Source organism: Barbus barbus, assembly GCF_936440315.1.
Source record: "Barbus barbus genome assembly, chromosome: 43".
Taxonomy (NCBI): domain Eukaryota; kingdom Metazoa; phylum Chordata; class Actinopteri; order Cypriniformes; family Cyprinidae; genus Barbus; species Barbus barbus.
In genome coordinates, this window is record NC_136721.1 from 21,592,414 (window position 1) to 21,736,592 (window position 144,179).

Here is a 144,179-nt window from a genome sequence, read left to right on the forward strand (position 1 = left end):
TCACATTTACGTCACTTGCAACTGCAAACGCATTGTACTGGCAGCAAAACACTGGTAACAAGTGAAGGGATACAGGTAAAATCCATGGAATAAGAGAAAAAATTTGTGGATGTAATTTTTTAGTATATTGTCGTCAAAGAAAATCAAAGAAGCTAAACGCAGATATTTAAGCATATTTAAATTTGCATAAAAGCATATTTAAATTTGGTTTAAACAATAGGTCTTTATAATATTCACATACGCAGCTCATAGGTTAATAGCATGTAATACTATTTTAATAACATTTTACATAAATTACCAATTTGATCTCACAATTCTCGACTTTTTTCTCACAAATGCAAGTTTATATCTCCTAGTTCGAACATTATAACTCAATAGTGAGTTTGTCCATTTTGAGTAAAAAAAGCCAGATGTGTGGGATATAAACCCATGATTCTAAGCCGAGGAGAAAAGAGAGAATGACGAGTTGATTTTTCTTATCAGAACAGTGAGAGATAATCTCGGGAATTGCGAGAATAAAGCCAGTATTTTGAAATATAAACTCAAATGTACCGTTTTTATTCGATGGCTTCCATAGACTACTACTGTAAAACTGTCATTTTCTGCCACCAGATAGGCTCCGCCCACAAAAAACATCATCACTGTTTGCAAACACTGAAATTGGTCTAATATGTTAAAGAAGAACACTTTTGAGTTTCGCACATTTTTAAAGGTGGGGTAAGCGATTTCTGGTAGCCAGTGTTGTTATTTGAATTCACCAAAACAAACATGCCCCTACCCCAAAAGGGACTGTGAAACAAAGCAAAACCAATGTTTACACCGGATGTGAGCGGCGCGCCAAAATACTATAGAAGTCATTATGCAGTCTATTTATGACATCCTGACACAAATTTAAAATAATTTTCAACGGTTGCTCCAGTGTAGGCAGACTTTAGCTGTAAAGTGTAAAGACTTTGTGCTGGAAAGCTGATCTGATATTTACACGAGTCCTAATTCTTGCCTTATCATTCCACAGATGTTTTCCTATTTTGTTTTTTATCCACCATCTCTATCTTTCTGTCGCTCGGCTCGGCTGTTCACTGAACGCTCTCTCCTCCACATCATGAGTAGACACGCCCCTTACTGCTGATTGGCTACAAGTTTGTTTTGGTACTCTGCCCGGACTCAGTTTTCTAAAGTGTTTTTGGAAAATTACATACATTTAAGTGCCATATGACATAAAGAAACATAGAATAACCTTTTTCTGTACCTATGATGCCACAGGAGAATATCAAGATCCATGTGCCATCATAAAAAAAGCATAAAAGAACATTTTAGGTTCCATATGAAGAACACTTTTCAGTTCTTGTGATGTCATAAAAATGTTCTTCTATGGTTTCTAAGTTATAATGCCATAAACCAAGAGAGGCAGAACATTTTTGGTTCTATATATTTTTTTTAAATTTAGTCATTTAGCAGACGCTTTTATCCAAAGTGACTTAAAAATGGAAGCAATCAAAATCAACAAAAGAGCAATAATATGCAAGTGCTATAACAAGTCTCAACTAGCTTAATGCAGTATACATAGCAAGGTTGTTTTTTTAAGAAAAAGAATAGAGCAAGCTAGTGTTAGATGGCTTTTTTGCTTTTGTTAATTATAAAATAAATAAAAAGAAAACATCAAATAAGATCAAATACAAAAAGATTGGAAAAGATACAGTGTTAGTTTTTGTTTTTTTAAGAATAGAATTAGAAAAGAGAGTGCTAAAGTTAGAGGGTCAAATAAAGATGGAAGAGATGTGTTAAATATGATGTGTTCTTTATGATGCCATTAAAGAACCATAGATGGATATTATGCGTTCCATACAGTGTAATGCTATGAATTATGCCATTGAATAACCAAAGAAGAACCTATTTTAATTCTTTTTATAGAGCAAAATATGATTTTTGTTAAAAAAGCGTTCTCTATTTCACCCGCGGTGCTACAAAGAAGCGTTATTTCTTCCACCGCGTAATCCCGCTGGTTTTGTTGCTGTTTCAGGCGGCTCATCGAGGCCACTATCAGCGAATGAGTTCTGGGAGATGGTGTCTGAGATTAGGCCTCTGCTCCAATGCATCTGTCTCCAGCCGTCTGCAGAAGAGAGATGCTCGCGTCAACAGTGGCCTTCACAAAGACAAATCCAGCCCCGTGAAGCTCCGTCTGTTTACCAGTGACAACGATAAGAGAAAACTAGACGAAACAAGGACGAGCAGTGGAAGCGATTACGCCCCCTCTCGCTCTCATTCCCACCGAACCTACTATTTATCACCGTTCTCCACAGACACAAGGGTCAAAGAAGAGGAGGAGGAGAAGTCACGGTGTGCTTGAATGGGGAAAAAAGAGAGGCGCATGAAAAAGTGTGTGCATGGCCCTATTAAAACTCCACTCTGAGATCCATTTCCGGCGTGTTCCCGCGGGGTAATCACAATCACCACCCCTCATTCGGCCTTATCTAAGAGACTTTCAGACACCTCACTACCTCCTTATCTCTCCTCACACACTCCCTCCACACCTCCACTCCTCCGTCAGGCATTGCGTCACTCCCACCATCCACCGACTCTTTATTAGAAGTGAGGGATATGTCGGAGAGCTGGGCGGTTTCATCCATCTTGCCCACGCCCATCCTTACGGACATCTGTGATCTGTTTTAGACCTGAGTTACGGCCCGCCGCTCTATCTAAAGAAGAGCAGGCCCGGTAAAACTCACTCTGCGGCCTGTCGCACACACTAGACTGCACAGATGGGTCATTACGCTGTGAGAGAAATGGTATTTATAGCCGAAAATAATGAGGATTGTTCACTAACATGCTATTTGAAGAGCAGACGAGCCTCCGTAATATAGCTCACTAGAGGAAACGTCATCAGAATGCACACGAACATGTACCTGAGACAGAACTCTGCTGATGATTATATCAAGTATATAGAGTATGAAAAGAATGACGTGTAAAATAGAACCAGAGTGTGTTTTAGTATATCTAAGGAGACTTTTTTTTAACCCTTTGGACCACATTATGAAATAAGTTCAGCTGATGTCATTTAAAGTTCAACTAAATCAATTTGTATATGACCTTTGACCTTGAAAACATCATTTATGCATGACTAAAAATGGTAACATTTAAATTTAACACGTATTTCTGTAAAAATGTAACTGTTTTTTTCAGTATGTAGTTACATACTTATTGTTAATTGGCAATCTGTTTGATTCATTTATTAGATTCATCTGTTTTTTTAAGGAAATTAATCATTTTATTCAGTAAGTATGCATTAAATTTATCAAAGTGACAATAAAAGATTTTACCATGTTAGAAAAGATTTCTGATCTTGGGATTTTTTTTATTTATTAAAATATCCTGAAAAAAGTGTATCCATTTTTCCACAAAAATATTAAGCAGCACAACTGTTTTCGACATTAATAATAATAAAATCAGCTTATTAGAAGGATTTCTGTAGGATCATTTGGCACTGAAGATTGGAGTAATGATGCACAGTGTATAAATAAATAAATAATATATTTAAAACAAATACAAATTAAAATAAATTATATTTAAAAATATATGAAAATAGAGAGCAGTTATTTTAAATAGTAATAATGTTTCACAATATTACTGTTTTTACTGTATTTTTGATCCAATAAATGCAGCCTTGGCTAGCATAAGAGATTTTGATGACACATTAATAAAATAACAACACCAACATTTTTTAACATTAATGTAAATCTTTTAAAAAAAGCATATTTTGACTGAAAATAAATTTTATATTTTTTCAGCATCTATATATAATGTATATATATGTAATGTATATGTCTCAACTATGCTACTAAGCACTAAATATTAACCATTTGGAGCCAAAATTATTCTGCAGTAAAACTAATAATAAAAGTAGATTTTAATTCATATCCAAGCTTTATATTCTTCATTGGGTCATTTTGACTGATTGAGAAGTTGATCAATCAGTCAAATTGATTCTCTGCATTTGAGATGAATCTGACCCAAATCCACTGATTTGCTTCCCAAATTAAATCAGATGAAGTGAAGTGAAGTGACATTCAGCCAAGTATGGTGACCCATACTCGGAATTCGTGCTCTGCATTTAACCCATCCGACGTGCACACACACACAGCAGTGAACACACACACACCGTGAACACACACCCGGAGCAGTGGGCAGTCATTTATGCTGTGGCGCCCGGGGAGCAGTTGGGGGTTCGGTGCCTTGCTCAAGGGCACCTCAGTCGTGGTATTGAGGGTGGAGAGAGCGCTGTACATTCACTCCCCCCACCTACAATCCCTGCCGGCCCGAGACTCGAACCCGCAACCTTTGGATCACGAGTCCAACTCTCTAACCATTAGGCCACGACTTCCCCTTATTATTAAAAGATGAGGTCTGTTTCAATTGATTAGATCTCCTCAACCCTGCTATTTCCCACGCAGAACATTTTTGTGTGGGCCCGCTGGAATTGATAACTTTCAAACGTCCTCTAAAGAAAACTTTCAAAGTGACGTGAGGATGATGAGTGTGACGAAGAGGATGACGCTCGTCTCTGTGGGGTTTGCCCTCCAGTGGCATGAGATGAAAGCACTTATCAGCGCCAACAACGTCACGTCACCCTGAGTTAGTACCAGTGTCTTTCACACCTTTATAGACTTTCACAGCAGGTGGACTGCAGAAGAACGTGTGCGTGTGTGTGTCTGTGTGTGTGAGTTTGTCATGCTGAAGCTAAACGACTCAGAAAGGCTTTGCATCATTCATGGCTTTCATACGTGTCCATATATGCTCAGAATCCCATTCTGTGGACATGAGCAGACGTCACTCTAATATCCTTGAACACACACACACACACACACACCTGAGGCTTATGTGTCGGCTGCCATCTCAGCAGGATTGTGAGAAGGACTTGCTCAAGAAGCTCCACTGCAGTGATTTCTGTGGAACAGATTGTTATTCATTTAGCGAAACCGCTATGGCTGTTCTCATTCAGCTACAGGAAGAAAAAACAAATCTCTTTAATTTGTGAAATGTTGACGTTTGCTTCCTAGATTTTTCTCCCTGTTAATCTCCTAGAGTTTCAGGAGATCTGTGTTGTCTCAAACTGTGCACAGATTTCCCAGGAAGTCTGAAAACAAAAGTCAAACATCTCAATACGAGATCAAGCATTTCTCATTTCTACAAATTTTCTACACTACCGTTCATTTGGGGTCCTTTTTTAAGAAATTATACTTTTATTCAGCAAGGATGCATTAAAGTGATGGTAAAGGATTTCATTAAAAATAAATGCAGTTTTTTTATTTATCTAATAATCTTGGGGGGGGGGGGTGTTTCCACAAAAATGTGAAGCATCACCTTTGTAATTTAATAACCGTGAGTACTATTATAGTTTTTATTTTTATCTTTTCTGTTTTCATTTTAATTTAAGATAAAGTTTGAGTAATTTTGTAGCGTTTGATTTTTTTCCACGAAACGTTTTGAAAATTGTTTCAAATATGTCTATATAGTTTTTATAGTTATTATTAGTAGATAGCAAAAATAAGTTTATTTTATTTTGGCAAAATGTTTACTTTATTTCATTGGTTTTAGTTTACTTCTAGTTAACTATAATAAACCTGATCAGCGCAGCTGTTTTCAGCATTGATAATAATAAGAAATATTTCCCAAGCAATCAATCCGCATATGAATAATTTCTGAAGGATCATGTGACACTGAAAACTGGAGTAATGATGTTGAAAATACAGCTTTGCATCACAAGAATAAATAACAGTTTAAAATGTATTCAAATAGAAAACAGTTCTTTTAAATTGTAATAATATTTCACAATATTAATGTTTTTACAGAATTTTTGATCAAATAAATGGAACATTTGTGAATATAATAGTCTCATAAGAGAAACTTCTTTCAAAAACATTGAAAATATTATCTTACCAACCTCAAACGTTTGAACTGTAGTGTACGTGCTATATTAGTGTTATTGTGTGAATATTGGTGTTACTGTATGTGAAAAAGTGTCTCATTTGTTTGTTTTTATTTCTTCAAAGGATTTTTAGGAGACACATATGAGATAAAGTGGCTGTTTAAGTTGGCCCTACGAGTATATGTGTTGGATTTGTGTGTGTTCATTGCAGTTTAGACAAACTTTATTCCCTCTGTGACTCAGATAGGAAGATGCAGTTTACCGCACCGATAAGAGCTCACAATGAATGCTGCTTCATTCAACCGGCAGGAACGAGTCGGTGTGTTACTGTTTGTTGTGTGTGTGTGTGTGTTTGTGGAAGTGGCGATACGAACAGCAAACAGGAATATAAACAGAGAAACGTGCACGACCAAGACTGATAACCACAGAAAGTGTGGAAAACAAGCTCTGCATCCCGGAAAAACCTGTGGCGGTGAATTTATCCAATTGATCGGAAAACAGACTCCAATAAAGGATATAAATAGACCCTTAAAATACTGTTACCTCACAAAATTAGGCTCTAAATGATAAAGAACTAACTTGAGTATCTGGTTGTCTCAGATACGAAATATATATGGGTGAATCTCACAAAAACACGTTCACAAAAAAAATATGTTTATGAGCAAGATGAGAAAATGAGACTTGTTAGTGTTTTAGCAGAGTTTTTAACTCTCTGTAATCATACCATTCTCTGTAAGTTTTATTTCAGTATTTTTTTTATATAGTATTATAGTATTTATTCATATTTTGAATTAGCTTTTCTGTTATATTTTTTAGATTACATTTAAATTGTATTTTAATTTAATTTTTTTTGTTTTGTGCTTTTGCTGTTATGTGCATTTTTATAATTTTTTGTTTTCAAGTACTTTGTTTACTTTAAAATTTTTTTTTTTTTTTAGTGATATAGCACTTCAACTTAAACATATTTATTTCATTTAGTTGCCAACATTTCCTTTCAACATTTCACAACAAAAGGACAGTAAATTGGTTTGTTTTTAAGTAGAATCTATTTTTTCTGTCTTCATTTTTTGGGGTTGAAATATAACTCAACATATTCTTGACAGGCCCTGTGAGATCCACTTCATCCTTCTGCATCTCATAAAGAAATTTTAACAAAAAAGTGATCCAAATGATGGATTAGACAGCACTAATGGTGAGTTTCATGCGAAGTGGCCTCTCATTACGCCGAAGCATGTGAGCGGCTCTACCTCAAGAACAAAGACGTTCTGATTGCCCTTTTTCAATCTGCCATCTCAGTGTTTTGAATCTATTAGGTAGACCCGCTACCCACAATACCTTACGAGGAACCGTGATTGTGGTGTGTACGTGACATCATTAACCCTGCATCACAGCGTCATAGTGTTAACATTAGCATCAATGTTTCCAGTCTAACAGGACATGGATCATTAGCCTAATCATACACAAATAAGTCCTCTTTTCATCTTTTTTCTTCTCTGTCTTCGTCCACGCAGCATCTCCCGGCCTCTGTTTTGTGGTATTAGCCGGTTGAGAGCACATGCTGAATTTCAGCCATTTTATAAAATTGCCCTTTTAGATTCAAGATTTCTTTGAAATGAAGTCTTTCATAAGGCAAACCCAAGGACAAAATAAGCTCAAACTATGTTTGGTACATACGTAAGTACTGCTGTATCAGACGGCTCTCTGATCTCAGGGCTTGAGGTATTATAAAGGACATGCGATGAATTCACAGAAGCTTGTGAGATGCGGTCAGGTTGTGACAAGGGTTTCATCTAATTGTTATTGTGCCCATGCATCTTTCCTGCTGACGTAGTTTAAAATGACATAATCAGATATTCTGTAGCCTGCTAATCAGATTTTACAATGTTCATTTGATTTCCATGTAAGATGTGCCTGTTGTTGCTTAAACAGAGCAGGGTGAAGCTGACGGAGGGAATCAGATACTCTATTGAACAGATCAGTGTCATTGCCATGTGTTCATCTACACAAATGAGCATTTTCTACTTACTTTATTACATAGCTCTCTGAAATGCTTGATTCTGATTGGTCAGTTGCAACATTCCAAGGTCAGTTATGGAATGCTTTAGTGCCTGCCCACTTTTTCTGTGGTAAAGTATTTTTTCCATTCATTTTTTCAAATATGGATTTTAAAAAAAAGTCTATGAACCAAGCCAACCTACGGTCTCCACAACACAATGGAAACAAGCCGCAACACAATGGAAACTAGCCACAACACAAGGGAAACAAGCCGCAACACAACAAGATTAGCACAACACAATGAAAACAAGCCGCAACACAATGGAAACTAGCCACAACACAAGGGAAACAAGCCACAACACAACAGAAACAAGTCAAAACACAACAGAAACAAGTTGCAACACAACAAGATTAGCACAACACAACGGAAACAAGTCGCAACATAATGGAAACTAGACACAACACAACAGAAACAAGTCACAACATAATGGAAACTAACCACAACACAACAGAAACAAGTCAAAACACAACAGAAACAAGTTGCAACACAACAAGATTAGCACAACACAACGGAAACAAGTCGCAACATAATGGAAACTAGACACAACACAACAGAAACAAGTCGCAACACAACAAGATTAGCACAACACAATGGAAACAAGTCGCAACACAATGGAAACTAGCCACAACACAACAGAAACAAGTCACAACATAATGGAAACTAACCACAACACAACAGAAACAAGTCGCAACATAATGGAAACTAGACACAACACAACAGAAACAAGTCGCAACATAATGGAAACTAACCACAACACAACAGAAACAAGTCGCAACATAATGGAAACTAGACACAACACAACAGAAACAAGTCGCAACACAACAAGTTTAGCACAACACAATGGAAACAAGTCGCAGCACAACAGAAACTAGCCACAAAACAACAAAATTAGCACAAAACTATGAAAACAAGCCGCAACACAACAGAAACAAGTCGCAACACAATGAGATTAGCACAACACAACGGAAACAAGTCACAACACAACAAAGTTAGCACAATACAATGGAAAAAGCTGCAACACAACAGAAACAATTCGCAAGACAATGGAAACAATTTGCAAGACAATGGAAACAAGTCGCAACACAACAGAACTAGCCACAAAACAAGGAAATTAGCATACAACAATGGAAACAAGTTGCAACACATGAGATTAGCACAACACAATGAAATTAGTTTTATGCGTTGTATTGTGGCAATTTCATTGTGTTGTCGTGATTTCGTTGTGTTGTGCACTACTGGGCCAGTATACCAACCAGCTACGAGGTGAATCACAACATTATAAACTTTGATATGGAGCAAAAAAGATTTTGGAAATAGTTCAAAGTTACAAGACTTAACGGCTTTAATGAAGAAATGAACTACAATCCCGTGAACCATTGCGCAAATTTTAAAACTATTCATCTAAAGTTGTTGATCGTATAGAAATAATATATTTTACTTTTATTCAAAAATATATATAACAACTATTTAAGGGTTTTAAAAGTGTGGAGAGATGTGGATTATGCCTTTTGTGGAGCTTCATGAAAGTGGGCAGAGCTCTGTGAATGTTTGGTGCCATTTGTTCACTGCAACTCTCTAATTGGTGGAATTTTCTTTACAGCATCATGGGTAATGAAGTTTTTCACCAGTGATCCCGCTGTTAAACATGATTATGTAAAAAATAAGATAAAATTATGCAAACTGATGGTTTCAGCAAATGCATTGATTAACAACTTCAGACCTCACAGCAGGTCTGTCTTTAAAGATTTATAAGTTATTGTTAAAAATCAATTTTCATATGCAGAAAATTAATAACATTTTTTATTTTCGGAACCCAACTGTTGCATTCTATTACATGGTTGTCTGAAATGCTTAATTCTCTCTGATCAGTTGCGACATTCCGAGATCAGTTATTCTCTGATACTGACTGTTGTCAATAGGAGGACTTTAGTATTAAAAATGTACATTATCAGATGCCACAATCCTGCACAGAACGACTCAACGGCTCTGTGCGAACCTACAGTATGGTGAACGTCAAAAATACCGTTCCAAGATGGCGGCCGCATCTACGTGCCTGGAGTGGTCGAATAGGGCGTCTATATATGTCTATGACTTTAAAACTTTTGCCATGGGTTGATTAAAGGTTTGAAAAGTGGTTTAAAGTGGGTTAAAGGTTTGAAATATTGCATACAATTACATTTGACTTTCACAGACTTTTACATTTGCTGTTCCCTCCTGGTAGAATGACCTTTCCAACTCAATCCAAGCAGCTGAGTCCTTAATCATTTTTAAGAAACGGCTGAAAACACATCTCTTTCATCTTCATTCGACCCTCTAACTCTAGCACTCTCTATTTGAATGCTACTTCTAATTTCCTCTGCTTGTTTTTTAATTAAAAGAACTTAACCCTCTAACATTTGCACTCTCTATTGTATTTCTATTCTAACTACTTGTTTTATTTAAAAAGAAAAAAAAGAGCCTTTAACACTAGCATTCTCTATTCTTTGTCTATTCTTTCTACTTATTTTATTTTTATTTATTATAAATAATGACCTTCTAACACTAGCGTTCCCTATTTTTTCTATTCTATCAACTTTTTATTTATTGCTTTGTTTTTCACTGTGAAACAAAACATGCGCCAGGAGAGCCAGCTGACAAAGTCAGTTGTTCTCCATTTGTTTTTCTTCCCACGTTTTTATCTAGCGTCTCGTGTGACTGTGAAATCATTCCTACAGTCAGCAAGTGTGTGGTCTTGCAGCCTGGTCAAATTGTCTAGAGTGCGCATTCAGAGGATTATAAGGCTAAAAATTGGTTGAAACTGTCCTCATGTCTGTGGTCTCTCATGGTTTGAAAATCGTCTAATGTGTGGCCAGACTAAGAAGGACACATCCTCAGATGTCCTTCTGTTTGAGAAGCATCCTTTTTTCTCATTAGCTGCTCATATTGCAGTGCATTGTGGGTATTTTCTCTCAACCTCTCTCAGGGTGTGTAGCACCAACATGTCCAGACAAATTCTTCACAGTAAAACCTTTAATATGCATTAACTAAATAGATAGGGTAAATATAATGTTGATTTTAAAATATAACACAAGTTATATAGGTTATATTTATGGTGCTTTTTTTGTTCTTTTTAAAGCTGGAAACCTTCCATCACTGTAGTTGCATGTAAAAAGTAGCTATTATTTAAGCATGTACCCTACCTTTTGTGTTTCACAGGAAAAAGTTAGATTTGGAAATAATTTGTTTGAGAGGCTAGGCCTATTATAATTTGCACACTGTTGGCAAATTAGCGATTATTAATCAATTAAATGCCTCTCATTACTGTAATTCTATTGGATGGCTTGACATCTGTTTAGTAAAGCTCTCAGATTCTGTTTTGTCATGTTACAGCTTGATTTGATCACTTGATGTGTTTTTGCAACACTTTGTGAGTTCGTTGTTGTGAAACCCTGCTATATTTTCGCCCTTGCTCAAGTATCTCATGATGCAACTCTCTCCCTCAATCTCAATTTCGCTCTCTCTCTCCCCCTCTTTTTCATCTTTCTCTCTTGCTCATTCTCCCTAACAGTCCCACGTGTGGCAGTGGTGGTGTAATTTCCACCGTTGGCTGATTTCTGCGTTGATGTGCGCAGTAGGGGACTAGCGCAGCTGTGCTTACCTCTTTGTGCGTCCTGCTGGGATTCTCAGTTCGTTATCAATTATTCTGCTAAACTCTCTCTGGAGCGTGTGGTTCCGACCAGGATAATGTGAGCGCCAACCTTTAATCAAGCATGAGGCGACCCGTCTCATCAAATCCCACAGAGACGCAATAAGAGTCGTAGTTTCACACACACACACACACACACACATTTCATTCATAAAATATTCTGTCCAAATGTTTCACACAACATACACTAAATAAACCTACAGCTGTTTTTGTTGTGAAATGAGATTCTTGGTTTGATTTTGACCTAGATAATGTTTACTTTACTTTCTTCATGCATTTGAATAAAGGCATGTGGGCCTTTATTCAAAAAGGCCTCCTGCAGCGAATCCATGCATTTTTGTAAGAAAAATATCCATATTTTAAATGTAATAAACACTTTTCTATCCCTTCCACTATCTGTCATACGCAGAAGCCGTTCCAGTGGATGACGCAGGACGTCGCCGTTGCGTGATTAATAACGAACACTGAGAGAGAATAAAACAAAATGCTGGTCATGAATTAGAAGCACAAACCGAGGATTTGAAAAGAAAAATGTCAGAGGATTTTGATATAAGCCAAGAGAAGACTAGTTTTCCTTTGCTCCTGTAAATAAACTCGCGAGACTAGCATATGTCCTACGTCATCCGTCAGAATGACTTCCGCGTACCACAGTCAGCAGAAGTGAGAGAAAAGTGTTCAGTACGTTTGAAATATGGATATTGTTCTTTACAAAAACACATGGATCCGCTACAGGAGGCCTTTATTCATGCCCTGGAGCTGTGTGAGGCACATTTTATTATGGATACGCACTTTATTTAATGTGTTTTGTACTGTTAAAGAGAAACACCACTGCAATGATAACGCTTGGAATAGCCAGGACAATTTTTAATAAAACTCGGACTGGATTCATATGAAAGAAGAAAGTCATATACAACTAGAATGCCTCAAGGGTGACTAAAACACAGGCTGATTTTCATTTTTGGGTGAACTAAGCCTTTAATCCTGTATATTCATAATCTAGCGTTCCACACGTACATTAGCAAACTCTCGGTTAACGTCCTTATTTGCATATTCACGGTGTCTGTGTCAGTGATTGGACGAACGCAACACGTGACCTGTTCACATGCAGCTCTAGCAGTGGCCAATAACGTATTATTGCCAAATGCACAATCAAGTTTTTCCTTTGGTGGACTGTAAAGGTAAGAATTGACAGTTTCTTCTTCACTCCATTTCACAACGAGGAAGTAAGCCGTTTTCTGTGAATGTGCGAGACTTCCGGTTTATTAGCCACATTGGTATGAGGTATTTAATAATGATTTTGAGTGAACTATTCCTTTAAGCACAATCACTTCTTTTAGTTCCTACGTCATGTTGAGGGACGGTCAAGATGTTGAGGGGACCTTGGTGATGCCTGGTGCATGCAAAAAAAAGACGTGTCTGAACATCGTCCTCCATCATAGGACAGATTTGACAGGATAAGGCAAAGCCCAACACCTCTGCAGTCATGATGTGAGCAGGTTGTCAGCGATGATGATGAGCATCTGCAGTACGAGAGTGTGGCGATAAAACATTAATCGATCTGTTGATTTAAAAGTAGTGATTAAGCAGTCTATTGGATTCAGGTCAACAGTTTAGGTCCAACTGACTAGCGCTCATTAAATTGATAGTCATGCATCTTGTCTTGTCATGTAGAATTGGGATGTTATTCAAAACATTGGAGTTTAGATTTTTTTTTTTTTTTTACTTGATGGCTCAATAATAGAGGTCATCTCAGAAAAGTTGCTGATACAAGTATCCTAGAGTGCTTTTTACATTTTATTTGCCATTCATAATTCAGGTTAATATTCGCAGGCAATCATTGCTTTTTAGCACATGATGACTGATATTGTGTAAAAAATACATACTGTGAGATAATTAGCTAGATGCTGATATAATTCACACTTTAATTGTTTTATGGTGAAACTAAACAATAAGAATTACAATTCCATTATATATAAAGCAATGTGTTCTGGCTTAAATAAATATTTCACCCAAAAAATCTCATATTTTAGCCGAAAGCAATGGTTTGAAGTTTAAAACGTCTTAATGATATATATGTTTCTTACAAACATTGAACTTAATTGATGGACTGGAGTGGTGTTGTGTGGATTAGTTGTAGATTATTGTGATGTTTTTATCAGCTGTTTGGACTCTCATTCTGACGGCACCCATTCACTCCACTTGTGAGCAAGAGATGCAATGCTAAATTTCTCCAGATCTGTTTTGAAGAAGAAATAAACTCATCTACATCTTGGATGACCTGAGGGTGAGTAAATTTATGGCAATTTTTCATTTTTAGGTGAACTATTCCTTTTAATGGCAGTTCACCAAGTAATTTGTGACAGAACTCCTTTTCTCCCCCCCTTCAAAATGAGTAGATTAGAACAAATGTCAGTGTTTTCTTGTGTAAAATTAGAAATTACCGTAACCAGAGTTCGCTTTGCTCATGTTTACTGATTTTATTACAAAAATTCTTTAATACAGATAAATAAATAAAGACAATTACATTTGTCGTACATACTGGATTGTAATACTTGTGCAGTACCGCTCTTTAGATTCCAGTTTTTATTTGGGCGCTTCAAAATGAAACATGCTGAACAAAACAGTGATGTGCACCAACACAAGTACATATTTTATTTAACATCAGCCACAGATCTTACAAGTTTATGATATTAAAAAGAACAGAAGTGTCAAATGAAAAGATGAGGCGAAAAATAAATATTTTTTTTAATAAGGAAAATATACAAAGGCTCAAACTCAACTTAGTTTGGCATCCCCCTGAACAAGAAGGGAACAGAGAGGGTCTTATGCTCTTAAACACATGTCTTCAACACTGTTGCCCTTCATCTGCTGAAGCTCTTGGTGGCCTAGTAGCCGATACTGGAAACTAACTCGATTTACAAACTTCCCGCTCGACACCATTCGGACCACAGTGTTATCACAGCCGACCTTCATTTGAGCTGATGGGAAGAAAGATATGGAGAGGTTTATGAGATTCTTTGTACACTAAATTGCTCAGCACGACTGCTGCTGGAACCAATGATGATGCACAACAGATAAAGTAGGAATGCTCACCTGGTCCATTAAAGGAGTAGCAGAGGTCTGCCATAGGGAACATCTTGGACGTGTCCATGCCGTTTCCACCCAGAAGCTCGACAAAGTCTCCAGAACCGGCACAGCCGAAAATGGACCGCTATATGGAAAAACCAGAAGTCTCAAATTCATTATAATTATCAGTGTCCTTATATCAGCTATATATTTTTAATGATATCAAATTAGCTTGTCTCAATTCAAAGATTCTTGAATAAGCAATCACTCTATTTAACTCGATTCTATTTATATTTCTTGTTCTGGACACCCAGCTTCAAGTTAACCACACCGGAGACTCGAACCCGCAACCTTTGGATCACGAGTCCAACGCTCTAACCATTAGGCCACGACTTCCCCATATTGTTTTAATACAATTGCATTAAAATAATGCAATTGTAAATGTATTAATTTTATTTTCAATAAAAAAAATTATTTTGGGAAGGCTTGTTTGTTTAAATACTGTTACTTGACCAGAAATCAGATTTGTGCCCCATTGAGATGATTTCATAAACATATAAACACTTTGAAATAGTGACATTTGTAAATAAAATGTATTAAGTAATATTTATTATTTTATTCTATTTATTTATTTGGAAGGCTGGTTTGTGTAAATGTTACAATTCTTGACCAGAAATGCTCACCTTGAGATCATTGTGTTGGCCGAGACTGAGCTCTCCAATCTGGATCTCCACTGGATAGATGATGGAAAAACTGCAGTTCCTGTGCTGCTGTGGAATGATCATGGTGAAACTGCCCTCTGGGGTCTGAGATACAACATTACAGGCTACAAAAAGAGAGAAAGAGAGACAGACAGATGGTTAAACATCAGTATCTTGCATGTTAAGCTTCAAGCGTGGCTTCTGCATGAGCCATATGTCATTCCACTAACAGAGTAAACGCTCTGAACCTTCAGGACATTAGTGACATTAGTTTTCAAGTTCATCAGTACTGCTGAAAGGCACATTTTTTTATGATAAATGCATAATTTCCAGTGTCATTTTGTGTTTCTGTGCACTTACGGAACGGATTGATGAGTTTGCGGAATGTTACTGTGAAGCTGCTCCCTGATTGTTGGAGTCTGAAGAAGAGCATGGCGACATTCTGAGACGACCGTACGATTGGTCGAGTCACTTCAGTCTCGCAGTAATCAGAGTAACGCTCGTACAGAGGAAGAGGATGGTCCTGTGTGCTAGGAAACTTCTCGCCCTTCATCACCCAGCCATCAAATACCTTAAAGACAAAAAGGTTGTATTTAACACCATTCTACTGTAAAAAGTTATAAATAAATATTATTGGAGTACGTTTTACAAGAAAATACTATTGAAGTCTTTCTACTTCAAAATTTCATGTTTAATTCAATGTTACTTGTCATTTCTTTGCTGTTTCTAAGTGAAAATTCTTTCAAAGTACATCCTATGCCATGTTTTTTTTTTTTTTTTCAGTGTACATTGTTAACTGTGTTAAACACTATTTAGTTCAGGTCAAGTTCAGTTTACATAATTCCCTTCAGTTCACCCTAACTGTTTCACATCAGTTGAGTTCATGCCAGTTTTGTTTCAGTGCATGATCTTAAATTTCCTCATTTCATGTCCATTCCATAGAACAGGAATTAATTCAGTACATTAACTTCAAAAATATCCCATGTGGCTTTTTCAGTCCTATTAAACTACATTAATTTGACACCAATCTTGCACAGTAATTGAAAGCTTAGCTGTATTCAGAATGCATGACGAAATTAATCTCGTATGACTTTTGCTTAATTGGAATTTTAATTCAATTTTTTTTTTGTTTTTTTTTTTGCGTTGAACATGTTAGATAATTGTAAACATGGTTGTTGTAAGACCTGGTTGAAAATGACATGCCACGTGATCTTTTGTCGCCCTGAATTAACCTGGCTTAGTGTACATTCACAGCTTGAACAGGTAGAGATTTACACAAACACGTCAGCTGTTTTTGGCCATACTTAGAACAAAATAAGTGACTGTAATACTATTAAATGACTTTTGTAAACCACAGGGATGTAAGAACATTTCACCTTTATGAAATCCCCTCCTCTGCAGTCGATGTTGACCGAATCATACTCAATGCTGATAATGTCTCTAGGCTCGCCGATGAAAAACACGGCGCAGTTTAACTGTGGACGTTCTGCTGTGAATGTAAATTGACCCTCTACAGCCACCATGTCCAGACATCCTGAGAGAAACGGAGGAAGATCAAGACAAGAAAAAAGGTGAAAAACCTGAAACTATACATAGGTGATGAATAGGCTAGCTACTCTTTAAATATTAAATAGTGCCATATTGTGCTAATATAGCGATTAAACAGTTAAAAACTACGTATTAAAACACATATGAAGTCAACATCACGATATAAATGTATCATCCATGACGCGCGTCTTTTGGCAAATGAAATCCCAGAGGTTTCTGTTGTCACTCACTGAGCGCGCGGCGGTACACAAACTCCTCTGGTAACTCTCGCTTTAGTTCAGAGCTGAGCAGAGATAATAATCCTTCCGGGCTGATCTCGTTATCCTGGTCAAACAACAACAACAGAACATGGGAATGACTAGAAGTAGAAAAAGGGTCAAAATAAACAATATAAATAAATGAGGATTGTATTTCAACCAGTGGTGCGCAAGGAAATAAGGATTTTAGGATTGCTTGGATTCAAAAGAGCTTAAATGCTCTTAAAGTTTCATAAAACTTTGCACATTATATAGAAATAAAACATTATACAAATTGCATACAAAACATAGGCTATGCCTATTTAATCATAGCCTAGTCTACTTATTAAATGCTATAAAGCAGCGGTTCCCAAACTGGGGTGCGTGAGAATGTTTGTAATGGCGATCTTTTTATGTATTTGCCTTAGATAAACTTCACATGTTGTATTTTTATTGAGAGAGAGAGAGAAAAAATCATATTACAAGTTGTAATTTGCAACCTATAAATTATTCACGATTTCTTTTCGCGGGAATCGTCTGCTTCACAATAGCCTCGCCCTTTCACATTAGGCGCTAAGTGATAGTAAATTCATTCTTCTTCTTTTTTTTTCACTTACTATATTCATCAAAATGGACACCTGGTTAAAAACTGGCACTTTAAAGAAATCAAGGGACAGTAGGGATGATCCATCTACATCGGCCTCTTCTAGAGAGATGTGCACCGGCCTTGAATAGGCCTATATGGAGAAACCCGATCGATTGGACTCGGAGGAGAAGAACGAGAAGAAGAGAAATCCAGCAGAGATGTGCTGATGAAGAGAATTAGGCCCTTAGACGCTGGACAAAACCCCTCTCTCCGACAATACTGTGGCTCGTCGCATTGATTCAATATCTGCCGACATCCTCAGAAAGCTAACAAGCAGAATAAAAAACAGCGAATTTTTCTCACTGCAAGTCGATGAGTCCACTGACGTAGCTTATCTATCTAATCTTCTGGTGTATGCCAGTTATTTATTTGAGAACACAGTGCATGAAGATTTTTTTGTTTTGCCGTCCCCTTACCACTCGTTCAACAGGGGAAGATATTTTTTATTTGATGGATAGCGTTTTCAGAGTAAATGAAATTGACTGGACGCGCTGCGTTGGAATTTGTACAGAAATCAATGACAGTGAGGCACAAAGGAGCAGTAGCTCTCATGTGAAAAGTTGCACCATCAGTTTCCTGCGTACACTGCAGCATCCACCGAGAAGCTCTAGCGACAAAAAAAAACATGCCAGATTAACTTTTGTCTGTACTTAACGACGTTGTGAAAATCGTCAACTTCATAAAAGCTCGTCCATTAAATTCACGTATTTTCCGCACAATATGCAACGAAATGGGCAGCGAGCATGAAACACTTCTGCTGCACACAGAAGTGCGCTGGTTATCGCGTGGAAAGGTCTTATCAAGAATTTTTGAGCTCAGATGTGAAGTGATAACCCATTTCATTTGTCTTCATTCTTGCAAGATAACATCTGGCTTCAGAAGCTGGCATATCTGACATATTTTCTACTCTTAATGAACTTAATTTAAGTCTGCAGGGCCTTAGTATACTACCATGTTTAACACCCAGGACAAAGTTGAAGCACTTATTAAAAAGCTAGTCTTCTGGGCTAACTGGATAAATACAAACTCCACCGAGTTTTCCTCTGCTGTCTGAATTTTTTGCAATCCCGGGAAGCTGCACTAAGTGATTACGTCAAAGGCCTCATAATTAAACATCTCAAGAAGCTCAGCCAAAATCTGCGGACTTACTTCCCCCATATGGACCAGTCTCAGACATTGATTGGGAATCCTTTTGATGTCACTCCTCCAATCCCACATCTCTCATTTCAAGAGCAAGAACAACTAGAGTTATCATCTGATGGGAGACACAGAATTAAGTCGCTCGTGGATTTCTGGGCTTCAACAATGGTGGAGTATCCAGGATTGTCAAAGCAGGCACTGAAAGTGTTGATGCTCTTTGCAACCACGTACTTATAGCAGGCTTTTCTGCACTGACATTGTTGAAAACCAAACATCGACAAAGACTAGATGCTGAGAATGATTTGAGAGTAAAACTGTCGTCCATTGCACCGAATTTGGATGATCTGTGTGCAAAAATGCAGGCCCATCCATCTCACTAAAAAAGGTAGGAAGCAATATTTTTTATTTATAACTGAAATTTGTATATTTTCTAATATACAGAAAATGTGTATTTAGTTATTCTAGTTAAAAAAAATTGGAGTTTAATCGGAGAAAGGTGGTGGGGGTGCTTGACAGGTGTCAAACACTAGAAAGGGGTGCACACAGCAAAAAGTTTGGGAACCACTGCTATAAAGCATGTGCACTAAAAAATTGTAGGCTACTTGCAGTCGATCTATTTTTGCTTGATCGGAATTACTAAATGTGTCATTACAATGTTTTAAGTTTCCTGACAAACACATTTTGCAGTGCATATGCTCACAAACGATATAATAAAAGTTGCATTATCGTCATTATATTGTTATAATAGGCTATACAAACATTATATTGCTCAATGACTGTTAAAGCCAAAACACTAATAAACACACACAGAGCTCGCAATAGTTACATTAAAAGTTAAATATAAAGCCATCAAAGTACTCTAATGATTGTGTGTGTGTGTGTGCGCGTGTGTGAGGTGAGCAGGTGTGAATATCTCACCTGTATGTCCAGAAAGCGCGCGTGTCCCCGGAGAGCCGTGACGCTCAACAGGAGGAAACACAGCTGTGCGCGCGAAGTGCCCGACATCTCCGTGCGTCTGTCCGCGAAGATTTGCGTAATAAGAGAAGAATTCCGCGAGCTCCCGACCAGACTGCTCCTTTTATACCCCCTCACATAAATAGAGGAGGGGGGGCTGCCTGTATGGATCAACTGATGTGAGTCCGAGAGAGAGAGAGAGAGAGGCATGACAGATAGTGTTTATTCTACTTTTTCTAGTAGTAATTGAATAGACTGATAAAAATAGACTTTTAAGCTAAATTTTTTATTGTTTTAATACAACGGTAAAATCCATGAGGCCATTTACACTATAAAGAGCAATAGTAGCAGGCTAAGATAAATGTTACCGAGATTCGCCATAGTGTAATTTCTTATGAATATGCAGTGAATGAATATTAGTCACTATTTTTAATGCATGCTAGTATTAAATTCATAATATTTTTAAAAGACAATAAAAGTAGAGTTGTTTTTATATTACACACACACATACACACATATATATATTTGTGTGTGTGTGTGTGTGTGTGTGTGTGTAGTGCTGAGTAGTATACACATAACCTGGATTGCATAAAACTAAATAAATCTAACTTGAGTTTTAAATGTGTTAAAATGCTGCTAAATCAGTTTTTTATGGATTACATGATTGCAAATTATTCACACAATAGCAGTAAATTATTCATAATTTATTGATCCTCTGAAGTAGTCAGAATACATTGGTAAACATGAGTAATCTTGAATACATTACTGACTACAATTTGCATCATGTAATTTGTAATCAGCAATAGACTACAAATTGTAAATATAGGATCTCTTTAGGGTTTGATTTTAAACCCCCATCGCACCTTAAAACACCATAAAAAACATGTAAACAAAAAAAAATGCAAATCGGTTTTATTTTATTTCTTATTTTGTTTAGTGAAGATGTGTACTCCTTTTCTCAGCGAGGAATTTCACTGCAGTGGGAGGAAGGTGACGTGGTCTGACTGAAGTAATGTCACATACAGTGAGTCAGTGAGGTATGATTGGGTGTTTCAAAGGAATAGTTCAGCTAAAAAAGAAAATTCTGTCTTTTACTCACCATTTACTCACCGTCATGTCATTTCAAATGTATGAATTGCTTCCTTCTGTGCAAACTGTCACTTTTTGTGCTATACAGAAAAAAGAGTCACCCCAGTATGGAACAACAGGAAGGTGAGTAAATAATGTCAGATTTTTTTACTTTTGAGTAAACTAACCTTTTATAACATTAATTCATTATAATATAATAAGGGAGCTGAATTTTTCACTTGCATATTAATATTGCTGTCTACTAATTGTCTCAGACTGGTGTTATTTTCTCACACCTACAGTGAACCAACTGTGTCAGGTGATCCAAGTAACAGCGTTTCACCCCACTAAAACAGATTTTTACTGCTCTTAAACCTATTTGCACTCAGCTTAAAGGTCTTTGAGAATTAAAGTCGCTGAAAGTCACCTCGGGTCAAAACAATCAGAATGAGCAACACGTTTGGATGTATGCATGAGGGTTTCTTGAAAACAGGGAACTAAATAATGTCTCAAAAGCCAAAAGGTGTCTGTATAGAGCATTTTAGGGTGTTGTAATTATAGTTAGCTCAATTTAGGAACAACAGAAGTCAAAGGAAGGACAAAGCCACATTATGAAAATCAAAAACATGCAGACAAATCATGCATTTGTATTTTTTTCTTTTCTGTGTTTCGTGACCATTTTTCACCCCCTCTCTGAGCGGACTGTTTAAGAAACGCCCCCTTTTTGCATGAAATGAGTAACAGCGCTGATCGCTAGGTTCATGTTCACTGCTCACACAGCAACATGCATTTATCTGTGTGACGTCGGGAAATTGTGGAAAAGTTTAGATGAGTCATTTTTGCCGTAGTTCAGTAAAGGACGGTTCTAAGTTTTGCAGTGTGCTTTTATAGTGCATCAAGCTCTATTATCTCATGTTCTGACCCTTAAAAATTACATTCATTCAGTTCTTTTAAGAATGCATGATACTATGTGTATGTGTGCTTAAGTTTTTGAAAGGTTGCTTTCTAACACATGCCAATGAAACCAACATCATGCTGTTTGTGTTTCTCCTTACCCAGTGTGTACTATCATGTTCAGGGAGCTGCAGACGTTCCTACCCATCAAACACCCCGTTCTGGCATTTGAAACCAAGCTCTTGTGCCGGTGTCCGCTTCTATCAGAGTCTTACCTGCCCCGGGTGAACTGAAAGGTCAGCTGTCTTTCTCACACTCGCTCTCTGGAATCAGGGGACATTTGCCTCTTGTGAACTACACAGGGCCAGTACAGTTTTCCGATTTCTGGCAGAATATGAATGGATATATTCACACATGCTTTTTATACAGCTTGCATATGTATGTGCAGTGTATTTTGTATGTGGTGGATGATCTATAAAAAAACATTCCACAAAACCTGAGAATTTTGCATGAAAAACTGTATCCCACAATGCACTTGACCTTCCATTTATTTTTTGTTTTGTGAAGAAATATCCCTGTTTTGATCAGACTCACTATTTGATCAGACTGACAGAAGTCGCATCACAGAAAATTCAATTAAAACTGCAAAATAAACATTTATTTCTTATGGACCCCAAGCAGGTTTCTTGATCACTCCTCTCATCTGCCATTGGTCAAACAAACAGTCCCACCTCCAACTCATGCCATTGGTTGAGCCAGTGTGGCTGTGTCAGGCTGGTTGAGGTGCTGTGCAAAGTAAAAAAAAAAACACTGATCCCACAATAAAAATGTCTGGGAAAATCTCTTAACCTGTTACCCATTTTGGTTAACCCATAATTTCATTTTTTTTTTTTAATTGATGAAAGTATTTTTTGTAATTTTATTACATTTTTAATTTAAATAAATTATTAATATTATTACAAAATATTATCAATCATATAAATATACATTTTATTTAATATTTATTACACACAAATATTGAAATCACTCAAATTCTGGTAACAAAAAAGTTGCAATCTCATAAAACATTTTATATAAAATTGGAATATATATACATATGTGTGTGTGTGTGTGTGTGTGTGTGTGTGAGTGTGTGTATGCGCATTTTTGTGACAAATGAGGACAGGATAAATTTGTATAATGACACAGGTATGACACAGGTAGTACAAGGTGAAGGTGACTTTTCAGGACATTGACCCATGTACCCACCCTCAAAACGCTTAGAAATCATACAGAGTGAGGTTTTTTGGGGGGAAAGTTGAAATGCACTTCATATATATATATATATATATATATATATATATATATATATATATATGTTTTATATATATATATTAATTTTTTATATATATATTTATTTAAATTTTCAAAAATCATGTTTTTATTGTTTTTTATTGTTAGTTAGCAGGGTTTTTTTTTTATTGATTGAGATTAATTAGAATACACAATGAAAAAACATGATTTCTGAGAATTGTTAAAAACAGAGTTATCTGTTTTTTCAAATGAACTCTTCATATATATATATATATATATATATATATATATATATATATATATATATGTGTATGTATGTATATAATTCTAACATTTAAATTACAGTTCCTGTTATGTACCTTTACTTCTAAGCATTTGACATGCAGTGCTCAAGAAGTTTTCAGGCCAAATCTATTCAAAAAAGGCCACCCATACAGTTAAACCACAGTTAAACATCCTCTCCCTTATTTGCACCTGTGCTTGTGACTGTTTCCTCACTTGAGCTCAAACCTGCAGATCTCTATGAAACCTAATATGCCTCACCATGTGTTTGCTCGTTATTTTACGACCTACTATACGCCGTGTGATGTGTATTTATTGGAATCCGACCCAAATTTCTGACTGATCCCGGCTAACTGTGCGCCCCATCCCCCGCTTCGTTTATTTCATTCCTGCATCCATGCAGTGGAGAGTACAGCAGGAGAGAAGAAAGAATGACGCACTTTGGCAGATAGGAGGCCACTGTTATAGCGTTAATCTTCCATTTCTCCGAGGATATCACTCACACATACACTTATGCACAGATTGAACACGCTTCAAGGAAAAAGACTTATGAACTTGTCTAAATAGGAATGTATTTCCTTTGGCCCTCAGTGCGCGCAGATCGAGATGTTGAAATCGCTACAGTATTAGCGACTGGAGAGTCTCTTGAGTGTGTTTCTGTGGCTTCTTTGTGCTTCAAGAATGACTTATTGGCATTTCATAGAGATTAAAGGAAAGTTTGGGATTCAGTACAAGTTATGCTCTATCAACAGCATGTCGATGACCACAGAAAATGGACATTTCGACTCAGCTTTCAAAAACAAACAAGAATTATGTTTATTGCTATGCACTTGCAATGGAAGTAGGGCAAGACAGTTCAAAGAATAGTTTCAGAGCAGAAATGTGTTTTAAAGCATGCAAGCTAAATCATTTAAGAGTGGGAATTCTGTTATAGGTGGATAAATGTACACTGTATATTATGAACAATTTACAATATATCCCCTTCTGATGTCCTTCCTCCTGTCACACTAAAGTTACTGGGTTTACAATTATGAAACAACATAATAAGTAAGTAAATAGCAACAGAATTTTTGTATTTGCATGGCAGTCTATAGACTTCCATTGCAAATGCATTACTGTAAACACAGATTTTGATCATTTTTACAAACTGAGAAATCAGTTCAAGTTATCTGGCTGTAATCTACAGCATGCCACAGATAGTTTGGTGGGGATTTGAGATAACAGAACACCTTTTGCAAAGTTAATGCTGGATTACACAGCGTCAGTATGCTTAGAAAAAAAAGAACGGACCTATCAAACAAGCAATAATTTAGCTGTGAGTGAGGCAAACACGTACATGCACACACACACACACATATACACACACGTGTGTGTACAACATGGAGCGTTTGGCTCCAGCGTCCTCTTTGTTAGGATAAATATGATGGATGTGTTTATGAGATGTTCTTGAATGGTATGATGATGGCAGAAAAATATAACCATGTGTTCATTATGACACAGCAGATGAGAACTTACACATGAAAGATTGGAGAGATCAGCTATAATACTGACAGACATTTATAAATACATAAAATGGAGAAGATAAATTGGGGGGAAAGGTTATTTGCTTTATAAAAGCAGTATTTACCCTTAAATGCACTATAGTTCAAAAGTTTGGGCTTGGTATGATTTTTAAATGTTTTTGCTTATGTTCTTTGAAGTTGCAAAAATACAGTAAAAAAATTATAATATTGTGAAATATTTTTACAATTTAAAATGACTGTTTTCTATGTGAATGTATTTTTAAAAAGTAATTCATTTCTTTGATGGTAAAGCTGAATTTTGTCTTCAGTGTCACATGACCCTGAGTCTTAAAGGGGTCATTGGATGCCCATTTTCCACAAGTTGATATGATTCTTTAGGGTCTTAATGAAAAGTCTATAACATACTTTGATTAAAAATTCTCAAAGGTAGTGTAAAACAACACCCTTTTTACCCTGTCAAAATCAGCTCTGTTTTCAGCAAGCCGTTTTTGTCCATGTTTGTTTAAATGCTAATGAGCTCTGCTCACCCCGCCCCTCTCCTCCGTGGGGTGACGACTGTTTACTTTAGCCACGGAACTTGCAAACTAGCACATTATTAGGAAAGGTGATTTGCAAAGATTCATAAAAGAACCTTATGCTCACTTTTTAGGTGAGGCTGGATCACTAATGATTTGTGTGAACAGATGTCTGGAGTAAATGACGACTGCTATGCTCATTATTACATCCAACAACAAAACACCTCAATCGCTTAGGAGCCATTCTTGTCTACATTTGCTCCAGTGTCGAAACAATGGTGGGTCTCAGGGCAAAATGCTAGTGTCAATCAACTATCGTAGGAGGGGCCTGGGTCTGTGTGACGTCATACAGACAGGCATCTGAGAATGGCTTGATATGAGAAAGGGGGACATGCATCTGCACTAATTAAAAATGATTCAATTCTTCCAGAAAATATTAATGACCCCAAGCTTTTGAGAAGTAGTATACTACTATATAGTTTACTCATTAAAATGACACAAAAGAAAATGATCAAATCTCCATAAACAAACTTGCTGTGACTTTAATAACACCGAACACCATTGCATGACCACTTGCAATGCACTTTAATAGTCCAAAGAAAATATGCAAATGATACAAAAATGCCTACAAAATTAGTGTTGAGCTCATTTTGCATGCAGCAATTCCAGATCTTATGAGACTGGTTATTATTTGATTCTGTTTTGTTATGATCAATATGAAGAGTACAAAAATGCTTACCATCTACACTTTTAAAACTATCGAAAAATATTTGATTCCATAGAGCATCCACTTTTGGTTCCCCAAAGAACCTTTCAGTGAACAATTCCATTTTTCTTGGTGTGAACAACATTTTAATAATCTAAAGAAACCTTTTTCCATTTTAAAGAATCGTTTTGGTATATAAAGATTCTATGGATGTTAAAGGTTCTCATTGGAACTATAGATGGCAATAAAGACTGTTTTAAGAGTGTACCCTGTTGAAAATAAGCAGCATGAACATGCACTGCAGATGTGATGATATTCAGCAAATAGTGACTTTCTGATTTCAATATTGTGTGTAAAGTGTAAAATGTGTCATTAATCCCCAAAACCGTTTTATCACTATACATGCGGGAACTGTAAAAATGCTCAGATGCTCCGTATGACTGGTTTTGTGTTCAATTCTCTTTGAAACGCTCATCCTGACACAAGTGGAGCATTTTATGAGGGACTGCTGGGTGAGGTCACACACCGACTCTTCATGCAATAATGACGAACATGAGTGATTTCTATATGAGAGGCCTACACGCACTCAGAAAGACATGTGTATGTGTTTCTGTGTGCATGTGTGAGAACAGAAAGAGAGAGTTTATAAAAGAGGCTCTTGCAAACACTTCAACCAGAAAGAGAGAGATGTGACCGAAAGAGAGGGAAAAAAGCTGTATAAACAGAGGCCAGTTTCTGCGTGCAGAAGTAAATAAAACAGTGCCCTTTGGTAAATGAGGGGTAGATGGCGTTTCATAACTGCCAGACATGGAATTACACATTTTAATGGTTCACTGTTTCAGGGACGATGATGGGACACACAGAACCACTCGCCTTTATTGAGAGGCTGTCCATTTGAGACGTTGTGTATTATAAACATGCACACATTCAGTGTTCTGAAAGCCTCCAACACTGAATTACACCAGAAATACTAATGTAACGCTAATATAATATTAGCATAATGATAACGTAATGTGACGCTGAAGCACTGAAGCTGCTTTCTATAAAACAGATGCAGATTCAGATTTAAATCTCTGTGTATAACCCGTGTATGTGTGTGTGAATTTGTGTGTGTGTGTGTGTGTGAGAGAGAGAGAGAGAGAGAGAGAGAGACGTGTAATGTGTCCAAAGGTTTCAGAGGAGAAATATAGCCTGAGGTACACACACACACACACACATACACATAAACACACAGGACACTCTAAACCTGATAACACTGAGAAGACCTGATGAATAAAGAGAAGATTTTTATTTATTTTTTAATTATTTTTATTTAATTTTATAATGTACATTTTTTTGGTTCGGGGGCAGTACAATTTTTTAATGTTTTTGAAAAAAAGTCTCATGCTCATCAAGGCTGCATTTATTTTAAAAGTTACATAGAAAAAATGGTGAAATATTATTACAATTTAAAAGAACTGTTTTCTATTTGAATGTCATTTAGTCCTGTGATGCAAAGCTGAATTTTCAGCATTACTCCAGTCTTCAGTGTCACATGATCCTTCAGAAATCATTCTAATATGCTGAGCTCAAGAAACATTTATTCTCATCATTTTCAACATTCCAATACTTCCAATTATTTCCAAATTAACAGCATTTATTTGAAATAGGAATCTTGATCAGGGACCATTCAAAAGTCTTACTGATCCCAAACTTATATACTTTTTTATTTTTTATTTTTTTGTATATAATTTTATTTTATTTTTTTCAATAAAACAGAACAGTTCCCCTAAGCATTTCACCATCAATCCCCAGTACCTTATTTGTCCTGATTCCCAACTTCTGTACCCTTGCTGCACCTATACCCTAAACATAATTCACCAGACCAATGATGTCTTGAAGCTCTATATTTCATTCCTCCTATAAAAGAAGAGAAGAGATAAATAAATAAATAAAGATGAGCGTTGCAGAGACGTAATAACTGTAATGTGTTTAATGGAGCGGCTCATGAGGAAGTGATCCACATAGCCCTCAGAGATATCAGCCCTTATGAACGTGTGAGGAGTCAGCAGTGCATGCACTGTTTTATTTGTCTGTAAACCACTAAGATGAACCGCACACGCTGCATCGCCCTAATTATTGATGACGTCGATCAGGCACTGCTCAAAGGAGCCGTTTTCTGGTTTCAGATGTCAAACATATTTGGAGCCAGATTGAATCACACAACCGTCGATAAAACACATCTAGCCGTTCAACTATTGAGCTCCTGTGCGCTGCTGTTACATGCAAGGAACAAATTCACTGACACTCTTCAGTGATCATTCCACTGACGCCTGGCGAGTTGCAAGCATGCATCCTGCTGTCAAGATCGATTGATGCGAAATCAATGCACGCATGAACAAATCACTGCAGTTTACACGCTTTTCTGTCAGTTGGTGTCCATCTCATCTCATCTACTCTCAGAGATTTGATCAATGTTCTGAATCTGTGAGCATGTGCCACACATGTTCACCAATCAGAGCTCAAACCGGAGAAAATCAAGCTTGCGTGAAACATCGACATGGCCCAAAGCAGATGCTCATCTGAGAGTCATTCAGAGCAAATGAAGACTTCAAAGATAAACACAGCTTCACCTGAAGGCACTGTACAGATGTTGCAAATAGCCTCCTACTATTTCAGTTCTCAAATTATCTTCAGGTGATTCTGGGTTAGATTTATTGACTCGACATGAATGAGATACAATTAATGTCATCACCAAGTTCTCAGAACAACATAAATAAATCTGGCTAGCTATTGTTTACTACACCTAGAAAAAAGTATCAGTAAAAGTGGTTCTTTGGCTCGTAATCATAGGGGAACCACTTTGGTGCTGTATAGCACCCAAGTGCTTCAGTGGTGCTTCACTGGTTCTTTGGAATGACTGAGGGGCTATATAGCACCGCTACCATATACAGAACCTGTTAAGCTCCTGTATGGTTATTCAGCGGTTCTTCAGTGGTTCTTTGGGGTGATTAAGGTGCTATATAACACCACAGCCATACAAAGAACCTGTTAAGCCCCTTTAAAGGTTCTTTACGAGCCAAAGAACCACTGTAGGTGTCATTTAGCACCAAGATATACAATGCAATATGACACCTCTTATGGTTCTACATAGCACCATTTGACATAATTTGTAATATTGACTTGTCATCAATGAGGTAACATGAGGTAACGAGTTCTTAAAACAATGTAAATAAATCTGGCTAGTGATTATTAAATACACCTAGAAAAATGAGCAAAAATCAGTGTTTTGGGAAGCTACTTTGTAACTGTCGTAAGTAGTGAATCTACTGTCAAACAAGTAAAAGAAAACAGGTATTAACAAAACAAATAGATAACTACATTGAAGCTGCATTATCTTTTTAAATATGCAATTATAAAATGATATTATTTTATTTTTGACAATCAAACCTTGATGAATTTACGATTGTGATGAACAGTAAATTAACTAAACATAAGGAAAAATATACGGTATATTGAGGAGCCCATAAAGTTCCTGGAGGAGCAATCATAATAACAATGAAATCGGTTTCCACAGAAATATGAAGCAGCACAACTGTTTTCAACATTGATTCTAATAATAACGATGTTCTTGAGCAGCAAATCAGCATATTAGTGACACTGAAGACTGGAGTAATGATGCTGAAAATTCAGCTTTGCATCACAGGAATAAATTACATTTAAAAATATATTCAAATAGAAAACAGTTCTTTTAATTTGTAATATTATTTCACAATATTGCTGTTTTTACTGTATTTTTAATAACATAAATGCAGCCATGGTTTCAAAAACACCCCAAAATGAGCCAGTGAGTGGCAGTGCATCTGTTCACTGATCCCCTGCAGGATTTTCACGGCCTCCAGGAGTCCACAGACCCCGGGGTGAAAGAGAGGAAACACCTCAGTGATTGACTTGAATCTGGCATTTTATAGTAACACAACAGCGCATTCATCAAATGGGCCATGAGCTTCCCTACAGCGAGATGCTTCATTCAGTCTGACACAGGTTTGACACCTTACCAACATAAAAAACCAACAACATAAACAGCCAAAGGGAAAAAGTCATGAAGCACTGACAAGGAAAAAAAAAAGAGGTCAGACAGGAAATAAGCCAAAGGACAACGACGGGTCATTGTAATGCACAATGTATCTTCAGAAACACAGTCTCTACAGAGACGTCAGTGAGTTTTGACGAGGGTGTTTGGTGCATGTCTTCTCTATGTGTCTAAAAAAGGCTCTAATGGGATCTCTAAATATAGATCCTTCATGATATTCAGGTCTGATTCTGGCTGTAGCTTTTTTGCCCTCTGGCACTTAATCTGCTGCGTCCATCAGCCTGAGCATTTCTCTGTCTGATGAAGCAGAAGGCTTATGAATGCCGGACATTCCTAGACATCCAGGATCCTTTCTCCAGTCAGCGTCGTCATTGAACTTTGGCAAACGTGAGCTTAAAAACTTCACGGTAACATGTAACTAGTTACAGTAATAATATTACCATCTGTAAAACAGCTAGTTACTTTTGATGCCTCCCCCAACCCCTACTGATTTGAAGTCCAACAATTCAATAATTCCTAGTTTTATTTGCATAAATTTTCATGACTCACGAACACATGAAGTCACCAGAGCAGCAGGCAAGCTTGAAATATGGAAAAGTTTACATTCGACGGATGTAAATATTGCCATTAAATTGACTTTTTTCAAAAGAAAAGATGAACACTTTTACTTAAAAGTCACTATCAATCATCATGTGTAGTGTTTATAATAACTTATAATGCAGTCCAGTGTGCATTTTGGTCAAATGAAGAGGCAGAAATATATTGTTAGTAACATTTCAGAAGAATTTTTTAGGTAGGATACATAATTACAACTTCTGTGGAGCGTGAAGGAAAAGTAATGTAACTAATAGTGTAACTAATTACTGTTGCCAGAAAGTAATAAATAATAATGTTACTTTTGAAAGGAATAACTAGTAAAGAGTAATAAATGACATTTTTTGAGTAACAAGCCCAACAGTGTTGTTTAATACAATTAGAGCAAAAATGTAATTAAAGGGAAAAGGGTGAAAATAAAACAAATTCCCAAGTAGCACATTGAATTTAATGTGAAATTTTGAAATAGATGAGCTGAAATAGCACCTATAGTCTTGTAAAACTTACTCCAGTTTTATTTAGTACTTCAAAAACACATAATATTGTACATTATTTATTATAAATTCGTATTGCTATATAATATTACAGTCTATGTACTACATATATGTTATTATATATGTGTATGTATGTGTATAGACTACTCCTGTCAGGGTTCTGTCACTTTGGTCTAGTTTATTCATGGTTTTGTGACGGAGCCCTGACACTCCCTTCTTGTCTTGTTTTCTGGTGAGCGCGCAGCTCCAAGTGTGCACAAGCTGCGCGCTCTCTCGTCTGTGTGCTCTGTTTCATGTTGGGGCGTGGTGTTCGGATCCCGGCACTCCTGTCTTGTTCTGGTTTCGTGTCGGGGTTCAGACACTCACGCTCCAGGTTTTTTCTTGCTGTGGGAGCATGCGATTTCGAGTTAGCTCGGGTCGTGCGCTCCTCTGTCCGTGTCTGTGTGTGTGGTGTGTTTGTTTGTTTTCTTTTTCGCTGTTTTGTTGCACGCGGCTCGTTCTTTGGCTGCGTGCTTTCTCTTGTTTTGTCTTGTTCTGTGTTGCACGCAGCTCTTGTTTTTTCACTGGCTGCGTGCTTTCATGTTTGTCATGTTTTGTGAACACGCGGCTTATGAGTCTCCTCATTAGCTGCGTGTTCGTGTCCTGTTTTGCACTTTTGCTTGTGTTTTTGTTTTGTGTGAGCACATGGCTTTTGTCTTAGTTTTCTGTGTGCCACGTGCTCTCCTGTCAATTGTCTTGACCCCACCCATCTTGTTACCTGATTATTGGTTAATTTGCCCCACCTGTTTATACCTCATTACCCTCCTCATTTGCTCCCTTTATCTCCTTGTGTTTGCAGTCCTGTGCCAGTTTGTCGTCGATGTTACCCGGTTTGTAGTCCTGCCCTGCCTTGCCAGTCTGTTTTTCCCTACGGGGTAGTTTTTGTTTGTTTGTTTGTTTGTTTGTTTGTTGATTTTATTTTATTATTAATAAAGCGCTATTTCCTCCTGCAAGTGAGTTCTCGCTCTCATCCCTTCACCCACACCTGACAACTTCAAAAATATTTTTTATAGTGAGTACACGTATACAGTATGTACATTTTGCTCAAATTTGTCTAGTTATAAGGATGTATAGATATTTACTAAAAACAAGGCAAAAGTACTACTTTATTTATTTATTTTTTTTATTAGAAAAATCTGAAACTGAGCTATAAGTAAAGCTCAAATATGATCGTCCTCTTAAATGCTTAGTAATATTCAGTTTTATCTATTTATTGCTGAAACTTAAGCCAAGAAGACTCCTGCCTTCTGATAATGGCTCTACAGTATTCTCCCAAATATTACAGGGGGACTGGAAAAACTGATGTAAGTTCTGATAGTGAGGGATATGAGCTGCTTTGGTGTGATTTTTATCTCTGCGCTTTGTGTTTTTTGGAGAGCTGTTCCTCGCCAGGATGACGTTGTTGTTGCGCACAACTCCATGTCATCATAATGCAAGTCCTGCAGAGCCTTCACTTGTGTGTATGACATTTCACACACTCTCAAACACACACACACACAAATCCAGAAGCATGATATGCTTGGCTCCAGGACAGAGCCGAATAAACATTCTCTCCCAACACACACATACACAAAATCTTACACCAGCAAACCCATTCACACTCTTCCTCGCAAACACACACCGGCTAATCCACAGCGAAACGGTACAACAGCCCTGACGTGCTGAGCTCATCAGAAAGGGCATTTGCATTTTGAATCCGAGAGCACAACAGAAATCTTTCGTAGTTTATGACACTACAATAAGCAGCAATTCCATGCACAAACAAACGCTGATTGAATTGTTGGTGCGCGGAATAAAAGAACAAGGCGGATCCTATCTGTTCTTTCTGATCGGTCTCTGTGGCTGTGTTTATTCCTGCGGCTTCCGATTTATGATTCCTTTTTTTTTTATTGTTTATTTGATAGCACAATCTGACAGTTAACGTATTTGAAAAAAAGCATAAAAATGATTATACGTGGCAGAGATTTATAGAGAAACAAACAGATGGGTGATAGTTGAGCTAATATTTAGAGATCAGAGGCCACCCAAACACTTAAGGTTTCATCCCGGATGCAAGCATTGGCCTTTTGACCTTTGACTCGAAGACGCACAAATCTTTACATTCTCTAGTTTTAAAAATGGCATTAAAATAGTTTCGGTAACCATAACAAGCAACATTCTATTGTGTTCATTCTCTCTCATTATGGTTGCAATGTTTTGTATCGACTATTAAGGTAAGGTCACTTTTACAGTTGTTTGGTGAATTTTCATGGGTGATCGGAAATCTGAACTTTTACGTGGAGGTGAAAGATTTTACAATTTCTTCTGTTCAAGAAGTTGCTTAACTTGAATATACATAACAATAGAGAAGATGATCACAATTTCCATTTCACGCAAACTTTAAACTTGTAAAGCTGACATGAAATAATAGCCAGATATTTTTTTTGTTTGTTTTGTGTTTTTTTTACAGTAAAACTGTGCATTGAACTTAATAAAATATAAAGGTGTGTTATTGTTGAGAATCATATTTGATAATTCAGGCTTTTATGGCTATATATGGATAAGATGAAATTCTGATAGTTTGTAATGTAAATCAATGAGATCTTTATAACAGAATACTTACGTAAAATCATATGCATATCAGTTGTCACTCTGTCTCCCAATAATATGTCTAATAGAAAGATGCTTAGTTGTACAGTATGTAGTTTTTATCGTTGAGGGCAAAACAATGCAATGCAGTTCAATTATGATTGAGAGATAAACCACTAAATGTTACTCGGAAAGCCTGAGGATTATATTTGATACTCACGTTTTAACATGTTTTTTCTAAAAACTGATGAATAGATAATCAAAGTTGCCAGGTTCAGTTTATAAAATGATAATCTTTAAGGTTTCACAGCAAAAAGAAACATACCACTACCTGAAGGCGGATTTGAAAATATTTCAATTGTTTAAAAAAGTATAATTTGCCTCTTTATGATGAATTGTAGCTTTGGATAAAAGTGTCTGCTGAATGAATAATTTTAAATGTAAATGTAGTGTGCAACAGAAGGCATGTAGTATATGTACAACAGGCTTTCGAGCATGTTGATCATTTAGAGGCTTTAAAAATGCACAGTAGCCTTTACAGGGTTAAATCAGTAACCCTAAGTATAAGCAGTAGTTATGTTGCTTGATTTAACAAATACTGCTAATTACATTTCTATGCTCATAGCTCAAAACAATGTTAATCAACATGGAAATATTGCATAACTCAAGCAAGATGGATGGTTTACTGTAAAGGTTTACTCGTGGGTCATGACACTCACACATCGTGTTATTAACGCCAGCTGTTAGTGTGTGCACTGAATGAGTGTCTATGTGCCACGCAGATGACAAGTTCTCAACCTGTCAACTTAATGAAGTCACAACTGTAGTGTAGTAATTAAATTAACACTTCACTCCTGTGATGAACATCCCGCTCTCGTAAATGATTAAGTTTGTGTAAAGTTCACAGTTTTCACAGGACTTCCGTTAAAACTTTTTATGCAAATGCCAATTAGCACACACTTGAAGCAGCATAACCATGCAAGCGGTGTGAAGGAAAGCAAGGTGGCGTAAATCTCTTGATTTCCTATTTCCTGTCTATTACGGCCCTCTAAGCTTCTTTCATATTAAATGCACCTGGGGTCTCATCCTCTTCACCTTGCAGCCTGACACAGGTGTTTGAATAAACACGGTTTTAATTTGATTTAGTCTCATATCCTGAATGAGGGACGTCACAGACAGTTTGGCTTCCAAACTCTGGAAGATTAAAACATTTAACACAAAGAAATCAATGATTTTAAAACATCTCTTTGAAACGATGGATGGAGTGTAATTGCAGTTGGCTGTACTGCCCTCTGCTGCCCTAAATCAAATTGTGGCTCGTGTTTCTCTATCAATGAGCTTTAGTATGAAGTAGATGCTTTATTAAAAATAACACAACTAAAAAATTAGAACACTAATGTATATTACATTATTTAGTATTTCAGTATTTGTAATACTGATCAAATGTAGAAAAAGACCTTTATAAATTGTTAAAGTTGTGTTTGTATATAAACACAGTGCCCTGCAAACATACATGAACCCAAATTTGTCCATGGTTTCTAAACATTGTTATGAAACATATTAGGGTAGAGTGGGGCCCACAAGATAAAGTCAAGATCAATATTTATATAGAAGTCTTCACCATGAAGCTTACACTGGCCGTACAGCGGAGAAAACAGATTTCACAATGAATGATCTCATTTTCAGCAGTAAGAAAAAAAGTGTTTTAAAGCTTATTGTTCTGTAGAACATCACAGTTATATATGATATGAAAACAGCTGGGCCTGATAGGGAGTACATGTTATTTAATAAAAATATAATTATATTTTCAGAATGACATAATTGTTTTCTCAAACATAGTCTGTGCGGTAAAACGCCCCCAGGGGGCAATGGGCAATTATACTGTAGTTATTCTGTTCTGAACCTCAAATCCTTAGTTTTTCCATCAAATTAATTCTAATTGGTTGGTTGAATCAAAATATTTGGACTTTATATTTAAAAATTACCTCCATCTAGCAATTAGTTAGTTAGTTAGCCAGTTATCATCAGCTAACATTTTTTTTCAAATAGGCTATTATAATTTTGTAATCCATGATTATTTATTATATTCTTTTTTTTTGTATTATTTTAAGATAAAACTGCATGTACTTTAAATGTTTAAAGCAAATCGCTTTGTTTGACTGGGGGGCCTTTCGCCTCATAGGTGGGGTAAAACGTCCCCTTGGTACGAATTAAATTTTTGTAAAAAATCTAATAACATAAAAACTCTGGACATTTTTCATACTTGGTTTATATTTTATGTCAGTGACACATTTAACCTTTTATTTACAGAAAAAAAAAATATTACAAAATTTACATTAATATTGTATATGCTTCCTAGTTCCTGTTTTATTTTTTATTTGCTCATTTGTGGGCAATTATTAGTGTTGCCAGTTTTTAAATATTTTATTTGAGAAAAAAAAAGAAAAGAAAGAAAAGAAAAGAAGTTATGGCCAAACCAATTTTAGTACACACACACAAACACATAAATAAATTTAGAATATCCTGGAGCAACTGAGTAAAAAATAAATCCTCTACAACTAACTAACCAAATAAATAAATAATTCTGGGTCCCAAGAAATAGGCTATAGATTTTTTTTTTTTTTCTTCACATTTCTTTCCTTTGCATGATAAACAATTCGCTCGGGGTTAAATAAAATCTAAATGGATGAATAAATATGTCTTTATAATTTCTGTAAGAGGTTGTCGCTTCGAGAAACGCACTTTAATGAGTTCTACACCGGAGGCGCTCTCGCGCCATAGAAAAACCGGAAGTGAGGTGGAAGTAAGTAGGCCATGACATCACAAAGTGAAAGTATGGCAGCGTCTCTTGAAGTGGAATTAAAGTTTATCACGTTTGCTACCTGTAACGCACTTTACCATCACACAAACTTCTACACGAATATGTGTCCAGTGCACCGTGGTCATATGATGTTTATCTTTGATTTGCAGATTGAAGCGCGCGCAGGGGATTTGGGAACGCGCAGGGAAAACGGGTGACAAATACGGGTGAGGATAATGTGGCATAAAACTCAAAACACAGCTTATGTATTGTTAATGTTTTCTTATTGTATTCAATATTTTGTCAAATTAGTTAAGACCTAATTTCAAAGACCTAAAAAACGGATTATTTTTTCTTAGATTAATAAAAGTGACACAAACGAGATAATTGTTGACATAAAAAGTAGTACTGAAGTAATTTTAGTTATCATTTCTATATTTTAAAATGTGTTCATGTATATTTAACTCTTAGGATTTCAGAACTGTGTGACACTTTTATCGTTTTTAATGCAAACAGCTAGCTATACTTTCTTCAATTCAAATGTACATTTTAGGTAGAACATCCTCAGCAATGGCTGCAGAAGGACACCCAGACCCTGAATCCAGTGATCAGGGTTTGGAAGCAGAGCTTGTGTCTTTGAGATCACACGCAGAGGCGCTGCAACAGGAGCTGAAGACATGTAAGGATGAACTTCAGAAGTTACAGAAGCAGCTCAGCCAGAGCGAACGACTCCAGAAGACGACAGAAAGCTACAATGAAGATCTCAGACAGCAGGTGAACCAGGTGCTCGTGGAGAACAGGGACAGTTGATGTTTTAAGGAGCATTTAGATGCTCACAGAACTTAAATAAATTCACAGAACCCTAAATAAAAGACAACAAACGTGTCAACACAAGAAGATTGTTGATATTGTGTCTATGTTGCTTTAGGTTGATAAACTGAGTGCAGAAGTCCATGAGCGAAAGAAGAGAGAGAGGGAGAAAATGGATGCTGAGACTCAGACAGAGGAGTATACATGGACAGAGACAGGTTGGTTTTTCTCTTTTATTTTCTTTGTTAACATTCCTGTCATTTGCAGCATTGATCTGTTATTTAAATCTTACTTTCTTCCTGAAACAGATTATTACAATTATTACTATGGCGGGTACTACCAGTCAGGAATGGAGACAACAGCAGAAGCACAGGAGACTGTTGTCATAGAAACTCAAGGATGTTGTGAACACACCGAGGAGCATCACATAACAGCCGAGACAGCACCAGCCAATCCTGAGCTACCAAATGAATCAAGTGATTTCCCACAAACAGAGGTATGAGAAGTGCTACTTACTTAAGTGTTATTTATTTCTAAGAATAGATCCTGGGCATTTATTAATGTCAGTATTAACATAGTTTGCATGTGTTGCATTTTGAGATGAAAATCACCAAACGTCTAAAATATGGTCAATAGAATCTAAACATCAGGTCTAAATTATAAAAAAAAAAATCAATAATGCCAAAGTATAGCCAAAATAATTAACATATTGACATATTTCTAAAACAATAAAATAAAAGTAAACTAATCTTTATTAACTAAACTTATTAATTGCCGAAAACCTGAATCACTGCCAAAACAATCCAATTTACAGTCAAAACAATCTACAGTGGGGGAAAAAATTATTTGATCCCCTGCTGATTTTGTACATTTGCCCACTGACAAAGAAATAATCAGTCTGTAATTGTAATGGTAGGTTTATTTGAACAGTGTGAGACGGAATAACAACAAAAAATCCAGAAAGACACATTTCAATAAAGTTATAAATTGATTTGCATTTTAATGAGTGAAATAAGTATTTGATCCCCTATCAATCAGCAAGATTTCTGGCTCCCAGGTGTCTTTTGTACAGGTAAGGAGCTGAGATTAGGAGCACTCTCTTAAAGGGAGAGAGAAATAAACTACTCAGTTTGTTACCTGTATAAAAAACACTTGTCCACAGAAGCAATCAATCAGATGGCAAACTCTCCTCCATGGCCAAGACCAAAGAGCTGTCCAAGGATGTCAGGGACAAGACTGTAGACCTACACAAGGCTGGAATGGGCTACAAGACCATCGCCAAGCAGCTTGGTGAGAAGGTGAACAGTTGGTGCGACTATTCGCAAATGGAAGAAACACAAAATAACTGTCAGTCTCCCTCGGTCTGGGGCTCCATGCATGATCTCATCTCGTGGAGTTTCAATGATCATGAGAATGGTGAGGAATTAGCCCACAACTACACAGGAGGATCTTGTCAATGATCTCAAGGCAGCTGGGACCATAGTCACCAAGAAAAGAATTGGTAACACACTACGCCGTGAAGGACTGAAATCCTGCAGCGCCCCCCTGCTCAAGAAAGCACATTTACAGGCCCATCTGAAGCTTGCCAGTGATTCAGAGGAGACCTGGGTGAAAGTGTTGTGGTCAGATGAGTCCAAAATCCAGCTCTTTGGCATCAGCTTATCTCGCCTTGTTTGGAGGAGGAGAAATGCTGCCTATGACCCCAAGAACACCATCCTCACATTATGCTTTGGGCGGGGGGTTTCTGCTAAAGGGACAGGACAACTGCACCACATGAAAGGGACGATGGGCATTGAAAATAGGTCGTGGATGGGTATTCCAGAATGAAAAAGACCCAAAACACACGGCCAAGGCAACGAAGGAGTGACTCAAGAAGAAGCACATTAAGGTCCTGGAGTGGCCTAGCCAGTCTCCAGACCTTAATTCCGTAGAAAATCTGTGGAGGGAGCTGGAAGGTTCGAGTCGCTAAACGTCAGCCTCGAAAATTTAATGACTTGGAGAGGATCTGCAAAGTGGGATAAAATCCCTCCTGAGATGTGTGCAAACCTGGTGGCCAACTACAAGAAACGTCTGACCTCTGTGATTGCCAACAAGGGTTTTGCCACCAAGTACTAAGTCATGATTTGCGAAGGGGTCAAATACTTATTTGACTCTTTAAAATACAAATCAATTTAAAACTTTTTTTAAATGCATTTTCTGGATTTTTTTGGTTGTTATTCTGTTTCTCACTGTTCAAATAAACCTTCCTTTAAAATTATAGACTGATCATTTCTTTGTCAGTGGGCAAACGTACAAAATCAGCAGGAGATCAATAAATTTTTCCCCACTGTATATTATGGCTAAAATGATAAAAAACATATCACAAAGAAATAGAAATGGCCAAAACTATTAAAACAAATAGCCAAAACAATCCAACGTGTAGTCAAAACAATCAATATAATGGCTAAAATGATAAACGTATCACAAAGAAATTAAAATATGGACAGAAACTTGACAAAACAGCCTGAAATATGGCTAAAATAATCCAGCACAGTGAAAATTATAGCTCAAGTACTTTAAATTTAGACCAAATTAATATTCAAATGTATAAAATTTGCACAATATAAACCAAACGATGTCTAAAATATGGACAACATGATCCGAAAAATGTTGGCACAAGTGTAGCAAAGAAAGAAAAAAGATAAAATAATAGTAATAATAAAAAACTAAATAATTTTGTCAAATTAATTTAATTTCTACATTATCATAATATGGCCACAATAACCCAGTTTATACTGAATATAGTCTATAATGTGATTTGAACAATTCAACATGTCTCCAAAACCATCTAAAATACAACCAAAACGATCAAACATTCAGCTGAAACATATATGAGCAGTTTACAGCCAGTAATTATCATTTAAAGTAATAATTATTAGCCAGTTTCTTGACTGTGCAAACATGTTCTCAGGAGGCCTCTGGAGAAGGCAGCTCTATAGCAGACATGCTGAGAGAAACAGCAGAGGAAGCGTTGAACCAGACCAACTTTGTGTTTGATGAAAGTTCTGGCATGTACTACGACCACAGCACTGGATTCTACTACGACTCTGTAAGATGTTCTTCTCTTGGAATGCTTGACTGCTCTTTGTGCTATCTTAATAGCCTGTTAATATGTTTTTTCCTCTTCCCTCAGTCCAGTCAGTTGTACTATGATGCTAACACAGGCATGTACTATTACTACGACCCAGAAAGCGGAAAATACCAATTCCACTCAAGGATAGAGGTGCCTACAGCACACCCCGAAGTGGAGCAGACGCCACAGAGGAAGACCAAAGATTGGAAAAACAGGAAGTCGGTGAAGAACACAGATAGAGCTTCCTGTCCTGATGGAGGGGTGAGATGCACACGGACACACATTGTCATTGCATAGTTTTGTGATCAAAGAGATTTGTGTTTGTTGGTTCACAGCTCAGTCTTCCTCAACATGATTTCCTATTTGAAGTTTAGTTTGTCAACCACCATCTTGAGTCTCAGTTTTCAGTATTTTTTTCAATCCAAAACATCTTTCTGGCTTCTGGTTTGTGTTCATGAGGGTCTGTAGCACAGTCTGGGGTCTCAGAAAGGGGTCCGTCGAGCAGTTCTGAGCATTATGGGAAATTTGATGCCTGGTGGAGCTGATCGTATGCTCTTCCTTTCGCTGTAGGTTCAGGATTTGACTTACTCATTGGCTCAGTTGAAGATAGACCGTTTGAGGCAGGTTGGAGTGAGAGGTATGGTCTTTAATAGCTTTAAAGTTCTGTAAAGTTTTAGTATATTTTTCCCCCAAGTGGTCATAAGAAGGTGAAGTCAATCAGTGATTTTTAATTTTGACGTTTTTATTCACTACTAAATGCACTACTGTTCAGGATCAGTACATTAAAGTGACAGTAAAGACATTTTGTTTAAAAACTTATAAAGTTCAAAAGCACTTATTTAATATTTTTATCAAAAATTCAGAAAAAGTGATAAGTTTCCACAAAAATATTAAGCAGTGCAACTGGTTGCAACATTGATAATAATAGCATATTAAAAGCATCAAATCAGCACATTAGAATGATTTCTGAAAGATCATGTGACACTAAAGACTTGCGTAGTAATGCTGAAAATTCAGTTTTGCAGCACAGGAATAAATTGCATTGTAACACTATATTCAAATCAAAACCAGTTATTTAAAATTGTAAAAAATATTTCACAATATTGTTTTCTTTTTAGTGTTTTTCATCAAATAAATGCAGCTTTATTGAGCATAAACGATTAAAAAAAACATTTTAGAATTTTTTGAATTTGTTTTGTTGTAGTTTGGAATCTTTAGAATTTTATTTCTTTAGTTTTTATCTTTAACCTGGTTTATTGTATTTGATTTAACATTTATTGATGGTGTTTTGATTGGGGCATCATGCAGTGTCAGAGCACATGCTTGCTTCTTAATCTGGATTGTGCCATTTCTTTATTCCACGTCGAGCTCTTCTCTACATTTTTTTTTTTGTGGCAAAAAGGACAAGAATTATAAACGCATCAAACTATGATGCAAAACTTAAACCAGATAAGTAAGTGCTGTTTGGATGTTGAGGTTATAGGTGGTTGTTTTGCATTTTCTTGAACTAACTCAAAACTGAGACTCAAGTGGACCTTCAAAGCAAATCCAAATCATGCATTTTCACCTTAAACCAATGTGGAGACACTTGGCGACGTCCTGATTGGCTGAGTGTTTGCTCACTGACAGGACCATAAAGAGGCGGAGCCTGAGATTGTCAGACAGTCTGAAAACCACCACCGAGGTAAGAAGGATGATTCATCATCACTTAAAAAAGGACGAAAGTCTCGGTCCCGAAGCCCGCAGCGACCCAGCAGCAAAAAACTGTCCACACGGACCAAGAGCCGAGACAGAAGCAGAGATCGCTCCACGAACAGAAAGAAAACCTGGAGGAGGAGCAACTCAAATTCTGATGACTCACTCGGCAAGAGTCGGAGAGAAAACAGGTCAAATTCTGATGACACCCACAGCAGAAAGAGAAAGAAGAAAAGGAAAGAGAGGAAGAGATCGTGTTCGGAGACCCGCAGAGAAAGGAAGTCACGCTCTGATAATGTGAGCGGTGAGAGTGAGCCGGAGGAGGGTGAGATCACAGAATCAGATGGAGAGAAAGAACTGTCTTCTGCAGCAGCATCATCATCCTCCTCGTCGGCATCGCCTGTCCAACCAGAACATGACAGTCCTGAGAGCGAAATGGAAACGCAGATGCAGGAAGGTGAGGAGGGAAGCAAACATTGCGCCCCCTGGTGGCTGTTTGGTATTGGCCATTATAGATGCACTGTTATTTTGAATGTGCATCAGGTAAACATGCCATATTTTGCACTACTGTAGCATTTTATTTTTGTCTATTTGTAATATGTGTGATTTGTATATTATAGAAACGTGGCCACCGTGTGTCCGGGTAACTGTGGTTCGCTCTCCTGTGCTGCAGACGGGAACGCTCTTCATCCTCACGGCGGATACAGTCGCCACCATCGGCCGGTCGGTACAGTTCTGTGTGTAGTTCTGTTCATCTATTGCGCTGACGAGTTAACATGTTTGTGTGTGTCTGTTTGCAGCGAGAAAGACATGAATCATGCCATCAGAATCCCCGAGATGGGAGTCAGCAAGGTAAAACAAGCTCAAATCAAACTTTACACACATTCTTGACCAAAAGCACTTTTACTATGACTTTAAACAATCTGAAGTACTGAGATTGATGCATTTTTGTGGTTAAATATCTTGTGATAATGATCATACACTGACACATACTCTCTAAATCCCTTTATTTTAAAGTATCTTAAAACATAATTTAATATGCATTTTATTCCTGTAATCTGACATAAACTATAATTCAAAAGTTTAGGGGTCGCTAAAAAATTTTATTATATGATGTGATTTCAAGTTTTACTTTCCCTTTGGAATGTTACAACCTGTTTGTGCATGGATGAGATCCCTGAAGTTGCAAAGACTAAAGTCTCAAAAAAATAATTATTTATAAAAGTTAAGACTTGACCACGCCCACCTAAAACGGCTCATTCAAACATGCCCCCACATGTCTATGTCACGGTATGGGAAGATTTGCAAAACACCGCCCAAATGTATACGCAATGAAAGAAGGCGGATTCTCGCTGTAGTATTGTTGCTGCCGCTGGCGCCATGTCCTGGAGACTCTGTGTTTCGTTGTGAAAGCGAAACTACTTTGTTTGGGCTTCCAAAAGAGGACAGAACTAGAAATCAGTGGTTAAGTTGTATTTACAACACTGTTCAATGCAAATATTCGAGTGTGCAGCGCATTTTACAGAGGACTATTTCCTGAACCTGGAAGAGTAGCCTACAATGCTGCCTTGCAGAAAGGCTGTTTCTATAAAGTGAGGCAATTCCAACTTTGCAAGGACAGTCTTGTACTTATGACTCACAGCCTGTAAGTATGTTTTCATATTTAAAGAATTTGCCACTGACTATTCAAACGCGAGTTTTGAGCAGTGTAGAGTAGTGCTTGTTGTTTGTCGTTTCTCCAATCACAAATGCAGCCATGGTAATGTTAATGCGGCACGATGCAACGCGGCACATAAAAAGACAGTATAAGTCATTATAATCAGTAATTATGTCCCCCACTGGATGCTTTGTTTATAATGGGTTTTATTGTTTTTGTGTTGTCGCGCTGGGACACGGCATCACAATACGGTAAGGGGCGTAACATTTCCGTTAGACACGGCGTATTCGGCCAGTCACAATGCACTGGATAGCTGGCCAATCAGAGCACGCCTCGCTTCTCAGAACGATGAGCTTTGTAAAAATCAGCACATTTCAGAAAGGCGGGGCATAGAGGAGCAACAATAATGTACAGTATGTGGAAAATAATGTGTTTTTTGAACCTTAAATAGCATAAATGCATTGCATTACACCAAAGACACAAAATAATGTTCATTTTAGCAACGTCATATGACCCCTTTAAAAAAAATAACTATCTTTTGATTACCAAGATTACAGTTAAATATAGTAAAACAACAATATTGTGAAATATTATTACAATTTAAAATAATCACTTTTTTTAAATGTGATTTATTTCTGTGATGCAAAGCATCATTACATTTTCAGCATCACTACTCCAGTCTTCAGTGTCACATGATCCTTTAGAAATCATTATAATACGATGATTAACTGCTTTACAAACATTTTTGTCAATGTAGTATTTTTGTGGAAACCATGATTAATTTTTTTCATTTTTCAGGCTCATTTTTTAGGATTCTTTGTATAGAAAGTTAAACACAATTTATTTTAAATAGAAACATTATAAATGTCTTCACTGTCACTTTGAATCAATACAATGCATCCTTGCTGAATAAAAGTATTAATATCTTTAAGAAAAAAATGATGGACCCCAAACATTTGAAAGGTAGCTTATTTCTAAAGAAAATAGAATGATAACACCAGGAGCATGTTTTAAAACCGTAAACAACATTAATTTTATTTTAATTTTGACAGCGTTTTCACTCCTTGTTGATATTTTTCTCTCTATCTCTGTTTGTAGTCCCATGCAGAAGTTTATTTTGACCAGGAGCAGCAGTGCTATATGCTGATAGATCAGGGAAGTCAGAACGGCACGGTCCTCAACGGGAACAGAATACTGCAGGTAACACAAACACAGCTGTTCTCTCCTAACATTCTTTCACACACATCGCAATATGAGGACATTTATCAGAATGTAAACATGTTTTCTGTGTCGCTGCAGCCCAAAGTTCGCTGTGACCCTTGCCCTCTGACCCACGGAGATGAAGTGAAAATGGGAGAAACGGTTTTGTCTTTCCACATCCACATGGGAACAGACACATGTGACGGCTGTGAACCAGGACAGATCATCGCACACCTGAGCCGCCATAAGAAAGATGATACCTCCGGTATGTATATGCAAGCACACATTGATGACCTCAAATTAGCATCTTTGCATGTTTCTGCTCACAGTAATTAAAGTCTGATGCTTTACTATTAATCAGTTGCAGCTCACATTTTTTTGCAATGCATGCATGTGTGTATGTTTCAGGAACTGTTCTCAGTAAAGAGGACAAGGAGCTTCAACGACAGAAAGAACTGAAGATGATGAAGGTTAAATATGGTCTTAAAGTAAGTTTATATGTCCTATACAAACCCTTTTGGTGGTAAAAGCATGTTTGAAATCACGTAAAGTCAGGTGTGTTTGTGTTGGCTTTGTAATGGTGTGTGGTCAGTGCTGCCCTCCTATGGTCAGCATGTAGACAGTCACTCTATTCCTAGGTGATGGAAGCTACAACAAGTACAATATTTGACCGCTAAGACAAGCTTCACTGTTATTATGTGCATACATTTTATACAAAAATTTTGCTCTAAATCATTAACTAGTTTTAAGCTTAATTTGTCTTGTGCTACACAATGGTTCTCAACATTTGAAGTCAACCAGTGTTATTTTAGTATCATCGATACTATTATGGTTTTTGTTAGTATTTTGGATGAGATTTTGTTTTGCTTTAGTAATTTTGTTGTTTTTATTAGTTTGATTTTATTTATTTCTATATATTTTTTGTTAAGTTTACTTTTTAATAATTCACTTTTTAATTGTACTTCAGTTAAGGTTTATTTATAGTAATTACACTTTTTATGGTTTTAGTTCATTATAATAACCATATGTCCAGCATAATATTTGAAAGCAAGAAATAATACTTTTATTCAGCAAGAAATTCAATTTCTTGATTTTTATATTATTTTTAATGTTTAAATTTACAGTATTCATTATTTTCATTAACTAAAATGTTAAAAACATTACTTGAAATAAAATAAACATTAAATGAAATAACATTTAAAAATCTAATTAAGTACTAAAATAACTAAAACTAAATACAATAAAACATAATAACTGCTATTTAGAGATGACAGAGGAATACTTTAACTTTAAATTAAAAGTATATAATATATATATATGTATTTTCAGCACTACTAGTTGTCTTGAAACTCTTCACTATACTTGCCTTAAAGACTTGCGTGCGTGTGTGTGTTTGTTTGTGTGCGTGTGTGTGTGTTTCAGAGCAGTGATTATGAGGAGCAAAAGGCCCTGAAGAACAGCAGATATAAAGATAGAGCAGAAAACCGCCGGCAGACAATCGGGAGCGAGGGAACGTTTAACCGAGATGATGCTCCTGCTTCTGTTCATGTGTACGTAACCTATTCAGTCAAACATTTACCCCTGTAAAACAGATCTGCACTACAGTAAGACATCTTACGCAACAATAAGAAGCCTTATCAAGGTTAAAGATATTTTTGCAGACTTGTGATTTTCTGTGTGTGTAGTGAAATTGGAGATGAAAATAAGGGTAGACAGATGCTGGAGAAGATGGGCTGGAAACGAGGAGAAGGGCTTGGCAAGGACGGAGCTGGAATAAAGGATCCGGTAATACTTATTTCTACTTGTTTTGTTTACACAGTGTCATGTGTGCTAGTGCGTGAGATTTAAACTCTCTTCCCTTTGTGTGTGTGCCGTAGATTCAGCTGCGTGTGCGCAAGGCTCAGTCCGGTCTTGGTTCTGGAGCTGCTGCGTCGGTAGAGGATACTTCACTCACAAAAACCAAAAACCAGCGGAACTGGGAACGTGCGCGGGAACGCTTCTCTGATGCCTGCCAGTCTGACTCCACCCATCCTGAAAGCGGCCAATCACCTAAGGCCTGGGTCAAAAGTCAGGACACAGAGTAACTACTTTGAATCTGGCACCAGATTTGGCCATTATTTGGCTAACTTTTCTAGTCATTTCATTGGAAGACCTTATTCTTATGAGGTTTGTAAATAGAAGCTAGTTTGTTTTAAAGATTGCTGGTCTGAGAGAGAGTGTATTTGTTTACAGTGAAGTTCATAAACCGAATATCTTGGACAAATAAACAATAAAAAACAGCACATGCATTCCAGTTTCTACATTTTATATTTGATTTGCATCAATGTTTAAGTCCATACTGCTTAAGAATGTGTACAAATGGTTCCATCCAACAATACAGTATAATTGCATGTTTTTACAGTCTATGGTGTAATCACAACCATGCAGTCTATGATCACATCAACAACGTTTATCAGGCATCTACATTGTCAGCTGAGGAGATTACAAAGATAAAACGAGTGGGTGTGTTTGTTGTTGTTGTTTTGTTACTCTGAAACTTGAAATGTGGAGTTATCTGCTTTTACTATAAAATAAACTTTTAATATATATATAAAAACATACTTTCAATGAACTTTAATTTTCTAGGTTACCTGTATTTAAGTTTACTTAAAACAACCCAACTGCAGTATGATTGCTATTACTTGGAATGCACAAAAAAACATGATTTCTGAAAATAAATAAAAATGAAGTTATCTGTTTTTGCAAATTTTTATACGCACATATATAAATATGGTATTATTCCAGTCTGGAATATTTAATGAGAAATTCAATAATTAACAAACAACTCGTATAATAGTATTTGTCAAAATTAATTAGTAATCTTTATGCAAACTTTTTAAAATTATTTTTAGGGGAAATATTGACACGTGTTCGCGAGATTCCCCTGATTGCGCAGTAGTGCGCGCGGACCCGAAGGCGCTAGGACCGCGCACTTGTGCGTTTTGTTCGTGTGGGTGAGAAAGTTCAGAGAAACGTCGCCTACCTAAAAACCTCAAAAACTTCCCAGACAGCCTTTGTCTATCAGGGTGAATCTGGTGGAGAGAATGCTGACAAAATGTGCTTTCCGCGAGGTTTTAACTTTAAATAGGTGGGATTTCATGTAACGTTAACTGAACCTCTGAGGGCAGTTTGGACCGGGGACGGACAGAGATGAGCGCGAGCACACAGCTGCTATCCAACGGAGCGCGGAGAGAGGTGAGGGTCACTCTGAACGATTCTAAAGCCTCGGTTCCCACGTTTAAAAGTTTTTTCTTAAACGGGGTTGTTTTTTTCTTTAGACATTGGAGGATGTGACGTTATACATTTAAACTAGATTATGTTTAACCAGTGTGACAGTTTTGGCACGGCAACAAGGACTAATGCGACTCCGTGTTCTGTTCTACTTGTGAAACAATCAGTTTATAAGAAGTTTAAATGGTCAAATAACAGATTTGACCTGTTCTGCTGGGGAACAACTGCGCGCTCTTCATGACTGCGTATAGCTCGTTCAACATTAGTATGGGACAGTGGGTTAAGTTGTGACACTTTAAATGGTCTTTTAGGCAAAAAGAACTTGACTTGAGAGGGAAGTATTTGTATAGGGCCCTAGAAATATAACTTCAGTGAACTTGTCCACTGTTTAGGGTAAGTTGAGTCATTGGGGAATGCGCGAGAAATTTGCATTTTGAAATGTACAAAAGAAAAACATCTGAATATCTGAACTGTTACACATCGGCATAAAATAAGTGATGTATATTTAGACTTGAAAACATTTGTTTTTGGCATAAAAGTAATTGGGAAATACTTGTGTTTTAAATAAAAATCTGATTATCTGTTCATAACTATAAACTAATTTACCTGCCATGTAGAAAATGTTATAAAAAGTCTCATGTACAGTATGTTACTTAAACACAGATATAATTTTATATGATTGGCCCTTTCTATATATTGTTGCACACAGTTTCTTCGATTAAGGGGTGACACATCTTACCCCACTCTCCCCTGTAAGTGCAAATTAATTATGGTTTAATGATGAGCACCAATCTTTATGCAGCATTTGTTCTTTAAAGTAGTTGGCTTTGTTCTGTGCTTCCATAGGGTTTCCTTTGAGTCATTGCTGCCATAATTAGTAATTGAGGCTTTTTTTTTTCTGGTCTACACGAATGTTACACTGAGAATTCCTGCTCTCTATGTTACATTGTACATGTTAAATTAGATTTCTGTCATTTCACCTGGACAGTATTGCAGTCCTCCAGCAGAGGGTGGTCACGGGTGGGCTTGTGTGTGGAGAGCACAAGGTCAGGTCAACAATCTGTGTAACATGCTGGACAGATTAAATCATCTGCAAGGAGAACAAGAGGAAGATTTATTTATTTGATGAAGATGGGATGTTGTAATCTAGAATTCACGCTGTGTTGAACTCTACTGGATATTGGAGATTAGGTGTTTCGTTTAAAGCAAAGATTATAACAAATACCTCAGTAGATCAAAAAGCTTCCAGCCGAGTGGCTAAATTAAAATGCTCTCTGCTACAAGCCTAAAATCTTATATGATATTCCAAAGTATAATTTTCATATGTAAGCTAATTCACATTTTGTAATTGTGGTACTTTGTAATTTCCATTAAGAGTGGCTGATTAAAAAATACTTAATCGCATTGACAGTTCATGCATAATGAATCTAATACGCGCTTCTGTGATTCTCTAACACTGCAGAGGTGTAAAAGTGTAGCATTGCATTCTGGAAAAAAGTCACTTTTAATTGCTCTCTGCAGTGCTGGCTATGATCTTGACAACTTGAAGATTTCCCACTGCTTATATAAATGTTTAACCACTCTCTGTTTTCTTTACTGCCTTTGTATCTTTGATTTATACCAGGGATGATTACTATATTTATATAACATAGCATTCACATGATGTGAGATTAACTTTATTGAATACCATAGTATGTATTACGAAGACATAGTAGTACCATGATACTGACAGGGCATCAGTTACACTTTAGCAACTGGTACTTCGTTATATAAGAGGTAGACTAATGAAGCTTATTTCTGCCACGGAATAAAAAAAGGTAATTGTGACTATTGCAGTATATAATTATTTTCCTAAGAATTGCGAGAGATAAACTCGCAATTATAAATGTGAGATAAAAAGTCCAAATTAAGCAGAAACGAGCTTCCATATAGGACAGACATAGAGTGCAATGAAGATAACATATAGTGTTTTTAATAAACAGCAAAATTACAACACTGATGTTGACATTTTTAATTATAACTCGGTTTATGTTTCATTGGAAAAGTCTCAGGTTTTCGAGAGACATGAGGATGGGTTGATTTTTCAATTTCAGTAAATTATTTAGTAAATTAGAAAAAAACTGTAAATTAGATTATTGATCTATAATAATTGTACTACTTAATTTCCACAGTTTAAATCCTCTTAACTCAAAATTCTGTGCATACACCATGTGATTTGGGTATGATAAATATATACTGCAAAATTCAAACCATATAGTAAAGCACATTCCCAATGAATAAGTTTTCTACTGATTATGTAAATGTTTAAACTAAATACATAGTAGTTATCAGAATAGTGCATCTGAGATATTATTGGCATTTCCAGGACATACAATGTCAAACAGACCCACAATGCATTATGACTATTGAACATTTGCATGTATTGTATGGCACATGTGCAGAATGACTTGCAACAGTGATGAAGTTTGTCCAGAAACATTTTTCCCACCCATGCAAGAATCTGTTAAGTAAACTCCAGCATAATAAAAGGTCAGTGTAGTCCTGTATAATCATATCTGGGCTTATCAGTCATTTACAGATGTTTGGAACACTTTACAGCTTGGACCTGTAATATGCAAACATTTGGAAACCCAGATGTACTATCACTGATCCTGAAGTCTTGCACTGTACATTTTTATGCATTTTGCAGATGCTTTAAATGACTTATTGCCTTTATATTTTATTGGTTCACTCCCTGGGAATTCAATCCTATGCTCTGTTTAACCTGCAGAAACTCTTTGTTTATGAACGTTCTAATATTCAAAGCATTTTTGATACATTAAGGTGAAGGTCAATTGCATGGCCTTGTTTCGTTTTATCAGTTCATAAACATACACACTTGGTCCACTGACAGAAGTTAGTTCCTCTAGCATCTCTGACAGCTATAAGAATGTATAACACATATTGTCTGTTTATGTTTGAGTGAATTATACAAGTAAACATTGTGTGAAATACGTGTTTTCAGGAAGCAATTGTTGTATATGCTTAATTTGCTTCAAATTACACTACTTTGCATCTTTTTTTAAAAATCAGCTGGTTTGCAAAAAAGGCCTAATACTTTCTAATTTGATTATACTGAATTAAAAAATATAATAAAAAAACTGTTTTAATGCACTTATCAAAATGGCAGTTTTTAATGACAAAAAAGTATTTAAAATGCATTTAATTTACAATCTGTGTTTTTCTTGTCACTGGCCATAATTCTAAACTTAAAAACAGGATTATGCACAGAATAATGTCTTCAAAATCATTCATTCATGTGAAAGTGGGCTGAGAAATGAACAAATAGTTGTAACCTAGCTCAGAGAAAGTAAGTGTGTCTTTGTGGCAGTTTTTCAGGTAATTAAGAGATAATACAATACTTCTTTACCTTACAAATAGTCATAAATGCATCATATTTTGTAAGAAAGTGTGACATGCTATAGCAAAACAGTGCTATTTTTGGAATCAGCTCCAAAAAATTTGTGAGAAACAAGCATTGGATTTTATTTCATTAATGCATAATGGTGTTATATCTACATTTATGGGTCACCCTACTGTCCGGATATCAGCATCAGTATTAGTTGTTGAGTCAATCACTAGTCTTGTTTATGCATTTTGAATATGAATACAGTCATGGATATCAGTTTAAACTCCACACACAGCCAAAGATGAATTCACCATTATTCCAGAATGAATGAATAGGCCGACAGAGAGAGAGAGAGAGAGAGAGAGAGAGAGAGAGAGAGAGAGAGAGAGAGAGAAAGAGTGTGTTTTCATGGGAAGAGGGAGTCGCTGATGTGCGTGTCTGTCACTGATGACGCTCGTGTGTCTTAAAGGACCATGAGTGTAAGTTTGAGGCATATTCTCACAGTCTGATGCTTTGTGTCTGTTATTTAAGAGTTCCGCCGTCGTGATGAACGCACAGATTATCAATATTGCGAGAAAATGGATCGCATCGTGCAGCTTGAACCTTTAGTATCATACGCCGAGGTGAAATGAGGGTGTAATTCGTCCAAAATGTGACATGGTACAAACTCAGCGGGCTCACGGTTGGACAGCCGAGGTGTTATCGATCTGATCTGATATGATCACTGATAAATAACGCGGCGAGATGGATCTCCTCTCCGTTTCTCCTTGACGCGCGCTGGAGGGAGGCAGGCGGAACTGAGCAGCGCGACCACCGGCCAATGTACCGGGGGAACGGCGGCGTGACAGCGGCCCGGGAGCGGCGGCGGCAGCGGTCTTGAGATCCGTTCCTCCGGGTTTTACGCAGCGAGGCGCGGGGAACGATGGGCTGCGCTCCCAGCATCCACGTCTCGCAGAGCGGGGTGATCTACTGCCGCGACTCGGATGAGTCCAACTCGCCGCACCAGACCACCACCATCTCGCAGGGCACTGCGACCACCCTGCACGGCCTCTTCATCAAGACCGACGCGGCAGAGACCATCCCCTCCGTGATCGCCTACCAGAGCAGGCACACACGGACCAACTCCCACCGGGAGCAGAGAGAGAACAGCGGAGGACACTTGTGCACGGAGGCCGAGACTCAGACCAGCAGCACCAGCGTCAAGGTATGAGGAATGAATGAATGAATGGCAAGATGGTGAATCGGTTTTTAGATTATCTCACATTATTTCCACCATCTTGTCATTCATTCAGTGTTTTAGTGTCATTCCTGCATGTGTGTTGTTGTGAATCATCAGTGGGATGCTTATTGCTGCCATATGCTTATTATTTACTATTAAAGATGCCTACTTTGACATGTTTAATATGTTATTTTGTCATTCAGATGGTTACAGTTAGGTTAAGTGAATGAGTTTTGTTCATTCATAAACTTCAAACAGGTGGGAGCCCAGGAAAGGACAAATATACAGATAACAGGTTGGGTTCGCCAAACAGGGCTCATGCTGTCAAATACTAATACTTCACCTTTGATTTTAAGGAGATTCTTGTTGGCATTTTACACAATCAAATATTTTGTTACAGATTTGGGTCACCATTGCGTAATTAAAGTCAGATATAGGTTATGATGCAAAACCAATTGAAAACTACTACCTTAAACTGTACAAGTGGGCCCAAAAGGCATTTGGACACTTGGACTGCTCATAAAAATCTCTGAATGTCATTGCGTTTTGAGCCAATGTATCTGTAATGATTATTTTGGTGTCTTTTATTAAGTTGTGTAAATGTAAAGTGTTGTTAAAGGTGAAATCTCAAAACTCTATGGAACGAAAACACCATAATAAATATCTTAATACATTTCATTTTCACTTCAGTGATTGTTTAAGTTTACCCTTACTAATTAAATGAAATGGAAAAACCATGCTTTTTGAACATTCGCTGTAGTGTTTCTTCCCAGAGCATGGTGGCTTTTTGTACGGCTGGACGTTTCATACTGCTTCAGACTGCTTGAATATAGCATCAAGATTTATTGTTGAAAAATTTATCTTTTTTTGTCTCTTTCTGGGGGCAATATCTTTCCGTTACAGTTTGCTTACATTCTGCAGATGGTGTTGGAAGGCTGTTGACCTGAACGCCGTGATTCCTGCCATGTTTAGAATGGACATCGGCCTTATCGGAGTTAGTGTTTACAGTCAGATCGCGTGTAGAATTCAGATTAAACATTTTCTCACACCGCAGGTGAGCACACTCTCTTAGACCTGTAATAAACACACACTTTTTTGTTAGTTTTTCGAAGAATGATTACATTTCTCTGTCAGAGAATGATAAAATCGTGGTTCATTTGGACTGATTTGGCCGAATCAAACCAATGGGCCGCTGTACACAATGGAATTTGTGTTACGCAACACAAATCAAATACTAATGCCATTTTGAAATCCTACAAGGACCATTTATAAATCTGTGTATGGATTTATATAATGGCTTTTAATGGGCACTTTGTGTGTGTGTATGTTGGTCGTCTGTTAGTTTGAAAGGAGATGTAGCGATTTTGGTACAATCTGCCAAGCATGTGTGTGGTATAGTCAGATGCTTGCGCCCTCTGAGACTGGAGAGGAACTCAATGATGCCATTGAAGTGTGTGTAACTCTGCACAGCTCTCTATCACTCACACACATTCTCATTGTATTCACAGCAATGGAGCCGATGTCCATTTTGAATTGAATGTGCGTCCAATTTGGCTTTCTTGTGTGTGTTTGTACATCTCTGTGTCTTTGCGAGAGATAGAGGCCTTGTGTTGAAGAAAGACCGATTTTGTGTGCCTTTGTATGCATTTGTGTGTGTTCAGGCCACAGAGTTTGTTTACCCCTCTGGCTGTGAGCTCTGCAGAGTGTGAACTATCACATGCAAAAAGGCTGATGAATCTCAGTCCAGATACACACACACACACACACACACGGTTAGAGCGAGGCATTGTGGGAAGAGACATGTAGCGGGGCATCAGCAGTCTTGACTGACATGGGGACACATCACTGTCACAATGTAGCCTAACGTAAAGCACAATCTGATTGGCCACGGCTTCCCTCGGGAGGTCAGGAACATTTAGATAACAGCATGAAATTGCGCCTCACTGATTAGTGCTGTCCTGCAGCGTCTGTCCCATGAGTTAGCATCATCTAGTTAGCTGATTTCTTTGTGTTTGCTTTCAGGGGACACATTACCAAATGATCATGAAGATATCAGTCTGTCTCCTCGATGGCTGGGTTTTATTTACCTCCATTGTAGTGATGCAGTGCCATTATTCTCCAGCATATTTGTAGAAGTTTTTTTCCTCTTTGTTATAGAGAAATCCTGTGTATTAGTTTATGCACTTAGTAAGTATAAGTTTTTTGTGTGGTGTTGCATTCTCTGGAAAAAAAAAAGATGGCGCCTTTTCAAAAAGTACATAAAGGGTTCATATTGGTACCTTAAAGATACATATTAGTACCTAAACTGTACATATTAGTACCTAAAAATTTACATTTGAAATGCTTTTAAAAATTCACTGCCCCAGAAACAGCTATTTATTGTACCTTTCTTTCTGAGAGTGTGCTTAGATCTGCTCTAGCAATCCAAAGGTCGTAGGTTCAAACCCCAGAAGGTTTTCAGTATGTGAGCAATTCAAAACAGGGTTTTAAAAGGTTTTTTTGGTAACACTTTACAATAAGGTTCATTAGTTAACTTTAGTTAACAACATTAGTAAACATGAACTAAGAATGAACAATACTTCTACTAAAACATTTATTAATCTTAGTTAATGTTAATTTCAGCATTTACTAATGCATTATTAAAATCACAAAAAAGTTGTTAACTTTAGTTAATGCACTGTACGCTAACATGAATGAACAATGAACAACTGTATTTTCATTAACTAACATTAACAAAGATTAATAAATATCAAGATTAATAAAATTAATTAGATTTCTACCGAGGGGAACACAATCACGATTTCTAATGAGGGGACTCCCCGGAATGCGATTTACAGAGAAATCTGTACAGAGGGCCAGAGGCCTTGATTATGGTGTGTCTGCTACATATGTGTGGGATATTACTTGAATGTGTTCTCGGTTCTAGTATGAAAATTACTGTTGCCAAATAGTGATTTTTTTTCAGGTTTGACAGGAAACTAAAATTAGACATTTTTTCTCTGTTTGTTCATGTGTGAGTGCTTTCCTTTCATTTCTCTCTCTCTCTATCTCTCTCTCTCTCTGTGTGTGTGTGTGCATGTTTATGTGGTTTACACAAATTTGTATAATGACATGGGTATGACAGAGGTATTACAATATGAGGGTGGTTTATGAGGACACTGCCTATGTCCCCGTAATTCAAAAGGCTTAAAAACATACTAAATGGTGTTTTTTTGAAAATCTAAAAATGCACAAAGTCTCCTGTGAGGGCTAAGTTTAGGTGTAGGGTTGGTGTAGGGCAATAGCACACACAGTTTGTTCAGTATAAAAACCATTACGCCTATGGAGAGTCCCCATAAACCACAAAAACCAACATGTGTGTGTGTGTGTGTGTGTGTGTTTAGGTTGTGTTATAGGCTGTGTTCTCGCAGTCAGCGAGAGCAACAGAACTCCAAAGTAGTCCATGATGGTGGCATTAGTAACATTGTTTATCATCTTGGAGGTTTTTGTAAACACTTGAAAGCATCATGGGAGTATGTAGGATCTTACAGGATGGGAACAGATTGTTTGAAATATGTTTAAATGTGAAACATTCCAGTTTACAAGCTGGACACACCAAGAGCTGCTCTGCTGACAGACAGCAAGAGCTAGAATCTTGAGTTTATTCATTGATGCAAGATTGGGGGAGATACTCTGAAACTTTAATTTAAACTACAGTCAATATATATGTGTGTGTGTGTATGTGTGTGTGTGTGTGTGTGTGTGTGTGTGTGTGTACTGCATTCCATAATGTTTTAAGATAAAATACACTATATACTGTACAACCAATAAAAATAGAAAACACCTTAATTTATTCATTAAACTAAGTTGGGAATTGTGCATGTCAGTGTTTTGGTATTAAAAAAGAAGACATACAATGCAGATTAGAGAATAAGTGAATAATTTTCTTTACATTTGAACATTTACATGAACCGTCTGAATAAAGTACAAATTCACTAAATTGAATCAGACTTCCCAATTATATAAATGATTAATGTATTCAAACACATTAATTAATGTATTCAAATTTAGTTTTTTTTTCTTAGAAATAATAATCTATTATGTAAATAGCTGTCATGTGTTTGAAAAACAGTACTTTAGTTGTGACAGTTTTTTTTGTTGTTCCCAATAAGTGTTGTTTCAGTATTATTTATATTATTTTTATTGATTATTATATAATTATTAATAATTAATAGTATAATGTTCATTAATATTTTAAATTAACTTTTATTTGTATATATTTTCATTCTATTTATGTTGTATTATTTTTTATTAGATTTTACATTTTAAAAATATTATATCTATTTAGCTATAATTTATTTTTATTTCAGTTTTCATAATTTTAGTACTTCAACTTATTTCAGTTAGTCGACAAGGCTGCAAGTTTTTCATCTAATATTTATATTTTATTTCAATATTATTTTAGTTACCAAACTTTTTTTTTTTTTACTACTTTTAGTATTTGTGAGTGTTGATGCGTAACTGAGGTGAGCCTGAAGTCTTTTCTCTGTATTTGGTGAATGGGATATTGCTTTTGCTTTAGTGTTGATGTTGTTTAACACAAGTCATTACTGCTACACACAGCTAGAGAATCACGATCCTCTCATTTTTATCACATATTCCCGCTCCTAATTTATTACTCTGTCTGTGTCATCAGACATCTTATTGTCCCTGTTTATCTACTAATGACCATCTGTTTCCCCCTCAACCAGCATCTCTCGCTCTCTCTCTTTTTTCTGTCTCTCTTGCCTGTCTTTCTCACATTCTCACTGGTTGTTATTAATATCCATTGAACAGAGACTCCATCCCTGGAACCTGTATGCCGTGTCACCCTTAATGAACCAAATAGTGAAGATAGGAAAGTGAAAAGAGTGAAAATGGTAAACCAGACAGAAAAGGAAGTGTCTTTAGGTGAAATTACTTCGTTTATAAGTTATAATTTAAAATGAATATTTTTATTAAGATTTGATCTCATTGATGGAATGATAATCTGGATTTCTTTCACCTAGATAAATTTGTCATTTTGGAAAATGTGTGGTGCAGTGGGGAAAAATTAAACGGAGTGTCTATTTACACTTAGTGCAAATAGCCTGCCTTGTTGGCAGAGGCTAACTCCTCCCATCAACGTGTGATTGGGATAGTCAACATTAAAAAAAACAGCCATGAATCATCAGCTCCAGTGGCACAGATGGTAAAGCACGTACCGTGGTCTTTTTGATGCAATTGACCCGGGTTCGAACCCGCCTTTTGCCAAACTTTTTTTTCTCCCTTTTCAAATCTCATATCACATCGCATTTGTTTTCAATAAAAAAAAAAAATCCAATCCAATCCAATAATTTGAATTAAAATTATAATTTACACTCAATATGTTATTATTGCATACTGTTTTATAATGTAATACACTACTGAAGTGCAGACAATTGCCACTATTTGCAACAAGTAGTAAATTCGGCTAATTTAATAGAATCTATAGCTATTTGCATTTAGTGTAAATAGCATATCGCTAAAAATACTGCTATTTTCACTTAGTGTAAATAGCATCTATCGCTAAGAAAATACTCTATTTTCACTTTTTTTTGTTGCTATTTTCAGCCTCTATCGCTATTTACACTTAGTGCAAATAGCCACTGCCAAAATTTTAATTTAAATTTTCCAATTTGAGAAAAATCATGAACATTCCTGAAGTATAGTTAAAATGTTAATTCATTAAAAAATTTCCTTTTTTTTTTTTACATACATCTATAGATGCAAGTCATGTCACTGACTAGATTAGAAATTGCTCTATGTAAGTACTATATTTATAAAATTATTTTAAAAATCCTATTCAAGCGATTACAAACAACTAAGTCATGAAAAGGTCACTAAAGAGGCATAAACTTGATCTAATTTGTATGATTTATAGATTTACAGCAAATAGGCCTAGATAGACACATTTTTAGATACCACTTTGACGATTTATAGATTTGTGTTGTTTACTTTCGGTGTATATGGCTTGGAGTGAATTTGTGCATTTTGACCTTTCTGTTGTGTTCTGGTTGCCTAGCTGTGCATGTTGAGTTACTGCTTCAGGAAGATGAACTGATTATTCTCTAGATAAGCTGGCATTCAGCTGGTAAGCTATATATTCATAGATAACACTCTGTTTCATGAGGTTATTTATAGCCCAGTTTAGAGGAACTCATCTCGTTTTACACCAATATTGACACTACACTATATGAATTACACTATATCTTTATCAGAAAGCTCTTATCAGTGATTATTATATTCAGTTCATAAACTGCTTTGTTTGTGGTAACATTTAGTCAAAACAGACTAAAATCTAACTAAAATGTTTCAGAAAATGTTCCATGTGTGATTTATATTTAAAAAAATAAAAGTTTTTGTACTTACGTTTTTATAACACTATTGCAGACCAGATAAACTTGATAACTTTCAGATAACTAACGTTAATGTTACTTGAAGAACATTTGTTCATAACTTTTAGAGAACCTTACAAAAACACTTAAATGTACAGTTTCACAGTCTTCAGCTTGTCCAACGCCTACTGCCTTCGGAGAGGGGGTATGTCTTTCAGAAATAATGAAAAACTTTACAGACTTGCCAGTTGTATCATGTTTTAATGAGCTGCAGTAGTTAGGTGTTAATATAGCCTGTGCTAATGAGCTTTTTTGTGCTCACATTTCCAGGTTTTAGCAAATGTAGGCCTATTTTCATATCCCTCACGGATAAACACACATCCCGAAGGCATTAAATATACAGAAATGTTCTTATGTAATCTTACTCAGGGCTCAACAATATGGATTTATGTGCAGGTCCAGTCAGACAGAAGTTTAGATTATTTATTGCCCTGCCAGCATTTTTTACTTTTACTAAAATGCACACTGTTTTGTTTTGCGGTACTGTTTAACTTGTTTGGGCATGAGCAAAAGTGGTTATGAGCTTGAGTTGTTTACTCTAATTAGTCCATCCATTTCCAGTTTGACCCATTCAAGCTGGTGGAACATGATAGATGGGCAGTATCACATTTAATGGTCATTTCCCTGTCACAGTGACTTGGAGGCACTGTCGGCTCTCGCGTGAGTTTTCATCTGAATTTGTAACTGTGCAGTGTACTATTCTGTATTAATAATCTTCATAAAGCACAGATACTACCTCTCGGACATTAGCAGGATTTCTGAACTGCCTAAAATGTCTGGGCTTGGCTTTATTTTGCTATTGCTTTTATACTTGCTGAAAAGAAGTTTGACCTATTATATGCAGGCATTGTACATAATCGACCAATCATGGTTTACGAGATGTAGAGAGAACGGTCAAAGCAATGCAAATACACATTCATATAATGTATGAGGACAGAGCATGTCAATAGGAAAACAAAAAAGCCAAAACCTGGACATTTTAGGCACTTTAGAAATGCCAGGCCAGGACATGTGCTGGAAAAAGAGCACACAAGGACACCCTAACATTGATTTAACCTAAGTATCAATGTTACACAGTTACATTGTGCTTACCATGATAGAGCTCTTATTAGAGATGTGCTTGTTGTGTTGGCCACACGCAAATGTACTTGACATTTTTGTTGGTGTCAGTGAGTGAAAACTTTAAAGGGATCTTTGAATGATTACTTAACGACTCTGATGGAGAGCACAGATAACGATAGCACACTACATCACACGCGGTCTTAAGATCACAGTCATACATTTGTGTGCATACATCATGTGTAACCTTCAGTGTGTGTGTGTGTGTGTTTACTTACATTTACATTTATTCATTTAGCTGACGCTTTTATCCAAAGCGACTTACAATTGCTATATATGTCAGAGGTCGCACGCCTCTGGAGCAACTAGGGGTTAAGTGTCTTGCTCAGGGACACATTGGTGTCTCACAGTGGATTCGAACCCAGGTCTGGCATGTGTCTTATCCACTGCGCCATCACCACCCCATCTACACTTATCTACACTTTGTCGCTAAATTTATCTACAGCTAAATTTGACAAAACTGTCCTTTGAGGAGTCCATTGGAAACCGTCCGTATATAAATACACACATACAAACACACACTATGCTGTTACACCCCCAATATACATTATATATATAATATTCGGTACGGGTCTTTCAGTTTGGTACACATGTGTGCCGAACAAATCCTTCAATTCTTTCAGGAAATTCAGACAATAAATGCTGTTTTGACGCTCTTTGATGTGGCACGATATATCGCTGTATACTAACGCCATGGCAACGTGGAGCATGAGTGAGCAGGATCCTCTTTATTACTAGTTTTAACGTGACATGAACATCTCACCCCTCACGTAATCACTCAGTGTTTCAACTGTGGAAAAACATCATTAAAACAGCTTGTAAACAAAATGTCACATAGCATTTCATTTACATCAGGCAAGTCATCGGTGTCCACAGCTGCTTATTTGCTAGACGGAGGAATGAAGTCTAGTGAAGAGCATTTTGCTAAATATTAGACTATACTTCATTATATTTACTTTACCTGTTAGTGATGTCTTAATTATTTAATGTATATGTTTAAATAAATATTTTAGGAAACATGCCCTCTCAAGTTATGACTCTGTAAATTATTATATTTCAACAACAAATAGAAATTGTATAATTTAAAAACTATTTACATGTTTGCATACAATTTGTTACTTTGAGTGTTGATTATTATAGTTAAAAATAAATAGTATTTGAATTTAAGTTTGGGCTCTGTTGTTAATTGTAGCCGTATAGAAGGGCTCCCTGTAGTTTAGAGCAGAAGCTGAGGTAAATTTTTTATCCCTAAGAAAGAGCAATTTGTTCAGTAAACCATTGTTAAATAAAAAATTTAATTATATATATATATATATATATATATGTATGTGTGTGTGTGTGTGTGTGTGTGTGTGTGTGTGTGTGTGTGTGTGTGTGTGTGACCCTGGACCACAAAATCAGTCATGAGGGTCAATTTTTTGAAATTGAGATTTATACATCCTCTGAAAGCTGATAAATAAGCTTCCCATTGATGTATGGTTTGTTAGGATAAGACAATATTTGACCAAGATACAACTATTTGAAAATCTGAAATCTGAGGGTCTGCAAAAAAATCTAAATATTGAGAAAATCACCTTTAAAGTTTTCCAAATGAAGTTCTTAGCAATGCATATTACTAATCAAAAATTAAGTTTTGATATATTTACGGTAGGACATTTTCAAAATATCTTCATGGAACATGATCTTTACTTAATGTCCTAATGATTTTTGGGATAAAAGAAAAAGCAGTAATTTTGACCCATACAATGTATTTTTGACTATTGCTACAAATATACCCCAGCGACTTAAGACTGGTTTTGTGGTCCAGGGTCACACACACACACACACGCACACACACACACACACATACATATATATTGTACATATATATTATTTCAGTTTTTATACTTAACAATGTTTTGTTTAATTCCGTTTGTTACTTCTTTTGATTGTTTGTGAAATTTAAAAAATCTTGTGAAAGATAAAAAAATAAAATATAAAATGTATAAATAAATATATAATATATAAAACATGATTGTATTATTTTTTAGGAAAAAATTAGCACGGGTGTGTTAAATGGCTAAAAATGAACAGTAAAGATGTTTATAAAGTTGTATTTCAAATAAATGCTGTTCTTTTGAACTTTATATTCATCAAAGAATCCTGAGATAAAATGGATCACATAAAAATATTAAACAAACTATATATAATATTTAAGAAAAAGTCAACCTTGTTTGCACTTGAGAATGTGCTTTGATTCTAGCATCTCCTGGTCAGCTACCGTGTGGTTCCTCTGAGTTCACTGGACAGAAACACTATCTAGGTGGTATCTTACGTAACATTATAAGTAAATCTGAATCAATAAAGCCGCAGCGCTGCTGTTTGCCTACTGTCATCTGGGGGCTCTAAATATATCGGGGATCATATTTTATCATGACCCCGTACTCTGTGAAGGAAGGCCTTTGTTCTGCATGTGATTTTATGTCTCTCTGTGTGTGTGTTCGTTGTCCTCAATAAAAGCACATGACTGAGTCAAAACACACACAATGTGCTGGGAAGAGGAACACACCACGAGAGAGAGATGGGATGCTTGAAAATACAGAAGATGAAAGAGTTTAAGATAAGATTAAGATAACAAAAGTAACTTAATCATATCTATAAATGCAGCGTTGTAATTTCATATTCGTAAGGCGATATTCGTCCTCCATATTCTCAGACGAGCATTACTCTTTTCAAATGTAATTCTGTGAAGGACCTGTTTGTTTGGATTGCATTTTTAAATGCTATTTCATGACAGCTATACAAAAAATATGGTCAAATGTTGTAAATTGTTTTGAGATATATTTTGTAAGGTATGTGTAAAGTAAAAAAAAATTTATCCTGGAGAGATCTGCAGCATGATGCAGCGTCAGAAGAGCTGAAATCCACCGTCTCTTTTTGAAGAGGGACTGAAATTAAGCATGTGGAGTCATTTAAAGATAATTAAGTGACATTTGAAGTAGTAAAATGTTTGGTTTGTTTATTGACACAGCCATCAAAAGCTGTATTATCTCTGTATCACCACTGACCATCACATTATTTTGCTGCATTCGTCATTTCCTAAAGGTGAAGTGTATCATGTATGTATTGCATATATTCTGCCTTATTTTAATGTTTTGCTACAAACATGAACTGCATAGTAAATGTGTGATATTACTTGATCAAATTGCTATAAATGATCCGATTTTTTGCGTGGTAGATAATAAAACGGGCAGAAAAACTTATGCGAATGACATATAATCAGCAGCTGTTAGATTTTACTGTATGTGAAGTCACAGTAAATTCTGCATGGTAGATTTAGCAAATTGTTTTGGAATTTTGTGGACTTAAAACTCAAGCTTTAGCTGTTGTGTGCAGGTTTATATGGTTCACGAGGACACAAATGTGTTTAATGATGGTAAGATGACTTGAAAATTGTTTACGAGGACACTTCCTGTGATAGAAAATATAGTTTGTTCAGTATAAAATCCATTACGCCTATGGAGTGTGCCCGTAAACCACATACACCAAGGTGTGTGTGTGTGTGTGTGTGTGTGTGTGTGTTGCTTTCTAGGAAATGAGATGTAATGTCAATGCGAGGAAGTGAGAAACCACACGCATGGGGTCATGAGTTAGAGAAGAAGAGCAAAGAAGGCAAAAAAAGATTAGTTTGGGAAAATCTATGAAAATGTAACAGAAATGTTTGAAGAGAAAAGTTGCAGAGAATGCATGGAGTTTTCAATTTCAAAATGAATTAAGTGTATTTGAACACAGAAATTTCCAGTGGACTTCTTTTGTGTGTGTCTTGTGTTGCCTTGTGTAACAGTGGTTTTGGTAATGGCCTTTGGCTGGAAAATAAAAATCTGCATTGATGCTGACTGTCTCTTCCAATTGTCACTTTCAAATGAGTCCTAGTATGAAAAATAAGTTAATAATAACTAATTTAGTATAAAAAAATCTAAATTATTATATTATATTATAAAATAATATTTAAGTGGCCCTTAGGGTAAAAATTAAATGATAACAAATTAATAATACATTTATTAAACAACCCATTGCCTGCAATGCCATGTTTTTTTTTTTTTTTAAACACTGTACCATGGCAATATCATGGCTTTTTACCATTGTTTTAATAATACAATGTTTGGGGTTGGATCATGAAAATACATATTTTGGTTAATGGTAGAACCATGGTATTCTTTGAAGTATCTCAGAGTATTTTGTATATACCATGGCATAATTATAGTAGTCATTCATCCTGTATATCAAAATACCATAATATTAAATGATACCATAATTTTACCTTGGTAATGCCACAATACCTTTTGGTTTTAGTTGCTTTTCACACTAATTTCACATTAGTCTCAATAAATTTCAAGCAACTAGTTAGAGTTTATATGTATAAAACAATGTGAACCAATTAAAAAAAAAATTATGTTTTTGTCAGGGTCTGTGAAGGAATTCTGGATTGCTGCTCAACTAAAGGGCATGCAGAAATTCAGTGTGTTTAATCACATGTGACAATTGTAGAGTAATTGTCAATTGCATTTGTTGAAGCTGTAATTGTGTCTCTGCAGCTGTAAAGATTGTGTTATGACTGTTGGACTGTTCAATTAAACATATCCCAGATCTGAGTGTGTGTGTGTGCGTGTGTGTGGTCACAAGAAGCTCTTGGCTCTAGATGGCCTCTCAACATTTAAAATGAACATAAAACAGGCAGATGTCCAAAGCAAATTCATGCTGGGCCATTTACGTAAGAGAAACTGCTGATTTAATGTTTATATGTTTTTACTGGAAAACAAGATGCAGTGCAGTGCATCTAAAAGTCTTTGCTCTTTTTACTTCGCAAAATTAAATGTGCATTACATATGCTGCTTTTATAGTGATTATGATCTGTATTTAGCACGAAGGCTTTTTGTACATGTGTGTGAGTGTGTGTGATTCCTGCTGAGAGGCTTATGTGTAGTGTTAAAGTGGATGACGCAGGAAGCTTTGAGCCACCTGCTCTCTGTCATTGCAACAATGTCGCCAAACCATTTGGACAACGCCGTAAAAAACAGCCTTTTTTGCAACATATTTCATATCTGACAAAGCGTTAGAACTGCTTGACAGTAGGAATATGGATTATCGTGTTCAAATCAGCTGAATACACACTTGGATTGGAGTTCGTGCTGATCAGGATGGCTACATCTATCATTAATTCAACCTGTGAAACATCGATTTTGTCTTGTCTAGTTTGTGTAAATGGTTGTATTCATGGACATTCAAACACATGTCAATATGTGATTAAAAACAGGACAGGCATGTCAGAATGTTGCTTCAGGGCTCTGAGATGGTAAAACCAGATGCATTCTTGCTTTTGTTTCCTTTTTTAAACTCATTTCAATGAAACACCTGTTTCTCTCGATCTCTACCAGGTGTCTGCAGCAGAAGAGCGTTTGGGGCCGATGCGACTCACCCAGGAGCCCATTCAGGTAGAGTCCTCTTTAGTCATTTTGCTTCAAAAGTTTGGAGTTGGTAACATTTTTAATGTTTTTGAAAGAAGCTCCTTATGCTCGCCAAGGCTGCATTTATTTGATCAAAAATACAGTAAAAACAGTGACATTATTACAATTTAAAATGACTATTTTCTACTTGAATATATTGTAAAATGTAATTTATTCCTGTGCTGCAAAGCTGAATTTACTCCAGTCTTCAGTATCACTTGATCCTTCAGAAATCATTCCAATATGCTGATTTGCACTGATAATAAAGTTGAAAAACACTTTATTATCAGTGTCAAAAACTGTTGCACTGCTTAATCTGTATGTGGAAACCATGATACATGTGTATTTAAAATAGAAATATTTTATTTCAATAACTATTATAATTGTCTTTACTGTCACTTTTGATCAATTTAATGTGTACTTGCTGAATAAATGTATTAATTTCTTTTTGAATAATCCAAACTTTTGAGTGGTAGTGTATTTGTTGGCTTTTTAAGTGTTTGTCTGGTAAACTTTGATCTGGTTAATGATCTGGGCTGGGTAAACAAAAGGTGCATGTTTAATTGCCTAATTACTGAGATTGTGCCATGTTATCATTGTGCAAGGCAGTAAACCTCAGACTGCTTTAAGTGAATGATTAGTGTAATTAGTGTGCTATGTTGCTTTAAATGAAAAAAAAAGTTCTTTAGAAATGTGTTAGCATTAAATGGTTAATTCACCCAAAGATGAATTTTGAATTTGAAGTTGCATTCTAAATGTCTGTACCATCCACTAAAAACACCAGCAAATTTATCAACCACTATAAAATACCCAGTTTCTAGCAATTTATTTAATTATTTCAAGATCGCATAGTTTTGCAGTGAGATGTAGACTATTTTAAAGCACAATCTCTTGATCTTACGGGATTTAATGCGTAATTGCTGCAGGTCATTATAAAAGCATGTAGTGATGTATTATGCTCTCTCATGGTCCCTGCAGTAATGCATTGTGTAATGTCACTGTGACACCGTAGAGCATCACTACAGGACTATTTTTAGTGATATTTTGATCTCACATAGGCTGTGCAGTGATTGACTGTCATTGCTGCATTGTCCTGTTCTACAGTAAGGCAAATAAATGAGGGCACCCAATGACCTCTTAACATGGGCTCATGACCCCAGGGATAATCTTGAGATGTCTCAAAGGATTGACACGATTATACTGAGTGCTTGTGTGTGTGTGTGTGTGTGTGTGTGTGTGTGTGTGGGGGGGGGGGGGGGGGGGGGGGGGGGGTATTAGTGGAAATTATGGTTCACTAAAAGTGGTATTGTGAAACAGAAAGTGTGCATAATATTAATAATGACTGACTGCCGTTTGTCAGTCGTTGTAAACTGAGGCCATTTATGTAATTACTGACTCTCTGCGAGTCAGATTTGGCTGATGTAACTGAGGAAATCAATCAAGATTGAGTTTACAAATGAATCACAGGTCATTTCTTGGGTGTTTTGAAACTGAATTGAGTTTTTAAAAAAATGATCCACCCACACACACATTGTCAGGGTTCCAGTGTTAATTTAATATTATTGATTTGGTGTCATTGATTATAGTTATATGCATCCATTTGTAGTGTTTTAATATGTCTATATAGTTTTTATTAATTTTATTTATTTTTTTAGTTTTAGTTATTTTAATAGTTCAAATTAAAGTTAATATTGCCTTGGAAACTAGCTGAATTTTTAAGTTTAATTAATAGACTATATTTTAAAGAAAATGTTTTTTATGGCTTTAATTTTAGTGTTATTTGATGATGATAATAATAACCCTGACGAGTTCTATTGCTATACAGCAGGGTCACCAATTCCGACGAGACAATATAAGAAGTTAGCGAAATCAGTTATCTCCGTCTATTTCATGCAGAATTGCAGTAATGATACCCAAATTCACTCTGGTGATGACTAATCTCCTCTCTTGTGAACAGTTGTTCTCATAGAGCAAGGTCATCAAATCTAACAACACAACTTTACAAGTTACCAAAATCCGTTACCCCCCTCAATTTTAAACAGAATTGCAGTAATGATACCCAAATTCACTCTGGTGATAACTAATCTCCTCTATCTCCTTTTATATCGCAGAAAGCATATTGCTCTGGGTGTGAACAGCTATATAGTAGGGTCACTAATTTTGACAAGGCAGTGTTACCCCCCTCTATTTCACACAGAATGACTTTAATGTTAACCAAATTCACTCTGGTGATGTCTAAACTTCTCTATTTCATATTCTAGAAAGATATCATTTTAATTTGATATGAACACTTGCATGTATACAGCAGGGTCACTAAATTTCACAATGCACTGTTAAAGGATATCAAAATCCGTTAGCACCTTGTATTTTACACAGAGTTGTTTTAAAGTTACCCAAATTCTCTCTGGCGAGGTCTAATGCCCTCTGTTTCATACTCTAGAAAGCATTTTGATTTGGTGTGAACGATTGTACAAAGCAAGGTCATCAAATCCGACAACACACGTTACACATTACCAAAATTCATTACCTCTCCCTCTACAGCTCCCTGATGTTTAATCTCCTCTGTCTCCTCTATTTTATATCAGCATTTTGCTTTTATGTGAACAGTTGCACATATACTTTCAGGGTCACCAAATCCGACAACACACCATTACAGGTTACCAAAATCAGTTACCTCCCTCTGTTTCACACACAGTGGCTTTAATAATAGCCAAATTCACTCTGGTGATATCGAATCTCCTCTGTTTCATCTAGAAAGCATTTTGATTTGATGTGAACAATTGCACATACACAGTAGGGTCACCAAATCTGACGACACACAGTTACAGTTTACTTTGCACAGAATTGTTTTAATGTTACCCAGATTCCCTCTGATGTTGTCTAATCTTCATTGTTTCATAATCCAGAAAGCATATTTATCTGATGTTAACTGCACCTGTCACCAACCCGACAGCACAGTTACAGGTTACCAAAATTGGTTACTTATATTGGCTGACCCTACTGTATCTCTGTCTGTCCAAATCAGAGCAATATTTTTTCAAAGATATAAAATAGAGGTGGTTACACATCACCAGACTGAATTTGGGTAACATAAAAGTCATTCTGTGTGAAATAGAGGAGGGGTAATAGGTTTTGGTAACCTGATACACTGCATTGTTGGATTTGTTGACCCTGCTATATATCCGCGGTTTTTCACATTTCTGATACTTGTGAAAATGGCCTGTTCTGTCAATCAGTAGAAATGTGTTTGAGAGTTAGTGTGTGAGCGGGTGAGGTCACTGTGCCCCCTGTAGGTGGACGTGTGATGCTGCACGGTGGGCCTTCTGAGTGAAGTAGTGGTGACAGAGGCGTCCTGAACGACCTGGGCTATGTGGAATTTCACATTGCAGCTCCATGGTTACACAACGCTGAACAGGATGAAAGACTGTTGACCTTTCACACACACCTAACAACAGCACCTCTCTCTCTCTCCGTCTCTGTCTCGCTCAGGTGTTACTGGTCTTCGTTAAAGAGGACAGTCAGAGCGATGCGTTCTGGTGGGCGTGTGAGCAGGCGGGGTTCAGGTGTAACATCGCACGAACACCTGAGTCTGCGGTGGAGTGTTTCTTGGATAAACACCACGAGATCGTCATCATTGATGGCCGGCACCCACGGTACTTTGAGGCTGATGCCGTCTGCCGGTGGGTACAAGCAAACCATCCATCATCTGTTGCTCACTTGTTTCTGTTTAGGCAGGATGGGGAATTCACTTTTTTAGCTACAAATGCCTGTTTTTTTCCTTTTAAGTTCTATATAATAATTCAATTAATATATGAATTTTAAGATATATATATATGTATACATACACGTATGAATATATGAATAATATATGAAATTGTTAAAAAGGCTCAATGTTGAATCACAGGGTCTTATTTTGATTCTTATTCAATTGGATTTGATTTTGATTCATTTGTGTATGTTATAATGTACATTTTTTCTTACGCTACAGTTCAAAAGTTTGGGCTCAGTAATAATTTAGAAATGAATACTTTAATACAGCCAGTGTGCATTAAATTGATCAAAAGTGATGGCAAATACATGTATAATATATGTACAAAAGGATTCTTTTGAATTGTATATTCACCAAAGAATCCTGAAAAAAATATTTTTTTTACAAAAATTATAAGCAGCCCAACTATTTTCAACATTAATAATAAGAAGAAATGTTACTTCAGAAGCAAATCGGCATATTAGAATAATTTCTGAAGGATCATGTAACACTGAATGATGCTGAAAATTCTGATTTGCATCACAGGAAAAAATTACCTTTTAAAACATTAAAATAGAAAAGTTAATAACATTTCACGGAAACACTTTACAATAAGGGTACATGAATAATCATGTACTAATGCCTACATTAATACTTAATTCATCACATACTAATGATTATTAAAGGAGTTAACTAATTATGAACTATCCTTAACTACAACTGGAGTCATATGGATTCATGCATGAATAACGGCAGCCTTAACTACATGTTAGTACATGTTTGATAATTAATGCATTAATTAACATTTATTGGTAAACTAAATCAAACAGCCTCTTTAAGAAGGAATAAGAAATACTCTGACTTCGAAAGTAATTTAAATAATTTAATAATATCATAATTTGAGCATTTGACATCTTCAGCTTTGTCATAAACATTATTGGGTGGCAATGGATTAGTTGATCCTCCTCATCAAGAGTAGAAAATACCAAATACACTAATGACTGATCTAGTCTGTTTTATGTTCTTCTCTTTCCCTTTAAACTCACCTTATTGTGTTTTATAAAGGAATGAATAAAAAAAATTAAAACCCAAAACCCACAAAGAACATTTGTAGAACCAGAGGTGGGTAGTAACGAGTTACATTTACTTGAGTAAATTTTTGGGGTAACTAATACTTTGAGTAAATTGAAAAATGGGTACTTTTATTCTTACTCAAGTACATTTTTAGTGAAAAAACTGTACTTTTGCTTCTTTACTGTGGGCGACGCTCCTCTCGTTACTTTATCTTAATGCAATACAAGTTAAAAATCCTTCAATTTATTCCAAACGCGCCGTCTATTTTTTTTCTGGGCAATGAGCGATGCCCGTTCGAGGATGATTCATTATTTTGAGTCAATTCTGTTCAAAGGCTTGATCAAACCAGTTGGCAAACCAGTGAATCAGTTTGCAAATCAGTTTGAATGATTCGTTCAGTTCCCTGCCGCGCGCACCGAGTTGTTTGAAGCGGTTCTCACTCAGAGTTGTAGCATCAAGAGCGTTGAAGATGTGGCTTAGGATCTACAGTCAGTTGAAAGCAAATCTGCAAAGGCTATGGTTTGCTAGCTATGAAGATCTTTATTAGATGAACACCGTGTGTGCTGTCGGTTCCACAGGTATAGATTCGATTACAGTACACGATACCATGACATTATCAGTTTGTTGTACATGTACCTTACACATTAAATACTATGTATAATTTATTAATTAAATAAGCTGTCACAGAGTATGAAATGAATACCCGCCAAACCTGCGTTAGTTCCAGGAGGAATGTCTTTGGCTAGACATAATACTGATATTTTCAGGTCAACTTTAACCAGCCATTAGTTGATGTTAGTTCATGGGTAGTTAATAATGAGTTAGTGATGTTGGGCCCTCTCAAGTAAAGTCATGTCAAAATCAGCTTTAACAAGCCATTAGTTGATGTTAGTTCATGGGTAGTTAATAATGAGTTAGTGACCCATGAACTAACATCAACTAATGGCAACAACTTATTCACTGTCAACTACTTACTGAACTCCGCTCATGATATATGTTATACTCTGTATCAAACACACATGTACTAACACAGTGCTGTGTGGATTTTCAAGAAGTCAGAGAGTGGAGGTACAGGATCATCACGGCTGGGTCTGGATGGAGAGTGAACTCTTTCCAGTTTGAGCATTTCTTTAGGAATTGTTCTACAAATGTTCTTTGTGGGTTTTGGGTTTTTTTTTTTTATTAATCCCTGTATAAATCACAATAAGGTGAGTTTAAAGGGAAAGAGAAGAACATAAAACAGACTAGATCAGTCATTAGTGTATTTGGTATTTTCTACTCTTGATGAGGAGGATCAACTAATCCATTGCCACCCAATAATGTTTATGACAAAGCTGAAGATGTCAAATGCTCAAATTATGATAGTATTAAATTATTTAAATTACTTTCGAAGTCAGAGTATTTCTTATTCCTTCTTAAAGAGGCTGTTTGATTTAGTTTACCAATAAGTGCTCATTCATGCATTAATTATCAAACATGTACTAACATGTAGTTAAGGCTGCCGTTATTCATGCATGAATCCACATGACTCCAGTTGTAGTTAAGGATAGTTCATAATTAGTTAACTCCTTTAATAATCATTAGTATGTGATGAATTAAGTATTAATGTAGGCATTAGTACATGATTATTCATGTACCCTTATTGTAAAGTGTTACCCATTTCACAATATTACCGTTTTACTGTATTTTTGATCAAATAAATGTAGTATTGTTAACTTTTTCAAAAAGGTAAAAAATAAATCTTACCAACCCCAAACTTTTGAATGGTAGTTTATGAATGTGCATTATAAATATAAATTATAAAAGGCATTGTTTCAGACTGATTCAAACCAGTAACTCGTCATTCATTCATTTCAGGAATCGTGCAACACTGGTGGAGCGATTATGTTTTTGATTCACCAAAAGAGTCAGTTTATAAGAATCATTTGTATGTGAATCTTTAAGTCCAGGTTGCCCACCACAGTTGCTGAGAATTCAAAATTACTCTCCACTGTGGAGGAAGTGGCCCACATTTGGCTGTTGCGGGTGTTAATTTCCCATCCTGCACAGAGGCTTAAATCCATGTGCGCGCACACATACTCAAAGCTGGCAACTCTCTGCCAAATCTACTAGCTGCCAAATCACTTTTTTGCCAGTAGATGTCTATGCGTGTGAGGGAGAGAGAGTCATTTGGAGAGAAATGTGTAGAAGATACGTGATGAAATCAGAATATGCAAAAAACCTACTTTTTTGTAATTGTATGTGATTTTAAACAGGATGATTCGAGCGACCAAGCCTTCTGAACACACTGTTATTTTAGCAGTGATGCCACAAACGTAAGACCTCAGAGAACACTTTTATCTATTATCCATGTGTTACGGACGTCCGTCATGTTTCTCCTACTGATCTTTCTCTCTCGCAGTCCCTCAGATCAGGAGGAACCATCTGTCCTTCCTCTTCTCTCTGCTGGCTTCTCCAGAGTGAGTATTTTACACTAAAACAGGAATATTTGCTCCACTACATGGGCGGGGCAATTGGGGCGGTGCTGAACATGAGTGTGGACGTGTCCAATTCAGATTAAGATGTACCAAACAACTCTTAAAATTTGTATTAATTTTGATTACCACAGAAAATCATTTAAAAATCTAAAACTTAAAAGTAATGCACACACACACTGTCAGCTTTAATAGACATGATGGGATATATTGGATATTATTTTGCTCAGACAAGTTATTTATTGATTCATGGTAGTCCCACAAGTAACGTTTTATATTTGAATATTTATCCCAGTGCAATGCTGTGTCCCATAGACCTCCCAAATTATTTTTAATATAAATATCCATAGCAGATCATTTTGTTTACTGAATTCCCTGCAGAAAAATCTGGACTCAACTGTAGCTTGCAATACAAAGTAGGACAAAATTCATACTGTGTGCTAAATGCAGTGCTGTATTATATGTGTCTCTCTCTCTCAGAGGTACCTGGAGAACAGCAGTGTGTCAGCCTGCTATAATGAGTTAATCCAGTTAGAACACGGAGAGGTTCGAGCTCAGTTCAAACTGAGGTAAGTCTAAAGCCTAAGCTAGCAGGAAGTTCAACGAAGAAGCTGCTGTGAGACCATCACTGAAGGCTTCAGTATTTGTTTGTGTTTCTGTTGTTGCAGGGCTTGTAACTCTGTGTTTACCGCATTAGAACAGTGTCAGGAAGCCGTAGAGATCAGCAGTGAAGATCATGTCATACAAGTGAGTTTTGGGATCCAAATACTACTGGGATTTGGTTACATTTAGGAAGGCCATTTTTATTCAAAACTACATCCTTACAAGGACTACTTCCTGGATATAATGCAGTAAAGCAGGGGTGTCAAACTTTTGCCCTGCAAAGTTTTGTTACATACGATGCAGTTTTCAATTAAGGCTGAAGGACTTGATTAGTTGGATCAGGTGTGTTTAATAAGGGTTGCATCTAAACTCTGCAGGGCTCTGTCTGGTGAGTGGCGCCACCATTGTGCATACACTCATAGAAAATAATGTGTTCGAATTTAAGACATGTGCGATACAGCGATCTCAACACTTCTCATCCAGTGTGCAACCTCCTCAAGTGTCTTAGATTAGAGAACAGCGAATGTCCTAATACTAAAGTTCCTGATTAATTGTCATACAAAAAGATTAGGCCTTTTTTATGGAAGATTAATACTCATGTACCTTAAGAAGGCTTAATCACATTAAACTTGTAAACATTATTAAATGTCATATGATGCATTTTCAAGTTTTACTTCGTCTTTGGAGTGCTGTTCGTGCATATAAAAGATCCGCAAATTTGCAAGAACTAAAGTCTCAAAACCAAAGAGATATTTTTTTATCAAAGTTAAGATTTAAAGAAAGAAGGCATAACTTTTATTCTCACTGTAGTATTGTGGAGATGCTGTTTGTTTCTAAATATGGTAAGGGGTGTAACATTTCAGTCAAACATTTGAGGTATTCGGCTAATCACAACGCACTGAATAACTGGCCAATCAGAGCACAGAGTACACTTTTCAGAACGATGAGCTTTGTAAAAAAATCTACGTCTTTTAGAAAGGCAGGGCAGAGAGGAGCAAAAATAATGGACGGTATGTGGAAAATAATGTGGGTTTTTTTACCTTAAACCACGTAAAGCACCAAATACACAAAATAATGTTCTTTTTAGCATCGTCATATGGCCCCTTTAAAATGTATATCTTTGTAAGCAAATATTAACAGGGTAAAAATAAATTTATATTCATATTCAAAATATTTAGTCTTTTTAAAATATTTTTCTCTTTGGTTAATGTTTTTGTTATTATTAGTAGTAGTATATTCAAGAATATTATTATGCAATATTAACATATACTTCTACTCTAATTTCCTCACATTTATGCATTTTAAGGCAGTCCATTTAAACCCTTGAGCATTCATTTTATATTAAGGAAGATATTTGAGGTTCTCCGATATCTGTTATGGAGATTATTATATTTTGAGAAAATTATATCTGAAGGTATAATTGAAATGGAAAATAATAAGGGTACTTGACGTGTTTACTGCAATAATAGTGTGACAAGAAAATCATGATATAAGAATACAATATAGGAATATATGAAAAAATTTGGTGTAGAAATCATTTTCACTCAGAAATTGCTAGTAAATTTCACAATTAATTACAAAGAAATGACAAGTAACATTGAATTAAACTTGAAATTTTGAAGTAGAAAGACTGTGGTAGTATTTTCTTGTAAAACATACTCCAGTAATCTTTTTCTTTGTGTTTTTAGTATGTAAATCCAGCATTTGAAAAGATGATGGGCTATCATAGAGGTGAACTGATCGGTAAAGAGTTGACCGAACTGCCCAAGAGTGACAAGAACAGCGCCGACCTGCTGGACACCATCAACACCTGCATCAAGAAAGGAAAGGTTAGTCGGCCATTACACTTCTAGGTCATAATATTAGATCATGTTTGACTTTACCTGTGCCACTTTTTACAAGCCTAACAATACTTATACTTGTCATTGATTCGACTATTAATCATTTTTTTCGATATGTGTGTGCTTGTTTGCTTAGGAATGGCAGGGGATCTATTTCTCACGGAGGAAGTCAGGGGACAGTATTCAGCAATATGTCAGAATCACTCCTGTGATTGGCCAGGGAGGGTGAGTCACATGATAATACAAATTTAAATGAATTGTAATTTATAATTTATAAATTATTATTTAATTTTAAATTTACATTGTCATAATTTAATTGTATAACTATTTTAATATTTAAAATATAATAAATATATTTCATATATATTATCTGTAATATAATAAATTATATATTATTTAGTAAATACTATAAATAATATATCATATATTATTTTTATGTTCTAAATAAATTATGGTAATTTCATTTATACTGCTGCTGCTATTGGTGGTTTTATTATATATACAAATCAGCTAGAATAAAACAGTAAAATCAGACAATTGTTTCCTTACCTTTTAGAAAAATCCGGCATTTTGTGTCCATCAAGAGGCCTTACAGTGATAACCACAGAAAGGTACATTTCTTATTTGCTTTTAAATTTTATGTTAGACTTTACTTTTATTCAGTGAGTATCCAATAAATGTTGACCGAGTTTAATGTTCACCTATTAATAGAGCTCTCAAATTAGCACCAAAACTTAAAGTGTGCAAGGCTCATGGGGACAGCAGTAGGCAGAAATGTTAGCTACGCTAAAGCATCCATCATGACAGGCGGGCGTCAGGGTTATTCTCGTTTGGCTCTCATCGAAGGCGGTCGCATTTTTCTTCCCTCCCTGCCCTTATCACCCCTGCTTACTCTCTCCTGTCTTGTCCTTGTCTGACACTGAAGAGACTTTCTCCGCAATATTCTACAAAACCGAAATTATGGATCTGATCAACTGGTCTCTTAATGCAATTGACACCATCTTGGGATCGGGAGAACCCAAATGTCCTGCTGGGACTTTCGCAGCTGGCTACACGATGGACGCATGGGAGAGGTGGCGGGTCGTGTGTCTGGCGGCTCTTTCCGTGGAGGACATTGAAGACATCTACCTATTCGGAACCATGATAACTGGGTTTCTGCTGTTTGGATTAGGTGTTACCCTGTTATCGGAGAATTCAGGAGACGGGAAAAGCTGTCCAAAACCTCACAAGGCTGCCCGTCATGATTGAAGCAGTTGGCAGCGGTCAACTCTGAGACAGAGACTATTAACCGCAATATGGATTCGATCACGGCTAAGCTCTCGGCTTTGGAAAAGAAAATTGATGGACAAGGAGATCAGAATGGACAATGAGAATAAGCTGTGAAATTAAAAGGCAGCTTTTCGCCCAAAGACCAAACAATCTTATCTCTTTCGGCTTCCCAAAACAACAGACAGCTTGGCAAGGTTGTTCTGGAATCTAACTCCCCGGATGAATACTGCAGAGAGACGCTCTTTCTTCCCTCCCCCCTCAACAAACACCTTGTGATTGTCGAGCGTTTGGGTTCCGGCCAAGGTCGTTTCCATGGCAATACAATCTGCGGACTGAGACAACTTGTCTGGAGTGCCAGCATGGCGGATCTCTAGGCACACGAACTTACAAATACACACATACAGATATTCACCTCCCTACCCCCATCCCACGCCTTCGTCGCTTCATCCCGTCAGTTGATAACGTTCAGGAGCGTAGTGTGAGGACTATTTTTTTTCTCCTCTCTTTCCTCATGTTGTGCTGTATTCTCTTCTTTATTGCATTTCGTTGCCTTGTACCTACATGTGCAATGACAATAAATTGAATCCAATCCAATTAATAACCCTCCACAGACTCAGGTCTAAACCCTGCTGTTAGTTCTAGCATTAGCTGGAGCTGCTGATCAGAAAGGCCTGTGAGAAACAGACACACTGACACGTGTGTGAAATAGCTGTTGCTTTACTCACTGGGGTTAGTATTACCGTTCACACACTCACCGTCTGTTACAAGCCTTACCAAAATGTGCCATGTTAACTAACCATAGTTTCTGTCAGAATGCAATGGTTGCTACAATTAGTGATACTAGATTAAAATGAAATCTTTATTGCTATTCAGCATCTTTACAGACATGCAACAGTCATATATGAGGTAGTGTGTGAATGTGCAAATGTCTATGTATTGAAAAACACTTGATCAGTGTTTTTGTCTGCTTATTTAATGAAAATGTAACATACCACAGGATACATTATTTCAGAAGCAAAAATAATGTGTCTTGTTTTCTGAGGATAAAATTAGAATTTTTTTATTACTTTATTAACAGATTTTTTTAAGTATAAACACCTACAGATTTTTGTTAAAATTTAAATTTATTTAAATTTTACATTTATTCAAAACAAGGAAATCTGTATATACACCAGTTAAAAGTCTGGGGTCAGTAAATTTTTTTTTAAAAGAAATTTAGAATAAAACGTAAAAAAACATGTATAATATAAAAATATAATTCTTATAAAATTATTTTTTCAAATATAAAAAATAAGAAATTTTATTCTGCAAAGGTGGTTTAAAGTGATCAAAGGTGGCAATATATAAACATTTATTATGTTACAAAAGATCTCTGTTAAAAAAAAAAAAAAATTATATTCCTTAAAAACTTTAAAAATATGAATCGAAGTTTCCACAAAAATTAATCAGCACAACTGTTTTCAAAGTTGACAAGGATAATAAATGTTTCAGCAAATCAGCATATTAGAATTATTTCTGAAGGATCATGTGACACGCTGCAGAAATGTTGCTGAAAATTCAGCTTTTCATCACAGAAATAAATTACATTTTAAAATATATTCAGATAGAGAAGAGTTATTTTAAATTGTTATAATATTTCACAATATTACTGTTTTTACTGCCATGGTGAGTCAATTCATATCAATTGAAATCAATCTTTCCTGTTATGTTAGAAATACTGATTAAGAAATGAACAAAATTAAATGCACTTTGCAAATTCTGCTGGATTAAACAAGATAAAAATAACACTAATTATCAGTGAGTTTGTAGTAAATCTTCTCCTGTGGTGCAGTGTGTGTGTTTGTCATGAAACGTGTCGTCTCGCTTAATCAGATTTCCTGACCTCATCCTTCAGGACAGTGTAACAAGGCTCTTTTATACTACATGTCATCTGTTTTTGAGTGTGTGCATATGTACGAGTGTGAAAATGTATACGAAAATGACCATGTTCTCTTTTTCTGCCTGTACCACGTAACTTTTACTTTCTGCTAAAAAGCAAACCTCATACTGCATAGATTCCTTTTTGGCAGCGCTCTTTAATCTCTAACCTAAGACTAAAAATCCTATTTCATTCATTCAAAACTTGATCATGTTAAAAGGATTAAATGGGACCCAGGTGAATTCAGCAAATGCTTAAACCGTGTTCTGATCAGGAACAGAGCTGACAGAGCGACAAGTGATAGATCCTGTCTACCCGATGTTAATCTAAGGCTGTATCCTAACCAGCCACAACAAACAACAAGAACAAAGTCATATTGTGTGATTAAACAACAAAAAATTTATTGATTGATTCACCAAGGCTGCATTTATTTGAACAACAGTAATATTGTGAAATATTTTTACAATTTAAAATAACTTTGTATTTGAAAAAAAAACTTTAAAATGTAATGCAAAGCTGAATTTATCAGTGTCACACGATCCTTCAGAAATCATTCTAATATGCTAATTTGCTAATTATTTTTGCTTAACATTTTAGTGGAAACCCTTTTTTCAGGATCTTTGATGGATAGAAAGTTCCAAAGAACAGCATTTGAAATAAAAATCTTTTGTAAAATCACAGCAGCTAGAATAATGAAATGTATCATTTTGATGGCGGAGTGTAATCCAGAAAGGATTGTGTGTTTATGAAACACATGTGAATGAAATGAAATGAAATTATATTCCAGTTTTAAATGTGTTTCTGATTACAGATAGCCTGGGATTACACAAGTTTTGTATTTTAAAGAAAACCAGTTCAAATGAAGCATAATTAGCTTTTTGGGATAAAAGAATTTCTTAATATGAAATTCGAATGGTATGACTATTAGATATTAGACTGTACAGAAATTGAAAGCTACACACTAATACACACTATACTCATAGTCACGCAATGCCAATGTTGTTAACATTAATAATTTGAGAATAAAGTATAGCAATAATAATTATTTGCACGGTTTGATGTGATATGAGCTAACCGATCTCCATTGGTAGCACGATTTATTGTAATACTTTTTCCCTCAATTGGTCAGAACAAACGTGGCAGACTTGTTACTTACTTGTTCAGATAACAATATACAGTGAAAATTCTTATTTGGGTCATATATTCCAAGACATAAGCTAGAATCTGTGATTGCAAAGTACAGTAAATATCCACACCGGTGCGTGACTGACAGCTACACATTCACCTCAAAACATTAGATTCATTCGCCCACGCAAGCAAGATAATTCCGCAAGCAGCTGCAATTTCAGGTTTTCAACAGAGATGGCGACAAAGAGGCAAAACTTACAGACTGCAGCTTTAATTTCACTTAATAATGTAATTAATTACATTATATATTATATTTAATATTTATAATATTTAATGTAGTAATATTTTTATTAATATTTCACTTTTTAAATAAATGAATTTGGCCAGTAATATTTTTTTTATTGAAATTAGTGTTAAGTATTGACTTGTATTAGTATAGATATTATATTTAATCACATTTAATAATTTAACTACTGTATTTAATTTAATATTGTATTTAGTATTTATAATATTTCATGTTTATGTAACATATTTAACTTCTTAAGGGGGGTTGTCCAATAGCATTTATTTTTGCGATGGTATTGGAATTAGTATCAAGGGTAACACTTCATTTTAAGGTGTTCTTGTTACACGTTACATGTACTTACTATTATAATAAAAATACATTTTGCATAATTACATGCAAGTAACCCTAAACTGAACCCTAGTGTAAGTACATGTAGTTAATTAATATTTATCAGTACTTAGGTGTATAATTACACTGTAACAAGGACACCTTAAAATAAAATGTAACCATATCAAGTATTGACTTTAATTAGTATGCATATTATATTTTATTACATTGAATAATTACTGTATTTAATTAAATAATACATTTTATATTTAATGTATTGATATTAATATTTCACATTTTTTAATATTTTCACAAGGAGTTTGTTCAATAGCATTTTATTTTTTTGCGATCTATTGACGTTAGATCAAGTGTTGACGTTTGTTTAAAATTTTGGTATTGTGATAAATTCATGGCGTATTGTAGTCTATTGTGTCTAAAAACCACCCACTTCGACAAGAAAGGGACATCTGACCGATATTTCAGCAACCGAGCTTGTCGGGACCTGGGACTAGTTAACTCTATAAACTTACCCGCTGTATTCCACACAAAACATAATCACCCTCTAATTCATCTGACACCTGATATCATTTGCACATTTGTCTTACTTATATTGTTGCCAGAAAGTTTACACTGAGAGGTTTAGATTATTAGCTGTGTGTGTGTGTGTGTGTGTGTGTATGTGTGTGTGTGTGTGTGCAAGCGAGAGAGAGAGAGAGAGAGAGAGAGAGAGAGCGAGAGAGAGCTAATCAGATATCTGTGTTTGCAGGTTCATAAGCTGAGCAAAGAAGAGAAATGCTGTGGTGAACACTCACAATCAGGTACAACACCAGACGGTCTGTCATTAACGGTTTGTTTGTTTGTTTACTGTTGCACACTGTAACCCATAATGGCTCTGTATAGATTTGGTTTTTTGTAACATTCTGTGAAGCAAACAAAAGTGTGAATATAAATGCACTGGTCAATGCTGCCTCGAGAAGTAGAGGGGAAAAAAGAGTTCTCTGAAATAAAAATCAAATGTGTATAATTAATATAAATCAAACTATAAATAAATAATTATTTAAAAGATTATAGTTTACACTAAATTATATTATGTTGATTTTAATTGATATTTTAATTAAATATCCATCTTTCTATCTGTCTTTCAAAAAAGACAGAGACTTAGTGTCACTAATTTATTAAAGAGTGCTCCTAATAAAATTGGGTTAATTTAAATAATTTAATTTGTAATCAAATTTAAATGTCTAAAATTAATATAACTAAATTTGTAATTAAATAAATATATAAAACAATAACTACATAAAATAATTAGAAATAAATATTATATTTAATATTATAATATATTAATATTATTTTAATATTTCACTTTTTAAATTAAAGAATTTATTCTACAGCATTTTTGTTTTTACTACGTATTGAAATTAGCACTAAATATTGACTGAAATTAGTAGAAATATACATTTCTAAAAAATTATTTAATTACTGTATTTATATGTTATATTTTTAATATTTATTATATTCAGTTTATTCATATTTATTTATATTAATATTTAATTTTTTAAATAGTTAAAAATTAAATACATTTAATAAAAGTAATTTAGATGTAAATAATTTTGTTTAATAAAATTTTAATGCATAACATGAATATAAATCAATTTATAAATAACAATAAGAGATTATAGTTGATAATAAATTAAATTGTATTTATTTTAATGAACAAATATGACCATCTAGTCTTTTATTATTGTGAAAAATTAAAGGAAAATGTATGATTTTTGTCTTGCTCACTTTTGTCTGCTGCATGAAATTGCTGCTGTGCTTTTGATGATCATAATGATGATGATGATGATGATGCAGGTGAAAATAGTGGAGCTGGTTGGCTGTGTTCAGATAAGAGATGATGAATGCAGTTATGTCTTTATGTGTGCTTGTGCTCACTCGTTGTACTCATTCCTCTTTGTCCTTGTCCAGAATGCAATTCCTTGCGTCACAAAGACCGGAGGAAAGAGTCTGTGGACATCAGATCCATCAGCTCTCACAGCAGCGATGGTAAGAGAAAGAGAGGATGTGTTTCATCACAACACACCAACAGAAACCAGCGAAAGACAATCCCTTTTACACTCCAGAAGTAATTATCCAGAGAAACAGAGCAGTAAAGAGATTTGTGTTCATGTGTGCACTTGAGTGTGCGTGTTTATAATGTGTCACAGAGTGTGTGTGTGTGTGTGTGTGTGTGTGTGTAAGTGGGGCTTTTTGTGACGTTCCCAGCATTGATGACATCAGCACATTCACAGTCTCAGTGCACTCTGACGCAGATGGAGCTATTTAAAGAGCTCTTCTCTCTCTCTCTCTCTCTCTCAGCTCCTAGTCTACAGAACCGCAGATATTCCTCTATGGCCAGAATCCACTCCATGACTATTGAGGCTCCCATCACTAAGGTACACCTGCATTATTATACACACCTGAAGACAGAAAAAACATAAACCTGCATGAATCGTTATAACCACCTGATTCAATACAGAATCATCCATCCATCTCGTTCTCTCTATTGTTCTGTCTATCCTTCTATCTGTCTTTCCATCATCCATCCATTGTTCTATCATTCTGTTGTTGTTCTATCCATCCATCCATCCATAGTTCTGTTGTTCTAACAAAACTTACATTACGATAAGTTTGTACAGTCTTTGCTCCTCTGTTGTATGTCTGTTGTATGAATTTATTTGAATTTTTATTATACAAATTATATTCAAATGCAAGTTTTAGATCCTGTCTGCTACCTCAATTCTAATTCTAGTTCAAACTGGAGAATTGAATTGGAATGTAAAAGGTGTTCTCAATTCCGTTCTCAATGGCACACAACCCTGAGACTTGCTGAACACCTCTGTCTCTGTGTATTTATGATTACGCCGTCATAACTGATGATTTGTTTGTGGAAGCAAAACAGATGTCAGAGGGGAAAATTCTTTACTACAGATATATTTATGAATGTAAATCTTTGAGTAGTGGTTTGTTGCTTTCTCTCACCTTCTGCTTTTGTTCTGCATGTGTTTCGTTGTCTTTATAGGTGATAAATATCATTAACGCAGCGCAGGAGAGCAGTCCTGTGACAGTAGCGGAAGCTCTGGATCGTGTTCTGGAGATTCTGAGGACCACCGAACTCTACTCACCCCAACTGGCCTCAAAAGAAGACGATCCCCACACTAATGACCTGGTGGGGGGGCTCATGAGTGTAAGTCAACAATTCACCTTTTATTCTTAAAGGTGCTTATGTTAATTCATTTTATTTTATTATTATTTTATTTAAATGTTATTGTATTAATAACCCTATATTTTATTTGATTGCTACCCCTAACCTTATTCATTTTATTTTATTACTAACCCTTTATTTCATTTTATTTTATTTCATTATTTAATTTATTTCTAACCGTAATTTTATTAATTGTATTTTATTATTAACCCTATATTTGATTTTATTTCTAACCCAAACTCTATTCATTTTATTTTATTGCTAACGCTTTTTATTTTATGTCATTTTAATTTAATTTATTTTTTGTTTTTTAATTGCTAACCCTAATTATTTTTCCCTATTTATTTTTATTTTTTTCAAAATAAATGTATTCAAAATAGCAAGAAAATCCATCATATGATTCCTGTTTGGAACTAGATGACACAAAAGCCTACAAGTCATCTTAAATCCACATGATTCACAGAAATAGCCTTAAAATACTCTTCAAACACATGCAGTGAAAGACATCATAAACAGTACCGATCAATATTAAACAGCCGGGAAATTTCACAAACTGAATTCCTGTACACAAACAAACCTAGACCAGATTTTTTCAGCAGAGAATCATCATTACGGGAGAAATTCAGACGTGCTCTGCCAGGAATCTGTTCTTATATTCAGCGTGTGACTGCATGTCAGTGGCAGTCAGTAGATGTGAATGCTCTTGTTTTCGTGGCACTGATACACTGAGCTCCATGCTGCCTGGCACAGGCTGTTTCACAGTTAGCCAGCAGTCTGTGACGACAGTGCTGCGCTTGTTTACACAGCAGTCTCCCTGTCTGCCATCTCCACGTCTCCCCCTATAAAAACGGTCCACTTTTAAACCAGATTTAAAATGTTTTAGACAAGAAAACAGTTGCTAGACTAAAAGAGGGTTCACACGGACAGAGGTTTGCAGGGACACACAGAACAGAAGTCGTTCATTTGAAAGTCTCCGAGACTTTTGGTGATGCAACGAAGCAATTTGCCAATGTGCAGCGATGCAGTGGTTACTGAACAGTGAAGCTCAAATGATCTGCTTCCTGATATAGCTGGATACAAATACCAAGAAGTTTTAACAGGGTTTACTTCTTGGCTACAGACATGACTTTGGAGATTGTTAGTTGGCAGGGTTCCCACTGTGCTGAAAAACTTGGGAATATCAGGGAATCTCAAACATTTTACACCAGGAAAAGTCACAGGAATTAATACAATGTTGACATCTAGTTATTCTCAGTTGCAAAGTATTTCTTTCTAGAAATTATGCAAAGAGACCTGATCACAAACACCTGGAAAAGCATTTAAATTGATCAAACATGACAGTAAAGACATTTACAACAAATTAATTCTGTTTTAATTAAATGCTGCTTTTGATTCACAAAAGAATCATAAAAAATATATCAGTTTCCACAAAAATATGAAGCAGCACAACTGTTTTCAGCATTGATAACAATAACGAATGTTTCTTGAGCAGCAAATCAGCATATTCGAATGATTTCTGAAGATCATGTGATACTGAAGACTGAAGTAATAATGTTAAAAATATTTTTTTTTTACTACAACTACAAAGCCAGATTCAGGGCGCTTCCTTTCATAATGACATTTTTCTCTGTTACATAAAGGTCAAGCGGATGCGATGCACAAATCTCAAGAGTTCAAATGACGTTTTTGGTGGGTGACCTTTTGAGGGAGAGGTCAGAGGTCAATCACACAGTGAAATATCAGAGTTGAGATAGTGCAGCTGTGGCCTGTGATCATTACAGACGGGATGTGTGTGTGTGTCATATTCATGCATGTACAGTTCTATTATGCTACGCCTGCAACATCTCAGACAGAGTTTGTTTTAAGTGCTGGATGAGTCTTTTTGAATTTGGATCTGTTTTCTGTGCGTTTAATATACTGCAGGCCTGATAAATGGCCTTTTCTCATGAGCGCATGCAAGCGCGAGTGAATTATGGGTAGCGTGGTAGTGCTGTGCTTAAGTGTGTTGTTATGATTATGTTGGCTGGAAACAAAATTTTGGCTTCCTCAAGTCTTTTTCTCTTTCATTTCAGTCAGATATATCGATGTATATTTTTCTTCATTTCAGGACGGACTCAGAAGGCTCTCTGGGAATGAGTATGTCTTCTCCAAAAGTGCATTACACAGTAAGTTCTAGCCCTGAAAATGATTATTGATATAATTAATACAGATTGGATGAAATGTTGGATGTTGTAAACCAACTTTGAATAAACGATTTCAGGCCATTTACCTTCTTGGGTTATAACTAAGTATTATAATGAAGTATTATTGAGTATTATAGGATGTAATACTAGGGTAATTGTCTGTAATTAAACAAAAAATATTATAAATAAAGATGAAATAAAATTTAAATATTAGATGAAAAAATTAACTAAATGAACATTTGAAATGTTGCCTTGGCAGCTAACTGAAATAAGTTTAAGTTAAAGCACTAAAGTTATTACCTGCAAATAAACTAAAACATAATATATATATATATTATTATAATATATAAATAAATTAAATTAAAACTAAATAGTATTTAAAAAAATATAAATAAATGACAAAAGTACAGACTAAAATGACTGAAAATTAAAATGAAAATTGAACAAAACCTAAAACTGAAATAAAAATAAATAGAACCCAAATATAATATAAAAAGTACATGACAAAATAACAATAAATTAAAATTAAATTAAATAAACTGAAATAAAAAATATGAAGCCTAAATAATAAACAAAAAAATTAATTACAGAAGTAAATAAAATTACTAAAAATTAAACTGAACTAAAACTTAAACTAAAGCTGAAATTCAATAAATGATACCTATTTTTTTTTTTTTATATATATAAATGGCAAAAGTAATAACAAAATTACAAAAAACAAAAAAACAAAACTGAAAATCCAAAAATTAAAGCTAATTCAAAACACTACAATAGTATATAATTAACATTAGTTTAAGGTATCTGAAATGTTTTTGTACCTTTCTGCCATGTTTTATCTTGACATTGAACGTTTGGCCATCACCCATTTGACCTTCAGATATGAGTCAGAGTCAGCTGGCAGTGCCTGTCCCGTTAAACGACATCCCGTCCTCCATCGCAGAGCTGCTCAACGAGGAGGAATTCTGGGAATTCAATATCCTGGAGCTGGAAGCAGCTACTCACAAGAGGTACCAGAGAGCGAGACTTTTCTTTGTGTAAAACTAGTTTTAATGGGAAAGTTCTTGATTTTTATAGTGTGTGTGTGTGTGTGTGTGTGTGTGTGTGTGTGTTCGGTCACAGGCCGCTCTCATACCTGGGGCTGAAGATCTTCTCTGCTTTTGGCGTGTGTGAGTTCCTGAACTGCACTGAGGCCACGTTGCGCTCGTGGCTGCAGGTGATCGAGGCTAATTACCACGCATCCAACTCCTACCACAACTCAACACATGCAGCAGACGTCCTGCACGCCACAGCCTACTTCCTGCGCAAGGACAGAGTCAAGGTAACCCTGACAACCAATCAGAATACAGAAATAGAAATGTTTCGATTTATACTTTGATCAAAAATGAAAACATCGGCCAAAGGTAAGAACAGCCTTTTTTAAGGATTTATTAAGACTTATTTTGTTTACTTGTTTTGACCACTCATCAAGCCTAGTTTCAATACTCAATCAATTATTCAAAAGTATGGTTAACTTTGTTGTAAATTTCTTAATAAATTATTTTCTTATATTATTAATTATTAATAGTGCTAATATAAAAACCATTAAATTAATTTAAATTATTTAAATCAAAAGCGTTTTTTTTTTAATTACATTGTAAATAAATGTATAGTTTATAAAGTAATTTTATCAATTAAATATAATAATAAAGTACATTTACAATTCACCTCAGCCAACCTCAGTTAAACTGAATTGAATCTGGATTTTATCAAAATGATCCAGAATGAATTATATACAAAACTGGTCAACTTATATGTGTCATTAACTAATTACACTTTTAATTTTACTATTTTAATATTTATTTATTTTATGAACATGCGTTTATATAAATACTGTAAATGTAATATTTATATTATATTATATTATTTAATATAAAATGAATTTATTAATAATAATATCATATTAAATTCAAATTCAATATACATAAGTGTTCAAATTAAAATTAGAATTTTAATTTTAATATTTAACATCAAATTGTAATATTTCACTTTAATATCTTAATATGTATTAAAAAATCACTTAAAAATTTTTTTTAAAATAAATTAATATTAATGCTATATGTTAATGCAAACAAAAAGTTTCTGAAAAAAAAACTGAACTAAAAAATAAGAACACTCAAAAAACAAAAAAGTATTTAATACTATTGTCTTAATATTTGTCGAAAAATTCACTCTAAAATGTTTAAAACACAAATTGTGCATTATCTATTGATAAAGCCATTTAAGTTGCCACAGTTATTGACTGATGCTGTTAATCTCATAAAACAGTCAGTCAGTAATATTGAGCTTACCTAAACAATTTTGAGTTACTTCTGAAACTTACCTACTGTATCTGTGCTGTGTTTGCAGGGCAGTCTTGACCAGTTGGATGAAGTAGCAGCGCTGCTGGCAGCAACGGTCCATGACGTTGATCACCCGGGCCGCACCAACTCATTCCTGTGCAATGCAGGCAGTGAGCTGGCCATTCTGTACAACGACACGGCCGTCCTGGAGAGTCACCACGCCGCTCTAGCATTCCAGCTCACTGTACGAGACAGCAAGTGCAACATCTTCAAAAACATGGAAAGGTATCAGTACATTTGATCATACGTCATCATGTGTTTCATATGACTCACACTAATCCAGTACTAAACTCTCTCAACCTATCAACATTCAGGACTCAGTTTCGAACCCTACGGCAAGCCATAATAGACATGGTGCTGGCGACAGAAATGACGCGACACTTTGAACACGTCAATAAGTTCGTGAACAGCATCAACAAACCCATGAGTGCCATTGAGGAGACGAGCTCCAATGTAAGACACACAGTACTGTTTCCATACTGTTTGAGTACAGTCTAACCAGTGCCGATCTGCATGTGTTACAGAGTGAAGGCAGTGATTGTGAGGGTCAGGCCAGTATTCACAACTCTCCTGAGAATCGTCTGTTAATTAAACGGATGCTGATTAAATGTGCCGATGTGGCCAATCCCTGCAGACCTCTGGAGCTCTGCATCGAATGGGCTGGTCGCATTTCAGAGGAGTACTTTGCTCAGGTAAAAACATTCAGTCACAATTGCACTTACATGCTTGCATTGTCTTTCAAATTTTTATTGTCATTTAACTTACATAAAATGTTGTAGTTCCTAGTGAAATATAGTGTTTCTGAAGTATTTGACGACAAAAAAATCAGTTGAAATAATTGTATTATCTAATTGTATTGGGTAATTGTATTTTGATTAAAAAATTGAATTATTATGTTTATTTATTTATTCAATTATATTTGAAATAATAAACAAAAAATAATATTCAACGACTGTTTAAATTCCAAATACATATGCTGAAATTAAAATAATTTTAATATAAATTTTTAATTTGTAATATATTTCACAATTATATTTAAATATTTACTTATAATTCCCTCAAAAATGTTTGAAACTGAAATTATTTTAGTTGGTTTTTTTAATTAGAAAATAGAATTATTATGTTTAAATTTATTTATTATTTATATTAATATTTTTTTTTATATTATTTATTTTTTTACAATAATTTGTCTTTGCTTTCTGTATTTGCAATCTCCTTCTTTCCTTAGACTGACGAGGAGAAAAGACAAGGTTTGCCGGTTGTCATGCCAGTGTTTGACCGAAATACCTGCAGCATTCCTAAATCCCAGATCTCATTTATTGACTATTTCATCACGGATATGTTTGATGCCTGGGATGGTAAATATACACACACTCACACACTAGTATGGTTTTTATTCTTATTTTTATTTTAAAATTTTTAGTAATTTTGTTATGTTGGTTCTTTTTTTAAATATGTATATATAGTTATTTTTATTTCAGTTATAGTTATTTTAATACATCAAGTAAATCCAAATAAGAAATGTATCCTTGTAAACTAGCTGAAATCAATACAATTTTGTTTTTTAGTTTTTAATTTATTTTATTTCAAATAAAACAACGCCTCCTCACAGCCAACTGAAAAAAAACAAGCACTCCAAAGATGGACAAAAGGTTTATTTGCAAATCATTCATTGCTCTCATGTTGCCAGAAATAATCTTTTTTTTTAAGCAGTTTATTTGTAAAAACTTTTTTCTTTTTCAAAAACGTAACACTCCATAACATATTATATATGTATACTAATACAATATAAACAAAAAGGTTATCCTATGCCACCCTTCTTCCCTGCCCCAAACCCGAACATGCACCAAATATTCATGAAGGCAGTCACATATCACCATCAGAAGAGCCTCAGCCGGACCAAGGACAAGAAAAAACAAAAACAGAGGAAAAACTAAATCTAATGACACGCAGCATAGCAAGGATATCTTTAAAATATAGACCTGAGAAATTTTGTCAAACATCTTTAATCTGCCCGCTCTAGAAGAACGCAGCCTTTCAAGCTTGAGGGCCGAAACCATTTCAGCTAACCATTTAAACAAAACTTGGAGGCAACATAGATTTCCACTCCATCATAATCACTCTTTTGACCAGCACCATGCCCAACATGAGGGAGAATTGTTGATTTTGCTTCCAAATTAGAGCCTGGTCTGAACATCCAAATATCGCTAAATCGGCATTAACATTAATCTCGCCAGAAATAATCTTTAACTGGTTTATTAAATCTTGCCTTAAGCTGTAATTTTATGATGATTTTTATTTTGCCAACAAAATCATTGTGAATAAAACATAAATGTGAAATATTTCAGCTCTATAACAAATCCAGAAAAAAAATCACCAAACACTGAGTAGAAAATGATCATTCTAATACACAATAATGAGGAAGTATTTTTTTATGTGTGTTTGGGTGAGAGAGAGAGAGAGAATACTTTCCCAGGCATCTTTTGACTCATCTGATTCTCCTAAAAGAGATGAAATGGTCCATTAGCAGCAGTAGATGTTGGACCGGAGGGGTTGAGAACAGGGGTTGTGTTAGATGGTTGCTGAGAGGTTGTGATAATGTTATCCAGAGGTTGGGCTGATTGTGGCGAGCATTGGAAACTTTAGGCTCTGTGTTTCCAAACTGAGCTGAACCCCATAGAATAAACCTGCTTACTGTCAACACACAACAGCCGTGATGTCACGGAAACTTTAAAAATGGTGGAGAGGGGCAGGGGGTGAGCTTGTGTGTGTATGTGAGAGAGAAAGAATGTGCATCTGTGTGTGTGCGTCTTTGATTTTCGTAGTCTGGGGTCAGGATGCAGTGAAGCAGAATCTCTTGAGCTCTCTGCAGATTTAGTTCCCAAGGTCATGATCAGGTCAGTTTATCATAGAGGAGCTGCATGTGTGTCTGCGTGCGTGTGTGTCTGCATGTGTGTGTGTGTCTGTGTGTGTGACAGATTCAGCAGGGGGCACTGAAAACATCCTCAAGAGGATGTATCAGAAGTGTGTGCATATGTGTGAACATTCAAATTGCCATATTTATACTCATGCAAACAACACATACACTCACTCGCCTGCAGTTCGTCTGCCAGAAATTAGTGCAGCCGAACAGATGGTGGGATGAGAAAGAAAAACATTACAATTGTCAACACTTGCTTACTATTACATACTAGATAGATAGATTTTTATAAACAATTTTTCAGTAAACAATAAATTTCTATAAAAAATTGTCTACTGTATAATTGTTATATTTTTATATTTTATTAGGAATTTATATTATTGTTTCCAAAAAATATGAATATCATAAGATATAAATATAAATGGAATATACTTTAAAACAGATTAACTTAAAGTAAAATATAAAATAAAAATCTTTAAAAAAAACACACTCATAAAATATATAAAAATTAAAGATTTTATTATTTTTATAAATATTATTTTATTATCAGGCTATTGACTGTTGATCATTTCCTATAGCTAAATCCTTTTCTCTCTTTCTCCCTATTTTAGCCTCATATTAGTGTTTTTTTTAACAGTTATCTATTATGGTATTCTATCTATGTAACTGTTGTTTATTTCTTAGAGCTAATTTCACTCTCTTTCTCTTTCTCTCTCTCTCAGCCTTTGCCAGTTTGCCAGGCCTTATGGAGCATTTGGCGGAGAACTACAAATACTGGAAGAATTTGGATGAGATGAAATGTAAAAGCTTACGGCCTCCGCCTCCTCCATGACCTTAATGACTCTCTTACCTTTGAGGTCAAAGGTCAGAGGTTACGCCGTGAATGTAGCATCTCTACCTGGCCTCCAAGTTTCCGTCCACTGGACATAGATCAGCAGCCCTGTTTCCCTGACGATGCTCCACCCCTAGCGACAATCGCCCGGTAACAAGGGTAAAACAGACAAACGACAAAACGAATGCACTTTATCAGCATACAATCCTCTTCCAGCATCTTTTCACTTTCTTCTCTTCTCTTTTAAAATTCATCTGTTCTCCCAGCTGTTTTTAATGATTTTTGGACAGTGATTTTTTTTTTTTGTAATGTCTCACACAAAAAGACGAAGACTGATCTTAATTCAGTAGAGGACTGTATATACTATATGCGCTCAAATATGGAACTGAAACGTGAATGATCAGAGGTCTGTGTCTATACATGTGCACATGTAACATTAACAGGCATGTGGAATGACAGATCCAAATTCCAAAAGGTCTTTATTTGGAAGCAGAGTGTCAGTGAGACTGAGCTACTTAGGAAACCAAAAAGAACCCAGTAGCGAGCTCAGAGGCACGCCACTTTTTCCCCACTATTGATTTGTTCAAATTCAACACGGATGGAATATTTTGACAATATTGTTGACAGAAGCAAATGTCAAGTTGCCAAAACGGAAGAAATGAAGACACGTTTGTATTCAGATGATGAATTGGTATTGACCAGCACTGAAAGCGATTCAGTGTGCGAGAATGTAAAAACTATGACGGATCAGCCCATTGTGGGCCGTCATTATTCCGGCACTTTCTGTATCAGAACGACTCAAGCCTTTCTCAGACTCCAAGGACTGGTGTGTAATAATCAATCATTTTGATATCAATAGCCAATAATAACAAAGAATATATTTCTCAGAAACACTGTATATCCAGACACATACTGTAATAACGTGAAGCTTGATGATGCGTGTGTGAGCAAAAGAGCAAGTGTGTTTATGTTACGATGTGCTTAGTGATGAATGTATTAGCGTAATTTTTACATTTTACACATGACAGTTAACATTCCTACTGTACGCAACAGTCCGTACAGATATCAACCAACATTCCCTAATCTTCAAAGTTATACTGTGAGTAAATCTAAAGTCCACCACAGCCTCATTATAAGACCACCGACATGTCGATGTTTGCTCATGCTGATAGGTGGGATCGCACATATTTTAAGTGTTACACCATTTTTAAGTATTATTTATTTACAAATGAGCTCGGCTGTATATCGCTGTTATAATCTTTTACCATAGACACGCATCACCGACGAGTTTCAAACACTCACCTTTTGTAGGCCAAAAACCAGCGCCAAAGGTGCGTTTATAATCAAACACGATGATGAGTTTTAAACAGATGTTTGGCTAAAGCCGTTTCGACTGGAAAACTAACTAGTTTAGATTTCTTGAAATCTGTCACACGAGACTTTTTTTTTTTTTTAAACCCAAATGTTTTTATTAAATGTAGCTGTTGATGTCATTTGTTATTTGCGCACCTAATTTTTACCGGGTTACATTTGGACACGTAGCTGAATTGCATTGGCTCGCAGACAGGAATTTATTAAATGTTTATATTCGGTCGACGTTCGGCCTTTTACTCTTTATGCGTTGTCGGAAAGGAGCTCTTGAGGACTTCATCTTCACAGCGAGTGTTCTAGAACACCAGCACGACACCACAGAGAGTTCTAGCACGTTCTGCATGGAATGTGTTTTAAATGTGATGAAATCATACTGACAAACCGTTCTGGCAAGCATCACAAAGGCAGACGAGGTTGTTTTTGTTGTTCTTGGGTTGGCAGTGCATCACAGCGAGTGTTTTTAGGTGCTCCAGACAGCATTGTGCGGTTAAAGGTATGCGGTGCACATTCAGCAGCTCGCAGGGTTTTGAATTTTCCTCTTTCCTGTTCTCTCATCCTTCCTGATTCTATCTGTTTCCCTCCCTTTTTTCTTTTTTCTTTAATGTGGTCACAAGGGTAGAACAGTGGTTTCGGTAGCCTGTATATGTAATGTATTATATAAAGCATTCTTAATGCATTATAAAGTTAGGATCAGTGGGTATCAGCTAATATTAAGATTCTAAAATCATCAGTGTTGGTCTAAATCAGACAATATTTGTAGCAAATATCAGGGTTTTTCTCATTTAAAAAAAAAAAAAAAAAAAAAACATATTATATGATATAAATATTCAAGTGTAACCATTATGGTTTAACACATGGAACTGGTTTATGATTAAGGCTTTATGCTATTTAAAGGTCTAACTAATTAAAGAAGCACTGCAATGTATTACAAATATGGCTATGTTTATGCATAAGTACATGAAACTGATTTATTATATAAATGCATTAATAATTCCTTTATAATATACTATATATATGCATGCTTAATAGAAATTATACTGGTTCTTTGTGACCCATTTTTGCTATTTATTTGGAGCTCTATAGAAATGAATGCTGCAGTACAAATTATGGCAGATGCTCTTGTCGTCCTCTAGTGGTAAATCTAAAGATCCACACACATTACTGAACTCAACTGATGCTGTTACACAGTTGTTTTACATAACTTTGAAATAACAAGTATCAAAGAGCTTGTGTTTGTTTGTTTCTTAGGAGAATTGTTTTTTTATAGCAGTATAATCTTGTTACCTAAAGTATTCCGTAATCCAGAAAATGCAACAAACAGCTTTTCATAACACTACCAGTCAAACGCTTGGACACACTTGACTGAAGAATATAAATTGATGACTGGAGTAATGCCTGCTGAAAATTAGCTTTGCAATCAAAGAAATAAATTACATTTTGAATTATATTCAAATAGAAAATTGTAATATTACTGTTTTTATATTTTTATCAAATAAATGCAGCCTTGCTGAGCATTTTGTAAAAAAACAGTTCATAAATAGTGTATTTATAAACTTCTTTACAAACAGAACATTTTTAAGTTGATTTGATTTATTTTTACGCATATATTACGTTGAAAAGTTTTAATGACTACTATCATTCTAAAATATGAAAAATAGTCATACTAAAGAAAAGTGGGTGTGTCCAAACATTTGACTGATAGAAAACACAAATATGCCCTTTATGGAGAGGATGTGCTCTCATTGTAGTGGTTCACTGTACACCACTGCCAGTTTTAACATCCTGTAGAACAAAATGAAATGAATTTCCATTCTACATTCCAGTCCATCGAGCATCTGTATTGACCGAACAAAGGCACAGTAACCTGTAACACACAATGAACAAACGCCAGTGGAGATTCGACTCCTCTCAGACGAGTCTGGGTTTGGTCTGATTCCGGCTTTGGAGCCAACTGAGATAAAGTCATAGAAGTAATCATGGAAGTGCAGGTCAGAAGATGGTGTGTCTATTCCCTCTTTTCCTGTCCTCCACCCTGCTCATCCTCTCTCTTCCTGTCTTTCTGTGTTGAAAAAGCTCCTGCATTGTCCTGCTTCACAACCAAACTACATATATATACTGCATATTGCATTCTGACACACGGTTTCAAGTATGAAATGTAATCGGGGAATACCCTTTTTAAGCTCACATGTTTTGATTATGAATTATGGACTTTTTTTACAGATATGAATATAAATGTATAGAGTTTAGAGAGAATATTCAGGTCCATGCCTTAATCTCTATAATAAAATGCTCCTCGTTCAGATTCATCATAAACCTGATTTGAAGTACGGAGTGACTGTACAATGTGACCATGTGATTGTTTCATTCCAAATATTAACATGATGATCAGTAGTTGTTCTGGTGGTTTTTGGTTCATTTGGTTACTGGTGGGTTTTTTTGTTGTTGTTGAATGTTTAGTGATGATGAAAAGTGGCTTCAATGTTTCATCAACAGTATTTGGAGCATGATGTTGATTACTATAGAAAATCATTTTGACTCATCCCTCTTTTATTTTTTTTTTATTTTTTTAAGTAAATATAGTACTTACTGTAGTTTACTTAAAAGTTCCAGATGACTTCAAATCAGACATGTAAAGCTTATATTTATATAAAACTGGTAGAATGAGTAACTAAAGCATAAAGAATTAGCACCGACATAACAGCAATATATATTAGTCTTCATATCAAGGACAGTTTTCAAATTTGAATATTTGGTTTGACGTTTATTGTCAACTAAAATATTTTTATTGACAAAATTACACTAGAAACTGACTGAAATTAATGAATGACAATGAAATACTGACTAAATTAAAAGAATATTCTCATCAAGATAAAAATCGTGATAGAAGTTCAAATAAAAAAAAATTTCAAGCAAATAATGTACCTAAAAGTTCCAGAGGGCTTAAAATCAAAAATATAAAGTTCATATTTATAATAATAATATAATTATAGTATTATTATATCTGTAAAAATAAAAATGTCTCAATTTTTCTGGTGGATTTTTAAGTGGATTTAAGCACTACTGATGTTATGCTGGTCTCATTTTTTACAGTAATAAAAAAAAAGAGGCGAGTCAGAGTTATTTTTGATTTGAAGTCAATATGTTGCCATAAATGCTGTTGATAGCCAGAACATTTAATTGGAGATGGTTAGTGTATCACCCATTAGGCTCGTTTTTAATTTCAGCTGCATCTTATTTCAGATTTAAATTGACTTCCTATCTTCAGTGGAAAGGTGGCAGAATCACTCAGGCTCCATTCATTATCTGTTCATTATCCACTACCTAAAGTATTAAAAAAATCCTTTGTGTAATAATTCATGACTGATCAGCCCATAGTCAAATTTGAACGTTTGTGAATCTTTTTAAAGTGTTATCCGTCACGATCAAAGGGCTCCCTTTTAGCATACCACGATGACCTCACAGTGACATCATAACTGGGGGCAGGGCTTGTTCGATTAGCGAGCGTGAACTGAACTGTCGAGTGCAGATTTTGTGCCAATTACTGTATTTTTGAAGTACGGGGAATGAACACTAGCATCATCCCTTGCGCAAATGTAAATAAACTATTTTTTATTTAACAAATACGTCACTGAAAGAAAAAAAATGGCCATTTAACAGGTTTGTTTTGTCAAAGGATTTTATTTTATTTTATTGTCAGTTGTACAAAAAAAATCGATTCTATGTTGCATAAAATGTCTGTTTGCTTTGTTTACTTCTGTTTGATTCTGTCTCTGCATTGCTGTCGCCACTCCAACTCTGAAACCCTTGTGTTTGTGAGACACACAAAATAAACATTTGCAATAAAGTGCTTTTGATTGAATTTAGACACACCAAGCTTTAATCAGTTTTGTCAGTTAAATGAAATGCACAAGCATACATTCAAGAATCACACTGATAACACTTTACTATCTTGGTTTCATTTAACATTAGCCACAAACCAAAAATGAACTTTACTTCAAAGTTATTACTATATCATTATATATTATTCATTTTGATTTCTTTTTATTTTAGTATATCCAGTTAAACTAAATGAAAATGAGAAATGTTTGACATCTAGCTGAAATAAAATACTTTTTAAAATATATTTCAGTTACCATATAACTAAAATGTTTTTTTTTTAATAATTTAGTTTTAGTTGGCAATAACTATATACTGGGAACTAACGAACAACAGTATTTATAACAAATGAGACTTTATTGTAAAGTGTTATCATTGCACTTTTAAAAATTCAGTTTTAAAATTACATAAAACACAATCGCAATATACACATCATTACATTCACTATAAGACACTGATTTCATAAAACCATCAAATTAAAAATCACAACACCATAAGCATTTTATCATACCGAAACAATGTGATGTTAAAACACTGATGTGACAAAGCTTTGAAGATGGTTAGTAAGGCAAAGAAAGGTGTTCGTATTTAAAACAGGACCTGAACCCCGGGCCATGAGAGAGACTTTGAGCTTCACAGATGATGATTATGATGGACAGGGTTTGAAGATCAGGTCACAGTTCCTGGTTTTCCTCGAGTTTCTGGAAGACGGCAAGACTGCGGATCTGAGACTGTAACTCTCCATCCTTCCAGATGATGAGCAGGTGATCGGTGGAGCAGGTGACCAGACCCTTCTCCTTAAAACTCAGAAACATCTGCAACACAACACACACTCCTTTACTTGCACTGTGTTGATTCAAACTTTTGAAGCGTCTGAATTACCCAAACCACCCCAAAAACAATGCACTAAAATAACATGTAAATAATAATAATAATGAATTTACACTTGTGCATGAAATTAGATTTTATGTAGCTGAAGTGTCTGCATTGTTTTGCTGCCTCAGTAGATTCAAGGCAATGGTTTTATCAGTAGTCGTATGTGGCGCTCTGTGACCTTGGCATTACTGGAGCCGATCTCTAGCAGCGACAGGAACTACAGCATTCTTACACTTTATACACAGAACTAATAATAGAAGTGTGGGTCATTAGATGGTGTCTCTATTCCCCTCTTTTCCTGTCCTCCACCCCTTTCATCCCCTCTCTTCCTGTCTTTTACAGTTAAAAAAAGCTACTGTAAGTTAACTTGTGGCTCCTGTTTGCAGGCAGTGATATATATATATATATTGAATAGAGTTATTGTTGCTGCTTTATAGGCCTTGAACTGTAAAATACACACTTTTATGTATCAAAATGCCCGTCTTTGCAAGTATCCTTGTAAACACAGCAGGTCAAACAGCTGAGAAAGAAAACATGTAAGATTATATTGGATCCGGGCAGCTCTTAAAGTGACAGCAGTCTATTCCCGCTGTGCCATTGATGTTAATCAAACAACAAAATAGAGAAAATCTCAAAGCGCTCTTGACTAAATCAACCTATTTTAAACATTATTTACAAGAAAAATAACTTGTGATATATATCATTACTGTGAAATAAAATTACTCGTATCATGATATAAGCCTTTGGTCATATCCCTAGATTGGAATGTATAATAGATACTGTACATGCCTTACAATAAGTTCACCTAAAACTAAAATGTTGTTCATTTATGATGACAAAGCTTCTTCTTTTCGAATGAACTCAATGTTTTATATGCATGCCTAAAACACACTGAGATAAGCCATAATAAAACTCCCTGAAGCTGATTGAAAACATGCAATATGACTTAATAACTTAATGCTAATGTGATGGGTGTGCTGTGAGAGACAGAGCACATGTCAGATGATCAATGCGTAAGTTGACTTGTATGTAGATCACGTCCTTCACTCTGTCAGAAACTTTAATTAAACTGCAGGTCAGAACGATTCTCTGCTTCATCCAGGATCAATGTCTCCTAATAGCACACAGTTTCTACAAACTAAATCGAATGCTTTCATCTAAAATTAGTTCATAAAACTAGGCCGAGAAAAACACTCTGTAGCACTAGTTGAAAAAAATCTCAAATGTCTGCATCCATGGGTTTATCTCACATGACCCTCATACTGTACCTGCACAGCTCCAGAGTGACCAATCAGATCGCCGATCAGTTCCAGCGAGCGCAGACCAGGGACTTCTGGGATTTTCTTGGCAGGAGGGCCTGCCTGCTTACTGGACCTGCCAAAAGTACCAAACATCCCAAAAAACCCTGAAAGAGAAAACATTAAACTCATGATAATTTAAAATAAAATAATGATTTATTTACACTTTTAATGAAACCAAAAAGCATCTGTTTTCAGTCAGAAATTTCTTAAATTCATTTTTTTTTTTATAATTAAAAGTATGAGAAATAAATAAATAGTTTGAGGTCAGTAAGATTTTTTAAGATTTTTCACAATATTATTGTTTTTACTGTATTTTTGATCAAATATATGCAGCCTTGGTGATCATAAGAGACTTCTTTTAATATTAAAATAAATAAAAAATATTAATAATCCTTGCAATTTAAAACATATACTTAAATACATTTTTAAATATCACAATTATTACTAATTAATATTAATAGCAATTGTATTATGGGATATTAAAGAACAACCCCAAGTTGTTTTTTGTCCATTTAAATATTCGTGGTAGTTTTGGACCTCATTTAGGAAAAGGTTTTACAGCAGCTGGACACACACACACACACACATCCTCTACACAGGATGGCAAAATAAATGATGATGTGGCAGCATCTGGATCAATTTCAGAAAGAGGACAAGAATGCGGGAAGGAAGGATGTGGGTTGTGATGGAAAGAGGAAAGGGTGAGAAGAAGGTATTTCGGAGATAAAAATGGATGGATGGAAAGAACAGAGGCTGGAACGAGGTGTTTGTGTCCTGCTCACCTGAGGAGGCAGGTTCAGCGGGCAGGGGGAGGTCCTGTAACTCCCACATCCTCACACTACCATCCTCAGAGCACGACATCAAGTGCCTACAACAGAGAACACTTCGCTTTACTCAGATGCTTCACAGGGATGTTTTGGAGGAGTTCTTTTGAGGCGTATCGTACCCGTCCTCCTGCAGCATGGTGTGTAAGACATTCGAATCATGGGCCATCTTCCTGTACGCCACCACACTCTTCATCAGCACATTAAAAACATACAGACCACTGCCTACAGCCGCCACTATATACTGAGACAGAGATATAACTGTGTAAGGAAAATATGCAAGATATAATTGTAATGTATCATTTATATGATATACACTAACAGTCAGAAGTTTGGAATAATTGCAATTTTTCAAGTTTTTGAAAGGGGTCTCTTCTGCTTTCAATAAAAATAGAATAAAAACAGTAATATTGTGAAATTTTTTATTACATTTCTTAATACATTTTAAAATGTAATTTATTCCTGAATTTTCAGCATCATTGCTCCAGTCTTCAGTGTCACATGATCCTTCAGAAATCATTCTAATATGCTGATTGGCTGCACAAGAAACATCTCTTATTATCAATGTTGAAAACGCTTGTGCTGCTTCATATTTCTGCTACATTTTTTGAGGATTAATTAATGAATGGAAGATTCACAAGAATTATTTGAAATAAACATGTTTTGTAATATTATAAATGTCGTTGTTGTCACTTTTGATCAATTAATGCCTCCTTGATGAACAAATACTTTACATACCCCAGAATTTTGAATGTTACAGTTTTCACAAAAATATGATGCAAATATGGGTTTCAACATTTATAATAATAATAAAAAAATATATTTCTTGAGCAGCAAATCAACTTATTAGAATGATTTGTGAAGGATCATGTGACACTGAAGAATAAATAAAAATGCATCACAAGAATAAATTACATTTTAAAACGTACTAAAACAGAACGTAGTTATTTCAAATTGTAATAATAATTTCAATATATTTCTCTTTTTACTTATTTTTGATCAAATAAACAGCCTTGGTGAGGAGAAGAAACTTTTCAAAAACATAAAAAAAGGAATTATTCCAAAATTTTGACCGTTGGTGTCTAATTTATATATAATTGATCATTTAAATTGGAAGGTCAGTTTCTCACCTCTCCATCTGTGCTCATGTGTTGAATGGATCTCTCGATCTGTTTCAGTTTGACCTCTGATTGGCTGTCTCCCGCCGGCTCCTCCCACAGAATGTGCTCATACGCCTGGATCGTCCAATCCACTGAATCCCAGATGATGAGCTCACCGATATGAGAGCCGCTCGCAAACAAGCCGTCTGAGATAAACAATAACCAACACTAAACACAACAATACTCAACACACAGAAAATGATCTCAATGTGTATGTGATACACAATGTGTCACCGTTGATGCTGATGAGAGAATGAATGGTGTCCCGATGGTCAGCTAGATGACGCATGGCCATAACCGCAATGTCTGATCCAGACAGGCTCAACTTAAATATCACTGGAACATCAGAAACAACTTCAAATCATTCATTTGCCTACAAGCAAACTTATATATATATGAAAAAGCTTTAATAACATAAAAGTCATTACTAATTTTTTTTTTTTTTAACTGAACAGAGCTTTGAAATTAAGATTTACGTGGACCATAACAGATTTTGCTGTTGCAGAGAGTAAATCTTTTCATATTTGTTGAAAATTGAAAAATTCTTACCGATCTCTTTATCCATGGCAGCTGCAATGAAGTTCTTCGGTAACTCCACCATGGCTGAGATGCCTTTAGAATAAAGCAGATGATTTTTTTAAATATATATATTTTTTAATACACTACTGTTCAAAAGTTTGGGGTCAGTAAGCTGTTTTTTTTACCTTTTATTCAGAAAGGATGAATTATGTTATTTCAAATAAATGCTTTTCATTCATTGCATAATCCTAAAAAATTGTACCACAGTTTCCACAAAAATATTAAGCAGCACAGCTGTTTTTAGCATAATAATAATAAATGTTTCTTGAGCAGCATATTAGAATGTTTTTGGAGGATCATGGATCAACACTGAAGACTGGAGTAATGATGCGGAAAATTCAGCTTTGGTCACAGGAATATATTGCATTTTAAAATATATTCAAATAGAAAACAGTTATTTTAAATTGTAAAAATATTTCACAATATTACTGTTTACTGTATTTCTGATCAAATAAATGCAGCCTTGGTGAGTATAAAAGTAGTTTGATGTTGCAGAAATGACACACTGCCCCTTTAAGCTTATAAAAACTAATAGCAACATGTGTTGTAGTGATGTTTTCTGTTTAGTAGTGTGTCTCCGGTCTTGGACAGATGGTTCTTTGTTGTATATGCTCTGCATGAACATCATTCGTATATTTATTTATCTGTGTGTGTGTGTGTGTGTGTGTGTGTGTGTACCTGCATCGCTGTGATTAACTATTTTAGACTGCAGCTCAAAGTCTCTGTTCCAAACACACAGTTCATTTCCACCTGAGAGCCACACATCCAAACGATCCAACACCAGCAAACACTGAAAAACAGACAGATTCATCAGAGCACAAACACACAAAACCCACTTACACACACTGAAAGAGGAACAGGCCTGTCTACACACACAATCCAAACAATCTGCACCACATACTGTACCTTCACTGAGGACTGGAGATCAGATATATTCTGCACTCGGTTTCCTGAATCTGGATCCCATAACTGCTGCAGAATTAAGGACAAGCATCAACACTAAACACACACACACTTCAGCAGAAGCTTGTGTAAAGGATACACTGAGTGTGCGGTCTGAAGATGCGGTAATGAGCGCGCCGTGTGTGTTTCTTCCTCTGATGACGGAGTATGACGTCATTGCAGTGATCTGCTGTGTGTGACCGCGCAGCTCGAGCAAACAATCTCCCGTCTGAAACACAAACACACACAAATGCTGGTTTTGCATTTATATTGAGTGCTGGGGTCACACAGTAAATGTAATATAGTTTTATGACAGTGGACAATTGAACATTTTTACATTTTATGAATGTTATCAATATTAACCATTTAATTAAGAATAGAACACAGTCTGTTTCAAAATATTAAATAAATTAAATCAACCATGCAGTATATAACATTATGAAATGATATTTTGCATATATTTTGCGACATTGCCCCCTCCAAAACCCACACACACAATAACATGCTCCCATGCGTACATATGTGTGTGTGTTTTATATTACGCTAAAAATACTTATATTATACAACACCTAAAAATGTTTCAAGCTCATATTTTATAAGAAAATTCCATATACTTATTTTTATAGATTTATAAACTAGCGTGAAAAAGTACACTGAAAATTTGTGTAAATAAATAAAATTATACATGATAAAATTAGATGACCTCATATATTGTATATTTTCCATGTTTATAATATATTGTGTAGTTAAAATTCTAAAAGTATTGTGTAAATAACATTTATATATATATATATATATATATATATATATATTTATATATATATATATATATATATATATATATATATATATATATATATATATATATATATATATATATATATATATATATAAATGTTATTTACACAATACTTTTAGAATAAGTAATAACAAAATATTATATATTATTAAAATATCATGTTTCATATATATATATATATATATATATATATATATATATATATATATATAATTTGTTTCTTGATATATTTAATAATTTACATATATAAAATAAAATAATTATTTTATTTTAAGAACTGTTGAGTCATAATGTAAAAAAGTTTCTGATTAATAATAACAATTATTATAATTTATTAATAATAACATTAAACAACATTGTTAATATTATTTATACCAAAAGACAATCAACTATGCTGACTTCTGACCTATATTTACCATATCATTAACATGTAATTAGCATATTCATAAAGTTCTGTTCTGCTCGCCTCAACATTCCATATGAGCACCAGGCCGTCGTCACCTGCAGACGCAAACCTGCCAATCACAAAACAGATGCTCAGTAAAGCTTGGCATGATGCTTTACTTCCATTCACTAGTTTAATGGTTAAAAGAAATCATAAAACATAAAATATAACATCGCCTGCACTATGACAGATCTTCTGCTCTGATTGGATTTTAACAATCGCATGATTCTGAAGTGACCTTTGACCTCTCAAGCTCAGAAACGAATGGTCCTCAGGAAGAACAGAAGAAGGAAACTATGATAAAGGGATGAGATACAGGAAGTATGGAAGGAATCGGAGACGAGAAACAGGACTCGGGACTCTAAAAGCAATCAGTGATGTTCTGCACACTGACCTCACCTCAAACTCTCCTCCTGTGCCGAGATCATCAGGAGCAGCCAGCCGTAACACACACACACACACACACACACACACACACAAACTTCCAAATGCTCTTCTACATCACTTCAATAAAAATAAGCCCTGCACTGTGTGTTTGTATATACATGAGCTTTTTAAAGGCCTCCAGTGCAGATGTTTTCATGCAGGCCCAGAGCTGATGGACACTATCAAGTGTATGTCGAAGTGCACACACACACACACACACACACCAAACTCCCTCAAGCTGTGATGATTAAGCTCTTGTCACGCTCTGTAAGTTTGCTTTTGGAGAGGATCTGGCTCAGTCTTAGCTGTCAATCATTGGTCAGAGGCAGCAGAAGAGGAGAAGAGGATTGCTTACCTTAAGTCATCAATCTGCACCAGAAATCGAACAATGTCAAAGTGTCCTTTCAGCACCTGCATCTCCGTGAAACAGTTTTTGGGCTGTTCCTCCCCAATGAACAGCGCCGCGCTCTTCTGCCCACGGAGAGAAAATAATAGACAAACGAATCATTGCTTCAATCTAGCTCAGAATGTGCTGAAATGACTGCTGTTTGCTGGACTGCATCGGCCTTCTCTCTGATAAATGTTCTAACCTCCTGCAACTAGAAGCCCAGTCTTTAGGAGAACTGGACACTGAAACCAGCTTCTCATCTTCTGTTTATTGGTAAATAATGGCAATAATATGGACTTATAAGTCATACCACAAAACTGGAGTTTTTGTGACTTTTAAAATGCATGGCTGATAAAGGTTTTTACTGTGTTATTCCAGGCATTTTTCTAAACAAATCAACAAAAATCAAATTACTTTAAGTTTAAATCCTGCAGTTGTTTTTCTTTTTGTTGTGTTTCTAACCCTAAAACAAGTCTAAACAAACTAAAAGCATAAAAAAGAAAACCATTTTCATTACTTGAAATAAATTAGCATTAGCAACATTAGCATTAATGTTTCCCTAAAATCAACATTTCGATAAAATATTATATTATATATATACAAAAGCTTTAAATAAATCACAAAAAATATATATAAAAAAATTCTAATTCAAAATATTAACAAAAACTATATTATACATCAATGATACTAAAATAACACTGGCCAAGCCTAACCTTTCCCTATTACATATATTTCAGTGTATATATTTTTTATTTTAAGACATTTAATTTTAAGTAATCCAAGTATTTTACACACATACATACATATATTTAATATGTTATATATATTAAATATACTATGCATGACAGCTTCATAGAGTTTTTTGTGGCTTGTACTTACCTCCACTGTTCCCTGCGCCTCCCGACCACCCAGAATCCACCGCAGCATGGTGGTCTTTTAAAGAAGCACCTGACTTTACATGCAAACGAATGGATTTTGTGTGCAAATAAATCACAAGACAAATCAGTGTAGCTACATGTTGCGAAACCGGCGGGCAGAGATTTTAATATTCTATATCAATATTCTGTTGCTATTCCTGATGTTAAGAGTCTTTATTAAAACACAAAATCAGTCATCTGAATCTCTACTGGAACACATATGTGACACACCGACACATTGTAGCAAGATTTGACTGACAGGACGCGTCTGATACAATGTATCAGTTCCGCACCGGTTCTGCTTTAGACCCAAAAACACTTCCGTTAGACCAGATAAACGAGTCAAATGACCGTCGATGATCAGAAATGTTCATATAAAATCATTCTGAGAGAATTTTCCGCCAAATTCGTCTATGATACATGACATCCTCACATCAGCTGCTCACTACAAACAATCTGAGAACTCACGTGACCAGCTACGGAAGCTTCTAGGGGACGCACGTGACCCACAGTGTTTCCGAAGTGAAAAACACCAAAGGTCTGCAGTTTATCTTTTATTGCAGGTTGGTTTAAACAAAATGTAAACAAAATAAGCGGCATATAAACAAAATTTTAACAAAATAAGCGGCATATAAAACAAAACTTAATGTGTTTTTTTTCTGTAAGCAAATTCGTGTTTTATATTATTATATTTGAATTATATTGTTGGTATTGTGACTAATTGTATGTATATATATATATATATATAACAAAACATAATCTGGAATATTATGTGTAATATTATTTAAGCAAAATGTTTTATTTTATTACGTTTTATATACGTTTTATGTTATATATATATATATATATATATATATATATATATATATATATATATATATATAAATATATATATATTGTTGTTCTGTTGTTGTTCTTGTTGTAATAATAATATATAACAACCAAATAATTTGTGATACCATGCATATATTTGCCTGTAAAAAAGAAATAATAATAATAATAATCTTTTTTATTTTATTACTGGTCATCATGGCACCGCTAGATGTCAGTATACACCAACTCGAGAATCCTGTTGAGGTCGAGCATGACTGTAATACTGAAAAACTAACGAGGTTAGCCACAGCTTCAGGGATTCACTTCAGTATATTCAATCACTAATATCTGTGATCTCCTCCCAAATGTATTATTCACACGCATAAAGGCAACAGTATAGTATAAAGGTAATCGTATGGCATGGCATCTACTGAATAATCAAGTAAACAGATTAAAGTAATACTTTTAAGCCTTTTCTCTGGCTACATTCTCCCTGAGGTCTTCAAAAGAGTGAGAGTGATGGACTCTGTGTGTGAATGCGGAGTAATTATTTGAGGATTACCATCACCTCACCTTACAGAGATGTGGCCCCTCTCAAAATCCCACAGGGCCCCTGTGACAACCCCCCCCCCCCCCTCACACACACACACACACACACACACACACACACAGATGTTCTCATAGAGACGAGTGTGTGAGCTAGTGTGACCTTCATGCTGAGCTCTAGCGTTGATTTCTGATTTAGTGTCAATCCGCTGCGCTTGTCATGCCAGGCGAGGTGCTTTCCACAAGGTAATAGAAAAACTCAAGGGCAGAGAGAGAGAGGGGAGGGTAGCAGGAGATGGAGGGAGATGTAACTCTCTGAACAACGTGCAAAGAAACAACAGAACAGTCAAAATGCAAGAGAAATTAAAGCAGCCAGGCAGAAAACATCATTACAGTTTTTTTTTAAAGTTGTTATTATTATTATTGTTGTTATTATTATTATTAATATTATTATTATAAAACACAGCAATATACTATAAAATGGATAAATAAATGTAAAAACGTAAAGACAGGTTATAATTCAGTATGCATAAAGAATAATACGGGAGATCAACTAAGGAAGATAACTATAATACAGAAGAGAAGAAATGTTGAATTAAGTCGTCATTTTTGTTTTCTTTGCGCACAAAAAAATATTCTTGTAGCTTCGTAACATTATGGTTGAACCACAAGTCACATGAACTATTTTAACAACCTTTCTGGGCCTTAAAAGTTTCAGTTCCATTGCTCAGAAAGGACCCTCGAATTTCATCAAAAATAACTTAATTTGTTCCGAAGATGAAACATGGTCTCTGGTTTGAAACGACATAAGGGTGAGTAATTAATTACTGAATTTTCATTTTTGCTGAACTATCCTCTGCATTGGTGTGGACACGATTATAGTTATCCTTATAGTTATTGTTTTTGCTGTGAATGGGCCTTAAAGATGTCCTCAACATAATTATAATGCGCAGAGGAACCTTATTGCTGTAGTCACTTTCAGAATGATTTTTCTTCTGGTTGATGAAAGATTAAAACGTTGACAGCCAATCAGAATCAACTTGAATTTAAAGAGCCAGAATTTAAAGGAAAGACCATAAAAAATTTGAATAAATAAAAAGCCATGGTGTGACCTTATGTGCCACGCCCCCTTTCAGCAACGCACAAATTGTCTGCCGTCTTCCGGTTTGTATTTCCACAGCATGAAGTTAAGATCTTAACAATTTATGAATGGCTCCTTTTACAATCTTCCAGGTTTACTGACATTTGTTATGATACCTGCTTGAAATATTACAATGCTCATGATAACGTTCGTTAACTCTACACAAGTAAATCCTCTTCACCAGCTAATTACTCTTTGACAGCAATACCACAGAAATAGCTATACTGAGCTACTGCAAAAACATCAAACACAACATTCTAAAGATAGTTGGTTGCACACTTGTTTCTCTGGCGCATAAGGTCTTTATAGTTACCTTAATAGTTATCCTTCTTGATGTGAGCAATATGCAAATATTACAATGATCACTGTCAGTTAGATTTTGAAGGGTGAACATTTTCACAAAGTCATTACATTTTCAAGTTTTACTATTAAAAATATTATTTTTATATAGCCTACAAAACAAAAGTCTCAATGCTTTTGAATTGGCATTTACTTGCAGAAACTTATGGAAAATAAAAATAAAATAACACTGATTCCAATACAATGCTGCTATGAAAAATTTATGTTCACAAATATATAAAACACACAGCATCTGGTCATTATACTGGCATCTTAGACATGAAAAGTGAAATACCCTCTATTTTCTGACTCAACATATTCACTGCTCTCAGTTCAGAGAGAGAACAGGACACAAGGAAGATCATCCTCTCTCTCTCTCTCTCTCTCTCTCTCTCTCTCATTTCTTCTCCTCTCCTCTCTCTGCTTCTGTCCATCCGGCGAGAGCAGAATAGATGGTTATTCTAAAAGGTGCTGATTTCAGCTATAAACTGTAGGGGGAATGCGTGTGATGTTCAATAAGGCTTTCCCATACAGAGACGGAGTAGAGAAGACAAACTCATTTATGAGCAACACACAACCCTGTCCTCCTGTATTACTCACACACTAAATTCTGCTTTATACACACACAAACTACAGCAACACTTCAGGGGATTTGTGTGTAGTGTGTATGTTTTTCCCCTACCAAGCAAATGCAGATGCAAATCTAGACTTTAAATCACTGTTGCACGTGCATTTTTGAAAATAGCATGAGCTCAACATCTTAAACCAACAAACAATTCTCTAGCAACCATGAACACAATGGCAACTGCATAGCAACACCCTGGAAACCACCTACAACAAGCATCTTGGTGTGGGCAAACATATTTTGCGACTATTAAAATTCTCAAGTCTATACGGTATGAATATGGGTAGTATGAATGAAATTTGAATGTACTTCATCCACCATGTTGTTACTATCACGTGATCTGCCAGCATCAATTACATGGCTGCATTACCATTCATAAATGCTCTACCATGGCCTCATGGGATTGTAAAGTGTCAATCGAATGCACACTTCAGAATTTGGGTGGAAGTAGTGTGTCATCTTTTTGCCTACTGTTTTTTTTTAAATACGATGAATTTGATCATACTGCTCTTTTTCACATACTATATCGTAGGGAAGTATTCAATTTTGCATTCAGCAATAGTATTCGGGAGGGGGACAGTAGGCAAAAAAAGTATCCAGATGACCGAAATTCAGGAGTGCGCATTCAATGGACACTTTACAGGGTCATGCAACTTGGCGGAAGTATGTCCGAATTTCAGTCATATTGCCTATATTCATAAGGTGCATCACAAATCATGTGCTAATGCACTATTCTAGATGTTTTGTAGTATAAATAGTGGGAGTAATGTGTTCACACTGAAAATTCCACTTTAAATACCTGGATGATGCACTTAAATAACCAAAAATATGAAGTGTGGAATGTTGGACACTTCTTGCACTTAACTGCAGCTTTAATTATGTTGCAAAGGGGGAGGGGCTATCAGACTCTGATTATTAATGACAAAATAACCTAAACTTTATACACTACATGGTTGAGTACATAGTGCATAAGTACATAGTGTATAAGTGCATACTGTATAGTGCGTCATTTGAGACGCAGATAGAATGTATATATAGAATGTATATACTTTTTTTAACAGTTGCGATGTTTCAAACTAAATGTAGCCTACCTACTACACATTATGTGATTTTGGATGCAGTGTGTTATTGTGTCCAGCTGTGATAAAACAACTGTATATTTGTTGCTTCTCATTTCCATGGCAGCAGAATATATATATATATATATATATACACTGCCCTCCAAAAGTTTGGAAACACCCCTGGCAAAGTGTCGTTTTGTACGATATCAGCATAAATTCTTATCATTTTTTGGTGCAAATACATTAAAGTAACTTGACATTATCGTTGAAGACCAGCAATAAAACATAATAATGGCAATATATACATGTCAAAGTCAGACATGCCCCTTTGCCAGTGATGCCTGGTTATGGGTTAAACTTGGCCCAGGTTTTTAAAAGATTTTTGGGTCAGCACACCTTAATAGCTTCAACAATTGATTGCCAATTCAACGTCAATGTTTGAATAGACTGACAGCTCGGATGCCCAGATTATGCAGAGCTGTAATAGCTGCTAATGGTGGATATTTTGATGAATCCAAAATTTAAGTTTTTTCTATGTATAAACTGTTTATGTAATAAAATATGTTTTCGTAGTTTGTGTTGTCCCTTATCAGTGCAAAATTATCACAAATTGAAAAGGATTCATGCCAATAGTGAAGTGACATACTGCCAAGTATGGTGGCCCATACTCGGAATTCGTGCTCTGCATTTAACCCATCCAACGTGCACACACACAGCAGTGAACACACACACACCGTGAACACACACCCGGAGCAGTGGGCAGCCATTTATGCTGCGGCGTCCGGGGAGCAGTTGGGGGTTCGGTGCCTTGCTCAAGGGCACCTCAGTTGTGGTATTGAGGGTGGAGAGAGCGCTGGACATTCACTCCCCCCACCTACAATCCCTGCCGGCCCGAGACTCGAGCCCGCAACCTTTGGATTACAAGCCCGACTCTAACCATTAGGCCACAACTTCCCCGAATATTGTCCAAAACCCCACTTTTCTAGGGCGTTTCCAAACTTTTGGAGGGCAGTGTATATATGTATGTATGTGTGTGTGTGTGTGTGTGTTGAAAAAAAAAACAATAATAAAATATAAAAAAATATATATATTTTTTATTTTTCAAGTTGAGCACCCTGCATTGTGGGATACATTACCCAATACGTTTGCATGTTGCATAGTATAGTACACTTACTAAATTATTCAGAAAGGGCGAGAGTATAGACTATTCCGGTTTAAAGAACAGACTAATTTTGCATTGTTTTATTGTTTCGATATGTGATTTGCTGAACTTATTTTATTGTATTTAAGGAAAACAGAGCAGTGCAGATTGTAGGTGCTGTTATTGAGGCAAGACTTGTGCAACCACCCTGAAAGAAGCCTACACTTCTGCATATACAATCATATGTTTTATCTGTTATACAGAATATTTGATGACTTACACGCGCATATATTCTCCAAGCTATGCTACATGTTTTTAATTTAATTTTTTCAATTCTAGCATGTAACCCTGAAACCTCAGCTTTATATTCTCTCTCTTAACTGCATGCCTGTAGTCTCTCTCTCACACGCGCGCGCACACACATTTTAGGCCTGGAAAATTAATGAGTTCTCATTCATAACCCAGACAGACAGAGCTATATTCACCCTCCGATGCTTTATTGACTGATTTCATTTATTTGCAGGAGATGGATTGGAGGTAAGCAGGCGCTCGGCTCGGTCGCGCAATGCATTGTGGAGGGTCAGCGTTCACCTCTCTAGTCAGCGTGTGACAAATTTCCACAAACTAATTAACCCGGCAGGTACTGAAACTAATTATAATATTTATGTAATATCATCTCGCATCTGTTTGCAAGGAGCACATCCGTGCGTATCACCTGATCTCGCGCGCGCTCACAAATACAACCTCACTTATTACACGTTCAAACAAGCAGTAGAGCCATTTCTGTTTTATAAAAATGATTCTTGATTTTTAAACAATGAGAGGGTGATTGCAGAGCTCAGGCAGTGTTGATAATAGTCCATTATATACAATGCGTCGTGTCATCGCTTTTAACCTCATGTGAACATAAAATGGTTCAATAAAAATCCCTTGATTTTATTATGGTGTATGAACTACAAATTATTTCATACCGCAGTTATTGCGCCATATATGCATGATTGTAGTATTATGGCAGTGGTCTGGACTACAGAGTGATGGCGCGTTCTTGATATTGTATTTGGCCGAGACCTGATTTCTCATCTGTGAGGTCATAATGCCAAGAGCCCGAGAGCCAATCAGAGAGCGAGTTAATGTCAACCCCTGCAACATCTCCAAACGAGAAGAAAAATCTAGTGAGAGATAATGACTCGATTTGATAACACTTAATAATCATTTTCAATAATAAGCCATTAGCAGACATTATAATGCAGATCAGTAGTTCGTATACATTGCAAAATTATTACAAATATATGAAGTTTCCAACTAATTTGTATGTATAATAAATAAGCCTGTAAAAAACACACACACACACACACATTTGTATTAGTTAAAATAAAGTGTTATCTATTTATCAATCAACAAATAAAGTTATATTTTCCCACAGAATTCCCAAGAACAACAAAAGATGCGAGGTTTCAATAATGACATATTGAAAATGATTTTATTCGTTAATTTACATTCAATCGTTATAAACATGTTCAGGAAACAAAACAGCCGTTAAGAAGAAGATCAAACATTTAAGAAATTTATATTGGTATAAGCACATACAAGAACTTCGAACATATCACAAACTGACCGAATGGGAACAAGTTAAGAATGCTTTATCTACACAAAACATCCTATATAACAGCATATAACAAAGTCATACTTCTCTTTTAAATGACATTTCCCCGTTGATGTGTTGTTCTTTACCTTGGTCGGCACATGCAGTCAAGTTTCTTCATTCTTTTTGAGATATTTTCCTTTCTTCCTTCCACCGATTCATAAAACAGTCCCAAAAATTTGAACGATTTCTTCCATAATAATGATGATGATAATAATAATAATTAAAACGAGTGCACCGTCTCTCGCCTTGTTTCTCAAATGCAAACGAATACATTTTCTGTCCAGGTTGTTGACATTTTTGGATTTGCAAAACGAAAGTTCTAATAAATAAAATAAATTATTACATAAATAGGACATAATAAATAAATACATTTCGTTTTTTCAGCCTATGATGCTTTAGGTTTTATTTCCATCAGGTGCGCACAGTTCATGTTTACTACAGAACAGTCGCGCAGGCCTATCCTTAGACTTCCTTGTGCGTCACTGGGCCAGAAATGATGGGTGGACGAGAAACACGTCAAAGTATTAGGTGAAACTCATGGACACTGTGTGCTCGAGCGCTTTGCGGCGCAGGGACGCGATGCTCGTCCCTCTCCAGACGTCAGTGTCCGGGGAGCTACACAGCTGAGCCGAGCCGGTCACGTTGGTGGGGCCAGAGAGCGACGCGGGCACCATACCGGGGAAGGTGGGTTGGTAGAGGTGGGACTGGAGGCCGGAGCCGTTGGAGGACATGGAGGACATGTTAGACAGACTCATGGAGTTGGGCGGCGGTCCGGCGCCCAGGCTGCACTGGGATAGAGACTGTGCCATGGCTTGTTGTCGGCCTAGGGCGGGCGGTAACTGAAGCTGGGAGACTCCTGGCATCCCGGCCGCCGCCCAGCGGGTGTCATTAGCGTGAAAAGAGCACAGGCTGTCGCCCATGGCTGCCGCGGCCGCCGCGGCGGAGGGGAACTGCGGTAGGCCGTGGTGAGTGGGCAGCAAAGTGCCGGGAGCGCGAAACACGTTGGTGGTCTTCTTGCGCTTCTTCCATTTGGCGCGTCGGTTCTGAAACCAAACCTGCGAGCAGAGGGAACAAAAAGAGCTGTCAGAAATGCTTACATTGCGCTAGAATAGATGTAAAAGTGTGCATTTAATAAGGAAGTTTAATAAAACATGGCGTCGAATATTGCTCAAGGAGAAATTTTGTGACTATGATGATGTATTTTTTGGTATGTTTTACGTTAACTAAAGTAAATCAAAACAGACAATAAATAAATGAAGAGTTCAAATGCAAAAGCCTCTAAGTGCCGTCTGAATTTTTTTCTTCTAAAATTAGCATTTTTTTTATCAGGCTCCTATATTTTGGATCAGTTATTTCACTTTAATACCATAGAAAATGACCGATGCATTTGCCATTCGACTAAAATTACTGAACCGAAACAGGAGCCTGATAAAAATGTTCATTTTAGATGGAACTCTTCAAATACTCATTCTAAAATAAACACTACATTATGTGTGTTTTGAAACAAGAACCTAAAGTTCTTGATGTCACATTATAGATTCTTAAGAATCAACCAATGTTTTGGTTTCTTGGTTCTACAACCAATTGTTCTAAGGATGCTTAGGAAATATAGATGCACAAACATATAAGTTGCACAAAAAAACAAACAAAAAAAACCCAGATGAATAAAACTAAGTTTCCCAAAAATATGAGCAAAAATAGCCTACACTTAACACCATAGAAAAATATTATTGATGCATTATTTATTTGTTTGTTTGCATGCTATTATATTAAAATAATATAATACACACTGAAAAATATAGTAACTTTAAATTGGTAACATCTCAATTAACTAGTTTTTTTCGAGTAAAATATTATATTTAAAATCACTGAATCAACCTAAATACACCAATTTACACTGTAGGGTTAGAACTGATTATTGCAGTAAGTTAGTTTTTCTATTTTAAACATTTCATATTTAATTCAATGTGTTAATTGCCGCTTCTTTGTAATAAATTGAGAAATTTACTGAACAATTTTTTTTCTGTGTACAAACAACATTTTATGGGATAAATTAATTAGAAATAGCTATTGCAGGTTGTAAAACCAACATTTTTTTATATTAAAATTGTTGTTTGTTTTTATTTTGCTTCTTTCCTTGATAAACGTCTCGACATCACAAAATAGCGCTATTAATGCTGCTTTAAATGATAAGGAATCATAATATTTAGACTCTCCATTATTATGTGCTCGATTTTACAACACCAGGGCGTAAAAAGGCCCACCCTGGGCCGTAAAAGGCGCACACGGTGTTTATTTCCCGAGGTCCTTCAGGTTTATAGAGATCTCAGGCGCGCTCACAATGATTAACGAGCAGATTTTGACCCAACGAAAAAGGAAGAAAAATGTGGAGGGGTTCATATTTGATCTCCGAATCCCACTCTACGCAGCCAACCGTGAAATCCGGCCTCAAATGCATTACACTTCAGAGGATAAAAGAAAATGCAATTTCTCATACCATTAAAAAAAAGACAGAGCACCATCCGCGCGCTAGCCATTAAGACGTGCACGCTGACAGACCTATTTCACGAGAGCGAGAAGCATTCGTGCAACATTTCAGAAGATCACCGCGCGGTCAGCATGCCACTCATTTATTTTTTATGTAAATAAAATAGTTGGGGCAGAGTCTCAGGCCTGCTAATTATGATGGTTATTATTTTACGCAGAATAGTCTTACGCATTGTGCTTAATAAGCCTGATAAGTTATAAATAATTCTGAAATTGGTTAATAATAATGGTCTTGGTTTTATTGCACTATCAACTCGGAAAGCTATACATATATAATGAGCCTCTATAGATCACGGAGAGAGCGCTGGAATGCACATTTGTCTAGAGGGTTCATTTACCCCTGCATTCGCCGCTGACCACCAATCGCAGCAGCAGCACGAGTCATAATCTTATAAAAGTGATTAAGATATCGGTCTGCTCCGATGGCTGAGATAACAATAATGGTATTGTAAAAGGAAGATGACCTGAACAATAAAATAATCATGAGAAGCGCGCCGCGTTTTAAATGAGCGCACTTTCAAGAGCCAAGGAAATTGCAGTAGAAACATAAGCTGAATTAAATACAAATAGGCCTATAGTAACAGCAATAATTATATATTAGTGTGATACTAAAACAAAATGAATAAAACCTATATGATGGTAGTGCTTACGGAGGCGATAAACACCATTTTAGAATCATGGAGCAAATTCGTAAGATTGGGATTAATATACTGTTGATTTGTTTTCTTTTTTTATTGACGATAGAGCTCGTTCGAAGATGTTTTCACTACATTTAAGAGCTCAGTTTTATTATTTTTATGCAATTATTTTTGTGCTCATGTAGCTACTTTCGACAAACTTTACATTTCGGCTCATCATGTAAGCAAACAGAAATGCAAATTCTCATTTTATAATAAAAATAGGCTGGTCTTCTTAACATTAAATTATAACGCGTTTTCATCTCAGACTTCGTATTTTTAATAATAAACATTAGTATTCGAAAACCCTTTAGAACAAATATCTAGCTAAATTATCTACCTAAATATTCGTTTGGAATGCCATTTGAAGAAAACATGAATATATTGCTTTGAATGTATCGATTCACCTTTTTTCATTTCAAACATCATTGATTGCAGCTTATAATAACGCTTAATAATTTCTGAAAATATCCCATATATATTGCACAAAATTAATACAATGTTAACGTCGATTTAACAATAATAATGCTTATAAAACAATCCAAAACCTCACCTGCACGCGTGATTCCGTCAGGCCGATCCTGAGCGCGAGCTCCTCGCGCATGAAGATGTCCGGATAGTGGGTTTTGGCGAAGCTGCGTTCCAGCTCGTTAAGCTGAGCCGGAGTAAAGCGTGTCCGGTGCCGTTTCTGCTTCTGACTCTGCTGGCTGCCGGACTGGGTGGGGTTTTGTTGCTGCTGTTGCTTCTCCTGTTCCTTACTGTTCACCGCTACACCCGACGGATTGGATCCAGCACTGTTGATATCGTCTCCGGGGAGAAGAGTGGCTCCTTCCACTGCATCGGAGACCGGGGCGAGTTCTCCGGGGTGGCCCGGGTCAGTTCCGCCGCCGCCCAGCCTGCATTTCAATGCCTCCCTGTGACCCAGAAGCTCGGCCGCGGCATCCTTCATCCCTGAAGCAGAGAAAACAGGTCGAAACTGAGTGAGCTCATAATCAACACCGAGCATTGCTGAAAAAGAGAGAAGTGTTAGTGCAAAAAAATCACATTTCTAGACTGTCACAGCAAGCACTGGTCTTATGCAAAAACTAGCATTTTCTATTTGTCATTACAGCCCTAAAGTGCAAATAATGGTGAAAAACTAGCTCACATCAATGTCATCTTTTAAAATACCTAATTCCATTCGATTCCCCTCAATATCTTGGAAAACGACTAAATCAAATTACTGCGTAATATAATAATAATGATTACTTTTCCAATGAATTAGTTCGCTTAAATCGAATTAAGATAAAATAAGAGACAAATTGTCAATTTTCTCTGCTTGATTTAGATGAGAAGAATCCTCCAGCTTACAGTAGAGTTGCAGACCGGAGTTTGGCGTTGATAACTCACCGAGGCGAGCATCCAGCAGGTCGGCGTGCGAAAGCATCGCGCACCGCTCCAGGGCGAAATGCTTTTCCAAAAAAATCTCTATGACTTTAAACTATTTAAAATATATATATGGCCTAAATGAAAGCAAATTCGGTTTGTGGTTAAAAAGGAGGTTCCTTGCATTATAATGTCCTTTAGAGGAACTGGGAGGCGCTTAATAGTTGAATGAACCCATGAGCTCCTTCAAATGAGAGCCAATCAGCGTTGAAGCCTGGAGGTGTCAGATGCGCGAAGCCTCTCTTGCTGCCCTCCCAAGTTCATTTCTCCTCGTTTTTGATCCCGACTCCCAAATTATAACCTTTAAAATGACCCCTTTCAGAAAGCTCTTCGAGAAACTCCCTCAGAATTGGTTTAATTGAGCGTGATGCCAGAATCGTTGATGGGGCCCTGATTATTTGAGGAGAAACAGCGAATTAAAGTATTGTTATATAAACGTGTCATCCTTATCAAAGCCATATGGTTTAGTGATGGCTTCCCGAAGTTTATTACTGGACTGAACGATTAAACCGCGCTCTCTCTTTATGATACGTACTCATTTGATTTGCTTGGGTTTTACGCGCCTCCATTAGCTCCAAAAACTCGTCAGCGGATTTCGAGGTTTAATTACAAAGTTCCCCGAGATTTTCCACTATTGTCACTTAATCGTTAGTGATAATTTCGCGTTTCCTCGTGGAAAAAAGGCGGCCTTCGTGTCGTGCCATGTCCAACTCTCGCCTTTTGGATACGAAGTGAACCTCTTCTAATGTTTCTAGTAGCCCGGGGCAGCCAACAACAAAGTTTAGATTAGCCATATATCTCAAACCAGGGTAATTTTCAACATCATTAGGCTTTTATGTAATTAGTGCCAAATCTATAAGCTTTTTATTACGATTATTAGCGAGATCAGTATAAATTAGGGCTGATTTAGTAGTGTTTAGGCCCGACTGTCACGGCGGGAGGAACTTGGAGTAAATGATATGTGAGCAAATTAGGTGCATAATTCGGTGGAAAGTCAGTCAGAAATGGGCTTCCAGGGCTGATGTGCGCAGATACAGGGAAACCCCCACCAAAGCAAGGGGTGTGTGCGAGGACTTCCGCACCAAAATAGATACATTTAGACTTTAAACACTCTACACTGACAAATTGTATTCGTTGCATTGATTTTTCATCCAATTGCCCCAAATTAACTTGATTTATTTCATGCAAAGAACACTCGAGTGCCAGTGTAGCCCGTCTAACCACCAATAAACGAACCTGCATTTACACCAATTAACACAATAGCTTTTGTCACACGTGGAGCCGATGAGAAATATCAGACAACCAGCGCAAACAGACTCTAAGCAGATGTCAGTGGGACGGTTTAAAGAACTCTTTTATTTTCAAGAGTGAATGGTGTCTTTTCAGCGCGCACAAAGGACGCGTCCGAGCGAGAAACTTTCCACTCTTTTTTGACAAGCCTCCAATCTGCTGGTAAGAACAAGAGCGCTCGCTTCCAGACGCCGGGTCAGATGCGACTCTCGACTCGCCGGGGAAATGTATATGTCTCGCTGAAAATGAGGAAAGGAAGAGAGTGCGGATTCAATTTGGAAACAATTGTTCTTGCGCTGCGTTTTGATATCCGAAATGTCAGAGAAGGCGAACGAGGCACCGGGCGCGTAATGGAAGATCTCGGGTTTGTGTTCATCTCACACTTTGCCTTTGCCCAGGAAATAGACTGAGGGTTTTTGGAATAGGGATGTGGATTTATACCAGAGACGTAAATATAAATCGAACGCGGTTGTGTTGTTTTATCTTGCTGGAGTTGTAATAATTTCATCCCACACGTTTAAAAATAAAGGTTCTTCGGTTGTTCTATTCAAACAACTCCAGCTTGAGTTGTTTAGATGCTTCTTTGGAGACGCCAAACGAATTCTAGACTTTTTCGTTTACAGATTCTACAAAATAAAAGTTCTTTAAAATCACCTTCTCCAACGAGAAGTTCTGGTTCTAAGTGGTACCTTAATTTATTTTAAACGCGTACGATTGGATTTTATTCACATGCATGAACTAACGCTTTTATCGCCGTTTACGTTTGTATTTTCCCCGCGTATCGCAAGAAAATCAACCGCATTACCTCAACAATAACGATCATGTGAAATCATTACATTGTTTATTCTGAAACAGTTGCCGCGTGATTGATAGCGCGCTTCATTTTACGACTTTTCAATAGCTCTATCCTTTTATAGCTGCACAAACAGAAGTGAATCACTCTTCTGGAGGCTCACGGTCATATTTAACGGACTAAAAGTGCGACAGACGCCTAACGATGCTTTCGGGGGACATATGAATGAAGGGCTGCCCTGCACTTCATAAAATATGAACAAATATAGCGTGCAAGCTGTGACCCTCAATTAAAATTCTTATATCGTCTTACTGCTTGCTTTGGTCTTTATTCGGCTGTAAGAGGATTTTTTGCGCCTCGGATCAAGTGTTTTTCCCCTAATAAATAAGTTTTAGATTGTTGCACACAAACGGAGCAAGGGCTGAAAACTGGCTGGCTGGAAATACATTGGTTTGCTCTAATGCAATTCATTCCGTCTGTTTACCTCGTACAAAATGTACAGATTGAATTTCTGTACACCAATACCCGGCCTGCAGCCAGCAAGGGGATTTCAAGCTTTATTTGTGAAACGCGAAGCGAAGCAAAACATTTTATTAAATGCATTTGAGGGGGATACACAACTGTTTCCTGACCTCGCCAGTAATGAAAAAGAAAAAGAAAAAAAATCTCTAGGTCCTCTGAGCTGCAGCAAAAGGTGGTGATCACAACTAAAGTTCAGGAATCAACACAATAAAAAGCTATAAAACAAAAAGACCAGCAGTACCACTACTCAACTGTGATGATGCAAATAATAATAATACTAATATTTATTAAATACTTACATTATGGTGTGCACAACATGCACACAAAACACAACTAATAATGTAAATATATAAATCACTAATATTTGTAATTATGTCACAAAACAATTAGGCCAAGAAATAAAATCAGAGAATTTTCCCAAAATAATTGAAAGTAATTTTTCCACGTTTTCCCTCAAAAACTCATTTAATGCACTAAAAACTATAAAATCAAATGATAAATTCTAAGACGTTTAAAACATTTGGCAAATGTTCCTATGGATAAGTGAAGTTAAAACAAACCTTTTTACCAGGCCTACTATGCCCTGAGCTCGTAATATTTAACGGTTATAACAGTAATAATACTATTTTTATAACTTTAATATTTATAACATTTAATGTCTTTTTAATAATAACAAATGTTCCTATGGATAAATTAGTGTGAAGTTAAAACAAACATACATTTACTGCACTATGCACTAACCTCGTAATATTTAACAGTTATAACAGTACTACTGTTTTTATAACTTATATATATAATATTTCATGTCTTTAGAATAACAACAAATGCTTCCTTGGATAATTTGTGAAGTTAAAAAAGCACGCAGCCTATATACTATGCACTAACCTCGTAATATTTATCAGTTTTAACAATAATTATACCATTTTTATCACATTAATGTATAAATGTCTTTATAACAATAACAGTAACACATTTATAATATTTACTCGTTTTCTAAGATAAACGGTATTTTATAAGTCCGTTGCGCGCAGGGATTACAGAAGTTATGCATCAGTGATACTGTGTGTGTCACGAGAGAAAGAGGGGGGGGGGGGGGGTGATTTGGGAGGTGATTCAGAAGCAAAGCTGAGTTGCATCTCTCTCTCCCACCAGATAGCGATAACAAGCTCGCATCAATCTTACACTGCATATAAATAAAAATAGACAAACAAACAAACTCGCGCCCTGCAAGTTAATGCGGCGCATCTGAGTGGAAAGTAGACATTTTCACGCGCTCTGGAGATGAGGAGTGACTTTTAATAAAATCACAAGAAAAACAAATGTAATTCTGAACGCGGATTGAAGCTGAGAGAATTCTGCTCCCTCACTCATCATTGTGGAGGGATTTTCAGCGAGGCTTTTGTTTTACTTTCACCATCTCATGGTCTTCATATCCACCATCACATCTGTCCAACGCGCACTGACACATTTCCACACATACATGATGTTCCTTCTCCACCAACACACAAACACGTTTACGTGTCAATTTAATGCCAATTATAAATACAGACTAATAATCACTAACCCTTTGCGCAAAAGGAAGCATTTTTATGTTATATATATATATATATATATATATATATATATATATATATATATATATGATTATAGATATATGAGGACCTATATATTATAGATTACAAAAAAAGATTTACTCCTCTAAATGATTTCTGATTACTATAAAATAGAACAACCATATAAAACTAAACAATAAAGCCACCTCGACGTTATCTTTTCGCATTGGTGCACGAAAAAAAAGTTGTGCGCACTACTCTTCCCTTCAGGGACGGATAAAGAAAGTTTTGTCAGATCTATCCAAAGTCTGTAAACATTTTTAGCTATTTTGACTCCAATGTGGCATAAACTCATTCTTAGTTAGCATAATTGTTAATGCAACGTGTTTACAATAACATAGAAGTCTACTCCTGCTCTTAAAATAAAGATTTTTTTGTTTTTGATTATGGCCCCAAAATAATAATAAAAAATTATATACTATATATATATATATATATATAGGTTTGAAAATAATAAAATTAGATAAAAATATTATGTAACACATTTATAGTCCCAATGACTCCAATTTCTCAATTTTTTTATTTAATAAAAATATCAATAATATAAAATATATCATAAATAATATAGAATATCAAATATAGGCTATAAACTATATTATTATTAATTTTAGGAAAAATATTTTGTACCATTTTTCCTTCTGAGAACGTCCACAAAACGAGATTTTGTGCAAATTAGTCACTTTATGTGGTACATTTTCAGCTATTTTACTCCTAATGACACGCAAATACACGTTTGTTGGTTCACTGATTTCTCTTGCTCTAGCTCACACAAACTAGCTTGTTCTAGCTCTTTCATTATTATTAGTGATTTTACTGTTCTTTCCACACAACATAGACAAACCATGCTCCACACCCATATACGTGCAGCATAACGCCCTCTTTCTCAGCACATGAGGTTCCACGGCGGAATGCGATTCACGGGGCGTCTATATTCACTCAATTACAGAATTCTAAAGAGAAAATCGATCGTCCATCTGCAGAAATGCCAGTTTAACAAATTAGATTCTTGTTTCGTGCAGGTGATGCGGTAACAGTCGGGGGGATTAAAGGTAATAAGTTGTTGTGTTTTAGCTGGAGGAGGGGGTGATGAAGAACCCCCACCCCCCAGGTGCTTGGTTCCTCCGGTAGCGCGAGCAGACTCAGGTAGCGCGCGCCCGCCGCAGCATCTCATGCTCCAATTAGAGGCGCTGCCCTCCGAACGGACTCGATTAGACCGTGATTTATCCGAAAGAAATATAATTATGGCTCCAAATAAAATAATCAGCATTGAAGAGCGATTTCCTTAACGAGATGGAGCGGTTGGGTGTCACGGAGTGGCGGCGCCTCATTAGCGCTATAATGAGGCTTCGGGGTGAACCCGATAATTATCGAAATCTGTAGAATGAAGACCAAGCCAAATGGAACCCGAATTCATCTGCTCCTTCGGCTTTCAAAAAAAAAAAAAAAAAACCCGAAACACATTTCAAAACACACCGAATTAGGCGGAACTATAGAGACTTAAGAGGAAACGCGATTGTGGGATGAACCTGACAGAAATCCGTTCAATTATTTGTGTCAGTGAGGAAACACCTATTGAAAAGGACATTAAAACAACTCCTTATCACAAGTGCAGCGCAACTGGGAAATGCCTATAGAGGAAAAATATATTTACATCGCAAATATGGAAAGATGCAAGGCACCTGTTTCCTATGAAGTTCTTCAGAGAGACAAAATGGTGCTTCAAGTATCTTTTAATTTTTACATATGTGCCTATGATCCCAAAAGATTATTTCAACCACACACAAAATAAACGTAACCCAACAAAAATAAAAAAAATGTCATGTGCAATAAATAAATATGAATTCCGAGTATGGGTCACCATACTTGGCAGTATGTCAAAGAAGAAGAAAAAAACATTCACACATGTTTAAGTTTAATTGTCCAAATAGTTTTTGGGCCACTTTAAACAGAATACAATACATAACCATACAGTACAGCTTATTGAAGAGCTACCCCTGCATTTAAAACTGCAGTTCTGTTATTTAAAAAAAAAAAAAAACACGCACAAAAAAAAAAACTCTACTATATATCAAACGCATTGAAGAAAGTAAGAAATTTCACTATTTACCTTGACAATGCTGATTGTAATATCAGAGAGACTGGGAAAAGCTAGATGCAATCTCTACCAGGGGATCAGAAATAGGCCCTCCATTATCTAATATTCATTGCTAATATAAAATGACAGATTCAAATGATGCAATTATGTTGAAATTGCAGAATATGCATTTGTTACTCCAGCAAATAGGTCAAAGCAGGCAAACTGCAGCCGTGCGCACCTGCTTGCATGAGAGAATCTGGCCAGCGGAGGTCAGTATCCTTTCAGGAGAGCTGGAAATATATTCTCATCATATATTAGCGGTTCATGCTATACCTGTCTCACTCTGCATGCAGGAAAGCAAAGCCTGTCCATGTGACTGACATCCAGGTTCAAATTCTGCATTACTTACTCCAGTCCTACGAGATGGGAAACATATGGCATCTTATATCAAACCATAAAGGCTACCGTTTTACATATTAATTCAGCTTTGTGTAGTCACACATACCTGCAGCAGGAATAAATGTGAAATGCTTACAAGAAATGTGTCAATTTTCCCCTTTGCAGCAGGCGAGCTCTAATCTAAAAAGTAACATACTATAATGACTACGGATATAGAGCTGAACAAAAACAACAGTATTCAATAATAACTATATGCATGAAGGAAACAGAAGCGTTTGAAGTAGGCCAGCAAAAAGAAACTTTATTTCATGATCGTGTAACTTTGATCACAGAAGGCTAGGAAGAGAACAGTGTCATTAAATTATGAATCAATACAAAAATCTTTGAAATGAAAACATAAGCAATCAGTAAACACATCGCATTGCTTCTGAAACGCTAAACAAGTCAGAACAAATGGAATGGACACTTGGGATGTCAGTGTGTACGTTAGCTTCTGTGGGTGTTTATTCCTTTGTGTCCATCATCCTTCCAGCTGGACTGAATCTAAAACACTTCTGGCCTCCTTGTATTCTTCTGCTTCAGCCAGTTCCTCTTCCGTTTCCTGAAAATAAAAACGCTTTGAAGTCATTGCCTTGACCCAATCTGGAGTCTTAATGAGCACGAGTAATATCTTCTTAATTGAAAACAAATATGAGTAATGAACAAATAAAATGAAGAAAGGGATGCATCTTACAACCCAAGAATTGGTTACAGAATTTAAACGAACTGATAATTACTACAATACTAATTACACATTTGTTACTTATCCAAAATACTGGTATATTTTAAGATCACAATGTGTTTGTTTTTTTTAATCATGAATTATGAATAGAATTAGATTAAACCAAACCTCAGATTTAAAGATGCACTGCATCATTTTAGTCAATATAAAAATGGAAGATTTAACTAAATATTTACACTTATATACACAAGCATCTTGGTTTTTAACTGCCAACATATTTTCAAAGCTGAAGTCTACAGAGTGGGAGTTTTCAATCCAGTTGAAGTTAGTAAATCAGACCACAGTAACACAATGAAAGACTAACCACATCACCAAAAACAGCTAATCCACTCAGTGAACCTGTCAGATAATCACACACACACACACAAGCACCTCAGACAAACAAACACACTCAAGCACGTAACACCGTGTGAAAATGTAATGGAGGCAGTGAGAGGAGTAGGTCATATCAATGCTAATCGATCGACGACAGTTTCTATGGAGGCCATTGCCGTGACAACATTACTAATGAACTGAAATGAGTGCAGCACAGGACTGAGTGTGTGTGAAGCCTCACTGAGCTGCTGCTGCATTTGGCGGTAAGTTTTACTCTGACACAAAATAGTAGAGGGTTTAGAAAACATTTTTATTAAAACTCACACAAACAGGAGCTGCCGCAGCGGGCTCCTTGAAATGCACCTGTGCTATCACAGATTCGTTTGCTGTTAATTAATGTGGCCAACTTCTATATGACAATAAACAGGAAGTGGAGGGCACACGGCCTCCCCTGAACAAACATCTTTCTCACACACATGAATCGGTCATGTCAAGGTGTCCTGTGCTTAACACTGATCCAAAAACTTGGGAGATGCCTAGACACAAAAATGTCCTCCTGTACAATATTCAGACTGTACAAACTCACCTTCTGGTTATCCGAGAAATAGACGAGTTAGTTTCTTCATCAGATTTGGAGAAATGTAGCATTACATCACTTGCTCACCAATGGATCCTCTGCAGTGATTGGTTGCTGTCAGAATGAGAGCCCAAACAGCTGATAAAAACATCGCAATAATCCACAAGTAATTCACACCACTCCATTCCATCAATGTGAAGCAAAAAGCTGTGTTTTTATGAAACATCTACCATTACGTGGATATTAACTTCAAACTCCAGTGAAAAAAAAATCATTTTGTCTGAATCAGAGGAGAAATATGCACAGATCAAGCAACATTTACAAGTGAAAACAGTTCAAAAAAAGTTCTATACAAATACGTTGGGAGAGTTTTGATGTGAGAGGACAACATGGGACGGACTTTTCCACTGAAAGAAGCGTTATTATGGATTATGGACATATTTTGGACAGAAGAGATGGTTTTAAATTTAAACGTCTTGATGGATTTGTTTAATACAAACACACAGCTTTTCACTTCATGGGACGTTAATTGATCGACTGGACTGGTGTGGATTATTGTGATGTTTTTATCAGCTGTTTGGACTCTCGTTCTGACTGGTGAGCAAGACATGTAGTTTCTCCAAATCTGTTCTGATCAAGAAACAAACTCATCTACATCTTGGATGGCCTGAGGGTGAGGACATTTTGAGCAAATTCTCATTTTTGGGTAACTATTTCTTTAACAGTGCCACGGAGTTCAAACCTTTCAAGTTAGTTAACATCTGAAACAGCGTATGCGTTTCATATTCTCACCAACAGTTGTTGCAGGTCAGTGTGGGCAATGGCTAAACGACGATGGCAGTCAGGGATCATCATTCTTGACTCTTGCAACACCTCCACCTGTTAAAGACACATTTAAGAGATTTTACTGGCTCTGTACTATAACACAACAAACCGAAGACTTATTTCACAAAAAACCTCATCTAGGAAAACCCAGAACTTCTCTCTTATTCTCAGAGAGCATTTTATATGGCCGTAATTACTTCATTAAGCATTGGAAGGAGCTCACTAGAAAATGCTAAACCAATCAATATCTAACACATTTACAACTGTCATCAGATATGAAGAGGAGTAATCATGACAGAATTGTACATTTTCTGTGAACTAGCCCTTTAAAACAGAGCTGTATATGCATTCACTCCAGATAGAAGGTGAAGAGAATGAAGCGCGAGAGAGAGAGAGAACATGGACCACTCCTCCTTGAGAACCTCTAAATTAGCAGCATGTGTTGTTAATTACAAAACTCCTCTAAAGTTGCATAACGTCATTAATTTTGCATCAGCACATTAAAACTCATTAAAACTCGCCCTGATTTCACCCACAGCGCTGCCATACTGAATCAGCTCTGTCTCTTTCACCGTTACCGAAGCAATTCCTTTTATACAGCAGAACAACCAAGTGGTACTGGCAGCGTAATGTTCAGATATTAACACTGATGACTTACTCTCTTTACAGTCTGAGAACGCTCTACATTCCAGTGTCCAAAATGAACTCTTGCAAAATGCTAAATGAGACTAAAATTTACTTTAGTGTTGCTGGTCAGCTGGCTGGTATCTTTTTGGTAACTATCAAAATAAGCTCTAAATAAATGTTTTCAGTGGAATATTTACCATCGTGCGTTTATATAAGGTGCCTAAAGTGTTTTTGTTGTTGACAACACCAAAACAATAAAATTAGTCCAGTACATCTTATATGACGCACAATGAACTGTACTGTCTGTCACAAACATGCATTTTTCATCAGTTCTGGACCCCAATCATACTTTAATGGTCCATTAAATGAGTGAGCCTCATCGGGTTTCTCAACAGGGCAGGTGTTGTTTCAGGTAGTTTATTCTTACCTGTTTCTTGATTAAATACTCGTCTCCTGCCTCTGCCTTGAGACGCTCAATCTTCTCTTCCTGCTGCTTTGCCTCCTTTATGTACAACAGCTTCTCTTTGGCCAAACTGAGAGAGAAAAACAAGAATGCGAATAGATAGTGAGAGGTGAGTTTTACTCAAAAATTCAATACTTATTTGTCCATCCGATGCGGTCAAGTATTTACCACCATGAAGTCAAACGACTAGCTTACTTGCAGATCTCTCAAGAGACAAATAAACCTCTTTTAAGGGCCTAAAATCAGAGAGCCAACTTCAAATGTCTTGACGTTTCACAATACTAAGCTTTTTTATTTACCGCATTTTACACAAAAACAATGAAAGTATAGTTTAGTAAGGTTGATATAACACAACAAAGATGACAACTAAGATATAGACAAGATTGAGGAAATTAAATACAGTACCATTTAACAGTTTGGGGTCAGTAAGACTTTGTTTTTGAAGAAATTAATACTTTTATTAATCACGGATGCACTGAATTGATCTACAGTGATAGTAAAGTCACTTAAAATGTTTCTATTTCAAATAAGTGCTGTTCTTTTGAATTTTCTATTCATCCTGGGGGAAAAAAAAATATACCAGTTTCTGCACAAATATTAAGCAGCACAGCTGTTTTCAACACTGAAAATAATAAGAAATGTTTCTTGAGCAGCAAATCAGCATATTACATTGATTTCTGAAGGCTCATTTGACACTACTGGAGTAATAATAATACTGGAATAAATTACATTACAGTATATATTTAAATAGAACAGTTATTTTAAACTGTAATAACATTTTACAATAATACAATCTTAATGACCACAAACTTTTTGAACACTACAGACTTGTAACAACATGAAATGGTAAAACACACTCAGTCAAAACAAATGCATTAATCAAAAAAAACAAAAAAACAAACACCAATATATTCTGCTGTATCCTACTGTAGACACACCCTTCCCAAGTCTCCTGTCTTTTTTCTCTTTCTTAAAGACATCTACTGTCAATCTCAGAAAAGCAGCATGCTTGTTAGCCACGGCACTAAACTGCATCTGTCTTTTAACTGCATCTGTCTCCGTCTCCCTCGCACACACTCACAAAGACACTGTACTGCCCCACTAGGATTAATTGATCATCAATTTAGTCCCTAATTTGGACCAAGTCAGGTGGCAAATGGGCCACTTTTGCTTGATTGTTAGTGAAAACGCAGAGCGAGTACATTGATAAATTTTGATTATTTATCAATTATGGCCAATTGAACTAAACGCACTGAATAAATTCACGGCCTGATTGCCATAATGGAGTTTGAAAATATCACTACTGATAATTATTCTAGCTAATAGCCGCTTTCTGCTTGCAGCCTGCTCGCTTGTCGGGACGACATGGCGTTGCGGAATTCATTTTTCATAAAATCAGCCTTGTATGTGTGTGTGTGTGTGTTAGACAGAGAAAGAGAGAGAGAGAGCAGAAGACACTTCTCCATTAATCAAACATACTGCCAGCCCGTGCCGCGTGCCGTCGGATTCGTCTCCACCTGCGACAATGTGTCATATTTTACGTCAATTACGCTGGTTTTAACAGGCTTCAGTCACGATGCCCTGGTGCAATTCTCAACATATGCTCAAGGTAAGGCTTTCTCTGACATGCGCGCAAAAATGAGACCACGGGAAAAGGAGAGGGGGTGCAAGCAGGGAGGAAGCCGGAGGGGTGGAAAGATCGGGGTGTAGCATAATTCTAATAAAAGTGAGGGACAGGCTAATGAAAAAGTGTCATGCTGATGTTAATTTCTTGTTTCTGCAGGGTGATGTGGAAGCTGCTTATAGCAGGGGCGGAGCTGGGCAGCTGTAAATGGGGCTGCCAGGGCTGCTTCCTTCAGCTTAATGGAAAAAGCATCTCACTGGAAAATAGAGAAAAGAATTAGACTCGACACACACGCTCCCCTCTAATACTGTATTTTTGAGGCGGCGGGCCGGCGACGGGACCCGGTGACAAAAGCAAATTACGTCTGTCATTTTATTAAGTGCATCCGCTCAGCTAGGCCAGAAAACACTGACTGGAATACATCACCAAAAAGAAGAAGAAAAGAATAGGGTAGAACAGAGACGGTGGATGGAGAAGACGATGATGACGTGATGTGGAATTGGCAGGTGGTTCTTTTAGACTCACACCATCCGGTTGTCAAAGCCAAGATGGAGAGAAAATTCTGTAAATTAGCTCATTTCTTTACAGGATGAATATATTGATATTTTGTGAGACGTTTGGACTAAACGCTTCAGATTGAGCAGAGAACACTATTGAGTAAGCATGAGATCTTGACCGCTTCATAGGGCATTTCAGGAACCCCCTGGAGGCGTTTGAAGACGTGGAGTTCAGGGATGTAGCAGTATGAGAGGAGCTTGACCTGAAAGTGTAATTAACTGACATTACAAGCACCCACATGTACTACAGAACCAGGTCTTCCAACATGTTGTCACGTCACCTCAGGATAACTCTTCATGGCCCTACATCACCAAACAGTGTGAGAAAAGGAATCATTGGTGGAAAGGATGACCACTTTTCAATGTGATTTAAAACTCTCCAGCAGCACAGTGTAATCTGAAATACAAAAACGTACAAATAGCAGTGCCAAAAACTTAATCATAATCACAATAAAACTGCCACTTAAAGTACCATACCGTAAAAATATCTCTAAAAATTGACAGTATAAAAACAACAGCCGTGGTTGACAATATTTCAGGTATTACAAAATGACTATTTTTATATTTCATTAAGTTGTGCAATATTAATGTACACTGTAGTCTACTTGAAGCACCAAAATGAATTACAATATTGCATTGCTCCCTAAAAAGGAACTAATTACATTACTTAAAAACATAAAAATTCCATAAAACTTAGTTACTTTTTATGGAAAGTAATGTTACGTTACTTTTTAAATATGAGCAAGGCTTGATTGTTTTTAATATAAGAAGTTCTATTTACAACAAATGTAAAAGCCCTTTCACACCAAAAAGTGTAATGAATAAACCTCAGGCTGAAGGAAATGTAAATTCACGTCTGTACAATCGAACGCAGGAGAAGGTTCAACACTCTTCTGCAATAAAAAAACTAAACAATTAAGCACAATTGTTTATCTAAAGTCCTTTTTGCTTATTAGTATGGTTGAACTAGATCGTCAAAGGTCAGCAGCAAAGACATTGGTTAATAAAATGGGATACACTTGTGTTATTTAACATATTGCTGGTTTGCGTCATATTCCGAGTATGCATTTCACTGTTTTAATTCATTTTGATGAATACTAAATCTGTGTTCACACTGGTGGGATGAATTAATGCATATTCACATTTAGTCTACAACTACAGTAACTTCATGTTCACACAGTGCACACAACGCCTCTGTACTTCCGATTTCTCCCAATATGGGGACAGGAGATTTGTCAGTCAATAAATGGGAAAACAAAGTAACTGGCCTTACTTTTTTAAAATGGTAATTCAGATATTTTATTGTGAATTAAAGTCATATGTTACTTTACTAGTTACTTGAAAAACAGTAATCTGATTACATAACTCGTGCTATTTGTAATGCGTTACCCCCAACACTGTTCACAATATCCCAAGGAGCCTCTGTGTTTACACAGATAGGATAGTATTTCAACATCAAATTTTTTATTTTATCCTATATTGGCAGTATCCGCCATCATCTTTTCCTCATATAAGGATTGGTTTTCATTGTAAAAAACAAAACACAACAAAACAAAAAAACAGACATGATTTGCCCATACAGAACAAAAATGATCACCCATGGGCCAAAAGCAGGTGAAGATATAAAGTGAAGCTAGTACAAACATACAAACCATCTTAAAATGAGTAAACCATGTGACCATCAAGGAGCCCACCCCTCACGGGCCTGACAAATGAAGAAATGCAATTCAGCGTTCAAAGGTGGACAAAATCAATTATCTGACCTGGAGCCGAGAAGGCCCAGTCTGAGTGAACCACAGAGGCCTGCGCTCGCATGGGGAGAGAAATCTGAGACAAATCTATAGAACCTAAAGACCCAGCTGAAAGAAAACAAAGCAGCTCGCACCGCTCTAATCGATACCAAGGCTGGACCATCCACATAGAGAGCAAAAAACAGATGGGAAATCCAGAAGAAACATGTCTGAGAGACACGAACGATGTGTCTGCCGTTGCTGGGACTGACAGCGGGAATGTTGCATCATAGAATCATCAATCGACACCAACGGTGCCCACGCAATAAGCAAATTCAGCATAAATGAATTCAGACACCAAGACGTGATTGGTCCCTCATGTGAACATCAGCTGAGTTTGACAGGCTGAGCGTTCGGTTCTTATCGCTGCGCGGTTCATTACGATGTTTTCTCCTATGTTGGCATGGTGTGCAAGTTGTTTCCTAACCCTCTCTCTTTCTCAATCCCACTGAGAATCATTCCCACACTTCCATTACCAGCCCTATCAAACAGGCCCATCTCAATCAGGCCCTCATCTGGTCAATCAATGCAAACAGCAGTCAGGTGGGGATTGAGAAGAGAAAAGGAGGGGTGAGGAGAGGAGAGGATGAGGCAAGATCAGAAACACTTGCAGAACACAAATGACCAACTTTAATACCAGTCTAACATTCGTTAAGCGCTTCTAAAGTCCTGGTCTTACTGGGGACTGTCAGTTGTACAGACCAAAATTAATCAATGTCATATATAGGTCACAGGTCATATATGATACTACAAAGTTTGTACTATCATGCTAGATTCAAAAATAAAGTAAAAATATCAAATAAAAAACAAAATATGTGTGTGTGTGTGTGTTCTTCATCAATCTTTGGCGCTATTCTTAAACCACTAGGTTTTAACCATTGGTCAGCAAAAAGCAAGTTTTTAATCATTTAAAATATAATACAATTTAGTATCACTTCTTTTATATATTTTAATAAGCAGATAAAAAAAAGCATGTTTTTTTATTTTTAGATAAATATATCTGTTATGCTGAATGACAATGGAACATTATTTCACCCATATTTTGCCATTTTATTTTCACAAAACTTATTATAAACGGTCAAGTAGATGCTTTACTTGCATATAATATGCTTTCTATGTATATAAAATTACCTTTGTAAATTTAATTTGATGGTATACCAAAATGGGACGTCTTTCCTTTGACCCATTCACTCACACACACACACAAACATAAAACGCATTAAACACACACATATATTCTGTAATACACATACATACATAAATTATTCAATAAACAGCAATTACATCTACTACACGACTCCGAAAGCATATTACGTCATTCTTGATAATGTTTAATTATAGGCCAGACAAACACACCTACTGCCTGACAGGGTATAAAAATTAAATATATTGCATGTGGCATTAACACAGCCTCAAATTCTTCATTCAATCCTTCATTTCGATTTATTTGTCAATTATGTTGAACTCATGAACTAAGCACATAAAACTAATTTAAATCAACAAATAACACGAGCTTTCACTGCACTGTAAGTGACCGGAGTATTGAGCATCTGGACAAGGCTACAGCAGCTGTCAGAGCACCGGACTGTATTTACAGCTTCCGCCTAATGAGGACACTCCTCTGCGGCGTATGCCTGTGGAGTGGCGCGGTGAATCCGCGGCCTTAACCTGCTGACAATGGCACACTCAGAAATAAGATTACTCAGCCTTCTTACCGTTTAACCACACCGGTCTTGATTTTAATTTGCCGTATTCTTGGATCCGCCATTGTTCGTGTTGGTTGAAATAGTGCAAACAGAAAATAACGCGGATAAATATGTTTATAATAAGGGAAGTGCGCAGCCGAGATTAGCCTGTTAGCACAGACGCACCAACGTAGCAGAAAATGTACGCATGCGCAGATGAAGCAGAGCGAGTGACGATTCAAAGATCAACTCAAAAAGCAAATGTATTTGTTTCTTTATTTTTAATACATTTCATAATGTAATTTATATAGGCTGTTTACCTATAAAGGTCGATAAAAATAGCAAAAAAAAAAGTAATTATTTGGTAATTATTTTAGGCTTATCTATAAGCATCATGTAAATGTCATAGTATATGAATATAGTTATCATTCAATACCATAAATAGTTTATATAAAGGTACCATGGTATTATGTATTTAAAAACCTTTCTTCTTTTACTGCTGATTATCAAGGAGTCTGATATTTCTGCTCTCTAATAGCCTGTACAAATCATATGCAGCTATTACTAATAATACAATTAAACATTAAACAGATATATTAGTAAACAGACCTTTTAATTACAGCTGCATAAATTATATCACTAGCCTTTCCTTTTTATTGTAATTTTTTTAACTGTTTATGGGGACTTTAAGTGATAATACCAAAAACTATTTTCAATAATAGTAAAAGTAATAATAATAATAATAAATATTATTATTACAACAATTATTTAATAATAATTATTACTTATGTTTACACTATTGTTATTCTTTTAGATATTATTATACATATTTTATATTAATATTTTTAATAAGTGGGCAGATAAGTTCTCCATAAGTTAGTAAAGTAATAATAATTATTGATAAATAATAATTAGTAATAATTATTGATGTAATTATAATTGATATGAAAAATGATTACATTATAAACATTTTATAACGTTTAATTTGTTTTAAATGATTATTATTAGTTTAGACATTACACATATTTTATAATAATATTATTATTATTATTTAGTGGACAGATAAGTTCTCTGCTAGTTAATTAATAATATGAATACATAATAATAGGTCTGTATTATTTATTAAAAGTATTCATTTAATTCTATATAATATCATTATTGAGACAGTTAATACATAATAACTATTTTATAATAATGTTTCTATAATTATTTTAGATATTATACTGTATAATCACATTGTTGTTGTTGTTCTGGTCAGTGCTGTCTGTCGGCTGCTCTTGTGTTGGGCTCTACTCCTCACAGCCACTGGAAGCAGAGTGGACATCATAGACACCTCGATTGCCGGAGGTAATGTTTTAGACTGCAGCAGGTAAAGTGAGATATGTCACACGTGTCAGGAGTTGTCAAACTGTAGACATCGCGCCGGGAATGATGAATGTCATCACCGCCGGGGTCCACGCACAGAGACACCCGGGTAACCTAGAAAGACTGCGCACCAAGCAGTACTGTCCGGTGAAGATTGAGACGCGCGTGATTCATGATCATATCACTAAATCGACTCATTTACGGTTATTGATCATAAAAAGGGTCAGGTGTAGCAAAAGGAGAGGATGCCATCAAGACAAGGCGCCCTTGCACTGGCCTGCAGTCCATTAGAAACCAGAAGAACAGCAATTTCTACCATAAAAATAACAGATAATGGAAAATTATTAGATAAATAAAATACACGTGTATATGTTCACGTAAACATATTTAGCCTGTAGGAAATGTATACCTTTTAAACCACTATTTGCAACGCGGAAGTAAGCCATTTCCTGTGAATGTAGGAGACTTCCGATTCATTAGCCGCTAATGGCAAAAGCGCCAAAAACCAGCATTTTAATGATTATGATAATAAAAAACATGACAAAACAAATACAAGTTTTCAATATTAAGCAGCAAAATGGACTGTTTTTGTACAGCTAAAAATAACTGGAAGTGCACATCCAAGTTAAAAATATGGTAGCCTATAATATTCTATTCTATTCAAATAACCAAATGTAGATTAAATAATCGGTCAATTCAAACCCTTAATGTTTAAACACATCAGTGGCGGTTATAGCTCAGGTAATCCATTTTATGCTATTTAAAAAAACCAAAAGCAATGTAATTTATACTCCTGTATAAAATGTAGTTTATAGTCTCTCCATGGTTGGTAATTAGCTTATGTTATGTGTTGTTCAGTATTCTCAGTGAAATCTGTTTGGAAGGGTTTCTTCATTTGCTGTCCTCCTTCCTTGACAACCCGTGACTATAATCAAGTTACATTTAATTATATAGTGTTTTATGGAATGCATATTGTTTTAAAGCAGCTTTACGGTAATAAAGAGCAAAGTAAAGTGTTATTGCAAAATTGACTAATTATGAAATGTTGTGTGCAAAATTGACTAATTATGAAATGTTGTGTCAATGACACAACATTTCATAATTAGTCAATTTTGCAATAACACTTTACTTTGCTATTTATTATTATACACAGTGTTATGCAATGTTGATGTTATGCTAATAAGACATTTATGCATTCCATCTACTGATGAAAATATGGATATATAATTTTAAAAAGTGATTTATGTAGTAACATCTAAACAGATTTGATTCTATTTAATATCAAAAATACTATTTAATATGAAAAAAAGCAAGGTCAAAGGTCAGGAAGACAGAGCTCCTTGAGATACAACGGCACACTGTCACTTTTTAGTACATATTTAGTCTAGATAGCAGATATTATTGACTGGCAAAGAGCTAAAATGGTCAAATGCCTCTTTGATCAGAAGGGAATGGTGAATTAAATGCAATCCAATACACTGAAAATTTGTACAAAGCTGCTGCAATTGAGCTGTATACTCGCCATTGATATTGTTTACCGCAATAATCATTCACTGTGATTCCAGCTTCTATGCCGTTCATTCACAAATTACCGTGCTTAATGAGAAACCAAAGCATTGGGCTTCTGAATTCCCCCCATTTTATGTCCACTTTTATCGCTTGGACACTTTTTACAAGGAACCAGAGGAAAATAATTGTGGGCTTATTAGATGATTTCTCTTTAATGAAATAAATAAATAAAATAAACTGTCATTAACTCCGGTTCCAAGAGGTTAGAAGGAGAGAAAAAATACTTATTAATTCGCACTGCTACCGGAACGACCTAATGATGTAGGATTTTAGATTTGTCAAGCCTTAATGCGATTCATTATATCTAAAAGTGACTTCAAAAAGCCTAGATATTACCTTGTCTAATACATTTTTCTTCCCCGCTGACACCCTAATAAGGGGCCACCCATGCTCCAGTCTGAGATGACAGCCGTTATTATCGTCCGGCCCTCGCGCACACGCTCCTAAAACTGGCTGAAAGTTAGCATAAAAAAAGACGTTTTTCTTGCTTTCCTTCCTCTTCTTTCTCTGACTCGTTGATTATTGGTATTTTCCTAGTTTTCCAAACTAATAAGTGGCACTATCAAGCATTTGGAAGCGCCTAGAGAGCCGCAGACAAGCTGCTGGGCCTAATTGATATTGAGCGAGTCGCGGGTAGGCTGAACGGGGCCACTGCTGGCTAATTTGCAGTTTAATCAGCGTCAGTAATGAGAGCGGCTGATTAGCGCTGCCTGGAAATAAAAGAGAGTTACAAGGAACGTCTGTCAGAGTCCGGTGATAATTCAGGACTAATTGTGGTGATTAGAGCAAACTGGATGACTTTGGAGTTTTCAAAAGCAGTGTGTGTGTGTGTGAGAACTGCAGTTGCTTTCAACAAAGGCCCCCTTTCTAATATTCAATTAAACATTTAATAATGTAAATCAGTGTTCAAAAGCATGAAGAATGTCTGTCATACCAGACAGTATATCTGATCACATAAACCCAATAGTGGATAATTCATTTACTGACGCACTCGCGTTCAGATCTGAATTAGCCCACATAAAACAACGCAGCGATGTGCATCTCTTTCCGAACGCCACCGCTGGCTCGCTCTCTCTCTCTTTCCTTTTGTCATGAATTTTATGTTTGTTAAACTCAAAAGCACTCGCCGTGGGAATTTATGTCAAAACATTGCTGTGTTTATCCTTTTATAACCTTAGTATTGATCAAATGCGAGCTACAAAAGACATCAGGGAGTGTTGTAAACTATTATACATGATAGCAGAAGTCTTTGTGTGGAAAATATAAAGGATTTACAAGATTAAAAACAATAATGTAACTTCTAGTTTATACTTTGGTGTAATGCTAATGCATGTTAAATTATAGAACTGGTATTTTCTGAAGTTAATATGATATATTAAAAAGAATAGACATATCATGACTAAGCACTTTTCCTACTTTCTACTGGATCCATAAAAACTGACCAAAATGCAACAGTGTAAGCCACAATGAAGATTTATGTATTATTTGTTTCCAACTTTATTTGAATTAAAAGAATATTTAAATAAAAAGTGGAAGGGGAATATTCTGAATTATTCAGGACAAGTAATGTTAATTCTATAAAGTTAATTATTTTAATGCAAATTTACATATAAAATATTCTAATACTTATGATCTATGTTGTGATTATCAATGTTGAAAACAGCTTTTGCTGCTTTGCTTAACATTTTTGTGGAAACTGTTATTAGAATACATTAGAATCAAATATTTAAATACATGAATGTTTAAATTGGTATTACACCCAATGCTCTTTGTGCCTGACATTAATTTGCACAGTTGTAGATTTCTAAACTGTTTTAATCTGAATCAATATGGGAATATTATACCACAATAGCAAGAAAAAATATCATACCATGAAAATATCAACACATAATTTTCTTTGTTGCAATTTCTCCATTTACAAATTCTAAAAAAAGCACACAAGGGGATTTATTTCTGATATGTGTGTGTGTGTGTGTGTGTGTGTGTGTGTGTGTGTGTGTGTGTGTGTGTGTGTGGCACAAATTGTTCCAAAAACGTCAGAATTTTCGAGGCCTTATTATCAAACAAAGCTGCTAATTTCCTTCGCTTTTTTATAGATCATTGATGGTAAGTGCTAATACTATGTATTCCTTGAGACGTGCCTGGTTACCCCTCCGGAATAGCAAATGTAAAATTAGTGAGAATGTGTGTATGAACGCTGTCGGTCAATTAGCGCTCGGGAGGCGAGAAGCCGCTGGCACCTGCTGCCATTCATCCAGAGCGCTCTCGCTCTCTCTGTCTCTCTCTCTCACCACTTCAGAAGGAATAAAGTTGGAAATATGACAGATACATAACAGACATTTCTAATATCGACCTGCCATCTTCTCAATTCCACCCAGACCGGGTCTACGGGAGAAAAAATACACAGTGCACAATGTGAATTTAGGTTTTACATCTGTTTCAGTCAGGAAGAGAAAACATGAAATATCCTCTTCAAATGTTTTACACACCATCCACTAACCTTGTTTTATTTGATCTCAATCCTGGTCCTGGAAAACCCCAGAGCTGCACATTTTGGGGTCTCCCTCCTCTGACACACTCACTTCAGGTCTCGAGGCCTTTACATGACCAGTTTTTTTATGTTTTTGAAAGATTATACTCACAAAGGGTGAATTTATTTGATCAAAAATAGGGTAAAAACAATAATATTGTGAAATATTAGTTGTACAATTTAAATAACTTTTTTATTGGAATATATTTTCAAATATAATTTATTCCTGTGATGCAAAGCTGAATTATGAGCATCATTATTCCCATCTTCAGTGTCACATGATCCTTCAGAAATCATTCTAATATGCCGATTTGCTGTTCAATTATTATGAATTATTAATTATGCGCAATTAGTCCATAGTAATAATGGTTCTTATTATAATAAATGTTTATTTCAGAATTCTTTGATGAATAAAAGTTCAAAAGAACAGCATCTACTTGAAATAGAATCTATTGTAACATTATAGATACCTTTACTGTCAATTTTGATCAAATTAATACATACTTGTTGAATAAAATATTAGTTTTTTTAATCTTACTGAAATGTGATCAAATCAAATTAGAATATAGTATATTAGCATACTTAGCACATTAAAATAATTTCTGAAGGATCATGTGACACTGAAGAGAAATTATGCTGATGATAATTTCAGCTTTTCATCACAGGAATAATTTTAAATTTGAAAATATATTCAAATAGAAAACAGCTATTTTGAATTTCAAAATATTACTGTTTTTACTGTGTTGCACAGCCTTGGGAAGCATAACAGTCATCTTTCATTAATGTTTTTTTTATTATTTCAAACTTTTAACCAGTAAATCAGTGTGTAAATAAGCAAAATGTGCAGCGCTTGGGTCCTTCAGAAGCATATGTGGGATTTAGTGGGTTGTCTGTGTCATGCCAGTGTGATTTGGTTCATTGTTTTACTTAATAAAGCTGAGCGGAGGGCTGGATATACCATGCTTTTATTCTTATTGTCCTGCATGACCCCGAGTCTTTGACGGCCGCCTGTGTAAGCTGCTGCCGGGCGGATCGATAATCCTCCCAGGGTTTATCCATACGTGCTATTCTAATGTCAGAGAGCAGGCCCCAATTGATAATGATAAATATTTTGCCGGAAGATTAGGTGAAGAGAGCGTGTCATGGAGGAGCTCTATATTCCAGCCCTGCTAACCTCTGGCTCCGCGCGGCGGATCGGGACTCATCCATCCGAGTGTCAATGGCTGTCTTGTCGAGAGCATCAGTGAGTAAACACGGCGAACGGGGACGGCGCACCAGCTCTCGACAGAGACCCCCAACGGACCCCCCCCCCCCCCATCCTCCGTCCTGCTGTTCCCACTTTGTCCTCCATCAATCACCGCCATTGTGTCCTGGATGTTAGATAGAGTCACTTAATATCCTCTTCTTCATCTGTCCGCTCCGGCGGCACATGATGCACCTGCGAGAGCCGAAGGACGTTGTGTACGGATGGGGGACGGGGACCCAGGGACTGGTACCCTAAATGTGTGTGTGTGAGAGAGAGAGAGAGAGAGAGAGAGAGAGTGTGTGTCCAAACATAACCTGCTGTAAACACAAAATATGATCAGACATAAGCATGTTTTTGCTTCATACTCTTAAACTTAAAAATGCTTCTTTAACCATTTTTTTGCTGTATAGCATTCTCAAGTTGCTTTATGCTTCTTTGGAGAATATAGAATTTTACAAATAAATTAATAAATAAATATAAAATAAAATAATAACAAATGAATACAATTGTAAAATAATAATAATAGTTGCACGTAAATTGTAATTAAACACCTAAGCCTTCTCCTCATGGACTACAAATGTTTTGGGGCTCCAAGTTAAAACCTAAAATGCTATAATAATAATAATAATAAATGTTTAGTTTACATAATACCTTTCTCCAAACTCAATCTCTGTTTACAATAAAAAATCATATCATAAATAATAAATATAAAATAATATAAAATGATAAAAATTTATAAAACGCTAAACATTTAAGTTAAATAATAATAATAGTAATCATCACTTTACAATACAAAAATTATTTTATGTTTTAATTGGGAATTTATAGTCCACAAAGAGCAAGCTTATATGCTTAGTTACTTGCAATTTAAAAATGCATGCAACACAATAAATGCAAAAGGCCTGTAAGATCTAAAGCAGGTATGCTTTCTAAATGTATTTAGATGCTACATAAAAATGCATTCTTTTATTAGTTAATTGGCTGCAGTTGATTTAAACTGCCTGTTGTGTTTTCCCCCCTTAAAAATATAAAAGGAAAAATAAAAGATGTACACTTAATTGTCTCAATTTACAGGTATTTAAAAACTGTGCAAAATAACTGCAAATAAAGAAAGAAATCAGCAGCGTGTGTAGGATTGCAGCACAGACCTGACCCGACTGAGGTTTCCAGCTGCGCCTCAATATTGACTCTTACAATTAGCATCAATATCAGAGCCATTAGTGACCATATTATTGTGGGATTGAAATCAAAGTGAATTCATAATGACTACAGCAAACAGCATGACACGGTTAAAGGGCGGAGTGATTTGAAAAATAGCCCTTTCATTTCATAAAGCCTTCTTAACAAATAATAATTTGACCTCTTAATAAATGGTGCAATGTTCAAACCTTGAGCAGCCGCTTAACTAATTAGGATTAAATTCCAGTATATTAGAACTCGCTAATTTGTCAATTAAAATATGCTTAGCGACCATGGCATTGAATTAAACATTAGACATATCTGAGGACCTCCCTATCTCCATGCATTCCCTTGTAAAAATGACAAAGAAAAAAACATTAATTGTTTCTTAATTATATATATTCTAGCTCTAAAATACAGGCTTTCACTAAAGACAAATTCACTGCACTATTTTTAATAAATGAAGAGATTCTGTGTGAAAGGAAATGGTGTCATACATGTTCCCAGACCTCATCAGCGTGATTTATGGAGTTAAACAGTCACCTCTGAATGATGGTCTTTCATGTGCCCTCCGAGTTTAAGCCCCTGTTTAAAATGGAGACATCACCTATCCCGGCCCGGCCCAGTATTTATTTATGGAAGATTTTTTGACAAATAGGGAGCGCTGCCACGCGTGGACGGCCGCCCTCATTCCGCGCACGGCTTGTTTACAGCGCCAACACCATTTCCACGGATTAAACAAATCACACACACATAGACCTAGAACAGGTGAGCAAGACAAACAGCCTTTTCCACAGATGACCTTCCTGGCCTTTAGGTGACATGAAGACACTGAGTTTTAGAGCAAACAAGTAGTATTTCAGTCCCTTTTATTAAAAATATTTGTATGTTTATATATTATTTTGAGTTAAGTGTGAATAAGTATCATTATATTCTTATTATATGAATATTTCTGTAGAAAATGATAATATCCAGTGTTACCAATGCATCAACCATGATTAAAAAATATAATTATTCCTAAAAACGTTTTTTTGCTGCAGTTTAGAAAAATAGGCTGTTTTTTAAAATAATAATATTAACTTATTATCATATATTCTTCATGTTATTATGTTAATGACATACTAAATGCATATTTTTATTCTTCTTCATTAGGTCATTAGTGTTCTCTTTCCAGTTTAATTTTTCATCCAAATGGACACCTAAAAATTGATATGACTGCACAATTTCGATCAACTGACCATTAATTGTAACTGGAAGAATCTTGTCTTTTTTCTTTCTGAAATCAATCACAAGTTCTTTATGATTGATTCCACTTATCAGTGGGCATCCTGTTGTTTCATTGGCATTTGACAGTAAATGTCGGCACGGCCTCTGCTGTGATGCCTCTCTAAAGAGGGAGACGCATCCCATCAGCTTCCATCAGATTTCACGACAGTTAGAGCTGCGATTCATGACACATAATGTAATAGCAATGAAAGATTTCCTCTGAACGGCGGGAGCCTCTCGAAGTAGGCCTAGATCAGGAAAATATTGTATAAATTTCTCTCTAATTTATTTCATCATTCCACATTAGGGACATATGAATTGTTCAAATTCGATAACAAGTACTCAGTTCAGTTCATTATGTAAGATAAATTAGACTTCGATAAAAATGCAGCGGCGCACAGTGGTTCCTTGAATGAAATGTAATTTGCGCGAGAATTTGTTTTATCTGTCACAAATATTCCCAATTAGCGAGCATAATTATTTGATAGTTTCTGCAATTATGGCCTGAACTGGTGGATTTGGAACAGTGTGGGACCGTAATTGGCCTAAATGCGATATTTTGCATATTTGCATAATGAGGAAATTGGTAGAAAATTGTGTTCACCCATTTGTGAAAAATCCTATGAATTTTATGAATTTGAAAGGTCTGTTCCTAGAGCCGGTGACTTTGTCTGCTGCTCCCGGAGGAGGAACTGCAGTGGAGCGGGCAGAAAGCCAAGAACAGAGGAGGAGAAAAGAGCAGGAGGAGAGAATGAGCGAAGGGGGATGTCACAGAGAAAGAGAGAGAGAGAGAAAGAGAGAGAGAGA

General features: G+C 35.9%; 6 protein-coding genes across 13 annotated transcripts; 2 read left to right on the forward strand and 4 right to left on the reverse strand.

Moving 5' to 3' along the window:
* Positions 1-14,118: 14,118 nt before the first annotated feature.
* LOC306862815 (corticotropin-releasing factor-binding protein-like) lies at positions 14,119-20,049 on the reverse strand. Its single transcript, XM_079405828.1, has 7 exons — positions 19,920-20,049; positions 17,210-17,303; positions 16,808-16,965; positions 15,792-16,002; positions 15,414-15,556; positions 14,758-14,875; positions 14,119-14,642 (listed from the first exon to the last, which is right to left on the reverse strand). The coding sequence occupies exons 1-7, from the start codon at positions 20,004-20,006 to the stop codon at positions 14,488-14,490; spliced, it is 966 nt and encodes a 321-aa protein (XP_079261954.1). The 5' UTR covers positions 20,007-20,049; the 3' UTR covers positions 14,119-14,487.
* A 16,743-nt stretch (positions 20,050-36,792) lies between these two features.
* Positions 36,793-48,015, forward strand: LOC306862630 (angiogenic factor with G patch and FHA domains 1-like). 4 transcript variants are annotated; one of them, XM_079405536.1, is made up of 16 exons: positions 36,793-36,836; positions 36,974-37,030; positions 37,357-37,577; positions 37,732-37,831; positions 37,922-38,109; positions 40,564-40,701; positions 40,786-40,986; positions 42,355-42,877; positions 43,041-43,143; positions 43,221-43,272; positions 45,176-45,277; positions 45,377-45,542; positions 45,686-45,765; positions 46,700-46,827; positions 46,963-47,062; positions 47,155-48,015. In XM_079405536.1, the coding sequence occupies exons 3-16, from the start codon at positions 37,374-37,376 to the stop codon at positions 47,359-47,361; spliced, it is 2,292 nt and encodes a 763-aa protein (XP_079261662.1). In that variant the 5' UTR covers positions 36,793-36,836; positions 36,974-37,030; positions 37,357-37,373; the 3' UTR covers positions 47,362-48,015. The 4 variants fall into 4 exon arrangements, with proteins under 4 accessions (XP_079261662.1, XP_079261664.1, XP_079261663.1 ...); XM_079405538.1 differs by lacking the exon at positions 42,355-42,877 and adding an exon at positions 41,296-41,362 and having other exon boundaries at positions 36,798-36,887; XM_079405537.1 differs by lacking the exon at positions 42,355-42,877 and adding an exon at positions 41,296-41,362 and having other exon boundaries at positions 36,803-36,887; positions 37,357-37,586.
* Positions 48,016-48,266: 251 nt separating this feature from the next.
* On the forward strand, positions 48,267-94,570 carry LOC306861989 (high affinity cAMP-specific and IBMX-insensitive 3',5'-cyclic phosphodiesterase 8B-like). 2 transcript variants are annotated; one of them, XM_079404553.1, is made up of 22 exons: positions 48,267-48,511; positions 66,122-66,178; positions 69,680-69,870; positions 73,268-73,327; positions 73,414-73,471; positions 73,967-74,055; positions 74,155-74,233; positions 75,778-75,918; positions 76,067-76,155; positions 76,487-76,541; positions 81,625-81,676; positions 82,827-82,904; positions 83,217-83,293; positions 83,920-84,084; positions 86,210-86,267; positions 87,163-87,292; positions 87,405-87,603; positions 88,671-88,888; positions 88,978-89,116; positions 89,188-89,355; positions 89,892-90,021; positions 92,306-94,570. In XM_079404553.1, the coding sequence occupies exons 1-22, from the start codon at positions 48,467-48,469 to the stop codon at positions 92,413-92,415; spliced, it is 2,388 nt and encodes a 795-aa protein (XP_079260679.1). In that variant the 5' UTR covers positions 48,267-48,466; the 3' UTR covers positions 92,416-94,570. The 2 variants fall into 2 exon arrangements, with proteins under 2 accessions (XP_079260679.1, XP_079260678.1); XM_079404552.1 differs by lacking the exon at positions 48,267-48,511 and adding an exon at positions 52,357-53,139.
* Positions 94,571-97,452: 2,882 nt separating this feature from the next.
* Positions 97,453-106,861, reverse strand: LOC306862422 (WD repeat-containing protein 41-like). 3 transcript variants are annotated; one of them, XM_079405222.1, is made up of 14 exons: positions 106,788-106,861; positions 106,282-106,354; positions 105,370-105,485; positions 104,610-104,658; positions 103,445-103,573; positions 103,309-103,371; positions 103,081-103,192; positions 102,373-102,435; positions 102,058-102,159; positions 101,794-101,969; positions 100,786-100,907; positions 100,622-100,707; positions 99,807-99,943; positions 97,453-98,477 (listed from the first exon to the last, which is right to left on the reverse strand). In XM_079405222.1, the coding sequence occupies exons 2-14, from the start codon at positions 106,327-106,329 to the stop codon at positions 98,337-98,339; spliced, it is 1,344 nt and encodes a 447-aa protein (XP_079261348.1). In that variant the 5' UTR covers positions 106,330-106,354; positions 106,788-106,861; the 3' UTR covers positions 97,453-98,336. The 3 variants fall into 3 exon arrangements, with proteins under 3 accessions (XP_079261348.1, XP_079261347.1, XP_079261349.1); XM_079405221.1 differs by having other exon boundaries at positions 106,282-106,799; XM_079405223.1 differs by lacking the exon at positions 106,788-106,861 and having other exon boundaries at positions 104,560-104,658; positions 106,282-106,304.
* Positions 106,862-114,154: 7,293 nt separating this feature from the next.
* LOC306862153 (homeobox protein orthopedia B-like) lies at positions 114,155-118,280 on the reverse strand (the record flags this gene model as incomplete). Of its 2 annotated transcripts, none has more annotated exons than XM_079404820.1 (3): positions 114,155-114,685; positions 117,408-117,805; positions 118,244-118,280. In XM_079404820.1, 3 exons carry the CDS (start codon positions 118,278-118,280, stop codon positions 114,155-114,157), a joined length of 966 nt encoding a protein of 321 aa, XP_079260946.1. The 2 variants fall into 2 exon arrangements, with proteins under 2 accessions (XP_079260946.1, XP_079260945.1); XM_079404819.1 differs by having other exon boundaries at positions 118,205-118,280.
* Positions 118,281-124,210: 5,930 nt separating this feature from the next.
* On the reverse strand, positions 124,211-134,423 carry LOC306862604 (tubulin-specific chaperone A-like). Its single transcript, XM_079405496.1, has 4 exons — positions 134,248-134,423; positions 128,526-128,631; positions 127,439-127,525; positions 124,211-125,574 (listed from the first exon to the last, which is right to left on the reverse strand). Exons 1-4 carry the CDS (start codon positions 134,298-134,300, stop codon positions 125,494-125,496), a joined length of 327 nt encoding a protein of 108 aa, XP_079261622.1. The 5' UTR covers positions 134,301-134,423; the 3' UTR covers positions 124,211-125,493.
* Between the last annotated feature and the right edge of the window lie 9,756 nt (positions 134,424-144,179).

Excerpts from the sequence above, each read along its gene's own strand:
- LOC306862815 (XM_079405828.1), bottom strand. The coding sequence starts at position 20,006 with ATGTCGGGCACTTCGCGCGCACAGCTGTGTTTCCTCCTGTTGAGCGTC. Across the intron at positions 16,966-17,209 it reads TGTGTACCGCCGCGCGCTCA|GATGTCTGGACATGGTGGCT; the intron begins GTGAGTGACAAC and ends CGTTTCTCTCAG. Across the intron at positions 15,557-15,791 it reads CAAACTCATCAATCCGTTCC|CCTGTAATGTTGTATCTCAG; the intron begins GTAAGTGCACAG and ends CTCTTTTTGTAG.
- LOC306862630 (XM_079405536.1), top strand. The coding sequence starts at position 37,374 with ATGGCTGCAGAAGGACACCCAGACCCTGAATCCAGTGATCAGGGTTTG. Across the intron at positions 37,832-37,921 it reads GTATACATGGACAGAGACAG|ATTATTACAATTATTACTAT; the intron begins GTTGGTTTTTCT and ends TTCCTGAAACAG. Across the intron at positions 45,278-45,376 it reads ACGGGAACAGAATACTGCAG|CCCAAAGTTCGCTGTGACCC; the intron begins GTAACACAAACA and ends GTGTCGCTGCAG.
- LOC306861989 (XM_079404552.1), top strand. The coding sequence starts at position 52,858 with ATGGGCTGCGCTCCCAGCATCCACGTCTCGCAGAGCGGGGTGATCTAC. Across the intron at positions 82,905-83,216 it reads CAGCTCTCACAGCAGCGATG|CTCCTAGTCTACAGAACCGC; the intron begins GTAAGAGAAAGA and ends TCTCTCTCTCAG. Across the intron at positions 87,293-87,404 it reads GAAGCAGCTACTCACAAGAG|GCCGCTCTCATACCTGGGGC; the intron begins GTACCAGAGAGC and ends GTTCGGTCACAG.
- LOC306862422 (XM_079405222.1), bottom strand. The coding sequence starts at position 106,329 with ATGCTGCGGTGGATTCTGGGTGGTCGGGAGGCGCAGGGAACAGTGGAG. Across the intron at positions 103,574-104,609 it reads TGCTCATATGGAATGTTGAG|ACGGGAGATTGTTTGCTCGA; the intron begins GCGAGCAGAACA and ends TTTGTGTTTCAG. Across the intron at positions 100,908-101,793 it reads ACATGAGCACAGATGGAGAG|TATATAGTGGCGGCTGTAGG; the intron begins GTGAGAAACTGA and ends TCTCTGTCTCAG.
- LOC306862604 (XM_079405496.1), bottom strand. The coding sequence starts at position 134,300 with ATGGCGGATCCAAGAATACGGCAAATTAAAATCAAGACCGGTGTGGTT. Across the intron at positions 127,526-128,525 it reads AGTATTTAATCAAGAAACAG|GTGGAGGTGTTGCAAGAGTC; the intron begins GTAAGAATAAAC and ends TGTCTTTAACAG. Across the intron at positions 125,575-127,438 it reads CTGACCTGCAACAACTGTTG|GAAACGGAAGAGGAACTGGC; the intron begins GTGAGAATATGA and ends TTTTATTTTCAG.